Source organism: Argiope bruennichi, chromosome 9 (assembly GCF_947563725.1).
Source record: "Argiope bruennichi chromosome 9, qqArgBrue1.1, whole genome shotgun sequence".
In the NCBI taxonomy this organism is placed as follows: Eukaryota; Metazoa; Arthropoda; class Arachnida; order Araneae; family Araneidae; genus Argiope; species Argiope bruennichi.
The window spans coordinates 70,953,815-71,097,993 of record NC_079159.1 but is presented as its reverse complement, the minus strand read 5'-3'; the positions used below and the strand labels follow the sequence as shown (position 1 = coordinate 71,097,993).

The window sequence follows — 144,179 nt, the reverse complement described above, 5'->3', positions numbered from 1 at the left end:
GCATTCATCCGGATATGCTGTATGATGCAGTTACCAGTGTTGTCTCCCGCTTCCAAACTGTTATTTGTGCCGATGAAGGACATATTGAACAAGTACTGTAGTACTGGTGTGATACGCATGTAAACAATTGCTTGCATGCAAATAAAAGTATTTTCCCCGTAGAATTGTATGTTTTGCTTGTGTTTAGCGCCCTCTATCGACAAATTTTTGAACTATTTCTTATTTTTTTGTATGAAAAAAAGTCTCCCTTCATGAGAATAACAGTTTCGCAAACCGCATTAAAATATACTCATTCCTTCAATTTTTATGAATTTTTAAAGTATTTACAAATTTATGGGACATGTATAAATAATTAAACGGTATATTGCCGCATAATGAACTACTGATATCAATTCCTGTGGCTTGGTTGGCAAGACACGAGACTGTAGACCTTCACGACCCAGGTTCGAATACCAGCCAAGTCAGTTTTATCCAAAGACTGGAATTTTAATTTAAAATGTTATTTATTATTTCTCTAGTTTCTAGTTGATTCTAGATCTTTCTTTAAATGTTTTATCTGGATGTTTCTCGAACATTCTGAGAGTGTATATAAAGTCAAGTGTCACCAGTTGTGGTCGAGTTATCGGTCCTGTATGCTTGAGAGTTACTTTGCTTGAATAAATCTGATTACTTGTTCAACCTAACAGCCTTGTTATTTCCAATCTTCGTGACAAGTTTGGTGGAGGCGCCGGGTACTTATTCCTGCAACCGTGGACGATAGCGAAAACCTATGGAGGAGCCTTCGATTGAGAGGATTATCTCCCGAATTTGGATTTTACTCTCCAGAAAGCAGAAAAAGGACAAAAATGTCGGTAGAAGCCAAGCCCGTAGTAGTGACTGTTCCTACGCCCCAACAACTGAGGAGCCCATCGACATTCTCCGGAACGCCTGGTGAGGACCCTCTTAAATGGCTAAAGGAGTATGATCGAGTTGCCCATTTCAACAAGTGGGATGACATGGTGTGTCTCGCCAATGTATATTTCTTCCTAGATGGCACTGCTAAGCAGTGGTTCGAAAACAACGAAGACAACTTGAATTCCTGGGAAGCGTTTAAAAATGGATTACTAGGACTTTTTGGTGACCGTCAAAAACACACCAAGAAAGCCGAAGAACAACTTAAATACAGAGCCCAGCGCCCAGGGGAGAGTACGCAATCCTATATTCAGAGCGTATTAGGTCTCTGCCTAGAGGTTAATCCATCGATGTCTGACTGCGAAAAAGTGTCACACCTAATGAAAGGTATTGCCGAAGACATTTATCAGGCCCTTTTAATGAAAGAAATCACCACTATAGCTGATTTCACAAAATGGTGCAACTATATAAAGGATATGAAGCAAAAGAGAGTAAAACGACAGAGATTTGAGAGGCTACAAAACGTCGTACCTGTAGCATCCATGGAGGACGAGCCAGATTTGACTTCCCTCATTCGCAGAATAGTGCAGGAGGAAGTTCAGCGGTTGGTTACCGAACTTAAAGCACCTTCGGAACCATATTCCCAGTCGTTAGAGGACCTGGTGCAAGACGAAGTCGTAAAAGCTTTGGCACCGGTTTCAGCAAAACCAACCGAACCTCGACCAAGACCATCTTATGCAGCTGTGGCCAGACGAACCAGAGCCCCTGCTCAGAGGTTGCCCGTACAGTCAAGAAAAACTGATATTTGGAGAACTGCCGACAATAGACCAGTTTGTTTCCACTGTGGCCGTCCAGGACATGTTGTGCGCTATTGCAGAGAATGGAAAGCTGTATTTGACAATTATCAACGCCGCCAACAGAACTTCGAAACTGACGCTGAAGAAGAAGAATACCGCCGACCAAATACCATCCGCCGTTCCACACCCAGTCCATCTAGAGGCCGATCCCCTACACGCCGTTTCAGATCACCGTCACCGTATCGTCGATCCAGTCAGTCGCCAAGCCGCAGAAATGAGGAAAACTGAACGGAGCGACCTTCCTAGGAGGTGAGGCCGCATGCAACGGAAATCCTCCATCGGCCGCCAAGATGACGGGAATATAAATAATTTAAATTTCCAATTTTAATTTTAATAGTAACTGTATTTTTTAAAAAATTTCAATTAATAATACCGTTTATTAACTGGATGTGTAGAGTTTGTATTTACAGCAACTTTGAGTAACAATGCACCTCTACGACAGAATTACGAACTTTATACAAAGTAATTACAAAAATAATTACAAAAATTACTATGCTACAAATTAAAAAAAAAAGTGCATCTTTTTGCAAAATAAATGTGGAAATGAAAATCCTATTTAAGGGTTAAAATTCCAAGAAAGCAATATTTTATCTGAACCTTAACAATGGCAAAAGTATGAGACTGACAAGTTTGATAGAACAATGAATTTTTTTTTTACTTTCAGTAAAAAACAAAATAATTTTACAGTTTGTGTATTTTATTAAATGAACAAATATTAAAATTGGAGGAACACTGTAGAGAAAAATAATTAGTATCTATAAAAAGGTAATCATTTGAGTTTTAAACAATGTGAATACGATTTTTGTGAAATGAATTTAAGATGATAAACTAAAAGGAACCAAAAACTTACTTAATTTATAATTAGCTTATATTTCTATACATTTTTGAACAATATAAAGATGACAGTGACATTTAGTATTGAAGAGCAATGTGCTAAATATCATTAAAATCAGATAAAAATTGTAGATTTAAATAAAAGACCTAAAAACAAACACTCATATTTATAATATATTATATATGTAAATATATTTAAGATTATAAATAGAATAATAGGAATTTAAACAATAACCTAGATTCTGTAATTATATTAACGTTCCGTTTTAAAGCAATACTAGGGCTATTTTGAGGCTGACCTCGTACTTTTGAACCGTGATCAAATGAGGAGAACGACACCTGAGCTGGCACTCCCTCTCCAAACTCCCACACCCCACTACCGGGAGGACGTTTGACCCCGACGGATTTAAAGGGCACCGGACCCGCTTACACCACGTCTTTTCCATACAATCGGGTCTCGAACCTGCAAACCTCCAGTTCCGAAGCTGAGACCTTACCACAGGGCCCCCGCGCCCCATACCTATATTCTGTAAATAATAACGAATAAAGATTTTTATTTGAAACGCATATACAACACGATAGAAGAAGCTGAGTGAACAATGAAAGCACAACGCCAGAAGTAATTGTCTGTTAAATAAATATTTATTTTATTTTTATAATAATTCTATTTCATGCTTTGTCTTAAGTCCCTTTATGAAATATGTCCCTTTTCAATTACGTTCTTTTCTTTTTATAAATATAGGCATTTGCTTTCATCAGCCAGCGGCAGGGAATTACTCCTTCATCGAAAACAATCAACAACTGTTATCCAACCTTTATCAATCGGCAGAGAATCATGTTAACGCAAAACATTTTTCATCTCTCCCCATCAACTAAAACACGCAAAAAATTCTTAAAACCATTCCTGTCCTTTGGATCCTTGCCAGACATTTTATGTTTCAATTATCCTTAATAGTCCGGACGAATTTCTGGGAGCCTGGATTTAATTGATTTCAAGACAGAAAATAGAAGAAAGGATTTTCATTCTCTGGAAAGGAATTATGGAATGATGTATGGCACTTTTTTTCTTTTACTTTTACATCTAGTCAGAAGAAGAAGGATTTGAATTCCAAATGAAAACGGAGAATGCATTAAGTCGTATCAGATTTCCTTACCAGAGAATATTTCAGTAATTATGAGTGAATTCGCTGACCCATGGTTTTATATGTTGGAATTTAAATGGAATTCGCGAAAGAGTGAGTATTGTTATTTGGTGCATTAGAAAAAAGATTTTGATTCCGAATCCTTATAATTACGAATTGTAGAACAAGAATGTAAGTTTTCTATAGCTTACGGAACTCCAATGGATGCTAATTTGCTTAATTAGAGCCATTTTTTGATATCATTGATTTTGCAGGATATTAATATATTTCGAACATATTCATCAGTTTGAATGTTTTCAAATAAAGATCTATTTAAAAAACTTTTGAATGTTGGACCCAACTGATGCTATTGGAAATAAATACGAATAATAACGTATACTATTGAAATGATGTAACAGTCACAATACAAACTTAAATGGACATCCATCATGTATTTGTTACGAGTCAGTAATATTGCTTCCCTCCTCAGTTAGTTTTCCCATAAGGAAGAATTTTTAAAGAATACTAGGTTGTAACATTCCCCGTTTCCCAGTACTGATAAGACATTTACAGCCAGCTGTGTCGTTGTTGTTACTTACTAAACTCCTCGAGATAAACTCCTCCAGATGGTGGATCTTTTCACCTGAGTGGTCTCGCATCTGTTCATTAGCGACTACAATGAAAGACCACATGTGGAATTCCTAGTCCAAGAAGTATTGGTAATACCTTCAAAGACAAAGGGGTGTCCAAACATCTGGATGCTAGATGTTACTCTTTGTGAAAGGACCTTCCCGTGACCCACTGGCGCCGCTGAGAGAGCATATTGCTCATCCCCGATTGGCCGAAAGAGAGCCAATGTAAATTAAGAGGCGGAGATTGTCGCCGAAATAAAGTGCGGAGATTTTTTTTAAGGGAGTGAAGAAACGAATTGCAGGAAACTGTTGGACTACGCTCACGAGTTCGGAGTCCGTGAGCCAACCGAGTTTCAAGAAACCCTTCGACTTTGACTGCTGTATCTCTTACTACAGGTGTAAATAACTATTTATTTAACCAAGATTAGAGAAAGTTGTTCTTTGTATATATAGGGCTGTAAAATAAAGAATTGTCTGGAAATTCTTCTTAGTTATTTGATCAGTCTAGATAAGGACATTACAATGTAAATGACGCCGGTCTTTGCAACCATTTGCCTATATATTGACATAAATGATGATTCTAGAATATACTAATATTTTCCGATATCTCTATTAGGAGCCAAGACCAAGGATATTCTTTGAGAATTGAACACCTTGTACTGAAAACTAAAAAATAAACAAGAGAGGTTAGAGAGATCCAAAGGAATTCTTGGTTTGGAACGTGACTTTGGATTCTTGGTTTGGACCGCGGAGTGAGCTCTCCAGCTGCAATTTGGTGATTTTGTCTTCTGCTGTTATTTAATGGGCGATTTGCTGCTAGGGTATGTGTTGTTGATTTCTGCAAGCGTTGTCTTTGTGTGCTTTTCTGATGTGCTTTGTTGCCTTTTTTTGTAGAATAAAGCATCGTTTTCCGTTATTGAACATACTCGATTTCTCACCGTTCATCCACCAGCTAAACTTTTTATAATAATATTCAGCGCTTTTAATGTTTTCAAACGGCAGCACATTTTAATTCGTTGTTAAGGGTTTAATACATTAAGGGCGTTAGTAAGTTGTTAATCCGATTAATGTTAATGGAAATAATTAATATTACTATTGAATTAATTATTGAAAACAATTATGAACAGTGCAAGTGACGGATTTAACGTCACTTGGTAAAAGTAATTGTCCAGTTCACATACAACTTTACGCTTTCATATACCCCACTGTAAAGTTCCTATCAATTTTCATCTTGAAAACTGCTCAATGAATTTCAAAATCAGAAGAGTAATCTTTTCATTGTATCCAATTTTTTTTCCGAGTTTTTTTTTTTAAATTCAAATTTTCATAAACCAACCTTCCATCGTTTCTGGGATACCGATTTTATTTCCAATTTCTTTTTATTTTCTGTATCTAACACAATTCATTTTTAAATTTTAATGAAACTTAAAAAAAAAAATATTTCACGCATATTTTACAAGGATTATTTTTGTTTCTTTAGTTAAAGCGTTCATAAAGATCTCATTTGACGATATTAATATGTACATTATAGGTACCATATAGGGATTGCAATACCGGACCAAAATTTCAATACCGGTATTCGGTATTTTTTAAATCTTAATACCGGGATACCGGTTTTAATACCGGTATTAGAAATTTTAGAAAAAGAAAGAAAACACAAGCGTTTCTTTTTTTTTTATTTGCCAGTTTTGTTAGAGAGTATAAATATCACAAAAAATAATCTGTAATAAATTATAACAGTATATAATCACAAAAAAGTAAAGAAACATCTTATTTATTTAAATCACAAAAAAAGTGTAAATATCACTATTCAGTCTGTGGTACTATTACAAATTTTTGTAATGTGATCTAAAAAAACAATGCATCAATTCTACTATCATTAAGCCTGAAAAGTAATTTTGTGTAAAAATTACCAGCTGTCGAAAGCGCTCTTTCGGCATCTACGCTAGTTGGTGGTACTGTTAGCAATGCGCGATATACTTTTTCCAAGTATTTACCTCTAAATCCCTCATCTTCAAATAAATCGATTTCTCGTCGGATGGTTTTGGATATAGCTGATTTCAGTATTGTATTTTGGTTCGTTGAATTTTTTTTTATTTATTGCTAATTCTAATTTTTGTTCAAGAGACAATTCCTTTTCACTATCAACAGTAGTGACATCATATTCGATAATTGAACCGAATTCTGAATGTGGATAGGTTTGTGGGAAAAAATTTTTAAGAAACTTTACTCTAACTTAATCAGATTTGAATTGGTTCTTTTCTTTTCTTTTAATTTTCATTTTTAAAATCATTAGAATTATGTAAATACCATAAGACATTTTCTATTTCGGTAAGCCTTTCTTCTGTGCGATTTTTCAATGTAATATATAATTCTTTAGATACTGATGTGTGCTGTTCTTTCAGTGACTGCAACATGAAATTTATTGTTGCATTAGCTGTTAATAAATTAAAATCTCTTCGACATAATGCCTCAATAGTCAGTTTTATTGGAAGTAGAGCCGATATAGTTCTGGATATTAAGTCGAATTCACTATCTGAAAAATTAATTTACAGGTTTAAGTCGATTATTGCTTTTTGGACTGGATTTCTCAGTTTCAAAAATCGTTCCATCATTAGGAGTAAACTGTTCCAACGTGTTTTTGAATCTAATATTAACATATATTCTGTTTTATTTTCAGTTAGTATATATTTTAGTAACATATCCTTTTTATAGGGGAACGTTTAAATATTTTAATAATTTTTCGAACTTTTTAAATTATAGGAAACAATTCTTGATAGGTTAATATTTCACCCTTATTAGCAATATCTTCTTCAACAATTACATTGTCATTATCTTCATTGTCAATATTCCTCTTACTCTCACTCTCTTCAAAGTTGGAATCCGAAGTTTCTATATCCACAATATTTGGATTCTTCTGTTCTTTATATTTTTGGTATAATATATCTATTACTCCTAATTGAATTCCATGTGCATAGCACAATTGCTGATTTGCACCAATCAACTTTCCAACTTTTTTCATAATTGTTGCTCCATCATTCGTTATGGATACATACAATATTTTCTTTCAGGGATAATCCATGTTTCGCTAATTTAGATTTGAGCAATTAATTAAGCCATTAATTATCTAATTAATTTTGCCCGTTAGGGAGATATAAAAACAAAAACGTATACTATATTGCTATTCTCGCGATACCTGAACTTATAATGGAGTCAATTTTAAAAATTTCTAGTAAATACCGAAAAACCGGTATTTAAACTTGATAATACCGGTATTACAAAATTGTACAAATGGCTCAAAATACCGGTATTCGGTATCCCGGTATACCGGTATTGCAATCCCTAGTACCATAGTATTAAGAGTAAATTTTTAAAATAAAGACAGAGAATCTAATGTAAAACGTCATAAAACAACATGTTTTGGATTGGAAGCTTATATATTTCGCTTTTTAGTTGAATGAACTTTCGATAGCATTTATACTATAAAGCTATGAGAGTATATTTATATAGGAGTATAAGATAATATAGGCGAGAAAACCATAATTGAGTTTGTGAAAGATTTTAGAATCAAAATAAAATTTCATCATATGTTGTTTTTACCACTGCTTCCATTTTGTCAGCTAATACAAAACTTAAAGCGATCAATCAGATATCGGTGGGAATAATTTTTAGCAATTTCTTACATAAAATACCCAGTTTACGTAAAAATACATTGTTTTAAAATCTCATAGATATTGTACCATCATGGATGTAAAAAAAAAAAAAAAAATCCTCATAGATACCGTAACATCATAGAAGTTAAAAAAAACTCTCATAGATACTGTATGAATGTTCAGTTCCTTTACATTCTTTTTTATTTATTTTATAAACTCAACTTACATTAATCATCCAACATAATATCACGAAACCCAATTTATCCTAACTTAAGTGAAACATGCCACAAACTTAAATGAAACATGCGTAATCGAGTATTTGTTCGAAAAAAGTTGTATTTGCTTTTGGGAATTATTTAACCAAGACTCACTAAATCTAATAATACTTTTTGTATCAATTTCCGTTAATAACAAAAATAAAAGTGAACATTATCGGATTTTAACTTCAAATATGGAATAGAAACATTGTAAATTGTCAAATCGTTCCCAGCAAGAAACTGCATTTGACATTTTGCATGTACAAATCGTTGATATACAAAGTAGTCTTAAGTCTTTCATATCTCATTGCAATTATCCAATAAAATACTATTGTTTTAATGCAGCAGAGAAAGGGGTTGAATATGCGAGAGTTTCACACAGGTTTATTGATCCTTAATTAGCTAGATTAATTTTTATAATATTATTACTATAGGAATAAAAATTAAACGGTACAGTCAAATCTGTTTTTGTGCGGTACATAGGGACCACATAAAATAAATTGCACAAGTAATATTCCGAATCTTCATAAATAGTTATAACAAATAAATTTTAAAAAACATATTAAAGACATTTTTTATGCGATAAAAGATGGCAGAAAAAAAAGTTTCATTTAGAAAATTTATCGAAGATTTACGAAATAATAAGAAAGTGCTTTGCAGATAAAATAAATAATTAAATGACATATAGAAACATTTTTTAAAAAAAATTCAATTTCTAATTTTAAACACGGAGAAATTTTCAAAATACACGTAATTCAATACAAATCATTGCAATCCAAAACGAGCATTATTTGTCATGAACTGGTTGAAAATATCTTTTATCGCTTGAATATATTAGAATTGATATTCTTTTAGAATATATTGAAATAAATTTATTTTGGAATATTGTAATTAGTTGGCACGATTTGCACATACATTATATATCATACACAATGCAATATTGTACATATGTACACGGATAGAAAATATTACAAAGGTGTAATAATACCAACACCGTTGGATTTCATATACCACATGAAAAAATCACACAAAAATGAAATCGCATAAGAAAAGGAACTCACAAAACAGGTGGCCTTACTTGATTCTAAATATAGCACTGAAAGAAATTTTGAAGTCTTTCGATGATGCAATCTTGAAATTTCATTCTTGCACGTGATTCCTGATATAAATTTGAGTTTCAGAATGAAACATTTCATGCAAATAAAGCAGTTCTTTTTTGCACTCTTCGGAAATTCAAAAGGCGTTCTTGGAATAAATAAATAAAAAAATCACTTGTTCATTATTAAAGAGATCTTTAACACGATAACATGTCATAAAAAATTAGATATTATCAAAGAATAAATGGAGGATGAGATATAATTCTTAAATTTGTTTAAAACATATTGCCCTATTTTACGTTATATTATGATATACTTTACAATAAGGAATGAAAATTATCAAATATAGAACTTATATAACTTATTATTAAATATAGAACTTATATAACTTAATATTAAATATAGAACTTATATAACTTAATATTAAATATAGAACTTATATAACTTAATATTAAATATAGAACTTATATAACTTAATATTAAATAATATGATTTATATATAATTTATTATTAAATTCAAAATAAATAAAGTTTGTTCTCTTATCATTGCGAATTACAAGCGTAAAAAATGACCTTTTAGTTTATAATTCATATCTAAGGATTATGTAAATTATTATTGGTTAAAAGATCACGATTTGAGGGAGGAACTATATAAAGCAGTTGAAATATGCAAGACAACTTTTTTTTAGATTTAATCATGTTATTCCTGATTAAACATTTTAATCAGGTATAAACATTTTAGATTTAATCATGTTATACCTGATTTCTTATTTCTACATTTAAGAAAATTTAATTTTCTTAAATTTCTTATTAAAATATTAATACAGTTTTATTTCATGTTCAGCATGTACAAATGTTTCTCTTTATTTTATATATATCTATTTAAAAATACTTATTTCATAATTATAAAGATGGAAATTTAATCTGCTTTTTTTAATCTCTATCCGCTAAATTAAAAACTATTTTGCACTTGTATATTCTTATAGATAAACGCTATTTTTATATTTACAAAACCAAATTTTCTATTAAAAGGTTAATTTAATTTTGATTTCATATCAGTCAGTTCTATGGTTAAGAAATTCGAGAAAAAAATACTCTATAATTCCATATTTATAAATTATGCATTAAAGGAATTAAAATATGCAAAAAGTTTATTAAATGGATTTAAAATGAGAAATAAGTCTATAGAATTATAAAATTAAAGAATATTGAAATTTAATTATATAATTTTATAAATCTATTAAAATAAGTTTTCGTTTAATTGATAAAAATGTATACTCAGAAACTTTATTTTGTATTAGCCATGTGAATGCTCAATTTCATGAACGGTTGACACCTCCTGTAACTTTTGAAATGATTATACTGAACTGAATTTCTGAAATTCTGAACTTGAATATCTGTATTTTGAATCTTTTTTTTATTGACGTAATGGCCGAGATTCCAGTAGAAGAGCTAATGAAGAAGCATAAACAAGGAATAGATCAATATTTACACTATATTAAATACTTGTAAATTGTAACTGGAAAATCTAGAGATAAAACAAATACTATATTAAAAAGTAAATAAAAAAAGGTCTAATCCCAAGTTGTAAAAACTTTAATTCTTTGTTAATTTATTTAACTTTAAAGTACCAAATTTGTTAACATTTATGTTATATTAAAGAATATTTGATATATTTCAGAAGCGAAATTTTATCACTGAAATAATTAATAAACAATGTACATAAAATAATTAATAAACAATGTACTTAAAAAGATATAAATGCAAAAACATAGAATTTATATAACACTAATATATGGAGCAGGTTTATCATATAGCCATAGAATGTTAGTTGCTGGGAAATTATATAAAATTGCGTATTCACACATGTTTTATTTGATATCTACAGATGCGCCATATCACCTAATTAATTATTTATTAATTGTTAAGATGACCTGCTTATGAGGTTTCTGTATCTTACAAAATAAAAATTATTAGAAAACTTATTTAGATTTGGGAACAAATTGTAGATATCAAGTATTAAGAAAATTTTTTATTGATTTTCTTGATCTTGATATTTGTGATCTAAAGCACTATTTTTTAGTTGGTTAGATAATAATACAGTTATTAGAGCATGGAATTTTGTCCTGGTTATTTCTAACAGTTTCTGAAAGTAATCTACTTTTTGTTTTGTTTATAACTAGAAACTGGTTTGGGGATAGACCGACGCATTTAGGAGCTCATTTTTTTCTCTTCTGTTGTTTTTGAGTCGAAAGGCTTCGTTGATAAACCATCAATAAAATCTATATCCATTAACCTTCAATTATTTTTCTTGTCTTTTGTCCAACATCTAAAGAATCGATTTGTGTAAAAAGACTGGCTTCTGAAAAGTAGTAACTAATGGGACCTTTTAACTAATTCATTCAAATATTTTAATTGTATTTGTAGCTTAGAAATATAATTTATATCTGCTTCATATTCATAAAAAAAATTGGGTCCTTTTCACAACTCTTATATAAAATCCCATGAAACACATTAGCTTTCCTCTGGATTTTTCTGAAGATAGACCAATCGAATCACAAAGTATTCGTTCCTTTTATTGGAGGTTCGGAAAATGAACGTAGCTGCTTTTTTGCATCTGGAATTTAAAAGTTCCGTGATACTACTATCAGGATGCCTCAGCCTCTTCATATTTAACCTGCTTCTCGTTATATGCGCATCAGTTTATTGATGATATAAAGACTCGAACCCAAAAGTGTCTGGCCATGAAGCTTCAAATAAGTACTAGGCAAATGCGACATTTTGTATTTGAACTTTTACAGATATATAAATAATTCAATATTTATTGGTATATGTTTTATATAAAGAGATATAATGCAATCCATCTAGAGATTATAATCAGTCTTACGTTGTAAGCTTTTCCGGTTCCGAAAATTGTTTTATTTAATTCCTTGTTCGTCGTGAAAACTATTATTTCAAAAATGCATGAATTTTAAGAAATGAAATTTGTTGTCCTAATATCAAACTTGGTGATTTCCATCAAATTTTGGATAAAAACAGTGAAAGAGAAATCTGTCTGTTCTTGTGCACATAAATATAATGGCAATAAATTTATTTACCATTTTATGTAAATTTTATGATTAATGTAATGGATTGTTAATAATTAATACTCATGCCAATTATGTTAAATTGTTATAAATAATGATAACTGATAATTTTTAATAATAACGATCACTAATAAATCGATTACTCACTTTTATCGGTTATTAAAACTCTCTTAGTCACGTGTTTTTTCAAACAAATGCGGTACCTATATTCCTCAGGTACTCCAGTATATATTATTATCATTAATAAATAATATAACTTAGTATCAGAATAATATAGATATATGAAAGCAGATTTAAACTAGACAAAATAACAAACAAAAACGCAGCAAATTTTTTCCCAAAATGAGCTAGAAAAATAGCAAAAAAGAACTTTCTCGCAGACACAGCATTATCCATCAATTTAAAAAAGTAGTTATCATATATTTTTCAGAGAAGACTAACATAATAGAAATAAAGATAACAGATTAATATCATCTTCCTTAAATATTTGATTCTGAATACGAAGGCAATAAAGATTGGAGCTAAAGAAAGACATAGATCGAGTTTCAAAATCTAAAAAAACACAAACCTTCTTTTGAAGGAAAAATTAAAATAAATTTGTCTAATTTTTTAAATAAAATTTACTTTTATATTTGAATTGATCTATATTGCAAATCTTTATAAATGAATTTTACTAAATTTTTTTAATATTATGAACGTTTTTAAAAAATGCCAAACTCGTAATTTTTAATTTCCTAAATATAAAAATTCCTTAAGCCAAACAAAAATAAATAAATGCCATTATTTAATTGGTATAAAAATATCACATGACTTGCATAAATTTATGCATCGTACCAGCAAAAAGTTAAATTTTTAGTGTTATTCTTTGGCAGTCGATTAAATGTTAATTTGAGATTTCTTTCACAGATGGCGCCTTGTGTATTGTAGTGAAAACAAACATTCCACAAAGTACGTTTCCACAAAATTCTATATGCCGAATTTTCTACAAAAGGAAAAGATCCGAATGAACTCAAGAAAACAGAACATTTTATTTTCCTTCTTTCTCTTCCAGCGCAACGAGCGTGAAGAGAAAATATTCAAATGCGTCTCAAAGGTTGATATCAGAAGAAGCGAATAATTTTCAGATCTCGCTTGCTTGTTGTTTTTTCTAACGTGAATAAACCTCCTTTTGAAAGAACACTTTTCGAGTCATTTGCATAAACAGAAGGTCGTATGTGATGCTGCAGACGATTTTTTTTTCCCTTTAGGAAAGGAAAAATCCATTTCATTTGCAAATTCATTCAATGACCAACAAAGTTCTTGAAACAAGTTTTAGAATCGGTATTTCTTTAAATAGTAAAACTTTCCCTCGCGCTAAAATATCTTGGAAGTTATTTGGAAATAAATTCAACGAATGGATGTCTTTACATATCAAAACGGAAAGGAAGTCTTACGGAAGATAATTCTTTAATTCACAAAAGAGATAATAAAATGGCCAGACCACTGCTCTCAAAATTGCAGAATGTTTGAAAGAAGATATTCAGATCTTAACGGAGATCAAAATAAAAATAAAATAAAATAAAGGCATTGTTAAACTTATAATATCCGTATTACATAAAGGATATAAACTGTGCCCTGATTATTAGATATAGAAACTCAGAGGGAGACTTGAAAGCATTGTTTTTGATAAGCATTGATTAATTTATCAAAATGAATTTCCGTATAGCAGAAATATAAAATAAGCACTTTAACCCCTTAACTCATTTGCTTTTTTAATTATCTAATAAGGTGCTATGTTCTATTTTGTAATTATTATCCAATTTATTTAATTATGAATCAATAGAAACGTGGTTTGTGGATTAGGTGTAATTTTTGTATAGAACCATAAAGTCTCTGAATGATTTAGTTTCAACTTACAAATTTTAGAAGGGCAATTCAATGCTCTCACAGTCATGCGATTAATGGGTTAAATTGGGTTTCTCTCATAGAAATTGGAAAGTTCTTCCACTATTTTTTAAAGACGTTAAAACAAAAGACACACATGCCTCTTTGAATGGTTAAGCGTTTAATTCAATTAAATTAACGCCTAATTTTGAAGCTAAGCAAGGACTATTTCCTGTCGGATTTTGTACTCATCCAGTGAGATCAGATGACAAACGATATTTGAGTTGGTAATTTTGTTTTGTAACTTCTGAATACATAAAATGTTTTCTGGTAAATCGAGAGACAAAAGGTAGTTTTTTTTATATGGGAATGTGAGGTGAAATTTTTTTTCCCTTCTGCCATTTTCATCTCTAATTTCTTAAGTGTTGGAGCTATGAGGATAAAAGAAGGTCTATGATAATGCCGATGATAAATTTCTAACAATGCATTTTTTGCATTGTCTAAAAGAAAGTCGAAGTTAAGAACTGCAATTTTTTTCAGCATATAAATTTAAACAATGTCAACTATATATAAACTTTCAATACTAAAATTGCATGTTATGATAAAACATAATTTGCTAATTTGAATTCTTTATTATTTTTTTATTCAGTCATAAGGGAGGAATTCAAACGTGAGAAAATAAAGGAAATATCTCAACCATCATATTTCCACCCCATTTGAAAGTGAAAGAACTCGTCGAGATTTTCACTCATTATATCATTGGTAGGTTCAAAATCAAAGTACATAGACCTCATTGATTATGAAGATTTTTACCAATAAAGAAAAATATAAATGCAATAGTTTACAAACTTATATTTTCCCAACTTCCAAAAACGATCTGAATTTAGTGATTACACTCTAAATCCATTAAAGTTAGAATATCTAGTATAACCTATGGGACAAAGATCCATGATAAAAAGGAATAATGACATTTTTTGTCGGATAGAATAATCTAACAGGCACTTAAGATAGACATCTGATTTAGCTCTAATATTTGTTTTGAATTACCTTCCTAGAACACAAGAAAAACTGGACCCCATTTCTATTTCTCAACAAGAAAAATTTCATCCAGATATCAGGGACTAACTCATTATTAACGAATTAGCGACCTTTGAAAATTGTTGTCTAGAGCATTACCAAATTATTAACTTTGGTAATGCTCTAGACAACAATTTTATGATATATGATGATTTAAGATATATGATGACCTTGCAATTCACATTCCAAGGTCATCATATATCTTAATAAATTAAACAATTGGTGTGGATTTATAAATGTTTGAATATATATATATATATATATATATATATATATATATTATTGGAACATACATATATTATATATATACTTAAAATTATAGACTTACTTTTCTGTAGTTTTTCGGATTTTTGGATTGGGATAGAAGCTATTTCTATATCTATCATCAATAAATTACTATCTATATTTGTATTTAATTAAACGAATTCTCAGTATGGAAAAAAGTAAAAAAAAAAAAAATGCTATGAAAAAAAGTGAGCAAGTTTGGGAAGTAATTGGTGTCCTTACTGCTTTTGTCCGTAGGTGTTTTCCATCATCCACCAACGAGCTGAGAGACAACAAAAGACATGGAGGCTAACAGCTCATTTCCTGCGGCCAAGGGGGATTGGGAAAGGACTAATAGGAGCTAATGATCACTTATTCTGTAGATGGGGTGATTAATCACCTACTAGAGGAATATTGGCATCTAATCTAGGATGAGCCGAGAGGGTTTCATGAAGATATCTTCAGCGAGGGAGGAATAAGGAAGCACGAAATCTAATCTCAGAAAAATGAAGAAGAATTGCAAATAAATTTATCACTAAAGAGTAGAAGCGCTTAAACTTATTAGCTTTATTTCAAGCAATCAGTGAAGATAATTATTGTTAGATTGCATATTCCTGTTCGGGTTGCGTGCTAATTAGCTTCGGATTATTTGAATCTGTCAAGTTAAATCGGCTTAGTTATGGTTGAATTAACGTCCGTTTTGAAATTTCAGGAAGCTTATTTTGGAAGAGACTTTGTAATCTTGAACGGTTATTTATAATCTAAGCCACACCCCTTGATCTCTCAAAGAGTTTAGAGTGGTTAAAGGATGGCAGGGAATACGATGAAAGATACAATCTACACCCGAAGTCCCCGGAGTGGTATTTATTGAAAAATGCAAAACGATTTTTCAAAAATATAATTAAAACAGACAATGAAAATAAAAAGCATAATAACTAAAAAGGACACAGAGAAATAAAAAGAAACAGATTGTCAATAACTTATCTATAAGTTCTAATTACAGTCCACAATATATGGGAAGAATTCGTTTTATTCAATGCTTCTGTCAATGTAATTAATTACTGATTATTAATAATAATCATTCAATATGCTAAATCGATTAATCGCTTTTGTTATTATTTACAATAATGGATTACGGTTCGTTTCAGTATCCAGGAAAGACCAGTTTTCGATGATTTTATCTCACTAAGGGGTGGGACACAGAGATGAGTGCATTTCCAGATTGCATCATTCCTTGACCTTGATTTTTACCCTTTTAGATACTTTTTCTTTCATTTTTTTCCCACGTGTATTTGAGTGTCGTGTCGTTTCTGATCGTATTATTTTAATTCAGTTATGAGTAATCCGAGTTTACTTTATTGTTTAATGTAAACATCGACTCCTTTCATCTTTCCTCTCGCCCCCTATCTTGACGAATTAAACCCATCCTAACGCATGCGCAAAAGAGCAGAGGGTTTAGAATCCGTTGGAAAACAATAGTTGAATTAACCAAAACGCGCGTGCATACATACATGCATTATATATTTAATAAATATTCAAGTTAAATAAAAATTCGAATAACTTCGAAATCGTGATTTGTTTTAAGACAGGGCTTCAAATAATCATTAGTCTAAATGTAATCATCTAAAAACAATAATAAAACTGGATTAAGATAATGCAGTGGACTCAGTTGAACAATGGGAAAAAATGAAGACTAAAAGAGAAAGCAAGAGAAAAAAACATTTCTACAGACAAAAAAAAAAAAAAAAAAAAAAAAAAAAAAATCAAAGTAACGAGGGTGAAAAATTCTCATTTAAAAATGGTTAAAGGATGGCAAAACGAAACAAATATAATCCAAAAATTCCATATTACACTTGCACAGAATATCCAGTAAGAAAGCAGATAAGGAGTTAAATGTAGATAACAAAGAAAGTAACAAAAGTAATTTCAAGATTTCAAAGAAAGATCAAATATTAAATTATACTAAATTACCTGCAGATACCTAACCACCCGCAGTTTATAACTTCATTTTAGTCAGATATGAACTTTTTAAGTAGACATAATAGAATCAAAATCTTTTATTGAGATGAAAATGGATATATATTTAAAATTCTAACTGCTGAATTTTCTAAAATGAAATAAGACGGAATAGGTCTATGATTTGTGATAAAATTAATAACTTGTTTCCTGAAAACAGATTGATAATCATCTTGGGAATAATCTCCTGACATTCGCCGTGGTAGTCGATTACAGCTGAAAGTCATTCAAATATAAAATTTACTTTGCATTTATACTTAATCCTACAGTGTATGAGCTTTTATTTTTTTAACAATAAATATATGCTTTGAATAATTGCAAATAATTTTGGAAAATTATTAATTTTTTTTTTTTAAAAATAAGATGCGCCAAATAACTACATTATGAATTAATAATATCTCAATGTCCCAAATCGCCTTATAAGAATTCTGCAATAAAAATAAAAGTCCCTTTCTACGAATATATTTTTTACAATGTAAAGTCTATATATGAATACAATTTTTAATGGTAGAACTACTCATACAACAGCCATCTTGGTACTTTTCCAAGTTTCAGTTTAAATCTAATTCTAATACTGCTATTGCCATATATCGGTCTATTTTATAAATGTTTATCAAAACGAATTTAAGAAAGGATTTCCAAACACTCGTTATCCTTTGGAACAGTCATGCGAAGTTTAAAAAGTATAAATAAAAATGTTACGCAAAATGATTACACGATGCATTGTAGGTTTAAGGAAAAGCAGATCATAGTATCCATTTAGAGGCATTCAGTGTTGGTTTTTGAGCATATCGTTACGTCGGTTTGAGTTTCGACCCAGGGAAGACCGAGGAGATCTCTAGATTTATAAAGATTGCTTTTAATCATCAAGACGTTAAACATTTGTGCTTCGAACTCGTATAGTTCAAATGAAACTTTATGAATAGATTTTTAATAGATTGGTACAATTTTTCAAAGCCCGATACATCTCAAAAATAATGTGGTATGTGGAAAACAAAATTAAAAGATTTCAAATTAAAGAAAAAAAAATCAAAATTATTATTTTTAAAAATATTAACCATTACCGCCAATTAGGAACCACTAGTATAAATTTCGAAATCGTTTTGAAAGTCCTCTTTAACAAAATAAAAAAAAAGCTTGATTTTAATGATCTAGGTTTTCTCTGAAGTCCAAATTTTTAATATTCAAAACATTTGGTTTCTTTTCGAATCTCAAGATTCTTAAATCAAACTGTTCGATTATACCTATTAAAGACGCGGGAGTTTAGTTTAGTCTTGTTATATTAACATCCCATCTTTTAAAGCAACACTAGGGCTATTCAGGGGCGGATCTCATGATTTTGAACCGTGATCAGATGACGAGGATGACACCTGAGTTGGCACCCCCTCACCAAACTTCCACACCACATCAGCGGAAGGACGTTTGGGCTCGACGGATTTAACGTGCACCAGACCTGATTTTATGACTTTTCTTCCGTAGAATCATGTCTCGAACCTGAAACCCTCCGGTTCCGAAACCGATCACCAGACCACTCTGCCTCCGAAGACGCGGGTGAAAATTCCCAATATAGAGTTAAGCTTCTTAGCGGTAGTGGTAGTGTGTCTTAAAGATTCTAAGAAATAATGTTCATTGAATGTCTGAACCTTATCACTTTTCTGATTATTCAAAGTTTTTTTCCGAAATACATGCGCCAAGTAATTAAGTATTTCTCAATGATAAAAAACACCGCTAATTTTTAACGATGGAGGCAATTCAGTTAGAACTTTAAACATGATTAGAATTTGTATATAAATTGCACTATCCTTTTAACGTAAATAAAAAAAAAGAGATCTGTTTATATTAACTTATAATCAATAATCACATCCAGTTATTTAAGGCAAATAAAAATTTTAATTGTTTTGCTTTTAAACTAAAAGATTGAATAAAAATGTTTTTTAAAAATAATATTGTATATCTTTTATCTTGGGATGAAGGAATCTAAATAATCCCATGTCACATTTGTCAAGAACTGAAAATAATAAAAGTCTGAATTTTTTTGCTCTAAAATCTTCAGTTTTGGGTGGCAAATTTCTTCTATAACTACGTACATAGCGAAAACTTGTATAAAGATCATTATTTAAATATATAATTAGTAGGATATAGGTTCCATAAGTAAAAAAATTAAATCATTGAATTTATGTCACCATGAAGGGAAAATAAACACAAAATGAACGAATCAAATAAACATATTTTTACCCTTAATTGCAAAATTAAAAAAAGAAAACATCTATCCGAATTCAAAATATATTTTTTAAGAGGTTAAACAAGCTCCTCTTTAAGTTTTCTAAAGCTCCTCAAAAAGTTTTATCAATGCCAATTAATAATTAATTGGGGATTTCTCTTCATATGCTTCAAATTCATTCGTTTGCAGAGATTTTCATTACTATCAGTTTCGACAGGAAGTCACCTTTTGAAATCTTATTTTTGTACCAATATTTATTGGAAAGTTCTTAATGACTGCTGCAATAGCTATTCCTCTTTCCTTTTCCCCTCAAATATGTCCATCCTGTTAGATGAAACCTCTAAAGTATTGGCCATTTTGGATTTCTCAACAGGTATGTGTTGGTACCAGAATCTTTGTAGCCATTTATACACTAGTCGGATGAAATGATTCTGGAACGAGCGTTTCGATTTTTTTCAACACTATTAACCTCCTCCACATCAATACGAGAAATTTACGCGTTTTCAATGTAAGATAATCTTCCATCAGTTTGAGCACTTTTTCTATGAAAGCATTAATTCTCATATTAAAGGTGGAAACATCTTTAATGGCCTGTGATAAGAGATCTATAATTTTCCAACCCAATCTCATGATAATATATTAATTACAATAGATTTATCGAAACCGGTTATATAATTTATGATCGGTTCATACGCTTGATTTTATTAGTTTAAGCAAATATTTTATTATTGATTTTCTTACAAAAATTATCTAACGTGTAAGAAAAATACTTCTTAATAATAGTTAATTACTTATCCCAATAAGAAGCACACTGATTTATTAAAGTATTCTTCTTATTCATGCAGAAATATAATGAAAAATATCAAAATGTCAACAGATATAAATTATGAAAATACAGCTCTAATAAATACTTTGTACAAAACATTACAACATTCAGATAGATGCACATAATAATTGAAACTCAATTTATAAGAATGTATATAAACACTTACCACTTTATGGCAGAGTTCAAATCTAAGAATTCCTCAAACCGAAGATGCCGGATGATTTATAAAAGTTCTTATCAAAGCTGACAAAAATTCGAATCGAATTTGGATCCTTTGGACATTTTGAAGTTGGTGAGGTCTCAAGGTATCTGGCAGAGATAAAATTCTATGAAATTCAGATCTAGAGGAATTTTAAGTAATAGTTTCACTTAGATGTAGATGATGTCAAGGAAAGCGACTGTCGATGTTTTTTCGGACCCAACAAAAGAACAACAGAAGAGTGGCAAATAATAAAAAAATTCTCGTACTAATCTAGTCTGAAAGACGTCATCGTATATCCATATGTGACAAAACTTGAAGTGGTAGGTCGACTTCTACTTGCTTGAGATCCAAGATGGCGACGTAAACAAACAACTTATTCTAGTTTAGTTGCAGATTATTCGAACCCAAAAGAAGGACAGCAGAAGAATAGCAACTAGAAAAAAAGACTCAAAGACTCACATAAATCGAGGAAGTTACCCGCACATATGTATCGGACAAAACAAGAACATAAAGGCACAGGTTCGGCGTCTATTTTCCTGAGGTCCAAGATGGCGATGCTATCGTTTTGGCTATTCCATATTTAAAATTACGCTCAAGAAGCCGAAATTTGCTTATAGATAAGAGACAATTCATCTCTAATAACGAGGGCCCAAAGAATCCAGAGAACATCCATATTATATAAGAATTTTCGATGAGATACTAAAATCCTGCACTTATGAACAAACTGACTTGCTTGCTTAGTGGAGAGTTTTTCAATGTCCTCACACTTCTAGGAATTCAAAGATTTTGCAATATTCCCATTGTTCAAGTATAAAATCCAATTTAAATCAGTAAAAAGTAATGGAAATTTTGCGATCTAAATGATATTTTCAACAATTTTTAGATGCATAACAGTGGTATCTATAAAATCACGACGACCAGTTTATCGTTATAAGCACTGAAACATGCTTAATTAAAACTCGATAAATCAATCAGGATTAAATGCTCAGTTAAATTGAAGTTTAAGACTAATTATGATTCCTGAGTAATCAAAATATACACATCTATTTGAAAGCGAAATTGAGTTAGTCATTTTGACTACTTTCCATTTAAAAGGAATAGCAATTATCAGTTTTAATCACACAATCCATTACTCATTCACGGCATGGATAACGTATTCATTGAATTTATCGAATGTATTTGAACTACGATTAAATATTAGGAAGATATCTTGACTAGTATATTCCCTATAAATGACCTTATAATGTTAAACAGAGAATATTTTACCCTTGTCTTACCTTTGGCCGAATAGATGATAGATTTTTCAGAGATATGGGAATTATTACATGACCATCTGACCTTCAGGTTGAAGTATGAAACATCGTAAAATTGAATGTATTTAAGTAACTGAGAACCAACTGCAAATGAATCGATTTTGGGTTCAATATACAAAAAATGTTATACGTAGTACAAAACTATACTTACTGTAATGCATTGCATAGTATATTATTTGAAATGAATTCAATATTAAAGAAAAATTCAGCAGTACAATTAGTTTGCTGTCATGTTTTTAGAAATCCACTTTATCTTCAAATTTTAACCCCCGGGGGGCACCTCGAAATGAGGATGAGATGCTTCCGGCATGGTGGTTGGATCTCGCCACCCTGAAGGGTACACTAATAGGTGGGGGATCTGACTCCTCCCATCGATGACGGGACGTACTTCCTTCGGGGAGGGTTGTACCGTAGCCGGTGACTGCCCTTAGGACTCAACCACAGTTCCCGCCAATGTTGATGTTGCGGCAGTCCGGTCATTCAGTTTTATGGTTTAAATCCGTGTGCCTTCGTGGCGGGTCGGAGAGTTATATGGCTGACTTGCCTTCAAATTTTAGAATTGTTTTCCAATTGCACCTTTTAAACTTTATTTAATTCTAAAATGCTTGATTTTTTATTTTTTCCAAAAAAATTTTAAGTTTTTCGAATAACTTCACAATGATTAAAAAAAATTATTTTTCAAAAAACTAAATTTTTTTCGTAAAATCAAAATAAATAAATAAATTAAAAGGTGCTAAAGGGCTTCATTTTGAATTAAATATTATCTCAGTGACACAAATCCCATTATAACAATTCTGCAATAAAACTAAAAGTCCCTTTTTATTAATATATTTTCTACAGTGCAAAATTTTATTATTTTTAGTGGTTAAACTATTCATACAACAGCCATCTTGGCATTTTCCCAAATTTCCAATTTACTTCTAGTACCGCTATTGCCATATATAGGTCTTTTCTACAAATGTTTATCCAAAAGCATTTGAAAAAGGATTTCTAAACACTTATTGTTGTCTTTTGGAACAGTCATGTTAAGCTTATAAATGGAAATAAAAACATGCAATCAAATATACATAACAATACGCTGTAGGTTTAAGTTACTGCATTTTATGTCTACAGATGAATGTAATATTTAAATATCGTGTTTATAAAAAATTACTAATTATATTCAATACTTTATAATAAATTCTGTTCCTATATAGACTACTTCTGGGATATTTGGCAACAAGCAATTAAAACTATAAACCAGAAAGTAGGAATTAAATTTAGAATTTTCGAATGGCATCACATAAAATGAGCAGACAAAGTAAAAAATATGGTTCATATAATTAAGGAAAGGAAATTTATCAGATATGTTTAATATGCAAAGATACTAGAAAATAATATTTATTATCCATCCAATATCAATGACCAGAAACAATAAATTTTATTATCTTTGCCACAGTAAAACATAAATAATCGTCCGAACAATGGATATTAAACGATAGATAATATAATGGAGGCAAGAATTAAAGGAGCAATCATAGAAGCGTGCTTTATATTGTTACGAAATTTCTGGGGTTCGTTTGGATAGTGGAAGTTATATGGTGTGAAGAACGCTCAATCACCAGGCGGCAGTAGAAAATAAAACAACGACGTTTATTTACACGAAGACACACAGGACAGCACAAAGACGACAACTATATACAGCACAGAAGACGATTATCTTCAGCCGAGACGTGCAGCATACAACAACTGCAGACAGTAGCGCACAGCTTAGTTGAGCACTAGCTTCACTCCGTCGCTGCTCCGCTTATCTCTGGAAGGCCCGTTTTTTAATGTCGATCCCGACTACTCTCTGGTTCACGACTCAATTCACCACCACTCCCCGGCAGCTGCAGCTCCTTTTATAGGTCTCAGGAGGCGGGGCTAGAAGCCTCTCAACCAATCAGGAACGTTCGAGGCGTATCTCCGTTCCTACTGGACGGATCGGGAAAATTCTCGATGTTTCGGGTATAATCTATTTTGGCGCCAAAGTCGCCAAGTTTGTCACCACGCTCTGGGACCTCCTATGGAACCAGCTATGCTGGGAAGCCGCATCACAGATTCGTAACAATATTAAGCCTAATAAGCCAGTTTCAATAATAAACTATTGGAAGTCTATGATAGATATTTTCATGTGGTTCAAAGGAATTAATCTTCACTAAAGATAAATATAGGAATTTTTATTCCTTTTCTTTAGGTGCTTTTTAAAAGGAATGATTTAGAATATTGATATTATAATTTCCATGGTTATTATATAAGTAGGTGGATGACAGTTTTGTATATGGTTAGGTGACACATATCGTTAAAGAGATATTTGGCGATTTGCATGAGTTGGTGCGTATTTGGGCGTATAGAAACAGAAAATGCACAAAATAATTAAATTATATCTAGAATATAGAAAAGTTTTATTGATGAAATATGCAAACAGCATGATCAGGATTGGAAACTTGCCTTTACGGATTCTCAAATATTGCTCAAAATGTATATTGTTAACAAAAATATTCCCAAAGTATGTTCGCGAGTCGTACGGTGGAAAGTCAAACAGGTACAGTAATAAATAATGATGCTTTATTCTACGGGAAAACAGCAATTCACAATATCAAAAAAGGATAAAGTCTGTCCAAAATCGCACTTGTAATAAATATCAGCACATAAGTAGAAAATTAGCAATAAATAACTATTCGAATAAGCATAAAGCTCTTAGAACTTGCAGGAGAAGAACTTTGCACACCTATATATGTAATGATATTTTAATTCTAATTTCAATTTAATTAATTTCTAAAATTTTATCTTGATTTAGCCCATAGTAACTTCATTCTAAAAATATTCTCTTATTTCGTGATCTAATTCCACTTTCGGTTTAATTAATCCCTTTTTAAAAATAATGTGCCATCAGTACTACGTATCAAATGAAAGTGATACTTCCATTGCCTTTCTCAAGGTCAACACATGTATTGACTTGGTGCGTGGCCGGAAATTCATATTGTATAAGACGAGTGATCATTTGTTTCGGCTCTTTTCTCTGACTTCTGCTTTTGTGCAGCGCTGTAGCGGACGTGCCTTGTACGCGTCTTTGCTTGTAAATAATTATGCTTTCACGAAATGGATATTTAAATTAATTAAAAAATATAACGTCTTCGAACCTGCATTCTGCTTCAACCAAAATAACATTATATTATATATATATATATATATATATATATATATATATATATATATAGATAGATTCATCTGCGGTATACTATTTGATTGATTTTAACTCTGACCTCGGATTTTTGTAGTTTTTAGGACAGGATAAAGTAACATCTAGAAATATTGTTGAAACTTGAATCATAATATAGATGCAGTTAAAATTATTGTAGCTTATAAAATCTTAGATTTTATCATCAATTTCAACGCCAATTTATCTCCAAGACCAAAGATCATTGACTCGACATCCATTCAGCATCTATTAGGGTTATCTTTAATACTATGTTTCGTAGTCTCTGTATTTTCTGTAAGCGGTTCAAGGTCACATTTTCTACTGCGGTACTGGTACCAGACAACCAATAACGAGGTAGAAAATATGAACTTGAACTTCCTACAGAAAATACACAGAGTTATAGGCGACTCACTGTGCTTGGAAGTAACATTACGATATAAATTGAAAGCAACTTGAATGCAGGTGAGTTAACGTATCTGCACAGACATTGCTGAACAAATATTCTGTATGTGACAAACATCTTAAAACAACAGCTTGCATAAAAGAAATCATAATTCATACTCCACTAATGCGAGAAACTAAATATTACCTACTTGAAATGAACAGAGATCTTCTTGAATGGATTTCTACTAACAAGATTTTTTAATAGATAAATTCCATTTTGCTGAGAAAGCGATACTGATCTGGAAACAACGAAAGACGAGCAATAAATCAGAAAACATCCATGAAGCACATTTACAAAAATACTACAAAATCTTCGAAAGACCCCATTGTATCATTATTTATAGTGTAGCTATAAATTCCGAAATTTGCTGATTGAAGTTCTTTATCATTAAGGCAGATTGTTTAGAGGCATAAAGACGATAATGAGCATCCCAACGATGTGGGGTAGACTAAAGTGCTTTCTTTCTTTCGCCACAGAATATCCCCGAACTTGGAATCTCTAGGATTCCCTGTCGGTTGAAAGGATATACGTGGGAGTATTTATTAAGATAAAAAAAAATACACCGAAAAAGACAAAAAAATCAATATACACAAAAAAGACATAAAATATCAATATACACATAAAAAGACATAAAATATCATCAATACACATAAAAGGTAACTATATACAATATTATAATGATGAGGGAGGTGTTCGGTGGGGAGTATGAATAGATGAAATCTATTGAACGTAATATATTCTGGAGAAGAGCTTGGTTGAGAAATGAAACGAAAATTTATACTGGGCTTGGGTCTGGAGAAATCAATTCCTCGTTCTCCTGTAGGAACCGCACAAGATTTCTAATTTTAACCTTGGACATCTTGTTTCTCATAACGTTGGTCCACCAGATATTTTCTGGGTCGTGGATGGGTTTTTTGAGATGAAAAGATGTGGTGAGAGGGCAACTAGTGGCATAATGAAGGGGATCGCCTACTTCGCCGCAGCCACATTGATCAAATCCTTTAATATGGAATCTCTTGAAATATGAAGGGAAAGGGCCATGGCCAGTTGCAAAGATAATGTCAAGCCTATTCCAAGATGATGGGTTAAAGGACACTTTCGAGATGATTTGATGGATGTTTCTGCCAGTTGAGCCATTATCCCATTCTTCTTGCCATCGCTGTAGGGTCAATTCATTTACAATACTTTTCAGATGGCTTCTAGGAGCTGGGTATTGAATGGGCGTACCTGCAGAAATGGCCTCTTTGGCTAGGGAATCTGCAACCTCGTAACCTGATGAACAGAAGAGAAAATCACTGTAAAATTTGATTTTTTTCAAGGTTGACCATGCACTTTAATATTTTTTATGACTAAAAAGGTGCACAGTTGAATTTATCAGATTCCATCATATTGCACATATTTTACATTCTTATTAAAAGTGTTACTTGTATTTCTTTACTTGATTTTTTATAAATAATCATTGCTTGCATTTTAAAAATATGCTAGGCATGACAAATTGATGATCTTCCGCAACTTTCATATACTCCGTAGCGAAATTATTTGAGCTACTTTTTTGTTAATAGAAAAATTAAAAAGGGATTTATAAAAATTAAAAATAAAGCCGAAGATAACTTTTGAAACTAAATTCAAAATTATATCATTGATTTAAGCTGCATGGTACCTATTAATATTTCATAAAATCACAATTTTGCTTTTAGAATTAGTATAATTAAAGGAATGGAGTGAAAAATTATTTGAAATGAAGATTTCAAAAATGGTTAATATTTTGTAATCTGATATGATTGTAAGAAGCTATTTGTGATCTTCAATAGTTTCTTGGCTTAAAAAGTAAAAGTGATAGAATATTGATTTCCTTTCATTAAATATTTCAGTCCTACTTCAATATTAATTCAAGCGTTTAATCTTTCTTTTCTTTTTTTTTTTTTAAAATTTCTCATAATTTTGATTATCTCTCCACTCCACAAGTACACTCCATTTTTTTCAGTGTATAAATATTATCGCTAATTCATTTATTTATCACCACAATATCATAATCCACCAATAACACAACGCTATTATTTTTCATATCTTAGAAGCCAAGGAAAATAATGTCATGCTTGTGTTCGTAAAGAAAGAATTTTAAAAAAAGTGTTGCTACGATTTTAAAGAGTGCCAAGTTTTCCTAGTGCAGAAAAACGACGCATATTTCTTCCGCTGCAATGAAAAGAAGAAAGTGCTGTCGAAAAACAACCTTTTTCTATCTCAGAGATAACAGAAGCGGGATTTCAAATGATTCTTCAAGGAAATCTTTTTCTCAAGCCTTTGAAATTTAATACAAATTATACATGAAAAATAATTTATGATCAATAAAGATTAATAAAAGAAATTTTGTAATATATATCTAGTATATATATCTATATATATGTTTTGTAATATATATCTATATCTTTTATATATCTAGCTCTCTTCGTTTTGAAGCTATCGTATTAGCTTATATTCGAACAGCCAGAAAGACTGAATTATTCTGATCAGATTTTGCTCGAAATTTGATAGAAATCTGCAAATTCGGTGTAAAGACCGTATATTAAATTTCATTTGTCTAATAAAAGCATTTTCGTGTTATCTTTGTCACAGAAAGAAAGACGGACATTTTCCAGAAACCCGTTTTTCGTACTGAAGGAAGTATGGAGATTCGAATTTTCTCGAGTTCGAATTTTTTGACGATTACTATACTTTTTTTTATACTACATATGCGAGAAAGTAAAAAGAAATTTAATTAGAATGATTTCCTGTTTTGAAACAATATTAAGCCCATTTTAGAATGAAACTCATATTTTTCATCAGCAATGAAATCTAGCGCCCGAAAGCTCGAACTTTTTTTGCGACATCAATGTGTGAACGTTTCGACAAGATTTAACTAAGAACGAAAGTCATTATGCATTGCTGTTTTTCTATAGAATCGAGTCTGAAATGCATGATCGTTTATACCTGAGCGTGAGAGCTTACCACCGTGAATCAAATAACTTCTTCAAATATAAGTAATGAAATGCAATAAATTTTTATTTATTTTAGTAGGGGAACGTGTTTGGGCATGCTTACAAGAAAAGACAATTTTATTCGTCATTTTTTGCTAAGAAGATGATATTTTAAATCCCCCCCCCCCTAAGTTATGGAACAGATAGGATTATTTTGCCATTTAATAATGAAGCGAAATGCAGTCCCTAAGGGAAAATAAAATTCACTTTAAAAAAGAACGAGGACATTACATGCAAATGAGTATACCTAAAAAAATTCCTGGTCCTTTAGGGACCATATTAATTGTCTCAAATTCTTTTGGGCCTTGAAAAAAGACATAAATGTGTGTGAAAGCGGATTTTTTTAAGCTCCTTTGATTAGGAATTTTTTATTTTATTTAACAAGAAGCGTAAATGAATACTCAATGAATATTCTCTCGTTTATTAAAATTTCTCTTCCCACGAAGAAATTATAAGATAAAATACTTCAAAATTTCAAAGAGTTTTCTTGTAAAGCAAAGTAATGAAGCGTTTACAAAAAAAAAAAAAAAAAAAAAAAAATGGTAAGCGATTTATCCCTTTTGGATCTGGCACTGACAAACTATGATTTGGCATCACATTTTTTTTTTTTTTTTTGAAATTTTCGAATTTTATTTTACAGATAAGAATGTGTACAAAAATAGAAGGGAGAAATATAGGGTTGATAAATATTCATTTTGCGAATTTAAATACTGCTTTCAGAATAACCGTAATATGGAATTTAGAGTTTTGAAGCATTACGATTCAAAATTTAAACGTCAATAATTCATAAACGAATTCGCAGATAAAAATATTCAAGTTACTTTGAAAAAATGGAAAATAAACCTGATTTTTATGGAATTAATTCAAACCTCATTCTAAAATTAAAACCACCAGAAGCTTTTATTTGTATGACTGAGATGGTATAGATCGCATTTTTATAGAGTGAGTATAGTAATATAATACGGAGAAAGTATAGTAATCGTCAAAGAATTCGAACTTGAGATTCTGATGAATCTCCATGTTTTAGACCCCTCCCCCCCCCCTGAATTCACAAAAATACATGTTTAAAAATGTCCGTCTGTCTGTGACAAAGATAACTCAAAAACGCTTTGAGCTAGACGGATGAAATTTGGTTTTATAAATTTTATGCTTTGTACTAAAAGTGTATATTTATATCAAATTATTATATTTAATAAAAAATCGAAAACTATAAATTTTGAATATACTTGTTTTTTAAAACAAACTCAATCTTCACTGACATTCGCCATTTCTATAAAAAAACAGCCATGTTTGCTATTTTAAATAAATTGCATGCCTTGTATCTATTAATTTTAGTGAACAAACCATTTAACTTGTCCTAATGACAAGTTAATTCAGGAATATTTAACCTGTCTTAATTATATACCCAAAATAGCTTTCCATATACTATCAACTTAATTATCACTCACAACACCAGAATTACTTAAATGAATTATATTCTATTTTCATACTATGTTTATTCATTCCGAAATCTTAAGAACTCTTTCATAAACATTCCAAGAATATCTATATCATATAGTAGTCATGGGATAGTTTTTTTTCCTTTCATACAGAAAATACCAGACCAATTTCCATTTTTTTTTTTTCTGGAGAAGTATTCTATTACCTTTTATGTTGGTGAAGTGGTATACGGTTTTCATAGAAAGAAAGAATTATATAACTTAGGGTTAGTGAGGCAGTGCAAAAAACTCACTGATAAATGAATAGTGTCTAGACATTGAAACTGTAACCATAGCTACCCGCCATAGGCAGAAAATACTATATTTCTTCTGAATTCAGTAAGTTTATATTTAGCAAACTGACTGAAGAGCATGGATTTGTAGAATAAAAAAACTATATGTTTTATGTATTTAAGATTCTTTTTTATCGAAGCCTTTTAGAATAGTTTTCTTCAAGTGCTTGTACATTGAGTAGATATATTGCTGGTTCAAGGAAATTATAGTAAAATTTCTAGGCTAATATTTAGAAGAAAAGTAAAAAGTTAGGAAATGTTTTTTTCAAAAGATGCATTAAATATTTCTTTTCTTATGTCTGAGATTTATATATAGAAAATACTGTAATAGTTAAAATTCGATCTGGAGAATTTTGATGTAGCTATCTTAGAATTTCTAAAGATTTTATAAACATTATTAAAATTATATCTCTTTATCTCCCCACAAATACTATTTTAAGAAACGCAGATATAATTAAATGAATATCGGCTTATTATCTTTTAGTCTAATTTTTCGATACTTTTTTCATTTCATTTCATTAAGGAGCATTTTTTTAATCTTCATTTTTATCCAAATTGAATGAAAATATACACTTTGTGCTTACACAAATACATTGTATCCAAAAAGAAAATATTGTAATATTAATGAAATTAAACCTCGATATTTTGATAAACATCAAAGTTTCAGACTTCCTTGTATCAGAAAAAAATATTCTTAGAATCATATATGCTTGTCTGTGAACATGATAACGCAAAAACACATTGAGCTTGCGTAATAAAACTTCGTATGTAGAATTAGCACCCAATTTGAAGATTTCGATTAAAGTTTCTATGACATTGATTGATTTAGTTTTAGTTTAGTTATATTAACGTCCTGTTGTAAAGCAACACTAGGGCTATTTTGGGATGGACCTCGCGGTCAGATGACGAGGACGACACCTGAGCTGGCACCCCCTTCTCCACGCTACAGCACACCAGCGGGAGGACGTTTGGCATGACGGATTTAAAGTGTAACAGACCCCCTTACACGACGGCTCTTCGGTGGAATCGGGTCTTGAATCTGAAACCCTACGGCTCACACGCCGAGACTTTACCACCAGGCTACCGTGGCCCTGATTGAAGTGAAATTTGTACGTATATTGGTGAACAAGATAATTCAAAAATACAAAGCGCTTTATAAATGAAATTTCCAATAGAAATTTATCTTTGCAATTTTAGATGTGTATTGGAATTGAAATCTAAACTGAAAGGGGTGATCATTTGTTCGTCTTTAAAATGGCGTGTCTGAATGCTGCAACTCAAAAAACGCTGCATCTTAAAAGCATAAAACAAATAAAATTTTGTACCTAATTTTGGGAATTATATTTGTACATTTTCTCATTTTTCGTTATAATCGGTGAAAAGGTAGGCTTTCAAATGGAATGTTAGGTTTTCATCATTATATTGTGAAGCAGAAAACGCGCTAAATTATATCACTACACATGAAAATCGGAGAGCGGGAGAATTGACGGATTGCCGATTTTGAAATTTTTCCCGTTTTTCTCCATAAACCAGATCATCCTTGCCACACGGTTAAAAAATACAGAACGGAAAGAAAGAAAAAAAATGTGCTAAATTTTATAAATACACAAGTTAATTAATATTTTACATTTTATTTAATTACTATCGTCGATGCAGATCTAAACAACAGCTTTAAAACTTTTCCCCCCACCAAGAAATAATACACCATTTCTGGAATAATATAAATAACATAACATGCCTTCATCTTGCATTACTTTACAAACTAAAGCAAATATTGAATTTCGAAATATTGATAGTTTATTATTGATATATATGGCTAAGTTTCGAATATATTTCATGCATTCTACAATTTACATTTGTAGCGATGTTATGTATACATGCTATTATTACTACTATTGTGCTATTTATTTCTGCATTGCAAAATTGATCATTGACGTTATTTTATTTTACAAATTATCAAGACTGTAATTTAAAGTATACATTAAAAATTATAATAATTAAGTAAGAAAGAATTTGCTTAAAAACTTGGTATACGATCCCAAAGATAATTTTTAAAGCAGTGCAATATATTTATTTTATATGAATTACACTGTTTTGCGAAAATTTTGTTTGAAAAATAGCCAAAAGAGAAGAATTATAAGCAAATAGTAACAAATCATTACGTTTAAAATCACGGTTACCACAATTGTTTTCAAATATAAGTCAAATGTGGTCAAATTCAATAAAAGGTTAGCTCTCAAATTAGTCAATTGTTCTTTTATTTAGTGATGAATGTGTATAAGAAGCCAGTTTTTAGAGTATTTTTATAAGATTTGAGTTATAAATCGCATATGTTAAAGACAAGAATTAATTTGAACCAAATAAAAATCTGTAGCGTTTTAAAAATTATTCTCGAACGAAACATAGTTTGAATTTTCGAATATACTTCGAACGCATGAGTATATTTGAAATTAAATAAATGTTACATATCTTCATTATAAACTACAGTAAGAAATCATGCATTTCATTACCACACCTAGTTGCCCTTTGATAGAAAGTCTAAACGTCACTTGTTTAGAATCTAAATAATGTTTATGTAAAATCAGTAATTACCTCTGTAGTCTACATAATTCAAAAATCGCAGCGCATTTCGAAACTTGCATCAAATCTCCAGAGCTCCACTAAAAAGTTTTTCAAAATATCTACTGAATCCTAAATTGCTTTCTTCGTTCAGTGCCCGTCGAAAATTATCATTCGTCTGTTACAGAAATTTCCCATTTGCATTAATTCAGTTTGTTGAAGATCGTAGCCAACGTCTTCTTCCTCTTCTTCTTGGGTTTGGTTTAAATTGCTGCAAGCCGGAATTACTTTTTCGTCCACTGCAGTATTATGAATCTGAAAAGGAATTTCATCTGTCGGCGTCCATTCCGGAACCCAATCTATTTTCACAAAGAAGGCAGGGCTTTCCTACAGGAAAACAAAATGCATTGTAATGACTTTCGAAAGATCCAAAACTCTTGGGAAATGCAGTAAATAAGTTTCGGAAATAAAAAGCTTGTTTTTGTTTATCATTCGACTGTTTTCATTTCCAAGCTTTAAATTTGAAAGTTGAGTCTTTTTTTTTTAACTTTCCGAATTTTATTTTGCGGATTCCTGAGGGGCTATTATCATTCCATTAGATGGGTTAAAAAATAATGATTGTAAGTCGTTAAACGTTTTTCTAGAGACCGAAATTTATATGTCATTCCTTTGATATTTCTTTTAACTTTTCAAATGTGTTCATTTATTCTCAGGGTAATTGTTTTAAGGAACCTCACTTAGGTTAGAATTGTAACAGAGAAAATGTGAGTAATGTAAAGCTACATTCATTATTTTCTTGACTTTTGAAGTCGTGTTTTTGCTCTGTGTGTAATTGATTATACATTTCCATTATATCATTGAACGTATTTTTGTATACCCATTCAGTTCCATCTGCCATTCATCCATTTGAATTCGTAAGCGTTGTTTTTGTCAGTTATCATAAGATGTGTATCTGCGCTTGTAATATCCTTGATATATCATAAACAGATCAAAGATCTGGAAGTGCATTTCAAGGTAAAAGTGAAGCTTAGTGTACCCCTTGCTGCGCCAAGGATGCCAAGTCGCCAATGAACATGGTGGACAAAGTAAACAAACACTTCTGCGGAACAGTTACGGCTACCATTCTCCGCAATATAATGATTTTTTAATGATAAGTATCGTTTTTTTTTCAGACCGGCGATTTATTCGACATACATTCTTGCACAATTGCCGACATAACAAATTATCAAGGGAACCGACCGTTATAACACCAAAAGAATAACGTGAACTGCGAAGAATTCCATTGCAGCTGACTTTTAAAGTAAGCTGCAATACAGACGATTTCGTAAAGTAAGAATTCAGACGATTTTTTAAAGCGCATACTGACAATTAAAAATTGCAAAAGAATAAATATTTTCTGTTCGTATTCACATTAAAAATAAAATTGCAACGTCTTATTAGTTTGTAAAAATACTTTTAACTATAATAAGAACAAAATTAAAATCTTTAATTGATATTTTTTTATTATTTTTAATTTAACATTTTTCTTAAAATAGTTATAGTTCATATACACCTCAACCATTGTAAAATGTAGTAAGCAGAACAGCATTAGGGTTTCTAGAAGAGAGTTCCGTTGGGTTGCCATATTGGCGACAAACTCGGGGTAGGGCACACTAATCTTCACTTTAACCCATTTTCAAAAATAACATAATCATAATTTCATAGCAAAGTAAATTGAATGTGCACAGTTATATGATATTCCAAGAAGAAATCCTTGTCATTAAAATGATTATTAAAGAAGTTTCTGTATCACACTTCTAACCACAATTTGGATTGATAGTCAGCATAGTTTGATGGATTAATCCTAAAACACACCATAACTAGGTTAGAGCAATTCACACTCTGTCTCTTCTCAATAAGTTCATAGACAGGATAGCTCAAGACCTACATTGTTTACTTGGTAAAGAATTTGCAGATCAGCCAGACAAAGAAGCCATAAAAATAAATACACACAGTTATTAGTAAATATAGCAATAGAAATAAAGTTTTGTACATTGTAAAATCATAGGTGTAAAATGCGTGTAAATGTTACACTTAATATTTTACCTAACGGTTATCAATTAAATATAATTATTAAATCTCATACTTTTAATGAAACTGATCGAGTTTATTTAAGGATTTTTCGAAATCAAATCACTAAATTAGAATGAAAAATTAGAAGAAATGATCATTCCACATTTGAAATATATTTTACAAATATGAATCCATTAATAAAAATAAACATTAAAAGAATAAAAATTATTAAAAAATTATTTATGACTTTCAAATTTAATTGAATTTTAATTGTATATTATACAGCACAAAAACGTGCGATATAGAATATTCTATAAGGATATGGCTATGAAATATCCGTTATTTTAAGACAGATAACCTGATGTTAGTATAGCACTAAATGATCGATGACACCGAAATAATTGAATCCCATACTTCTCTCGTTTTTAACCACTCCTCCAAATCCAGCAAACGTTGCAAAACTAGATTTCCCCATTCGCACAAAAACAAGATTTCGTGCCGACAGGGCGTTTTTATTCAGTTCTTTTTTTTCTTTTTTTTTTCGAACTCTACTCAAACAAGAATTTTTTTTCTGCATTTGAAAGAAGGAAGAATTCGTTGGCGGTTTTATCGTTATTAAAAAGAGCTCAAATGTTTTCAGACGATGAGCTTTGTCGGCATCTTCGCTGTCTTCAGCAGATGTTCCCCAAAGTGTTATTTCATGAGCAGCGAACCCACACACCTACACATACATGCACACAAGGTTTTAAAGGCAGTCTTCGTGCTATTTACGTCACTTCCGTTTTTACGTGCGAACTGTTGGAGGCAGGAGGAACATTTTGTAACATGTTTTCGTGTTAAAATCGTTTTAGCAACGCTAAGAGTAACTCATTCGTAAAAATTCGCAGTTTTTTTTAATTTAAAAAAATACACTTTTTTTTCTTAATAAACATGGTTATGTTGGAGTTTTTATTTATCTTTGCTTGTATTAGGACCTTTTATCTGTAAAAATAAAGTTTTTTTTTTTTTTTAATATCTCAAAAAAATCTAGAATTTTTTTAAAGATGCAAATGTCTTAATAATAAGCGGAATAAATAGTTCATTTTTTCAGTGTTCTTTGTATTGAAATTTTTTCCTATAAATGTATTTAAAAAGCTCTTTAAATAATAAATCAAAACATTGTGTTGAAGTAAAAATTAAATTTTTTGATGAAAATTGTTTGTAAAAATTACCTGGTGTTTTATGATAATCATTTAAAATCATTTCGTCCCACGACCAATCGTTCGTATTTAACCACCAGCTTAGTCTATCAGTACAGCTCCAGTATGCTTATTTCGCGATTTCCGCGGGTTGGCAATCAGTTCCTTTTCTATTGCAATCAGTTCAAAATTACAGATTTTCCTTATATCATATTATTATCCTGTAACATAAGTATCGGTTCACTTTCTTTGAAAAATATTTGAACTTATTTGCAAACATCGCATCTAAATAGGGATTTTAAAAAATTAAACAGTTCGAGGGTTAAATAAAAAAAGTAATAATGTATTTCTGCAACTCTAAATGTATAACTGTATTTAAAAGGTTAATGCAGCTAGATGTGATATCAACTGCAGATGCATGGTAGGAGATTTATTGCAACTCGAGAATACTAAGTCCCATATTGCAATCTGAATTGTCACTAGAGAAGTCAAGATTTTTTTATGGCCGCCATAATCACCAGACCTATAGAAGAAGCTTTTGAAATTCTAGAACTTTGATTTATTTCCCTACTGGAAGCTTATTAGGTACAAGAAGCGATGATAAAATTGACGTCCGTTTACTATGCAATGCAAGGGCTGAACAGCAAAAGAGACAGACATTTTTCAATTCGATCATTTTATTATGAGATTTTGATAGGGATTTCTTTTATACGTGTAGTCTTTGGAAAGGAAAATTTAAGTATCTTTAAAAAATGCGTTAAACATTAAGGATTTTGATCCCTTCACTCGGAGAGAAAATGCTGAAGTGAGCAGTTTTACAGAGTGCCTGTTAAAAGTAATTAAATGAAAAGGTGGAATTGGGATCAGGTAATAAGAGAACATTTTAGAATGAAGTTAATATAATAAAGAATGAATTAGAATGAAGTTAATTTTTAATAATAATAATCATTACACACACACACGTTCTAAAATGTTTTAAATGATGTAAATAAACATATTTTATATGGCTTTTATTAAACAAATTGATGAAAAAATTATTCAAACCATGTTTTTATTTAGTCCCCTGTTCAATTTGTCATTTTTAGTGAAATATTTTTCACACACTGATATGCTAAAGGAAGGTCTGACCACATGTAAAATCTTTCTTGGTTCAAAATAATTATATTTAAACAATTCAGTCTAAGAAATTCTTCGCTAAAAACAATTAATATCTCTGAAAAAATAAAAATAATAATAATACATATGAAAAAATACTCTTAAAATCATTATCTAGCAGATTTCTGGCATATGGCTGATGGATAATACTGTGGCGAATATGAGAAGAATTAGTTTCGAACGCTTTTACAATTGCGGATGGTACACTCAGTAGCAAAGGTACGAGAAGAAAAGAAATGGCGCCCAATTCTTCAAGGATTGATGAGTTCAACTCCATCCATCAAGTGACGTCATTCCACACTATTGGCTTGTTTTCCAATAGATTAATCAGCTTGTCGGATTGCTAACTTCGCAGAATTTGGAACTTTTACTGAAGTCCCTTTGTAAAATGAGTCGAGCAAAGCTAATTAATTTTAACAATGATTACTAATTAACAAAAGGGAGGATCGAATTGATTTATCACCATAAACTAGTTCGCATTCTTTATGTCTTGTTCTAGTCAAAATAATGAATTTAGAAACCAGATAAGGAATTAAACATAGAATAGACTTGATGGAAATTTCAAAGTTATATCAAAATTAGCTGCCTTTGGCGACCGGCTGATTCGTCGGAAATATTTGTTGCTTTGAACATCTAACAAATCTTTTATGCATAATTTTAAATTCATGTAATTATTTTAAGAGAGGATTTGTAAATTTCAAATTATGATAAGAATAAGATACTTATGAGAAATTTTGACAGCACTTATTCAATTTATTGTGTAAATTAAATGTCTTAATAGTGTTAATAAAAACATAATTGTTTGTGCAATCAATCATCTAATTACATGCTATCATTTGCGGTAGTTAAAGTTCACTTACTTATTCTTTAATTTTCAACTGTGGAAAAATATCACGCAATTAAATATTGTATGAAAGAATGAAAACGGGTTGAATGTTATGAAATATATTGTTGAAAAATATTTATAGCAACAAATACTGCAACAAATATTTTTAAATATTTATCAAAGTTATAAACCAAATGTAAACATATTTTTTTTAAATAATTTAAGCGGTGTAAAACCATTTTTGTGCAATAGCTTTTCTTGAATGTCATCGTAGAAAAAGATTCTCAAATCTTCAAAAGATCACCCAAAAATATATACTTATGGTTTAACCTAGAGAGTGACAATGGTAGCACAAGAAAAAGATTATAAAAATTTTACTAAAGTATTCTTATTTAAGAAATTAAAATATATTGTCTGTATGGTTATTTTTATCATCACAGTAACACATATTGAATATTAGAATTTTGAATGTATCCAATTAGAAATACAAGGGGTGTTCAAATGAAAAGGTACGAAACGACACTGTGGGTATAAATGAAGACTTTATTCAAAGTATACACCATAGGCCTGAGCACAACAATCCCAATGATTAACGAACCGAATGATCCCTTGTTCCCAGAATTCCCGTGACCGTGACGAGACCCAGTCCTTCACAGTGTCCTTTTGTCCGCCGTCTGAGTTGAAGCGCTTCCCTTTCAGATATTTTTCAGGTGACCAAACACATGAAAATCGCAGGGCGACATATCAGGGCTGTAGGGAGGATGGTCGAACTGCTCCCACTTGAACTTGGCCATTTCCATATGTGTGACTCTGGAGACATGTGGATGCGCGTTATCATGGAGCAGAACCCCACCCTCAGTGAGTAGCCCAAGTCTTTAGTTGATGGACCTGCGTAGTCTTCGGAGTGTTTTGTAGTACACATCACAGTTAATGGTTTTTCTGTACTCGAGGAATTCAACAAGTAGCGGAATTTGGACGGCGCTCTTTATAAGAGAATCTGCTCTCTTCTGCGCACGCGGGCTCCCGCGCATGCTCCGATCTACGCCGAAGACTCCTATCGCATCCCTAGAAGTCTCGCTACCTTCTCTCATAGCAGCGTAGGCAAATACACTCCTGTCCATAAATTAAGGATAATTCCGAGTCACGCGAAAAACGAACTCTAAAATACATATATCACCCGTAAAATGACTACGCACATCTTCAAAAATATGCAAATTGCAGGATGACACCGATAGTACGTCACAATGACGAGAGTGTAAGAGAGTGACATATAAGGAATGCAGGCAAAGAAGTAAACTTGTTTGCAAGCGCTTATAAGTCTTTCAGTGTAATTACCGCATATTTTTGACACAAAGGACGCATTTGGATGATTGTTTTACGTGGTAGAATTATCGGCCGTCTGGAATGTGGACGTACCCAGCTGGAAGTATCCAAGGAACTTGGAATCGTCCAGAGTGTCATCTGCAGGCTTTGGCAACGATTCCAAGATGATGGTAATGTGAGTAGACGGAGCACAGCATCAGACCTGTCTCGACAGCTCTCTTCAGCCATTGGTCCGACAGTTTCAAGGTAGACCGTGTACAGACGCTTACAGCAGATTGGTCTGTATGCTCGTAGGCCTATCACATGTGTTCCACTTACTGCAACTCCCTGTCGCCTGCGGTTAGCCTAGAGTAGAGAGCATGCATTGTGGACACCGCAACAGTGGAGTTATGTGATGTTTTCCGATGAGTCCAGGTTTAGCTTGAAGACTGATTCTCGCCTGACTTTCATATGGAGAGCGCCAGGTACCCGTTACCACCAAAAAAACGTCACTGAACCACACCGTTAGGGTTCTGCAGGATTGCTCGTTTGGGGCGGAATTATTCTGGGTTCCAGAACTGACCTGCATGTTCAAATTGGAACCATGACAGGCCAAATCTATCGGAACGTCATTCTGGAACAATATGTAAGTTTGTTTCGGGGTGTCATGGGTGCAGAATTCGTGTTTATGGATGAAAATGCCCGTCCTCACCGTGCAAACATCGTAAACGAATGCCTTCTATTGAAGGATAACACTTGTATGGACTGGCCAGCATTCTTACCGTATTTGAATCCAGTAGAGCATGTGTGGGACATGCTTGGCTGACGAGTTGCAGCCTGTCAACTACTTCCTACATGTCTACCAGAAAGGAGAGCATTGCTTGATGAGTGGTGTAATATTCCCCAAGATCAGATCGATAATTTGATACTCAGCATGCCTAGGCGTTGTACGGACTGTATTGCATCGTCTGGGAGACATTCTATGTATTAACCCTCATACCAACCATGTAATATTGGTTTTTGTGAATAGTTTTTTTTTTTGTAACAAAGGGGTGAAAAAAATCGCAATTTTTATTAATGATATCAAGCATAGAGCATCTTTTTTGATCTTTGCCTCTTATTTCATAAATAAAATTTAAAAATAAGTTACATTTGTTTTGCTTCTGAATCCTTCTTTACCTGAACTTGCATTAACCTTAATTTATAGACTATTTAGTCTAGTCTATAGAGTGTATGTTAACGGTTGAGTTGTTACGATGTTTCGGACCTTTTCGTTTGAACACCCCTTGTATTATGATATTGTAATTAGAACTATGCATAATTAGAATGAGATAGGCGAGAGAAAAAGCTATTGGCGGTTCAGCTTGATAGTAATTATTTATATACAATTCAAGAGCAAAATATTCAAATTAAATTAATTTGCATTATCTGCAATGAATTGCATAAATTTTCAAATATTGAAATGCAAACATAATTTCAACAGAAAAGGATGTTTTTGATTGCATTCGAAACGATAAGTTGTTGGTCCTCAACCAAAGTTGCAACCAGTAGACCACAACGATATGCTTAGAATGTGACAATATTAATGAAAATAAAAGAAGTATTAGTGTAAAAAAATAAAGAAGATGGATTAGTGACTTAACTTTTTAGAAAGGATTACAAAAGAAATCGCAATTAAAACTTCTAATGAATAAAAAAGAGAAAAACGCACTTTCTGCAATCTATGCATCATTTAAAAATGTTAATAATTAATTGATAATTATTATCATTCAAATTACACTTTTCTCAAAAATTTTTATTGCAGAGATATTAAAAGTTAAAAAAATTGTGCCAAATTAATATATATATATATATATATATATATATATTGATTGTGATTAATGCGAAAAATGTTATGCCTTAAAAAATATTGCTTCTTTTCATGTTTTAATTTATTGGCACATTTGACTAGTTTCTTTGTTTCTTAAAGTAACTTCCAAACTTTAACTTTTTCGAAGAATAGTGATTCTAAGATCAGCAACACACCAAGACATAGCAGTTGTTATTTTGATGAAATAAGTCATTTTTTTTTGTTATAAGAATAAACAATATTACATTATACAAGGTGTCCCACAAGGTATGCAGCGTTTAATTTTTACAAATTTGGATAGAACACGTCAAGACGAGTATGATGCATAACATGCGGCGTCCCCGAATATATAGTCATAGTCTAATTAAGGTGAAGCTGGCGTCACGAAAACCAAGCAAAAATAAATGTTTATTGTGAACATTCAATAAATAGATTTTGGATATGTCGACAGCTCGAACAAATGAAATGGCGACGTTTGGAAGTTCTCATTTGTTTTCTGCAAAACATCTGCTCCAATTTCCTTGACCTTGGTTTCTGTTTCTGCCCTCAAGTCATTCAACGTTGTTAACTGTATGAGATACACTGTGTCTTTCAAATGTCCCCACAAAAAAAAAAAAAAAAAATCGCACGGGTTAAGACCCGGACAGGAAAGTGGTCATTCTCTACCATTATTTGTTTCGTAATGGAATCCAACTCGATCAGTCTGTCGTGAAAATGCTCAGCTAAGAGTCCGAAGTTTCGAGAGTGTGGTAATGTTTAGCAATATCTCGCATAAACCAATAATCACTTATCTTGTTCATGCCATACAAGAATAGGATGCCACTGTTATTCAAAAACCTTCACTTTTCTAGGTTTTATTCTTGCACGCATATATTCTTTCCCCTTCACATTTTCGCCAACACATTGTCCAACACAGTGGCGGTTTCCTTAAATCCTTCGTACGTTCTTTTGATCTTCGTGTCTTTTATGTTGTGATGATAGCCAAATTTTTTCACCACACTGTGATATGATACCAATTAATGATAATTCAGCACCATGAAAATACGCTCAATCGAATATTTGCTCATTTCAGAACAACAACGAAATTTTTTACACGAAAATTTTTAGCGAATAACGCGCGACTCATTCTGTTCAAACCTGCTTCTAGCCTTATATGCCTCTGCAGAAATTTGCATATTCACTTACAGACACGTTTTTCCTCTCATCGGTTGCCACGAATTTGCATAATCACTTAGGGAAGCTTCCATGTTGGACAATTGTCGTATGCATCATATTTTGTAATACAAATTGCCTGATTCATAATTAACGTTTTTCGTGTAAATAAACTATGACATTATATTCGAGGACTCCACATGTTATTTATCAAAATACTTGTCTTAACGAATTCTATCCGAATTTGTAAAAATTAGAAGCTGCATACCTTGTAGAACACCCTTTACATAGAGTAACAATACAATTTTTTCCCTAATTAGCTTAAATATCAAGTCATTCGCTTTGCACGCGACAAGTTTAAATATCACCTTGCGTTCTTTGGTTACTAGGATGCTGCACAGAAAAATTCTTTGAGGAGGCAGAATTAACGAATTCTTCAAAAAGCGAAACTCGTGAGAAAACAATAATCAGAAGGAATGGTCTATTCCAAATTTTCTCATATACTTTCTAATAAATGTGCCGTAAACATTTATCTTGGTGAGAGCTTTTCTTGCTTGAAATTAAAAATATTTCTTCAAAGTTTTTACTGTCAATAATTCTTTGAATGCTAAAAAAAATTTTTCTTCATCACAAATTATTACAACCGTTTATCAGATTGTTGTTTCAATTAATATTTCCTTCTAAATAACGGTATCCTGCCTATCATACTTCCCAATATTGACGGATATCCTTTCTTCCTCCATAGTGTAGTATAGAAACAGGACCGAGACAGGTTTATAGACCTTCCATCATGGCTCCTTGCCGTAAAGATGTCATCTCCTACTTTGCTCCCCCAAAGGTGAAGGAAGGAATTATTTCTTACGGGAGGTCTTTTTGCCTTGTTTCCCGGAGATAAGCCTCCTGTATGACATTGAATGGTTCCGGTCAGTTGTGTCGGGACCCTGGGAATGGGTAAATTAAGATGAATGTCCCTTTCTAGAAACGTTTCGGGGCTTTTTAATAGCCATTGATTTTTTTTCCTGTTATTAGTTTGGAAACTATTCTTTAATTCTTCTCTTGTTTCTTTTTATTGGATGATGTAGAAGCTTTGTAGATTTTGTCTTCCCCTGACAGGACTGTTGAAAATGTCGTAATTTGTAAAACATTCACTTCTTTCACGAAACTAACCTATTAGAAATTTTAATTTCCCAAGAGAGAATTGAATGTTGATTTTAATCCCAAGTAGTCTTGCCTATTTATACAATTTCCCAAGGGGAAAAAAAAGAAAAAGAACTCAATATAAAGTACCACATAAACCACATAAAAAAGGTAAAATAAACAAAAAAACATAGCGTTTTTCATTTCAATATTTTTATGTTTGTTATCTTTTTTCTTCCGAAAATCTTCTCTCTTTTATTTACTTTTTAAATTATTTAGTTTTTTTTTTCATTCTGTGCCAAATTTTGGAAAGGAATTTCTAGGGTAATACACAGACACTTACTTAATTATTACAATTGCTACTTTTACATTTGTTCTTAATGTTAAGTAACCAGTTTCCCACATTTTCCCCTTAATTTTTTATGATTTATATGATTTTGTTAACTATATTTCTATATTTCCAGTTCTTTGCAACAATACCATTACTATCCTTCGGAACAGTAAATCCTAAAAGTTCTTTGTTTTTATTGGAAGCTAATTAAGAGAATCCTTTGGATTTTTAATTCAGAAGTTCGAATCTTCGAGATAGCAGCGAAAATGTCATGGATCAATTACATTTTCCTTCAAGAACATAGTCCGTTCTTTCTTCCACAACTATCTACTCAACTCATGAGAAATCCTAAATTCGGGGGGGGGGGAGGGAGATGAGGTGACTATAATATTAATGATGATCAATAGTACCTTGGAGAACCTAGATAGTGCATGAGGTTAGAATGTCACTTGTTCAAATAAATGAAGATAAGTTGCCTTTTTGATGAAAGTGTTTTGCTATTTGCACTAGTCCGCATGAGATAAATCATAAACGACAGTTGCTTAATTGAGCTTGTGTATTAGAAGTTGCGCATTACAAATTGAAAATATTCTCAAACTTCAGAATTTTTTTCTTGAAGTATTAAGAGTTAAATAGCATTTTATCAATGTCACGTTTTACCTATTAATTGTTTTCAGAGGAAAATTTTGAAGAAAGGAGCTCCTTTGCATCGCAGTTATTCCGAAACATTCATTTCACTAACAATCCATAATATAAGCATCAGAAAATCCAAGATTTTCAAAATAAAATCCTAATAAATTTTGCTAAAGTCGTATGTTATATGTTAAAGTATATTAATTACTAGCCGCCTTTGTTGACCAACTATTTTTGTTGGATATAATTTCAATTAAATATCTGAATCATTATTTAATACTCCTCATAATCCTCTTAAAAATTTTTGTTACGAATCAAATTCCATCAGATATTAAATCTGAATTATTTGAAAAGCCTTATACTTTTTATCCTGGCAATGAGCTCTAAGAATGCTCAGTTTTTCATTTTCAGAGGTAAGAGTTTGTGTTTTTTTATTTCGTTTACATATATGCGAACGCATTTACGGAACAGTGAACCAGTAGACAGATTTTGGTACAAAATCTGGCACACATTCGCATTTCATCTGTTAAAACAGTGCACTGAATTTTTTCCATCTAGATTTATATTTTCAATAATTATAGTGTTCACTTACTTTCAAACAGATTAAGAGATATGCTTTCTCTGACAAGATTTCGCTCAAAATATGGCAACAATCTAAAATTTTAAAATAAAAATCACATTCAAGTTTTACCTGTCAAGCTGAAAGCTTTTTTAAATTATCATATTCATAGTCAGAAAGACATAATTCTAAAAATATGTTTTGGGGACTCAAAGATGTCTGAAACGTGGGGATTCATCGAAATCTTTTTCAGTTTTTTTTGGTTATTACAGTATATTTTCTTTATATGCTTTATATACGAGTCAATAAGAAAAAAAGAACATACTTTCTTTTTATATTCGATTTCCAAAAGAAGATTTGAGCGATACCTGGATCTTTTTAAATAAATAAAAGAAAAATGGCGCCCGATTCTCGACTTTTTTTATCGTACGAAATGTGAACTGACGAGAGAGTGAAGCCCCAGATGCTGTGAAACGACGCAAAAAGCTCTGAACAGTATTTCATACCATCGGATCTCTGCAGATGCCGACTGACAGGCATCGGAAATGGCCAGATCCAGATTTCTCCATAATTCTGTGCTCAAGAGAAATCAGACTAAATATTGCTAACTTTTAGTGTGAAAGCATTTCATTCTGTGAATATTCAGGTGGTAACAATATTCAGATAAAAGCATAGAATTGTCAAAAATTTGGAAAATATGAACTTAAGTTATATATAAGATAACTATTATTTGCAAAGAATATGAATATTCTATTTACTAACTCCCTTCTGTGGGATAGTTTAAGTGACCTTATATTTGTTAATTTTTTATGAATTTATACTCAGATATATTTGATAATTCATTCTAAGGTCATTTTTTTAATTTTTTCAAGTATGATGTATATGATAGTATAGTAATTATAGAAAAAAAAATCTGATTTTGATGATTCTCCATGTTTAGATCTCCTTGAATTTGAAAAGCACATTTTTAGAATGATGTCACACTATTACTCTGCTTGTCGTGAACAAAAATGGTTTGATGGTCACTTGAAGGAAATTTGGTATGTGGTCTTAACATCAAATTTGTAGATTTTTGCCAAATTTTGGACGAAATCCATCGGCAATAACTTTGATTGTCCTGTTGTCCGAATATATTTTAACACGATATCTATAAAACGAAGCGGATAAATAAAATTTTTTACACGGATTTAGCAACTGTAATGCAGATATGCATCAGATTTAGAAATTCGTCACCAGATTAACCATTTCCGATCTGTACTTTTGCATATATGTCAACACAGACTCAAATAGATTAAATTTGGTATAGGAATTCTCGACTACAATTGTAATTGAGTGTCAAATTTTGGTTCCCATTGCCCGAAAAAAAAGATATATAAAAATCCATATTTGATTTTCTGGTATTTGTGGATTACAACTATTCCAGCGATTGACGCCCAAAAAGTCATCAACGAACCGTTTTGTAATTACTGTTCCCATAACATGTAGATAATAATCCAAAAAATACTAGTATTCTTTAGTATGATACAAAGCACACAGCCTTCATGTAAAAATAAAATTATGTGTACTCATGGCATTCACAACTGTACCCGAGAGCTACAATTATATGCGGATGCGGGAAGAATCATAACACTTTTATCAGAGAGAAACGTGAACACTGTTAGACAGGCAATTTCTAACAATTTTTGAACTAAAGTTCAGCTGAAATACATAATAACTGCCCAGATAAAATTTGATCCCAGTATATAAATTTGATTAGTATATATATATATATATATATATATATACAGATGCTTGACCGAGAAGAAGAAACTTTTGAAACTTCACCTTCCATTTATCTCATCTCGGAAGCATAATTTGTAAGAGAAAAATTAGTAAGAGATGCATCATCCTACATCGCGACACAAGAGCAGAGAAGAGACCAAAAGTTTTACTCTTCAGTGATTTTACTTTGGGATTTTGATAGGGATATTTTTTACACTGCCGACTTATGAAAGGAAATCTTGGGTATCTTTAGAAAATGTAAGCATTATGGACTTTCACCCTTTAACTCGGAACGTGCAAAAATGCGTGTTAATAATGTTAAATTTTACGCATGTTAAAAATAAATAAAAAGTTGGAATTGGATAAGGAAATAACAGAAGATTTTAGAATGAAGTTAACTTCGGCTAATTTAAGATAAAAATCTGAAAATTAATTAAATTTTAAATTAAGAGATAACATACACACACACATATAAATGTATGAAATTTCAAATCAAAATCAGTAAGGAGTTGACCGTCTATCCGTTTGTACTTTCACCAGATGTAAATATGATACCTCAAAATGCAACCAGATAAATAGGATTTTTTTTTCTCCAGTCGAACGAAAATAAATCCCCCAAATGCTATTTATACTGTACTACAAATTATATTTCATTAATAATGTGAAGTACAAAGCTCATGTGCATGGCTCTAAAATTAAAAATTCCGAATCGCTTTCCTGTCCAGGTCCATAAGTTCATGGAAATTAAAGGGGACGGGAGTATCATCTTTATTAGTGAGAAAGCTTTGCATAGATCAGTTCCACTAATTTTCTTAACAGAAGGTAAAACATATACAAAAATATAGGGAATGTCCTCGCCTTGACCTTCTTTCTACTTTCATATCATGGTTATTTGGTATTAAATTTTGAAATCGGTTAAGTTTCTGAAATAATTCATTTGACCGAGTGTTCTAAAATTTGAATCAGATCTACAATTTTGTTCAAATATCATAGATGAAAATTTATTTATCTATTACTTTTGAATCATCACATATGAAAACAAAAGAACATACATTCAATCAGATGAAGAAATATTTTCAAAATATGATACAGTTTTTCAATTTTGATGATAAATGCTATTTTCAAAATTCTTTACATCTAACTCATTGGGTAGAGGAATTGTCAATTTCACACTCACTTGAGCAGACAGGTGATCAATATCAAATAACAAATTTAATTCATATTACTTATTTTAGTTATTGAGATATTGTGTTTACAAGCAGACAGAGTTCAAAAACGTTTTTGGACCCAAGAAAGTCAAACATGAAAATATCTCGAAATCTGGAAATTGTATTCCTGGACGACTTTTAAACTTGTCGCGTTTAGAATGTATGGTCCAAAGATAATTGAAAAAAAGATGCACTCTAGCGAAGTTCGGCATCAAATAGGAAAGTACTAAAGAAAAGGGTGGGCCTTCATATTTAGATTCGTCGGAATGTCAAACAGTGGAAGTAGGCTTGCATTTAATTCATATTACATTCGAACAGAAACCAGCAAATGCTCCAGTATATGTAACGTAATGCGCACAAAAATATCCTCTTCAATATTTTGCCTTGTGCTTTGCAAACATTTTTACTATTTACATGCAAAAAGTTACGTATTATAATCTGCCCACTCAAATAGTAATTTAAGAATACGAAAATCAAACATTAATATCGAACACTCAGTCTAAATCTTATATAGAATATGTGAATATGATACTCATTCCTGCATAGATGTAGATAATGCGAATTATTGGTACCAGTAAGCATTCATCATTTGTATTGTCTGCAGGCTTTACTAATGAAGAAGAAATAGTTCTCGATTTCCTGCAAACATTCGTTTAGAGAGTCCTGACTTATCTAAAGTAAAATAAACGCTGTGGGAACGATTGAACCTTTTGCTTAAGATCGATCTTCCATTACTCTCCGAATGATAACACCAACAAGATTGGATCTGGGGAAACATTCTTCTGAACATTTCGTGTCATTTCATCATATCTAAAATGTCACTGTCCGGTAGATTTACTTTACAAGCATAGAAGTCGATAATCGATAATTATTTTCCATACAATAAGTATATAAAAGAATATTGTAATCGTCAAGATTAAACATGGAAATTTGAATCTTTTCTGTTCTTAAGATCTACTTTTAAAAGAAACATACTTTAGAAATTATACTCGCATCTTTGTTTGCTCATTCGTCTGTTTATAACTAAGCTAGAATGATAAAGTAGTTGGTTTGTACACTATAATAAAAGATCCGAATCAACTTTTAGATAAAATCGGTGGGTTAAAAAGTTAAAGTTTTGCTTACCTGTAAATCTTTGAATATTATAGCATGGAATTCCACTTGTTAGCTGATCGCAATTTGATGCTTCATTTCAGTCAAAATTGCAAATACGTACAGAGAACCGGTGCATTCAGCATGGTATGGCCGTTGGCAGCAAATATGTACAAAAGTTTTACCAAATGTATGTGCTGTTAGATCGCCTGTCTATTTGTCTGCTTAGTGTCCAGGATCAAGATTTTAAAAAAATAATGTATTGCGACTATAATATATATTTAAAAAATACGAAAATTAGATTATGAAATAATTTATAAGACAGCGATAAGGAAACAGTGTGGATTGAAGAATCTTAATTTACAAATGAACCTTGCTAACTAACTTTTAATAATTTATAAAAGAACCTTAATTTACAAATTTAACAAGTAATATATTAAAAAAATTTTAAGTCAATTCCTACTTAGGTCAACAAAAAAATTATTTTAGTTACTTTTTATTAAATAATTACAATTAATACAAGTATATACATATGACATATTTACATATTATATATACATATGACAGAATTACAATATTAAGTGGCAAATTTTTTTAAAAATTGAATTCTTAGTTATTTTCTTATATTATTTATATATATCTTATATTATTTATGATAGGGTGTCGCGTCAGTAATGTCAGAGCTTGGTACAAAATTGGCTACCATTTGGCAACATGGCGACGGATTTGGCGACCAAATAGAAATTACTGGACAAATTTAATTTATTTATTAATATTTGATAAAAAACTGTATCAGCATCAAGTGTCATCCACTACAAGTTTTAAAAAATGTATTTGAACTTGAGTGGATGAATAAAAAGTATTTTATTAACGATTGAAAATTTGAACAAGATATATAATAGAGAGAGTGTGAACTAATAGTAGGAATTGAAAAATAGTAAAGAAACGGTTTGGATAAAAAAACCTTAACTTACAAATGAGCAGTAGACTTATGTCGATTTTTTTTTGTTATCAGTGTAAAATTTAATCTTGTTGTGTGGCTTTTTTCCTACGAATCATTACTAAATTGTTCAAATATATAAAATTTTTTGGAGTCATTTGATTTGTAAAACTTTTTATGCGATGATTTTTATAGAAATAAAAGCAATGAAACGAAAAAGAAATTCTATGTAAATATTACTGTGATCGATCAAAATAAGAGAAAGTCAACATTCCACTCTATCATCCAGTTGAATATATCAACAAGTAAATGTCGAATGATGATTATGAGCATGTCAATATTTGTCATATATCAATCTTTCACACTAATATAAACATAAAACAAAATTATTTTAACATTACACTTATTTTGCAAAATAAGTTTAACATAATAACTTTTAAGATAATTTAGAGAACAAATTTTGAAAATTATAGAAGAATATTTAAATAAATAACAACTAGCAAAGCGTGCATTGTTTCGAACTTCTAAGTATTTCAAAATATTTATTATTGATAATATTCTCGACACAATATGTATCCATTGCATTGAAGAAAGTTTGTAAAGGTGCTATGTATGCATCTAAATTGTGAAGTATGTGCTGTGCAATTTATCTAGAGTATTCACTTCTTATATTTGATTCACTGCAGTCCCATAATACTTAATTCACCACTTCGTCAGTAGTGTACTTCCCCTTTATAAATTCGTTTAATTTCTGTTGTAAAAATGATTGATTTATTTTTGATTGATCTACCCTTAAATATTGTCTCAGTATTTTAGAATCGCATTACATTTATATAAAAATATTTAAAGAATACCTATTTCAAAAGATTAAAAATTGATCTAGCCCTTTCAGCAAAATCTGCGCATCATACTAATGCGCAAGAGCATGTGAATGAAAAATTAGTACTTATATAAGTTAACCTTTTCTTCGTTACTATCAGTTACACAGTTACCATCCTCATAAAATATTTCTGCGGAAGATCATACGCCTAATTGCAGTTTAAAGGGTAATTCTAACCAACTTAAGTTCAAAATAAATACCCAATATTCGATTTCTTCAAGGTCTGGAAATGAATTGCCAATGTCCTAATTGCAGCATCCGCAAAATGATTTTTAAAGCAAACGATGATACGGAATTGCATCGTTTAGTTATATGCAAAGAAGTTAAGCTCAACTCGATTCGCATGTTGCTGAACAGAGAAGATCCCAATGCTCGAGATGCTCACTATGACACGCCCCTTCACTTGGCAGCCATTACTGATAATTATGAAGTAGTAGAAGAATTGATTAAAGCTGGAGCAAACGTGCAGGTCTGGAACTTAGCCCAAAACACGCCACTGCATATAGCCGTACTTCACTGCAATCGAAAAGTCATCGAAGTATTATTGCAATCAGGTGCTGATGTGAATTCTGAAAATGTGCTTCGAAACACTCCATTGCACTTGGCCGTTAAGTCTTCGTTGTACATGAAAAAGAAACGTCACGACAAACTGATAGTTCAAAAGCTCATACAGGCTGGAGCAGATGTAAACTGCATTAATAAGTTCAATGAAACGCCACTTTTTCGAGCTGTTGAGACTGGAGATTTTGAAATCGTTCAAATATTGTTGACATCTGGTGCGGATACCAATATTTACGATAATAATTCCATCTCTTGTCTACATATAGCTCTTTTCAAACTTCATCCAAACCAAACGTTAATAGAGGAGCTTATTAAGTATGACGCAAATATTTACTGCAAAGATAAATGGTTTAGGACTCCACTAGACTTGGCTGTTCTACGGTATTTCGATGATCCTTCAGATGAACTTAAAACTGCTAAGGCATTAATAAAAATGAGTGTTTTGGTGCATCCAAAGGAACCTATCGATATATGCAGAATAGTAGAAAAAATGGTCGTTCACAACTTGTATGAATTCCATAAAGTATGTTCTATTACAGTGCGCAGAATGATGGCATTTTGGATTACTGAAGACATCTCTCTGCACGATTTCGCTTTAAGAGGTTTGAAATGCAAAATCTTCAGTTGCAACAAGTTGCCAGAAAAAATATACTCCAAGGTTTTAGTTGCTTTGTTGAAGGGAAAATGCGGTGTCTACAGCGATATCGTAGAATGTTACATTCCTGAGTTATATTTGAAGGAGGTAATAATGAACTTCAGCATCAGAGTAAAAAACGAAACGAATAAAGGTGACATTGAACTATTGAGTGATGTGGTACGGTTAATTTGCGATTACTTGAACAGAACTGATTTGTTGCGATTGATTCAAGCATCTTTAATGACTCAATCTTATCAAGCAGAATAATCAAGTTACTATAACGCAAGAAATTATTTTATGAGAGATTGAGATGTAATTTATTTATTGTTCAGACACAGAAAAGTGCTTCTAATGCAATTTTATTATATTTATTTTTACAAATCAATTATTAAATTATTTTAAATTTATTCTTGTCTTTTTATTTGCTTACTTCTTTGTTACAAATTCACTTATGCTTATTAATCTAAATTTATTTTCGGTTATTAAATTTAATCTTCTAGAGATGTACAGCTTAAGGGGCGTGGTTCTTATTTTAAACGAAATTGCTAAACACGTGTTCTATTTACTCGGTAGATATGCAAAGCTATTAAGAACTGTAGTAAGGGATGATAAATATTATTTATTTTAATTTTATTATAATTATAAACATGTTAAAAGAAAAAATATTATCAATTTTTTCCTAAATTTTTGAAGGCATTAATTCACTTTTACCTATAAATTTAAATAAATGTAAAAATAACTTATTTATACGTGAATAATAATTAAATTCTGATTTACACTAATTATTAAGGTAAAAAAATTGAATAAAATCTTACTAAGTCACTATAATCTTTAATTTCATTATTCGCTTTTCATTTCTGTACAAAAATTGCCAAACACTGATAAAAAGATAGTGTCATGAAAATTCTGTTTTTATCGACCTTTTTTTTTATCTAAGAAGATAGGAAAAATAAATTTTGTATTTAACTTACCCTCTTAACTGTCATACTCATGATTAATTTAGGCATTGAATTATCTACCTCCAGTTTTATAATTTAAAATTATTCTAAGATGTGTAAAAATATACATCATCTCAAACACCTAGAATGTTATATTTATTCTTAGTTGAATGATGGCTAATTCATTAGGTAGAGGGAAACATATAGTTATGAGGATAAGTGAAATATTTTATTTTAAATCTTATGATGGTTAATATAGGAATAATTCGCCATATGTTAATGACTGTTCTTAAGCACTTAATTGTTTTATTTTCTTTACTATCTAATGAGTTAATCCTTCTATTTTGGGAATATTTTCTTATTTTTATTCAAATGGAAATCTATTGGATACTTGACTTATCTATGTATTCTAAATATTTTAATATTGAATTATAATCGTTATGAATCGTTTATTTTTAGCTTACAACTATCAAAATTCGATAAATAAATGCACCTATGGCATTTGGACAAAGTTATTAAGTGGCTAATTGCATTCATAATGACTTCATAGGAAAAATTATTCATTGGGTTATTCGGTATAATAGAACGACTTTGAAGTGACCGCTGCAAATGAGTGAATTTTGAAATAAATGGAATTTGTGACAGAAAGAAATGGTTAGCAAAGAATTTGTCAATGTTTCACAATTTATTGAAAAACATTGTTATATTGGTTAAAAAATACTAAAATTTTTCTGTAATATATCTATTTTTAGAAAGTAATGTATCTATTTATAGATACTATAGATTCTTGGAAATCCACAATCGTCGATTCGATTTTCAAAATGCAATCAATCCATTTTTTAACAGCATCGGTTAATTGTAGCCCATTTTTAAATTAGTCTCTTCACATTTATTAACAAAAGAAATATGCTCACTTGATTGTTCTTTCAAGAATGGAATGCTTTATTCGCTTCATTCATTAGACACTGAATATAAAAAAATGCAATTAAGAATGATGGAACAGCAATACTCTTTTAAATAGAAGTTAGTCTATAAGATAATTATACAATGCTAAAGATTATCAAGACGACAGCGAAAATTAAAGCATCGATTATGATATAAAATTTTTTCCTCCACTTTTACTGCTAAAGATGCAGAATTCCAAAATATTTGTCATATGATAAATATGCTCACTTGATTGTTCTTTCAAGAATGGAATGCTTTATTCGCTTCATTCATTAGACACTGAATATAAAAAAATGCAATTAAGAATGATGGAACAGCAATACTCTTTTAAATAGAAGTTAGTCTATAAGATAATTATACAATGCTAAAGATTATCAAGACGATAGCGAAAATTGAAGCAGCGATTATGATATAAAATTTTTTCCTCCACTTTTACTGCTAAAGATGCAGAATTCCAAAATCTTTGTCATATGATTAATGTTAAACTCCAGCATCGAATTACAAAATTTTTTGTTTAAAATCTGTAATTAAATCAAAGCAACTGTTTTAGAGGCAATAATCGTTTGATCACATTTAATTATTTCAAGTATTTCTTGAGTTCTTAGATGGGTTGATATATGACTCACCAAATAGAGATGAAGCAACTAATTCAAAACTCAAGTAAATTTGTTGTCAAGAGAATTAATCATATTTGATTTTAATTGTGTGTAAGGGCTTCTGTTGCACGTTAAATCCGTCAGACCAAACGTCCTCCAACTGGTGTGGTGAGGGGGGGATGCCAGCTCAGGTGTCGTCCTCGTCATCTGACTGCGGTTCAAAATCACGAGGTCCGTCCCAAAATAGCCCTAGTGTTGCTTTACAACAGAACGTTAATATAACTAAACTAAACTAAAATATAGGATGATAATTTTCATAATAGAGCGAACAAATTCCAATCATTATATAGCGTTTCAGGAATGTAAAAAGGGGATCATAGAAAAATTATTATTGAATGAATGTACCATAATATATTTGTATATAGTACTGAAATAAATTGCAGACATACTAGTTTTTCTAGCATGTAACAAGGGCAGTTAGTGGTCATGAGATCTGAATGTAAGCAATCATATATGTATATAATAATAAATGTATTTTTCCCAATACCAAACTTTTTCAAAAACTCATTAAACCTATTTATATTCAATGGCTTTATGAAGAACTCATTTGAATCTGGTTATCAAAGATATAAAAATATATTTATGATCACAGTGATGTATTAGAAAATACATTTTTATATTAAACGGAGAACTTTTATAGTCATTTAGAAAAAGGAATTTACATAAAATACAAGATAAAATGATCCTTTGATCTTAAAGTGAATTTTACTAAATGCTTTCATGAATTTGTTCTAATGATAGTTTAAAATGATAGATAGTATTTCTCTCTGTGGCATTGAAATTTGAGTGATTAAGATTGTGTTTTTATTTGAATTCCTCAAAAATGTAGTGAGGACCCTAATGGATTGAATATTTTGTATATCTTGATATTAGAAGCTCTAAGTTTTCAAATGTTTATTCTAGGAAAAATCTAACTTAAAAGATGATATTTGCTAGAAAGAAGAACAATCCTAAAATAGTGTCTTGTTAAGTGAAGTGATTTATGTATGTTATAAGCTTACATATTTTTGAATGATAACTTTTTCAGTATTTGATTATAACAATTTTATTTTCACATATTAAATACCAGTAGTATACCACATATTAAATACACATTTAACACATCAGTAACATGATGAATATCAGCAGAATAAAAGAAACATCTGCAATAACATAAATTAAAATAAAATATATTAAAACAAAAGTTAGCAATGATTTTTCACTCATATTTAATTAAAAAATTATATAATTAATCAATAATATAATTTAATAATATTTATAATCAGTTTGTGATGTAATATAATGAGGTCAACTGCAGACAATAATAATCAAAACAATTAATTGAAAATAACATATTAAAAACAGCGGAAACATTCACGCCGAACATCTTACGCTTTCCCTGAAATAAAGGTGTTGCACCCTCCTTTCCTCGCAAAAAATTATAGACCAGAGGCAAGTTCAAGAAAGACATGAGTGGCTGTATGATTTAATTTCAGAGTCTCATGCATGAGAGGTTTGTACTTCTAATATACAAAAGAAAAAGCTATATGTAATTCGAAGACCTTCTTCTTTTTTTTTGACTGAGTAAAACCAAAAAACTAAACTATTTTAACTATATTATCATCTCATTTTGAAGAAAAATGAAGACTGATTTGAGACTAACGATCTTGAACCTTGTTCAGTTGATGAGGTGATACCTGAGCTGATAAACACCAGATTTCTAGATTATATTTAATGACTCTTAAGGGGCACGATACCTCTACAGAAGAAGAGTATTTCGTGTACACGAATTTCGAATATGGAATTTTTCTCTCGCGTCTGATATTGGATGCTTACCACCCAGCTATATAGAATACAAGATAGGTTCGTTTAAACATTATATAGATTGTGCATAATCAATGTTACATACGAATAGAAATAATCAACAAAAGCGTCACTATATGTCAAATAATACACAAGAAAGAAAGCATTTGAATGATTGTACTTTTTGTGAAATACAATTTGAATGATTGTACTTTTGTGAAATTCTTATTTTGATTCAAAAAGTTATGAACTACATTATGCCTACTTAAATCGTAATTTAAGTGAAACTCAAGAACTTAACAATCACTTAGGAATACGAAAAATCTCATCTCTTACAGTTCATCTAATATCTCACGCTTCGTTTAAACATTATATAGAATATCTGAAATTGATACACAGTACTGCATAGATGCAGTTGGAATTTTAATATCAGTGTACAGTTACCATTTGTAGAGTATTTCAAGCAGGCTTTAACATTGCAGAAGAAATAGTTCAATTTCAGTGTAAGCATAGCTCAGAGAAACCTATCTTATCTCACGTATAATGAACGTTACAGGAATGGGCGAACGTTCTGCCCGAGATCGATCTCCCATTACTTTCCAGACGGCACCTGCAGGATTGGATCAGGTGAAATACTGTTATGAGATTTCTGCGTCGTTTCATCGCATCTAAAATGTCACTCTCTCTTCGATTCGAGCAGCTAGCGATAAAAGTCCACATTCGGCAGGTATTTTTTTATTTCTCATATAGGAACTATACAAAAAGAAAGTATAGTAAATGTCAAAAAGATTAAGTTTTGAATTTTTGTTATATTTCTGCGCTTTTAAAAATATGTCTAAAGAAGGAAGATCGCTTTGGAACTCTCGTGTATTTATCTGCATATTCATCTGTATATATGTACAGTGAGAGTTAAAGAAAGTAAACATCTATGATTTTTTTATAAAATGTGTTATTTAAAATATATTATTGACTTATAATATGAAGTAGTTACGTACAATTATTAACTTTTTTGAACAAAATCGAACAACTTGTAAACATACAATTAAAATAAAATGGTTAAAGAAATCACTCAACTTGGACCTAAGATCATCCAATTTTAGGCATGAAAAAAAGTTAACACTCATAACTCTTTTTCCTCCAAATCTTTTCATTTTATAGATATCACCATTTTTTTCTTGAAGGATTTTGATGTAAGTTAAAGTCTTATATTCTATCTGAATTTATGTAAATTTCTAGAAATTTTTTAAAGATTTTGAGACGAGGAAGTAAACAGCACTAGAAACGAGAATATAAACTTGAAGGAAAGTGGTAAATTCTTACAGGAAATAGAAAAAATTGTTGAAAGAAGCCACTGCAGAGAAAATTGCTGACAAATATTCTAAACAGAAACAGAGTAAAGATTTTTAACGATTGTATACGTATGTATAACTCAGATAGAATGATAAAATTATTTATTTGTACAACAAATTTTAGGTCCTATAAAAATTTTGGATATGATAGCTTGAAATAATTTGATTTAATTTTGTTTATATTACGTCTTGTTTTAAAGCAATACAATGGCTATTGTGATGGTTGGCAATTGTTAGAAAATCCAAAAGCGATATCATTTGAACCATACTGAATATAAAGTCACTCAAAAAATCATTGGGATATTTGGCATGAATAACTACGAAGCTATTTATAGAGCTATTTATCACATTAAAATCAAAACAAGATGATTCAAGATATATTTTAACATTTGGTGTACAATTTGTAAGGAAAGTTTTATTGGTAATTTAATATCATGATTGGAAGAAGATACGAAATCTTTTGGAGATTAAGCGATAACGTTTCCGGGAGACCATTCCAGCTGGTTTGACTATAGTTTTACTCACTCTGGTTTTAACTCAAAGCATAAATGTTTATTATGATGAAGTTTGTGAATTTTTATATAATATAATTTAACACTAAATATCCTGCATTTTACCAATACATTGGAATTGACATCGGAAAACGGTCATTTATCCGCTTGCAAAAGGTTTAGGCAGTTAGATTAGGTTAAGTAGCTCCAGGTGGATTAATTTTGTTTCTTTAGTTTCATGCATTTGAGCTGTGATAGTGAACTTGAAAGCTGAATATAAATCGCAGATATTTTTAATATCAATAGAAAAAAAAATTCAATCTCAAATTTGTGGATTAAATATAGAAACTGATAGACAGTTTTATTAAAATTAAATTGCAGGAAAAAGAAATCGTACTTTTATACTAAAATTTCGCATGTTGTTTTAATTCTTGGTAATCGAAATATCGTTTTTGGAACTTTTTAAAAGGGAAGCGGAAGCTTTTGAATAGATGTATATCTTTTTCTTTTTATATTTTCCTATATTTTTGTAGATATTAATTCGCTTTTACCAATAAAAATGATATGAATTAAAAAAAAAAAAACGTAAAGAATAAAATGAATACATGTGGATGATATTTAAGTCCTAATTTTCTCTGATTATTAAGATAAAGATTGATATAAAATTTTACTGGGACACTATAATTATTTAATTTTTTGTGCATCATTATTTTTGTAATAGAGTTGTCCAATATAGATGAAAAAAATAGTATCCTGAATATCATTAAACTTTTATTAAGTTTTTTTTCATTCATTTAAAAAGGGAAAGAATATAAAAGTTTCTATTATCTAATAAGATACAAAAATGTATTAAATCTTGGATTTTAATTAATAGCCTAAAGACTTACCTTCTAAAACTTCACTGCCATATTTAATACAGGCGTTGAATTATAATTTTACAAAATTATAATATAAATATTTCGGAGAGCTATTATTCGATATAAAAACATACATAATCCAATAAGATCTACAGTCTTTTACAGATTCATAGTTGAATGAGTTGCACAAATCCTTACCAAAATCTAAGATTAGACATTAGAAAGACATTTATAAGGATAAGTAGAATATTTGATCAGAACATTTAAGACGTTTGGTGTGGACATAACGCGCCATGTGTAATAACTGTTAGTTTTCATAGAAAAATTATAGAATAAATTCGAAGTTTGGTTTTTCCATTGAGAAAAAGTGAATGATTTTGAAGTGTTTGCTCCACATTGTACTAAGCGTAATTTCTGAATTGAATGAGCGAGGAAATAAGTTAATTGAAACTTGCGAGAAAAAAAAATTAAAGAATTTGATATTGTTTCACGATTTATTTCCCAATTATGTATCGTATTCTAATAAAAATGCAGGAATAACTTTTACAGGCTAGTACATCAATAGATAAAATTTTTGTTTGGATATTTACACTAATGTTAAGTATTAAAGTTGTCATAATTAATTATAATTATTATTTATTTTTATTATTCATAGTTTATTCTTTGAATGGCAACAATGTATTATTTTTTACTGAATGGCAACATTCTTTGAATTCTAAAAAAAGACGTGTTTTCTTAATGTAAAAAAAAGCGTCGTTAGTAAAAAGGTAGAAATCACAAGATCATATTGTGGTTATTTTTAATCTAGCACAAAACAACGACTTAGTTTATAACAGATACGTATTGTAACGTAAGCCGGCGTCCTTGCATATGGGTAGCGCATCTTCTCCGTGATGTGGGCGTCCCGGGTTCGAATCCCGATTCGGACATGGTTGTTCTTCACCTGTATTCTATTTGTGAGGTGTGTGAATGTGCCCTCCCCCTGTAAATAGGGGTTGTACAAGCGAATGTGTGAGTTTCATCTTCATATGAGCGAGAAGTTAGACTTCTGCCCTCGGGTGCTCAGGGGTCTTCCCCCTCAGAGCTACTGCACCCCCTTTACGTGGTAACGCGGACACGACATCATCATTGTAACGTAACGTATATTAGGTATAGTTTTACATCCTATTGTGCTAAGTAGTCTAGGAGACCGCGGTAGCTTCATAACCTTTACTTATAGTAATTATTTTATTATAGGAAATGCACATAGTTTTATGCAATTTTATTGAAAATAAATAGTTGAAAAAGGTTGCCTGGAATTTATGTACCAAAGACCCCCATTCAAAAAAGCCTGAAACCTTGTGGTTTTAATTAGGATTGGTTTGGTTTTTTTTTTAGTTTTACTGGCGCAAGAGCCCTTCTTGCCTAACTGCGCCAAAATTTCGTTGAATAAAAATAAAATAGTGTGAAAAAATTTAAACTAAAAACGACTAAGATATTTTAAAAGCAAAGAACACACATTAAAATTATGCCTTTAATAAGAAACAAATTTGAACTAAGAAAACATGATAAAAGATGTCAAATGTTCATAAAAATACTCAATTGACATTAAAAAGTTAAAAACATTTGGATGGTGTTTCTCAACAACCAAGTCTTTCAAGTTAAGAGAAGTGAATTTTTTAAATAATGTTTTCTATATTTCTTATATGCTGATTTTTTAAATTGAAAAAAGTGAGGTAAATTACGTAAGGAAGGTAAAGAATTTATGCAAGAAAAATACATTTCACTTCGATAAAAACTAAAAATAAGAAAAATATTTTATAAGAAGATTTTTTTTTCATTTTTTATGACATCAATTACAAGTTTTTTAATTGTTTTATGAATACAATTTTACAAACAAAATTAATTAAATATATGCTATTTGGCGGAAGAAATTTTGCTTTTTTTTATGGAAGATCATATAACTTTCTTATTCGGTGTATTTCAAATTAATTTGTTCAGATACCACTACATATATATATATAGTGTTTAGAAATAGGGCAGGATAATATAATAGGGATAGTATAATTTCGAGTATTTTGAAGAACATTATAACAGTAAAAGAAGAACATTGTATAGGAAAAGTAAAGAATTTATGCAAAAAAGACGCAGTTTACTTCTTCTATAATTAAAAAAAAAAGAAAGAAAAAAAGATGCATTTTTCCATTCCTTTTAGATGTTAATTACAAAACTGTTCAGTTTTAGATAGAAAACAATTTTACAGACAAAATTAACGCATACTACTTGACAAAGAAATTTTGCTCTTTTTTTTAAAAGATCATATAATCTTCTTGCTTAGTGTATTTCAAATTAATTTGCTGAGATACCACTACATATATGCACAGTTCTTGGGAATTTCTATTACAATTAACAACAAAAAATATTTTATTAAGTGCATTTTTTGATATTTCTCTATGATATAAATTACAATTTTTTAAAACTATTTTACGAATAAAATTTGACAGGCAAAATAAACTAAATATATACGCTACTTGGCAGAGGAAATTTTGCTCTTTTTTTATGGAAGATCATATAAGATTATATAATCTTCTTGCTCGGTGTACTTCAAATTAATTTGCTTAGATACCACTATTTATATACACAAAGTTTGAGTAAAGGATTGGATAATATAATAGTAATCAAATAATTTCCAGTATCATTTCAGTATTTCGTTTCCAGCAAAAAAATTGTTACATTTTGTCTTCAGCTGATTACTTAAATATTTCTAATATACAATAAATAAAAAAAAAGTGAATTCTAGAATATTTCTATAATATAACGAAGAAAACTCAATGCAAACTAAGTTTAATCAAAATCAAAAAGAAAAAAAAATTAATTTTCCACAATTAAATTTCCATTGTTTATTCAAATTAAACTCTTCTAGTTCGAAATTTCAGCCAATAAACCATACTTTTGCCAAATTTGGAATGCATAGATTAATAGAAATACTTGTTTCGTTCACAATGTACCAGACACCACTTAGTCCTTGGCATAGTAAGCTATATAAAGTGGTAAATTATTCATCAGTATAATATATCTATTTGAGAACGACCCCTTATGAATGATACTGAAAGCACCTTTATGTAATTATGCATGTTTGACTAGCTCGTCTGATAGCTCTTGAGAGTGCTCCAACTAATATCGGTTTTGTATCCACATCTGCGTCGACTGAACCTACGGCAACCGTTATTTGGCCTTCACAACACACTCTACGAGCATCCACAAACGCAAGGTGGCATTCAGACAATTATATTCGCACAATAGTCGTTGCATGTAGACGAGTTGTTGAAACTGAGAGCTTGGTTTAACCCCGGGAAGGTATTTCATTCACTAAGTAGAGAAGATGTGAGAGTTACGCAGTTAAGAAGTTTTCAATCGATTTTGAAATATTTTTTGTGAAAGTTTGTGATTCTCTAGAATTGTTTTGTATGTCAAAATCAATTGAAAAAATGAGTTAATTGAGAAATATTTATTATTAAATATAATAAAATTAACAGGAAAAACATATCTCAATTACAGAAATAAACAATTCACGTAGAAACGAGATAAATATAAAAGTATATAATATTGTATGCTTTTTTTTTAATTGTAGTAAAATAACATATTCTACATTATATATTTTAAAGTATAGTTTGTTTAATAATTTCAATATTTTTACTTTTTATTTGTAAATTTGATTTAACAGTATGAGGTTATTATTTAATAGGTTATATGATTTCATTAGTGGTCAGTAAATTTTATTTTAAATCTGTCAGTATTTCGATTTTTCTGAAAATATTTCATAAATATATATTAATTTAATCATATTAATATCATTAATATGATTATTGATTAAGCTTTATTATTAATTATTATTTTATACCTTAAATATAAAAGCAACGTGACTATATTAACATATATTTAAGTTATCAACTTGTATATTTGACCAACAATTGATGGCTAAATCTTTAGAATAGTTATATACTTCCAAATGGCATAAATGCTTTAAATGAAGTAAATAATTTTTTATATTGCTTGAATCAATAGTTGTATCTTCCCTCCCAACCCCAACCCCCCATCTAAATTCTTATTACATTTAAATCAATTACATTTAAAATTAATCAACTAAATTCTTATTACATTTAAATCAATTACATTTAAAATTAATCCACTAAATTCTTATTACACTTATTACTATCAATTACATTTAATAAAACACATTTCCCACGTAAAATTTCGGACAGAACCTCCCTCCGTCTCCAACTCTTTTGCACTTGGCCGAATAATTGTATAAGTACAATTTTTGCTGAAAAATTTGTACCATATTCAGATTTATTCCGGTGAAAAAATTATCATTTTTCAAAAAAACTAAAATTTTTGAGCAAATAAAAAAATTATTGTAAATTTTTCTTTAAAAGTTCAACAAAGAAAAATAAAACATATTTAGAGTTTTTACTCAAAAATAATTGTAAGATAATATACGTTTCTTTAAATAATGAAATATTATTAAAAATACAATTACAATCAACAAGAGGGAAAAATTGAATTACTTCTTTCAACTCTTCCACTGGGAGGCACCTCAAAAATGAGAATGAGAAGCTTCCAGTATGGAGGCTGGTTCTCGGCGATCTGGTGGATGCAAATAGAGGTGGAGGTTGACTACTTCCCATCGATGATGAGACTCACTTCCCTAGGGAAGGGTTGGGTCATTACCGGTGAGGGCCCTTAGGACTCGCCAGTGTTGCTGTCATGGTGATCTGGTCATTCCTATTTATCTGTGTGTCTACGGGAGGGGGGCAGAGTAGCCAGTTAATGGTTACCTCTTTCAACTAAAATAGATAAAGACAGTCGTGGAGCAAATTTTTGCCCATTTTGCAACATTTTGATGATTTGCAAATGAGAATATAATTTATAAAACCTGTTCTGCACTTCATTTCAGTTCCATTGATATCTGTTTTAAAATATTCAAAAAATATCTTTGATTTAATTTGCGGATGTCATTAAAAATATCTTTCATTTAATTTGCGGCCTCCATTTCTAATTATGTTGTTTCTAAATCTATAAGTCAAGAATGTTCTCAGGAATATAGATCTATTAGCTTGTGCCCATCATACTGAAATCTTATCTCTCATAAATCACCCACAATGAGAAAAATACTTGTCATAAAATATCTATAATTCCTACCGTATTATTCATCATAAAATATTACGCATCATAAAATATCAATAAATATTTCTACAGAAATAGACATTACCTGATGATGCGAATTACTGGCAATCAGATTGTTGAAGTGTTGTAAAGGAATCTAGATAGCATACCAGTTTTTTTTGTTGGATAAATATAGAATAGTACTAAATTATGCGATCATATAATTACAAAAAAGAAGGTAAAATATGAAAAAAAAAAAAAAATACGGGATAAAATACTGCAATAAAAAAATGAGAAAACTGGCTGATTATTGAGACATTTTATGTCTCTTAATTTTAAGAATGCTTCATAATTACCATATTTCCATCTTTGGCATTTATGTAAAATAATATTATTCCTGATATTATGACAGACACGAAATTGATTGTTCAAGAAATTCTGTACATGTTTTCAATTTCGTTAATTTACGCTTTTAAAAGACATAGAAAAAAAAATATTATAAAAGCGTTTACATTCACAGGATTGCGGAAATCCTCTGGTGGTGAATAGTGAGGTGTCCAATATGCTCGTTAACGACTAACGACGTTTTACACCACGAGAAAAGTACGAAACACAAAAACAGCAACAGTATTAAAAAAACACAGTCGATGTTTTGTAAAAATCAACAATATACACACAAACAGTAAATCGTTATTAAATAACAGAAACAGGGTACAATGCAGCTAGAGAGCTCGCTCTGCTACAAACACTATCATGTCACTAATATGTCATTAATTCACTATCCATTAAAAATATCTGGAAATCACTCTTTTTTACTATCAGACAGATTGTGCAGAAAACAACACTGTAGAATTGAAGCAGTATTAACCTTTCTATTAATTTTGGCCGACTTTTTTGGAATTTCAGATATTTGGCTATTTTTACTAAATGAATAAACTGAAACTTTCAAAGCCCTTGACAAATTTAAATTATATTAAAACAACTGATAAGTGAATATCATAGTTTACTTAATAACTTTTTAAAAAATAAAAATAACAATAGATTTGGGCAAAGGCTTCCTAATTTTTCCCTCATTTATTTCATTTATGACTTGATAATTGCCTTCATTCTTGTTAGTAGAATTTTATCTTAGTACATTTAAGAGATCTCGCCTATCTTCACCATTAGAAAATTTATTATTTCTATTTACTCATTAAATTACCTCGTATTTCATCATCATTTAATGCCCTCTATGCCAAACTCATCTGTGAAGAAAACTTCTTTAATCAATGCCTGTTTCTACATCGAATTGACAATGCTCTGTCTGGGATGAAATGAGACAGCAACATGTAGATGAAAATAGTCCCATTTATCATTTTCCGAAAACAATTTGCTGGGACAAAAAAGTAAAATTCCAACAACGACAGCGAAACGATGGTCACTTGGTTGTCAAAGGCAAGCCTTTCATTACAGGCAGCTTTTCATGTACAAAGACGAAGAAGAATTCGACGGTCAATCTTGTCTAGTCTCCTGTCTTTTGATGGTTGTTATTTCAGAAGTTTATGGGAAAATTATGCTACTTGTATGCACTGCAAATAAAAATAAGAAAAAGTGTTAATAAGAGAGAGGAATTGAAGGCGGATTTAAATTTTTCGCTTTCATTCTTCTTTTAAGACTAAATTTACGAATACCAGGAAATGATAAATTATTGCTTGTTTTCAGTAATATTTGATAGTGGAAGAAGCTTATTCAGTTATGTTTGGAAAATTGAATTTGTTATCTGTTTTTGTGATCAAATATTTCAAATGAGAGATTACTTAATTAGATTTAGATAATAAAGGGTGTCTCAAAATTAACGCAAGATTTGCCACAATTTGCACAGTAAAGTATTTGTAATCTTATTTTAAAAAAAACTATTTGACAGCTGATAATTTAGGGTTAGTAAAAATAGAGCGTTACACGATCCAACAATGAGTTTTCATTGTTCAACAATATTTCAAAAAGTAATGAAAGTCTGGCGGTCACAGTTCAAAAATTTGTAAATTGACCCCCTAAACCGTGTGAGTTAATACCATTGGATTTCTTTCTATGGGGTTGTTTGAAGTCAAATGTCTATGCCAACAAGCCCACAAGCACGCGTGAAATGAAGGAGGAAATTCATCGCTGCATCAACGAAATTCAGCCGCATTTATGCAAAATAGCCATAGAAAATTTCGACAAAAGAGTGCGTATGTACCAGAAAAGTACCAGCGTATGTACCAGTTATTCCATACATAACCCTATCCTCTGTTCTTTACTATTCAGTAAAAATGTAACAATTTAAGGAAAAAAAACTGTGTTTTTCATTTAATTCAAATCTTTCGTTAACACGTTGTTCTATCATGTGAACATAAAACAACGTGTTATTCATTTATACTAATCCTAAACTATCAAATGTCAAATGTTATTATTATTTTTTTTTACTTGGGTTGCGAACAAAGTACTGGACGAATGGTGGCATATTCAAATCTTGATTTAATTTTGGGGCACCTTTTATAATATTTATCTTAGAATAAAGTTCAGATTTTTTAAAGTTACTTTTTTTTACTTACTTTTTTTTAGTTACTTTTTTAATCTTTATTTGGCAATGGAAGTTACTTTTTAAGTTACTTTTTTTTTAATCTTTATTTGGCAATGGAATAACAAAAGGATGAACAATTATATAAAAATTTAAATTGCATAAGCATTTATTAAAACAATAACTACGAGTTTTCCGTAAAATTAATTGAAAGGTATTCTCCAAAATTTTTATAGTTAAAAGTCAATTTTTGAAAAGTATGCACCATCGCTTTGTTATTTAATAGTTTATGAGACACGCTTCTGCGTGTTAAAAATTTCTTTCAATGATTCAAAAAGAAATTATTAATAACAACTAAAATAAATTATTTCTATTTTTTGTTTATTATTTATTTTCATACCTTTATGCAAATATTAAGAATCTATTTTTTTTATATCTGCGGCTATGGAAATGTACAGTTTGGAAATTTACTAATCTTTGGTGTCTTATAAATGAATTAACTCTTTTTTCATAAATTTGACATTTATTTGCTGCTTTTATTCAGTTTCTTGCTATAATTCTTTTAATCATGGCAGAAAAACTGTTTTTATCCGTTAAAGAGTTAACTACATAGCCTTTTAGATTCCTTGCAATATACCGTTTCCTTTCCCAAAATTATTTTCCAATACTATTTACATATAAAACAAGTCTTTTATTTCATAACAGCCAACAGAAAAATGAGACATGCCACACAATTCTCCTCAGCAGAAAGCTTTAATCAATGTCTTTTTTTTTTATCTAAAGTGATAATATTTTCTCGAGCTATAGAATTCAGACGATATTTTGTCAATAAAAATAGTTTCCTTTTTCATTGTTTAAACTCTTCGTCAAGGCTCAAAATGAATTTTTAATCATGGTAGCCATTTGGTTGTCAAATATAATTATTTCATATTGCAGCTTTTTATTTCAAAGGACTATGATATATTCAATAGTCTATCTTCTTTTGATGGTTGTTATTTCAGAAGCTTATGGGAATATTATGTAACAGTCAAAAATTACAAACATTTTCTGCTTGTGAGAATGGAATTAAAAATTCTAATGAAAGAGAAGAACTGAAACCTAATTAAAAATTTTCATCTTTATAGACTAAATTTATGAATTAAATAAGAGTTTATTCATTATTTATTTTACAAATGTTATTTATAAAATTATTCTGGTTCATTTACTTTCGGCTTCATTGCCTTTATCAAATTTTGTGGAATTAATATTAGAACTGAATTGCTATTTATATAAATCTTATTAACAAAATAATGATCTTTTAATAAAATTTGCCTTTTAATGTTTCCAAAATTTGTTCATTTTTCTTTTTGATTTTACATAGCTGAATTACAGAACATGGACTTTTCCTAACAATTATTAGGTAAGCATTTGCTCGATGAATTGCTATGGCGCTTCTACAGAGTTACTTTAAATGTTAAATAAAAGTTCGAATTTGCAAAAAAAGATTTTCTGTATTTTAAATTTCAAATATTTTAATGCTACTCTAAGATTTTGTGTGAGCCACAGTGGCCTGGCTTTCATGACTAAATTTCGTTTTTGATGGTTCGAGTTTCGAAACCTGATTGTATGAAAGAAACGGCGTGTAAGTAGGTCTGAATGAATGTTAAATCTAAATGCATTGGGGTTAAGTATCTTCCAATTGGTTGGTGTGAAAATGTGGAGTGAGATAAATTCTCAGGCATCGTCTTTGTCATTTGATCATGGTTCAAAATTGCGAAGTATATTTCAAAATAGGCCACAAGTCTCTTCAAAGCAAGGCTTAATTACAATTATATTAGGTATTGTAATAGGTATGCACCAATATTTTATGCATTAATTGGATTGCTAAAACTATTATAAACTCATGACCAAAGAGTTTTTAGAATATTTTATTTCTATTATTTCATTATTTAATTTTATGTATTAATTGGATTGCTAAAACTATTATAAATTCATGACCAAAGAGTTTTTAGAATATTTTATTTATATTATTTTATTATTTAATTTTATATATTAATTGGATTGCTAAAACTATTATAAACTCATGACCAAAGAGTTTTTAGAATATTTTATTTATATTATTTCATTATTTAATTTTATGTATTAATTGGATTGCTAAGACTATTATAAACTCATGACCAAAGAGTTTTTAGAATATTTTATTTATATTATTTCATTATTTAATTTCATAGCTTTAATAACATCAGCTTTCTCTCTTTTATCATCGTCTAAAATTTTAACTTCCGCAGATTTTAAAATAATTTAGTTATAAATTTAAATGCAATTCTTCCACAAAATATTGTTCTATAAGAAGTGACCACGGGTACAAAATTCTACGAAAAAAAATTCTGAATAATTCGCTTCAATTCTTTTTAGTTTTATTACCAATTTTTTAATATGCGTTATAGAGTATGTCCTATTCCTATTAACTCCTGTTTCATTTCTTTACTTCCAAAAATATTCACCTTTAGAAAATAAAGACATATCATCCAATTCCTTTGAAAAGAAAGCTTTTAATCGATGTTCTGTTTTTGAAGAGAATTGATAGCATCGTCGCCGGCGATAAAAATCAGACAACACTGCACGGATGGCAATAATCCCATTTTTCACTCCCCAAAACCCTTCATTGGGGCGAAAAATAAAATCGAACAACAGCGGAATGACGGTCATTTGGTTGTCAAAGGCAATCCTTTCATTACATACAGCTTTTCATGTGGAAGGGCGATGAAGAATTCGACGGTCTATCATGTCTCGTCTCCTGTCTTTTGATGGTTATTATTTCAATAGTTTATGGGAAAATTATGCGACGAGCGGGCCCTGCGAACGTTGTGCGCTTATAAGAATGGGGTGGAAAAATGCTAATAAGAGAGAAAGGAACTGTACCCCGGATTTAAAATGTTCACCTCCAGTCAGCCTCTGAAGACTAAATTTACAAATATAAGGAAATGATAAATTATTGTTTATTTTAAAGAGTACTTGTAGAATAACATTTGCATCAGATATGTTTGATTCAATCCTTTTTTTTTAATGCTCATTCGAACTTTAAATTTTTAAGAAGATAAGAAATTAAAGATTATATCTAGCTCTGTATATTATTTAATAATAATTTAATTTACATATAATAAATATGTATGCTTCATCTGTTGTAAGTCTGTACACCTGACGGTTTGACTTAATTTGACCCAATTATAAGTACAAAGATGTGCACCTCGGAATGATAAAAAAAAAAAAAAGAATTTAAAGGCATTACAAATTTCTTTTTGGAATTCTTTCGTGATAACTCCGTAAAATATTATTGCAAACACTTATTATGATATCATGTCTTTTTAATGATATCAGATTAACAGTCGTGTAATTTTTTTTAATATTGATGATTTTTTTAAGCATATTTTTTTACCAGTTATTCAAAAATGGTTTTCCTTTTGGAAATGGAATTAAGACTGTTTTTATCGAATAAGTATACAATATAAACTTTTATCAAATAAGTTTAATCAAATAAATTGTCTATTACAGCGAATTTTTCTCCCATTTTTAGAATTTAAGATGTGTAGTTTACAATAGGAATAACAAGAAGAAATACAGGCATGGCGATAGATAATTGGCATTTAGAAAATTGCTTACATGGTCTATTAAATTACTAATAATACTATAATGTCTAAGCCTGCTTTACATTGAGAAGGTTCATGTACAAAATTAATAAAATGGGTGTAAGGATATGGAAATTCGGGGCTTTAATTTATGTCTCGATTTTATACTTAAAGATATTTTTTGATTTAATTATAAGTATTAATTCGTGTATAAAAGATTTAGTTTAAATACAACAATGTTCATAATGAGTTAATGGGTAATCAAAGACAATTTAAGTAAATCTAAGTAATAAATTATTAATAATTTAGGACTGATTGATAAAAGTTTGAATTAATTAATTTGAAATCAAATAAATTTTTAATCTTGTTAACTTGCCGGCGTCCTGACCTAGAATTAGCGTGCCTTCCCCGTGATCTGGGCGTCCCGGGTTCGAGTTCCAGTTCGGGCATGGTTGTTCTGCACTTTGTCTTCTATCTGTGAAAGAGCCCCCCTATAAAATTGGTTGTGCAAGGCGAGTGTGTGAATGTCATCTTCATATGAGCTAGAAGTCAGACTTCTGCCCTCGAGTGCTCAGAGGTCTTTACCCTCAGAAGCTACTGCACCCTCTTTTCGTTGTAACGTGGACACGGCATTATCATAATCTTAACTTAATATTTTCTTACTTGACAAAGAACATTCTCTCAATAATTTCTACTAACCAAACGTTCATTAGATTAATAACTATAATCTTTCTGAAAAGTACTTTCACGTTTTGCCTCAGTTAAAAATTGAAAGTGACTATTAAAAATTCGAAATACTTATCTAAAATCATATTTAATATTTAATAGTTATTGGTACTTACATGGTGAATATTTTCTTTTGCTTATTTTTTAAACAATATCATATATACAACAAATATCATGACTGTATATTTTTGTATATACAACAAATATCATGACTGCATATTTTTGTATTTACAACCATTATACAATTGTATGGTTGTATATACAACCGTAATATCACGATTTTTTATTGATATTATTAATTTTCGTTACTATAAGTAGCCATTCAATAACCTATTTGAATGCTTTATTTAAAACATTCAAAATGTTTGGTCTCATAAGTTTCTACTTCCTTAATATGTCATTTTAAAGGTAATGAATTATTTATTTCTTAGAAGGAATTTTATCGTTACATTTCTGGAGGTTAATTATTGTGCCTATAAAATTATTCGGAAAGTTTCGTTCACGATTACAAAATGAGCTGGATGCCCCATTTGCTAATACGCTCGTCTCATATTTCCCCATCGCTTTTAATTTAACACTAGAAAATTGAGAAGTGTCAGAAAGTAGAAAGTTCTTTTAATCAATATTCTGTCTTTGGAACGAATTGATATTATCCAAGCTGGCGATGAAAATTAAACTGCGTCATGTGGATGAAAATTGTCCTGTTTTAAATTGCTTAAAACTCTCCATCGAGCCCAAGAAAAAAAGGAAGAATGTGGAAACTATAGTCTGAAACACTGCAACATGAGTTAACCCTTTAAAGGGTCATTTTTTTCTAGTCATATTACGTTAAAATATTTTTAGGCTTGAAATTAAAATAAGAAAAGGGATTCATTTAGCTTATTAGATAAATTTAATTTGATTAATTAATTAATTTGGTTAATTAATAATTAAGTAACAAATCAAGACACATCATTTTGTATAAGATAAAGAACTGAAGCATCTAAGTTTCTGTCTTTCTAAAAAAATTTGCAGAACTTATGCCAACCTACATAATTTCATACAAAGACTGATAAATTTGGTGGGAAGCAAACTTCCCACGGCCCTAGAAAGGATTAAGATAGATTCGTTCTACCTTTTCTTCGTCTGTCTTTACTGCAGCATTCATTATAATATTCTTGCTTAAAGTCTCTTACAATAAGTAATTCCCAGAAAGAAAGCATGCCTTTAACTATCAATGTTATTTCATCATCAGGTTGATAAATTCACAAAAATATGTTAAAATAATTCTAAATACAAGTTATCTACATTAAATTTCTAATAAAACGATGTAAATTATGTATTAAGAAAATGTATATTATTATTTTTTAAATTTACAAGTAAAAACAAGCACGTAAATGAAATTCGTGCCGCTTAAAAGCGATTTTTCAAATTTGAAAAGTGAAAATATAATTCTTTTGCAATAAAATACTCTACAGTTATTGAAGAAAATCAGTAAAATTAGAAAAAAAAACCACTTTTTATCCGGAACAAAAAAAAGTAACTGTCTTTGAGGTTGTCAAATTCACAAAATGTATCTTTGAAATAGTTGACTAGATAGGAAAAAGTGTGAGGGAATTATGGGTTTGTCCTTGAAGTTTCTCTCTAAGTAAAACTATGACTGGACGTCGAGACTTAAGTTCGACTCTTCCAAAATATCTCACTCAGTAGATTTTAGAGAGATTTTCGAAGCGTTCAATTCCCTGAAAGCTATGAACGTACATTTGGTAACTTTATATAATATTCCAGTATTTTATGCAAATAATTTTTTACTTCAATCTTCATAGTTGAGGATACTACTCATAACATTTTCATTGATTTTTCGTGAAAAAATTTCATTTTTGTGTCAATAAAAATATCTTTACTGTTTGTTTTAAGTTTCAATAATACATAATTGGCTCGAACACTTAAGAACTGTTCCATGCTTTTTGGTTGGCGTATTCCTGAGTTTAAGAATTATTGTTTTGTTACCTTGATAAAGAATAATATTACAAGGGGTGTCCAAATGAAAAAGTACGAAACGACACCGTGGGTATAAATGAAGAGTTTATACATAGTATACACCATAAGCCTGAGCACAACGATCCCATTGATTAATCAGCCGAAGGATTCCTTGTTCCCAGAGTTCCTGTGGCCATGACGAGATCCAGTCCTTCACAGCGTCCTTGAGTTCGCCGTCCGAGATGAAGCGCTTCCCTTTCAGATGTTTTTTCAGGGGACCAAACACATGAAAATCACAGGGCGACATGTCCGGGATGTAGAGTGGATAGTCGAACTGCTCCCACTTGAATTTGGCCAGTTCCACGTGTGTGACCCTGGACACATGTGGACGCGCGTTATCATGGAGCAGAACCACACCCTCAGTGAGTATACCCGGTCTTTTGTTCTTGATGGACCTGTGTAGTCTTCGGAAATGTCTCACAGTACACATCGGAGTTAATGGTTCTTCTGTACTCGAGATGTAGAACACGCCATGTAAATTGGACGGCTCTCTTTATAAGAGCCTCTTCTCTATCCTGCGCATGTGGGCGCCCACGCATGCTCCAATCTACGCAGGAGACTCCAATCGCATCCCTATATGTTTTGCTACGTTCTCCCATAGCGGCATAGACAAATATGTTAACGGTTACGTTGTTACGATGTTTCGTACCTTTTCATTTGAACACCCCTTGTACACGAGTTTGCCCTGTCTCTTTACGGTTGTTATTTCAGTATACTTTTGAAGACTAAATTTTCAAATACAAGCTGATAGTTAAGAATTGTTTATTTTAAAAGACGCTTAATATGAATGATGTTAAATTTATTAAAATTAAATTAATTATGAAATTCACATAACGGAAGCATTCTAATTTTATTTAAGTAAAAATATTTAAAGTAAATTAATTTTTAAAAAAGTAAATAAAAAATAAATAAGTTTTAAGTAAAATTATTATGTAATAACTAGGATGCAAGAATATCGTTAATTAACTTTTGAGTATGTACAATTTTCCTATATACAATATCAGTCCAAAATTATATTTAGACAGTGAATCTGCAAAATTTATGATTAGTGCATATTATATATATATATATATATATATGAGAATATTTATTCCCATTAAAAAGGCTAATGCTGGAGCAGAAAAGCAAAAATTAATTAATAAATAATTAACATAAACATAGTTAACAATTATTATTATTTAAATGCAACCGAAACATATATGAAACATATTGTATTTCTTTGTTTGGAGGCATTTGCATCTAAAAGTAATGAACGGAATAAAACAAAATAACATATAAAGATTATAGAAGGCCTGAGATAAATTTCACAAAAAATTACCAGACGACCTAGATGTAATATATAGTATACGAGGAAGATCGATACTTTAAAAATATTGCAAGAGAACCGAAGATTCTAAAGTTGATTACTGAAAGATTATGTTTCGTAAATTTCATGTTACAGGTAATTAATTTTTATATAATTTTTAATCATTTAAATATTTATGAAAGCTTACATGATCCTTTTTTGTGTTTTTATTGCGACGTTTTTTCTTCCGACAGCATTAATATGACTTTTTAAATATTTTAACTTACTGTGGTTTGTCTATGAACTTAGGTTTCATTATATTCAGTATTGTAATTACAAATACATTCCTATAAGAGACAGTTCTATTACGTCCATCTTGAATGTTTAATCTTTCATGAAAAATTCCATTATCTCAGAAATCATGTATCGAAACTGAAAAATTCATGGTGGTATTATTAAAATCTTATTGTAGGAAAGAGAGTACAATATTAACGAACCAAACCTCGTATTTTAAATTTTTGCATAAAAGAATAATTTTTTATTTAATACTTTTCTTTTGCCTCATTTATGATAAATATTCCTGATATTACAAACTGAGACGAATTTAAAATAAAAAAAAGAAGGAACGACTGTCCGTCGTTTTAAAACTATTGCAATCTCCAAACCATTTCTCTCGAACATTATACGCCTCACAATAATTGGTGCATTCCGTGAGCGAAACGGATTAAGTGCTCTAAATCGTCCTTTCTTTTCGCACGATTACCGATGAATCCTGTTTAAATCAGCAATAATGACAATCTTTATGCCAAAACACTTTCCCAAGGAGCAATCGCAATGGCTGCCGTCACGCAGAAACGGGCTTAAGCTGGTTCCGTCCACCAATGAGCGGAGGTTTTTCATTTCTTCTTAATGAACGGTCCTGTAAGCGATTTGTTTCTCGCAAATGGGGACATTTTCTTGCCGGTAATGGCGGTTTCCTCTTCTAGCTTTGCTGGAGATTTTATTTCATTTTTACGAGTTGAAATGAGAATATATAGGAAGGTCGTAACACGGATGATTAGTTTTCCAATCTCTGTTAAATACGCTTAAACGCTCGGAACAGACTTTTTACTTGTTCATAGAGATACCGATTCAGTACTGAACAACTACCTATTAGTATTAATCAGGAAAATAGGGGAATAAGAGTTTCAAAAGGGTTTTGGTTGGGTTTAAATTGCGTTAAGCAGTCATTACCACTTGGTAATGTGCATATTATTTTTATTATCTCTCGTGTTAAATTTGCTTTGGTTTTAAAAATGGATAGAAGAACGACCTGTAATAAATTTGAATTTTGAATTGTCCTTGCAGAAATAAATGATGACTAACATGAAGCTCTGTAAAATGTGATAGCTTGGAAAATTTTATCTAAGAAAATTCATGATTTTGCCTATTCTTTCTTCAAAATTGTATTATAGCAGAAATAACTTTAAAATATCACATTAATTTAATTTAAATCAGTAACGACATTTTACATCAATTTAATATACATTTTACAACAATTCTGAGGAAATTTTCAGTTTAAATTTGAAAATGTATTTCGTTTGAGTGATAATGTAATCGAGTGATACATGCTTTCTCTCTCTCTCTCTCACACTCAAACACACAAATGCGCATCACATTTAATGTGTGATTATATATTTATTGCCTTAAACCCACTGGCCAAATTGCTTCAAACTTCACAAGCGAATTAATCGCTATTAAAGAGGCTTGTACCCATTTTCGCTCTCATTCTCTAAACGACTCAATAAAAGAAATTGTGATTTTCTCAGATTCAAAATCAGCACTCGTAGCCATACTTAGAGGTAAAACAACAATAACGAAAGAAATTAATACCCTTCTCCATTTACTAAATATACCTTGCATTTTCCAGAGGATCCCAGCTCATGTTGGAATTGAGGGGAACGATTGTGCTTATGCCCTTGCAAAGGAAGCACGCGACGAAGACCAACCTCGAGTAGACACCTGTGCAGATGCGAATGCTGCCGCCAGGCGAAGGGTCTAAAACCAGCATCTTAGCAAGGCAACAATATCCGATCTAAACTGCCCAAGAAACCTTTCCTCTACAATAGCTAGGCTACGTGCTGGACATCTCAAAGGCATGAAGATCTCACGAACCAATATAAAATCCTATCCCATCTGCAGGTACTGTCCCCATTCGAAACTAACTCCAGATCATGTTTTTGACTGCCAGGCCATTATCGGTTCCTTCTTTCAACTTAGAGCACCCCCAATCGAAATCCTCCATAGCCATCGGGTTCCAGAACTTGCAGATCTTGTCACCAAGGCTTTTGGAGGACTTTAATCTTTTGTACTAGCACTGTATGCATAGACACGACAACAACATATTGTCTTAAGATGATCGACTAAGTTCTGGACAAAAGTTTCGAAAATTTGTATTTTTTAGTGTTTTTGTGGTGTTTGGAAGATGATGACACATGAAATCAGATATTGGAGTATATTTGGAATTTTTAATAAATTTCTTAAATTATTTAACGCATCGTAATATCTCATACTCATATGAATATATGATAATAAGATTCTTCATTCATATTCGAAGTTCTTAAGCACTCTTATAAGCTCATCGATTGTTATCTCTCTAGTTATAATAACAAGTGTGACTACCACAAATAACTGTATCAATTTCCCAATTTAATTTGTCGAAATCGACTATTTCTTTTATAAAAGCTACTGAGATACTTTGTGCATACTTGAAGATTTGGTTTTATTCCTGATATTTTAAAATTTTATGTGCTTAGTTAAATTTTGCTTCCATAAACGTGGCGCCATCTGTTGGCGCATTTCAGAAAACTATTCTCAAGATTCCATAATAGTTAAAAGAATGCATTGTTAACTCAAGCCTAAAAAGTTGGAAATAATTAAAATATTTCTAATTTTAGCACATTACATAAAAAAGTCATTTCATAAATAATTTTTATCAAGTTTATTTTTTACGTCGATGCAAATGATCTTTATTCGTCTTTTATCCAGCCTGGGCAATTCAATTTTATTAACCTTTATTTGAGCTCTTTAATTAATTAAAGCCAACTACACTACAACCAATGAACGTTAAAAAAACGAAACTCCTCCCAGTTAAATAAATAGGAACTAATGACAAAGCATTAAACATGCACGGAACTACCATTCCCATACAGCGGCAGAAAATGCCATTCACTTCTTAAATTGACTCACTTTCGAATCGATGGAATGCCCTTACATAGATGTACTTCGCGAAATATATGTCTAATTAAAGTGCTGCCGTCAACGCTTTCTCAACGGTAGCGAAACAATTACATAGTGCCGCTACAGACAGAGCTATGTTCTCGCAAACACAGAGGATACACTTAACGAAGTTAAGATTCACTTTGGCGAATTAGTTGTTTCATTCTAAGAGTTGATTGAATTTTCTAAAAGATCCTGCTCGTAAGGTCGTTTGGTTCTAGAGAGTTTTGTTTTAGAATAAGTTTTTTTCCCTCATTCTCAATTTGATTTTTGTTTAAATAATTTTTTTTGTAAGAGATTTTTTCTTAGGGGTTAATTTTTTTGTGCATAGGGTTGAAAAAAATTATAGTAAATGTTTTTTAAAAAATCTGTTTTGTACATTAAAAAACTGCTTATTTTATTTACAATTAAATGTAGTGTTTATTTTAATCTACTTTATTGCTTTAAAGATGAATTCTTTTTTGCTTTAACTTAGTAACTTTCATTTAATTGTTTTTAAAAATATGTTTTTTTTGAAAGAAACAAAATATGACTAATTTTTTTAAGTTTTGCATATTTTTGTCAAGGATTTTTTTTTTCTAATACAAAGACCTTTTTTTTTTGGTACGGATTGAAAAAATTAGAAGTTGAATCCTATTTATTCAGAAGATCTCGCCGGATGGGGAAAATATATGATAGTTGATTTCTCATATATTTCTTAGTAGCTGTCCTGAATCGAAATACATGTGAATCAAAAGACCAGATGTGGTTCTGACCGTGACCCACGGGAGATCCCCTGTATTCCCATGGGTCCAGTTCTGACATGTTGAGTGTGTGCTAGAGAATTCTGGGAGCCTTCCAAATGTACCAAGAACTTATTAATGGGCATTGAATTCTGAAGGCCGATTCTGAGAGTAATTCTAAATGAAAATCTGTTTAGTGGGCATTTAACAGTGAGTTATTCTATATTTAATCCCTAGATCTTACTCTGCCATTCTTGGGATATGTAATAGAAAATAAATATTTATCTTATTCTGTATTTAATCTCTAGATATTTATCTGCCATTCTTGGGATATGTAATAGAAAATAAATATTTATCCTATTCTGTATTTAATCCCTAGGTCTTATACTGCCATTCTTGGGATGTGTAATAGAAAATAAATATTTATCTTATTCTGTATTTAATCCCTAGATCTTATCCATTCTTGGGATATGTAATAGAAAATAAACATTTATCTTAAATTATTGAAGATGAGAATATTGAAAACTTACCATGCTACCGTGGATGCTCTATAGGACAATTTAAATTGCTAATTTTCCTTTTAAACTTCCTGTGTTAATTCGCCAGTCAATTCAAAAATTACTTTTTGAAATTTTTATATCTATACATTTTTTTATGCTTTGATTTAATGATTTCAGAAAAACTATTTCCAAACAAAGCATATTTTGTTCATTGAAGGAGTCAGTCCTTACAAATTTTAGACAAAATTATGCTCCAATAATTGTCGAAAATGTTCAATTTATTCAAAGATATTGTATTTCAATTTTTTTTTCTAAACTCCTGTACATGAAAGTTTGATAAAAAAAATTTAAAAAAGTTTCTTTTAAATATTTAACACCATTTATTCAAAAATTTCCTTTATTGCTATGCATTATTTGCTTTTAGAACAGCAAAATCAAAATTTCAAAGAGAGTAAAAGCTGTTTTTTCAAAACATTATTCAAAGTACAACATAGAGAACTTGCTATGTCACTTTTAAATCTATATTAATCATTTGCGGGAATAGGAAATTTAACATCGACAACTAACTAATTTCAGTAGATATAATATTAATATTACTTTGAAACTTTTATGAATCTTCGATGCAATCATCAAAGTTGTGTACATCTTATTTTTAATGAATAGGGAGCTGTGGACTACATGCAGCAGTATCAATACCAATTCTATTGATATTCAGATGGAGCAAAATATTTCTTTAATAACCTCTGAAACAGTTCGGCAGCAATCCATGGCGGATATTTTTCGTTACAGGGATTAAAGGTTTCTATACTCCAGCTCCGTTAATTTTGTAGATAGAGCGATCTGTCGCTTTAGAAATTTCTTGATTTATTCGGAGCAACACGTGACTGATTATTTTTACTCGCTAGATTAGAGAGTTTCTCTCCTTGAGTTTATTCCCTTTTGATTATGGCTAAATTCCAAAGCGGAAAGAATCAACGAATGACATTCTTTACAGAACAGTTACAGAGATTTTTAAAGCATCAGTTCGTTCCATCTGAAGAATAAACAAAACTAATTCGAATTCAAAAGATCTACGACTATATTACTGGAATTGCAAGAATTTACTTGAATTACGGAATTGCAAGATCTCATACCGCATTTTATAGATTTGTGTAGTATTGTTTGTATCAGGAAGCACAGACTGACAGACGTCCCAAGGATTTGATTGATCCAAGTTTTTGAATTATTGTACTCAATTATACGTGGACAGTCAGACAGACAGATTTTCTCTGAACGGATTTCTTATAAAATTTGATACAATTTTAAAGTTTAAATGCAAACACCATATTTGATCCGTCTAGCTGAAACAGTATTTGAGTTATCAAGTTCGAAAACAAATAAACTTAATTCCAGAAATGTGAATTAAAGAAAAATTGGAGAATTGTCAAAATTTCGGGATCGAATTTTTTGCAGTTACAATAATTTCTTTTTATAGACTTTATATACGGAAAAGTAAAAAATTGGTAATTAAAAAAAATTGTACATCTAAGCTATGATAAATTTTGAGAATGCATATTTTAAATTTTTTTTTTCATTGGAATGTAATAAAATTACAACCATTTTGAAGAAATATATAAAAAGGTTTAGATAAATATCTTTGAAATTAATTAAATAAAATGCAGCTTGTTTAAAAGGGAATAAAAGAAAGCTTTGATTGTTTAATTTATAAATTCAAAAGTTTAATTTCAATGACATTATTAATATCATATTTTAACTTTAGAAAATTCTACAAGGAGCATTTATATAGTAATTTCAGAACCAACAAATGGCTCATTTAAAAATATTTTTTGTAATCTTTTTCTTGGATTTCCATTTGGAATAAAAGATTTTCATTGAATATTTCATTTCAGTATTTTTAATGCTGACAGTTTTCAGTAATTGAAAAATCCAAATTCTTTTTATTTTTAACGAGTGATTAAGTCTTTAACAATTATAATTATTTATCAACAAGTCCTGATAAAATCATCCATAAGTTTTAAAATCTTTTACCAGTTAATGTTTCTCGTTTTATTTTTTAGTATACGAAGCATGCTTGCACGCACGCACGCACGCACGCACGCACGCACACACACACACACACAGACCCACACACACACACACACACAGACCCACACACACACACACACACACACACACAGACCCACACACACACACACACACACACACACACACACACACACACACACACACACACACACACACATACACACACACACACACACACACACACATTTCCTGAATCCGAAAAACATATTGCCGGAATTATGTCTGTATGTAAACATGGTCAAAAACTATTTAAACTAAAGGGGGAACGGCATGTATTCTGTATACATGACAGCATGTATGTATACATGTATTCTGTGTACATGCAGGCAGTCTGTTTGATAACTCGATATCTACAAAACTTAAAGAGAATGAATGAATGAAATTTATTACAGAAATCTTTTAAAGTGTAGATACGTATTTAAGTTTAAATTATATCCTTCAATAGGTTAAACATCTGTCAGCTTAAACCTTCTCACGCATTTTAAATGCGTAATTCAGAAACACAAAGACATAAATAAATGAAATTTCATACATTATTTTAGAATCTAAATACTAAATTTGCATGAAATTCATAAATTTGTTGACTTTTTGTCGGTCACTATTTTTACGTAAATTGAAATGTGATTAATCTAAAGCGCAATGACAAATAAATAAAGTTTCATTAAGCTATCGTTTTACCATTGCAGTTCTTTGTTAAATTTTATTTTCAATCATTCGAAAAAATGAGTTCGAATATTCGGTTTTCTTTTTTGTACTACGATGCGCGAAGTTCTCACTTGCGATCCCCTGAAAACAAGAATTTGAGGAATTGTAATGTATACTACATTGACCGGAGTCCACAGTTTTTTGCAAAGGAGGAGGGATTATAATACTTTTATAAGAATATATGCGAAAAAGTACTGAGAATCCAATATCAATGGTTTAGTTTGTTAAAAAAATACTCTATAAATTAAACTGAAGAGATTTAATTTGACTTAAATATAATAGCATAATAATTCATAAAAATAATTAATCCTTCATTAAACATTACTAATATTTCCGGCAAATTGTTAGCGCCCAATTGCGATATGTTTCTGTGAACAATACAATTACTTCACTGCATGTTTCAATATGGAATTTTCATGGTTAATAAATTTTCTTTGTTACTTTTTGCATGTGTTGATATCTAAAAAAAGTATCTAATTTTCAAAAGATTAAATAAAATTCATAGCGAAAATAATATTATTATTTATTAATATGCTTAAGAGAAAAGGAATGCATATATGAAATATATAATGTTTATATTGAAGATTAATTATCTATGTTTATTTATGGTTGATTAAAGGTTAATAAATATTTAATGATCTCGATCATGGAAAGAACATACTTTTTTGTATGCATGCTAATTTATTAAGTTTGAAAGAAATTAAGAAATACATTTCCCTTTCTATTAACTAAACTAATTTGAATATATACGAAAATTAATTGGATTATTTAATAAATAATTTTGTCGAAATAATCAGGAAAATATTAATAACTTACCTTTTTATTATTTAAATGTTAATTAAATTAAGATATCATACTTCAAGATTACTGAGATATAAAAATCAATGATATTTACTTCGTACATTGGTAAATATTTATTAGAAGATTCGTTTAATTATAAATAGTGATTAAATCTTTATTGCAAGATATGAATTGGGAATATGGTGGCTAGAAATAAAAGTTAATAAATGGTTCATTCAGTATACTGCTAAAAAATTAAAAAGCATAAAAATTTCGATAATGCAATTTTAATAGTTTTCTGTTTTTCCTTACACTATCCCTTCTCCAACTATCTCTACTTAAAAATCTCCAAATAAAGAGAGTCTTATGAAAAGCGTAATTATTCAAGGCATTTAACTGTACTTTGAATAATGATACGTGTCAAGTGAATATGTTTTATTACGAATCTGCAGTTTTGCTTCCCTGCAGAGTTAGTGCCATCATAGGAAAGACCGTTTTACTCTAAATTCCATTGGATGCTTATCGGATGCCGGATTAATGACCGCCGTGTTGGCGACAAATTGACAGCCATTTGGCCCTGAATTTGGCGACAAAATGGATGATACTAGAATGTTTAGGAATTTTGGAGACAAATTCATTAGGACGTGATTTAAGGTGATCTTTCTAGAACTTTGTCTGCCCTTCCTTAGGAACTATAAAAGACCTTGAGATAGAGCAGGATTCGTTCGTTTTAGTTCAGTTCAAATTATTAGTTGAACGAGTTCTCACTCTGGCCACTTCGAGTTGTTTATTATTGTTGTGCTGCCAGTGTTCTGCTGTTTGCTAGAAGTGCTGCTGTTTATTGCTTGTGTCCATCTCTGCTGTGTTTTGTCGTTTGTGTATTCGTTTTAAAAGACGTCGTTATTTGTTATTGATGCCTATTGATTGTGTTAACATATAAACACTACACCAAAACCATTGTATTTACGGACTTTGTGGAGGAAGTTACGTAATAATATTGAATCCATTTTTCTCAAAAATTCTCAACGCACTGTTTAGCGAATATATCATGTGACTTTGTTCCAAAATTCTGAAGTTCCTCGCAATTGCTCCTATCATTGCTTCGGAAGGTGATAATATAAATATAAATAAATTAAACTGAATTTAACCCAAATTTAAAAACAATTCAAAAGTTTTGTTGACAGTTTCTTCACTTAATATCTTATAATCAAGAAAACTCTACCGGTTTACTTTGCACTTTTTAAATACCACTACCACCCACGCACTCACTAATTTATGGAATGGAATTCAAATAAATATGTAGAGTTTCATTATTGAAAGTCACCAGTGGTCTTAAGTAACTTTAATGGATGTTTCTTACAATAAAGGTTAATGCGGAAAATTTTTATGCCTCCTTTTATCCAAGAAGTAAACCTTACTATACCATGTTAACTCAAATACCAAATGGTGTAACATATCTATCTAAATTCATCAATCGGATCATAGAATTATGATAATGGGGAAGTAAAGCATCTTCATTTTTACTTCCTAGTGTACGTAGTATAGGGAAAATATAGTATATTCTAAAATTTTAGTAGTATAGTTCTAAAAATTTAAACTCGAGATTTTGACGAATCTCCACTCTTTAAATCTCACCAAGTTCGAAAAATGCAATTTTGGAAAATGTCCGTCTGTCTGTGACAAAAATAACTCAAAAACAATTTGATCTAGACGGTTGAAATTTGTTATAGGTCTTTAAACCAAATTTTAATTCTGTCAATTTGGTATTCAAATTTGAAAACTTCTGTCAAATTTTGACCACAAATCGTTTAAAGGAAGTCAACCTGTCTGAATATAAGCTACAGAGTGGTGTTATGATGGAATATTGTAGAAGTTTTGAGGGAGAAAATCGGTTTAAGTGTAATTCATGTTATGTATGCAACTTTCCAAATTTTGAGGGCTTTAAAAAAGACCTCGAGTTACTTCAGAATGGTACGCTGGTCTTTTAAACTCAACTAATAAATAATTCAAGTGATGATTAAATAAAATTTCTATGCAAAATCCTTTTCTAAGCTATTCTAACCATATTTTCTTTAAAAAAATTATTAAATATGATTATTTAGAGATTATTTTAACAGCATATCTTCTTAAAAACAACCCATCTCATAATAAAACCAGCGTTTCGATTTTGATTTGATCCCTATTACTGTATCTTGCTAGAATTTTCTTTCGTCTTTAAAACAATAAGCTGCTAAAAGATGTTAAAGTTATTCTTCTGCAAGATCGGTCTGACAAAAGAAAGGACATTTCAAAAGCCTCTAGAACATCTTTGACAAGAACTAAGCTTGCATTCTGTTCTGTTAAAAAGAAAAGCGATACCTCCATTAATGCGGTTCGTTAATGTTCCAAATGACTCGAACAAAGGAAAGCGCGATCTTTTTTTTAATTCTTTATTCAGAGTGTTGCCATCGCTAAAGGACAAATTCGTGTCGTTTACTTAAAGGAGAAATTTTAATGAGGTTTCGAACGCGTTAAAATTGTGCATTTTATGTGTGTGGTTTACGTGGTGGAAACTAAAGGAAAAGAGTAGGAAAAAAGTTATAAATGAGGAGATATAACTTTGGAATTATTCTCTCTGTTATTGTTTTTGTTTTGTGTCGTTTCAAGTTTAAATTTTGGGAGGTAAGAGAAAAGTTTTCGCCATGAATAATGCATGATTATTGCTGCTGAAATGAATTTTTGTCTTTCGCTTGTAAAAGCACATTTGTCACATCTTGCTTGCGATGCATGGCATTTTATTGTTTTAAATTCAAATCTTTAACAAAGCATTAACCGTGAATGAAGATATTTTGAAAAGCATGAAGATATTATGAACTTTTTTGTTTCTCCTTTTTGCTGTAAAGATAAAAATGACCTAAAGTTTTGGTGCTTTTAACTAAAACTTATGGCTTTGATGTCGTTAATCATATCCTTCTTTTAACAAAACATTAATTTTCTAGTGATAATGAGATGATTTCGTTTCACTGCATTATTTATCATTTAAACTTTATTAGTATTAATGCTATTGAGTAAAAGCAGGACTTTTACTATTCAAAAGTATGTTTTTTTCGTCTTAGATAATATTTGTTTATTGAGTTATTTTACATTTTCGTTCTCCATTTCACTTTTAATAAACTATATCTTCTTTTTCACATCTTAGTTTTGTTTTGGCGGTAATTTTTCTATTTCTGACAAATTGTGAATCAACAGCAAACTATATTCATGTATATGACAATAATTATTATAAAGTGTCTTTCGATATTTGGTTATCACAATTTTTACTTCTTCCCTTGATGCTTTGATATACTATTTCCACTCTTGTGATACTTTTGTCTAATTTTGTTGGCCCCTTTTCTATGTTTCTGATATGTGGAAAATCAACATATTGTATTTTAATATACTTACGAATTAGTATAGAACACTTCTCAATCGATTTGTTATAATATCTGATTTGATAACTAATAATTGTATATTAGAAGATGGTTATTCCAGATTTTTTATTATGAAGAGCTAAAAGCAGTCTCACTAAACAAGCACACATAAATTTTAGAGTTATAACAGTCGACATTTAAATGTTATTGAATTAAAAAAATAGCGAAAGTGTCACCCTCCTCCCCAAAAAAAAAAAACAATATTTATTCACATACTCTATAATTAATGTACCTGTGACTATTGACTATATGCCGTTGGTGAATAATAGCTACGAAAAAGCCTATTTGAGCACGAACTTTGGCGATTAATCGTCGAGCTCTAATTAATATACAAGCACAGGGGAGCCAAATGTGCATCTTTCTACTATTTTATAACCGATTAAAATTACAATTGTAGTTGCAAATTCATATTCCAAATTTCACATATATATATATATATATATATATATATATATATATATATATATATATATATATATATATATATATATATATATATATATATATATATGTATGTGTGTGTGTGTCTGCTTTTTTAGAGTTATCGCTTTTACAATCTTAAAAGAGTATAGACTGTTAGACATGTAACTCCTTGACAGATTTTGTTCTAAATTTGATTCAAAATTTCCCTTTAAACAGTAAAACCATGCACTGAATTTCATTCATCTAGCTTTTTTTGTTTTGGAGTTATCGTATTTGTTCACTAGCTTTCGAATAGCCAAATAGATTGATTTTCTCCAAATAAATTTCGTTCACAATTTGATAGAAATATAAAAGTGCAGGGTATAGACTATATTCCATATTTCATCCGTCTAGCTTGAGTTATTGCGTTTTTGATTTATTGTATTCACATGCAAGCAGACAGTATATCAAAAATGCCTTTTTCGGATTCAGGAAGTAAAAATAAAAGAAAGAAAGAAAGAAAGAGAAAAAAAAAGGTTTTGTGGTTCCCTCTATTGTAATATTCTGAATGTGAAGACCCTAGCCCTCCATTTCTACCAGAAAATTTTAAATAGACACTACATTTTTTTGCTCTTAAACCACTATCAATACTTGAAATCATTTTTTAAGCAATATCATTTCATATTCAATAAAAAATTGCTATACTATTGAAAAATTACATTATAAAATATCGAAGCGCTTCACCTTTTTATAAATATCCGATTGCAGAATAAAGGATATATATATATATATATAATCTTCAAAAATACCTTAATCGTGTTACTTCTTTCCCTGCAAAACTTTCATTCTCTTTCATGTCTTTCGAAAAGAAATCTACTAATCCAGTCTCTTTTTTAGATAAAAGGAATCATGATGCTTTCTATTCAAAATAGAATTTCTCTGGAAGGAACTGAGCATAAAGAAAACCGCAATTGCTCTGTTTCCCCTCCAAAATTGAAATTCAGTCTTCTCAAAGGATGGACATTTTTTTCCTCTCTCTAAAAGTCTTCATTGCTCACTGGCGCATGAATATGGCGTATAGAGTTACATACATGCATGGTTTTTGTGTCTAGAGAGAGAAAAATACCTTTTGTGGAAGATTTCTCCCTGTAAATAGTTCGCCGAAGCATATAACATGGCTTCTCTTTCCCATTATACACATTCATGATTTTCTGTATAATTCCAGTGAAGAGTAATTTTATTATTGGTTATTGTTTTGAACTCACAAAACATATTGATTATAAATTTATGTAAATGAGATAGTTTATGCATCGACAATTGTTATTACATTTCAGAAGAAAATTAAAAAAAAAATTATTGCTGGAAATAATATGATAACATCGTTGGTGTCTATAATTGTGTGAATTCTAGAAAATAAGGATGTAGGTTTTACATAATTCATATCTGTAAAGATTCAATGAAATAAATCATTCCAACATTCTTTTATAATTATATTCTGAAAAGAAAGATAAAAAAAATTTGCTGTCGCGAATTATATTTTATCGTGTGAGAATATTATTATTGCTTTAGGTCATTGTTTGTCTTAATTAATTTACATCTTTAACCAGTTAAAACTGGTTTGAAACAATCACGTGACTCTCAGATTACGCATGTGTCGGTATTTATAGAACGATGGATTTTTTTTTCATCTCAAAACTTTTTTTTTTGCCAGCTAGAAAAATTGAAAATTTAAAAAATATGTAACTTTTAATAGCTACCTGTTTCGCGTTCATTCCCGTTTTCTCTGTGCTATTTCGGGCGATAACTTCTTACGGCCTTGCTCTTTATTGACCAGACAGGAGAATGGCGAACTTCGCTCCAAGTTGTAACTTTTTGGTAGCGATAAGTCGCCAAACGTGACAACCTTCGTTATCATTTTCTGATTATTCTAAAAGCGAAGTATTGATGAATTTCACTAATTGAATTGACTCTAATTCAAAACTAATGATGAATTTCTTCGCAATAACATCACAAGCATATTTGGTCAGGAATTCCTTCAAAATATTAAAATCCCTTCACTTAAATGAAAGCTTTCACGATGCGATCAGACAGTTTTGTCCTGATATTGATACGAATTTTTAATGCTGTCAGCTTGCACAATTATTCTTATAATAAGGAAGATAGATTTATAAATATTTTTAATGAAAGTTGAATGGATACAAAGGCAATGGCCCACAATCTTCGCAACCAGTTGGTGACTTGGCGATAAATGTCCTAACTTTGATAACAAAAAGAAAGGTTCCAGAAAATACAAGAATTATGGTGACACCTCTATTAGAAATCGGGATCTGGAAATTCTACATGATTCCATACTCTATTGTAAGGCTGTAAAAGGCAATGCGTTCACATAAATCAAGAAAATGGTATTTTTAGAGTGTCGAAAATTGAAAGAATTATCTGATTTCTCTCTGAACACGACTGTATTGTTGCTGTGGTTTAACATCAAGTTATTATTTGCTATACGTGTTGCTGATATTTGAAAATGCTTTGTGAATAATTAGGCTCTGTCTTTGTCATACTTGTTCCGTGGTACTTTCATTTGTTGTGATATAAAGAGTCTTATTTGTTATTGAGTTTGTTGAAATTCTTGTATCGTACATTTACCAAAAGGATTTTCGTTACATTACTAGATTACTGTAATGTAAGTGACTACTTATGAAAGAAAGTAATTGTTTTCTGGTAGAAAAAAATCAACTCAGAGTATTCCTCTAATTCAAACGAATTTGACCTTTTTCTATTTTTATTCAAAATTTTCCTTTCTCACCAATATTAAATCATTTAATATCAGATTTATCACAAAAATTGAATTCATTTAAGAAAAGAGTATTGCGATGCACATATTGTATGCCTTTTTAAGTTTTATTATTATTTTTTTTTATTTTATGTCTTATTTTTTTCCTGACTTAAAATATCATTAAAAATAACTGAAAAATATTATTGACCACTTTTATTTAAGTATTCAATACAATTTTAGTCCCATTTCTGAATGATAATACAGTTCAGTATAGATAAGCTAGAAAAGTTAAATCAGTATGGCATCTTTTCCTTGGACTTTTTTTGCATCTTTCACTAGAAAAGAAAGGCTCTATTATCTCAGTTAATAATAAAAGTGATTGTATTTGTGTCTGTGTATAGCTGGACACTCTACAGAACAGACCGTTAGACCAGAGCGACAAGAATTGGTACAGATATATTTTGAAAGACAGGAATGTGCACTTAGGAATAATTTTGTAAAATTTTAATTAAAAATTTAAAAATTTTAAAATTTAGCGAAATTTTTTATATATATTTAGAATTTAAGCGAATTTTCTGCATCTTGGCATTTAAGTGAATTTTTTGGAATTTTAGCATTTTCAGCATTTAATTGAATATTTTGACAATGAAAAACAGGAATGTGCACTTAGGAATAATTTTGTAAAATTTTTATTAAAAATTTTAAAATTTATCGAAATTTTTTTATATATATTTAGAATTTAAGCAAACTTTCTGCATCTTGGCATTTAAGTGAATTTTTTGGAATTTTAGCATTTAAATACTTTCGGCATTTAATTGAATATTTTGACACTTTGACCTTTAAATACTTTCTGCATTTAAGTAAATATTTTGACACTTTGATATTTAAATACATTTTTTAGGGATTTAAGCGAAATCTTGGTAATAATTTCAGAACATATTACAACATAAACCTGTTTTTTACACCATCTTAAACTATCAAAAAATCGTGGTTTCAATGATGTTAATTTAATTATTCTGTAAACGAATATTAAAAATTTCTGAATTTTAACAATTTTTAAATATACTTTTTACGCAATTTTCAAATAATAAATTTTATTGTTGAACTGAAATTCAAATAATTTTCATTGTTTCTTTAAATCTTTACATATTTTCTTTCGCATTGTTAAAAGGCTAAATAGGAAGAATTCTGTTTAATTTCTGTAAGATTTATACATAGAAAAAGAAAGCGATGCTACAGTACTTCGAAAGTTAGTGCATAGATTAGTAGGACAGATCATAGGATTTTCAATATCACTATGATGTATGGGATTTGACTGTATTAGGATCGCTCATAATGCTGCAATTAAAAAAGTAATAAATAATATATTTCAAAGCTCATTCTCCTTATTTCGAAGGAGATTAACTGGCATTGGTCCAAAATTTAATTGCATGAAGTAAATTAAGCAAATATAAAAGAATGGAACAAAACAATTTTTTTATTACACTTTGCAAAAAAGGGGAAAGCAATGATTAGAAAATTCCCGAATTTGTACTTACATTGGATCTTTTGATTGTACATTTACTCTTTATCTTAGCGAGGCCTTTGGTTTTATCTTCATTTCACTTTTCAAAATAAATCATATATTTCAAAATGGAATTTTACTCTTGATCATATATATATATATATATATATATATATTTAACAGAATGTATATAAGATATTTATTTAAATAACACGGTTTTAATATTTACGACATTTTAATGCTTAGTATAATTTTCTTGGGGAATAATAAATGCCAAACTTTGCATAAGATGTTTTACTGAAATTAAACTCAAAAAATATTTCTATGTAGCCAGCTGATGGCTAAAATAGATAGTAAGCAATTATTGTGAAAATATAAATGTTATTTATACACGTGTTGAATGGATACCACATTTACTTTCAAATTGAAACTAGACAGAAAATTTAAAACTGGATTCTAATGTTAAGAAAAAAATACTAATTTCAGTATTTGTAAGTTCTAATAATATCTAATATGGGAATTTTATTTTATTTGGGATAAGTACACGATATTAATTGAATAACTTTATGTTCAATACATCTTCGTATTTCGTGCTGATCAAATACTTTTTCCTTTGAACATTTGTTGAAGTGCAAATATTTCAAGTATAAAATATTCTTTTCTAAAATTATATTAGATTATCTGATGTAAATTTTTTGAATCTGGATAAATATTATCTAAGATCAAAAATCATTCCGTTTCCATGCAAAGATTCGAAACGAAGATAAGAACAAGATAAAGAAAAGAGAGATTATTTCAGGAAACTATATATAACAGGTATTTACACAAAAAATATTATACAATTTACACAATTAATAAAACAAGTATTTACACAAAATTCCCAAATTTTTTTTATAGTGAAACTTAAAGAACCTATTTCTTGATTATGATGGATTGGACTTTGCACATTCGATTTATTATAAAAATAAATTTGCAAATATTATTTTTCTGAAATCAAATAAACTGATATCATTCCGTCTCAAATTAAATTTAATCCTTTAATAGGAATAACAATAATGATAAAAATTTGTTTACATAATATCAGAAAGTATTGAATAACAAATTATTTGTTTGAATAGGAAGTGAAAAATAATATTACAATGCATGATAATAATAATAACAATAATTACAATAAGTAATTATGCTTTACGGTATAAAACTTTCGATTTCTATTGAAGCTGTTGAATATTTTTATAAGTCTTAATTGTAATTCAATTTCAAGATCTGATTTTTCAATTTTTCAAGATCTGATCACACAGATCTGATTTTAATACAAATAAAATAAATGTTCTAACTGAAATGTAAAGATTTTTCAAAAGCAATTTCATTGTTACAGAATCATTTCTAAATATTTGCCAAAAATAATGCAGACTAAAATATTTACTGATTAAGATTATTCTTTCAAAACTTGAAAAGAATAAGGCTGTTTTAAAATGTGGATTTTAAGAGCTAAATGGATTCTTACTATAAGTATAAATTAAAGATTAGAATCATTAAATGCAAAAGTAACTTTTGTGGATGAATTCTAAGAATTTAACGAAAGAAATTACATTGTTTCTCTTTTGAATACTTGGAAGTATATAATCTTGAATAGTGAAATAGTTACTGAATTAAAAAAAAAAGGTCTTTTGGATTAAACTTCTCCGCATTTTAGTAAGTATACGTTTAATGTATCTTTAAGATTCGAAGAACTCGTCTAACTAAATTACCGTTATAGGAAATCTTTGAATAAAATATTTTTAAAGCTTCGAATAAAATATCTTTTTATGTTTTTTTTTTCATTCAGAGAATTGTTGAAAAACAGATGTAATGAAGTTTAAATTCCTTCTGTTATTATCGTTTCCTGTACATTGAAGCTCATATTTAATATTCTGAATCCTTATTTGAATAAACAAAAAAAAAGACTTGATTAGTTTATTGCAGGATTCACTTACTGCGGGAAAAAATGATACATGATGTTAAGGAAAATATCAAAATAATTGTTTCGGTTGTACGGTGAAAAAGTCCATACGATTCAATATCAAGTAACGACGCTTTGTTCTACATGAAATACAGATAATAAAATTCAGAAGAAGCACACACGAAACAAAACTTGCAAAAAACCATAATACACTAGCTGTAAATCTTTAGTAAATGCTCGCCCCATCACGAGGAGTCGAAACAGGACATTACAAAGAGAGAAGTCAATTAAATACTCATTTGAGCTCAACTGAACTGAATACTCCACTATGTTTTGGGTTGTCTTTTGGTGTTTTATAATTTCTGTGACAGGATAACGAATACTTTTTAAAAGCATTGGAACTGAAATTTTAACAGAGTAAACACCAAGATTCTTGAATATTCTGGATCCTTTATTTTTTTGTCTGAAATAGTCACCAAAAATAGGTGTTGTTGACTCGGCATTTCTTCAGTATCCATTAGAATTATCTAAAAAAAACTCTTCCTTATCAAGAAATGAACTTAAGGAAACAAGTAATGTGAAAAATTCGTAACAATATTAATGTTGGGAAACATTCTATTTAGATTTTTCCACAGTAAACTCTGTCTAAATTTTGTGAATACAATTTGATGGTGAAAAGGAAAACTAACAACACATATTGATAACAAAAATATGTTTATTAATTATTTGAATGCTTTTTGTAAAACGCATATATTTATTATTTTTCATTTAAAAGAATATTAGGCTTCGTTGTTCTCAAAGAAAATGAACAGTATTAATTGCTTAAATATTATCAAGAAAACATAAAGTTTGTTAGTTTTGGATTCATTTTTTATTATTTGATGTATGAACGAAAATGTAATAAAGAACTTCAAACGAACAAAATATTATAATCACCAAAAATTGTAATCGCGAGATTTCGGTAATTATCGTGTCTTTTATTATCGGAACCCCCTCTACCCCTAAAAAAACGCATTTAAAAATATTACTTACCTACTTTATCCGTAAAAAATTTGTTGAAACCATCCTGCTAAAGCATACTGGAAAATTATGACTGAACCGAGCAACACTTCGTTCCGACGGGACCAATCAGACGGACAATTTGGCTAGAATCCTTTACCTTAAAAAATTGAAAATAAATAACATAATATAATATATAAATAATACAAAAAAAAGCGGAATAAAAACAATACTTGAAAAGAAAAAGAAAAATTTTGTTCAAAAATTTAAAAAACACAATAAAAATAATACATGAAAAATACATGAAATATATTAAATGAAAAAATGGGAAACATGAAAGCAAACTTAAGAAATGTACAAAATAAATAAAAAAAAGAATAAAATAAAATAAAATACTTGAATACATGAAAAGACAAAAATATAATTCATGAAAAAAATGAATAAAAAAAAAGAGAAAGTATATAAAAAGAAAAATCAGGAAACAAAATACTAAAACAATTCGCAATAAGATAGAAAATAAAATACAAATTTTTACTGTAGAGTAACCCCAAAAGAAACTTCTAGAAATTTTTGGATAGTAATTTTTAGGTCCTTAGAAGATTTAGCATTTTTTTTAAGTCCAAGGTATCAACTGAAGAGTATTCAACTGAATAAATTCCTCCCTAATCTCTGAAAAATTTGAAAATTTTTTATGTATACATGATATATCATAATTTCATCGTTCAAACCTCATAAAAAAATTAGGTGGAGTCTCAAAATTTCGATACTGACAGAAAAAAAAGTAACATATAATGAAAATCTGATGAATATACCAGATGCAATCATAAAATATTTAAATTATTATGTAGAATTATTCCATATGGAAGTCTTACACTGAACGGATATTTTCCTTTTTGTTGTCAACTGAGCTTCATTTTGTCCTTGTTAATTATTAATTATTCAAAAGATGGGAATTTTTAATTGAAAAGTGATATCCTTACATAATGTTGCTTACATGCACAGACGGTTAATCTGTTAATGTTTCTTAATATTTACATGAGCTTTTAACTAATGCAGTTAGTTGTATATATATAGTATACTATACCCATGAAAATTTATAAAATCCAAAATTAATGTATATTCAAGAAAAAATGATACCAAATAATAATTAAGGATACAATTATATATATGATAAGTAAAAAGAAAAGAAGACTTATTTTATTTATTGTTATCATAATTGATATGTAAATAAGTATGTTAAAAATTTTCATTAGACAATTCATTAACAAATATTTTAATATACAAAAATCTCTAATCTTTTTGGATGTAAAAATTCGCATATTTTTATTCATATAATGGAAGTATTTAATTTATAAGAAAATATGCGAGAGAATCGAGAATCGAGGTGAAATTTACAATTTTTTCAAGAAAAACTATTCGAAATACTTTTTTATTTTCCAATTTTTTTAGAAAGATTTAACTTCGGTATTAACTTTCATTATGTAAATTTAATCATCATAATTTATGTTTAGTTTCCAGAATGTAAACTAAAATTAAGTTGAATAAACTATTTAAGTTTTCCCAATAAATTCATGGACATTTGTCATTGAATATCTCATATTTGCTTGCCATAAAGGCATAAAAAACATAAAATTTTCTAGATAGTGGATATTATTCTTTCTACATGCTATTATCCAATTTCTTTTTCCTTCTATTTTCTTATGTTTGCTGATAATTACACAGTATTTCTAGATATGATTTCCTTTCACATGTACAATAATGCATTAATTGCTACATTATCTTTGAATCTAAACAGTAGATATTGTTCTTTACACATGCTGTTACCCAATTTCTTTTTCCTTCTATTTTCTCATCTTTGCTGCTAATCACACAATATTTCTAGATATGATTTCCTTTCACATGTACAATAATGCATTAATTGCTACATTATCTTTGAATCTAAACAGTAGATATTGTTCTTTACACATGCTGTTACCCAATTTCTTTTTCCTTCTATTTTCTCATCTTTGTTGCTAAGCGCACAATATTTCTAGATATGATTTCCTTTCACATGTACAATAATGCATTAATTGCTACATTATCTTTGAATCTAAACAGTAGAAATTGTTCTTTACACATGCTGTTACCCAATTTCTTTTTCCTTCTATTTTCTCATCTTTGCTGCTAATCACACAATATTTCTAGATATGATTTCCTTTCACATGTACTGTGATGCAATAATTGATACACTATTGAAGAACTCCCTTTGAATTTTGTAACATATCCAGCTTCTATTGATAGTGTAATACAGATATTTAGGTTGAGTCAAATAACTTTAAAGTAATACTGGTTTCCTTCTCGCAATCTCATCAACGTTCCAAAGCACGATTCTTTCCCAAACAACCCTCTAGTACCCATAAAACAGGACTTAAGATCAAACTTTAACTAAAATCAAACCCAAAGCCTTACCTTAACTTATCGAACTTTTGTATAGAACTTTCACATTCGAGTTTATTTCGCTCAGTTACTTACGAAATTTTATTTGATGATGCTTGCTAACATTGCCACAATAGAATCCGAAACTGATTAAATAATGCAAGATATTGTTGGAATATCATTTAGATTCCATATGTGCAATTTCTCACCTCCCTACAGCTGACGAAAAGCCTTTTGAACACAAAAAAATAACTAAATCTAAGGCTTTTCTGACGTAAGAGGGCTGGATGTAGCGAAAAAAACAAATGCCACTTTGCACGTTTTGTTCTTAGCATCATTACGTTCAAGCTATCTTTTCGTACTAAATCGAAGATGCTCTGAAATCTTCGTACATGTCATTTTTCCTTATCTTCTACTGTTTTCGAGATAGGGACGCCACCTCCATTGTTTGCTTCTAGATGGTATTGTTACCAATGACAACGTGGTCTTTTCACTATACCTAGGCACCAAGTTTATAGCTATAGTTGTCGCCGTTCTCCAATTGATATGAGGAAGAATGATTTCAGTGCATGCCTTGTATACAAATACAGTCAAACCTCGCTTAACGAGTACATTGCATAATGAGTGACTCATATTACTAGCAAAATGAAATGTAGAAAAATACCTCGCTTAACAAGTACATTGCTTAATGAGTGATTCATATTACGAGCAAAATGAAATGTAGAAAAATACCTCGCTTAACGAGTACATTGCTTAATGAGTGATTCATATTACGAGCAAAATGAAATGTAGAAAAATATCTCGCTTAACAAGTACAGTGCATAATGAATGATTCATATTACGAGCAAAATGAAATGCAGAAAAATACCTCGCTTAACAAGTACATTGCTTAATGAGTGATTCATATTACGAGCAAAATGAAATGTAGAAAAATGCCTCGCTTAACGAGTACATTGCTTAATGAGTGATTCATATTACGAGCAAAATGAAATGTAGAAAAATATCTCGCTTAACAAGTACAGTGCATAATGAATGATTCATATTACGAGCAAAATGAAATGCAGAAAAATACTTCTCTTAACGGTTGATGTATTTCAGAACGAGTTGCATGTAGAGAACATGACATTATATACTAGATTGGCTTGCATCAATCTGTGTTGAGTACTTGTTTAAAGGGAACCCATATATTAAAATGGAAGAAATTTTGGCCGGATAGCGTTGTCGAACGCATCATTTGTGTTTTGTCAAGATTATGAGGCTAGAGGTGGTTAGCAATAGCATCAATGAATTGGCGAAAGAAATAGCCTAAACTACTAAAAGTTGCATTCTGTATCACAGCAAAAAGCTAAGGAGGAAATTTCGTCAGGACAGGAAGTAAAAATGGATGCAACAACTTTCTAACGAAATAAGGAAAATACAGAAAACACAAAAAATTATTGCATCTTATGTTGAGAATCATCGCCTCATAAAGTAATATTTTGCGCGCTAGAAATTTATCTAACGATAATACTGTGTCTAATTTTCGTCAATTTCGAAGTGTAGCCAACGACAAATTTCTTTATACAACGTTTTTGTAAAAAAACATTTGCAATAATAATTAAGAATGCATTCGAGTACATTTTTTGGAAAGTACACATCAATCTATTAAATAAAAAAAAACATTTCTATTAACGAATATTTTGTATTATGAGTAATATTTGAGAACGAATTATGCACGTTAAGCGAGGTTTAAAAGAACAGTTTTAAGGCGAATTTGAAAATTCATGATTCAAAAATAGTTACAATAAAAAAAAGAACATTTCTTAATAAGTATTTCTTATTTTCTCTTCTCCAAAGTTCTAATGTACCCAAAGCTTTTGTTATTGTTTAATTCACGTTCGCAGATCTGATGTTTAAAGTTTCTCAGATTTTCTTCTCTTTGAAGTAGAAATCATTCCTTTTTTGTTCTTGAAAACTATTAAGAACTAAGTATTTTAGTGGTTTGTAAAATAAGTGAAGAAACACAGTTATTTATAGCAACACTCAGAATACTACTTGAATCATTTATATATCTGTTCTTTGTTTAAAATTAGTGAATGTTACTAGGAATCAAATTGGAAGCAAGAGAGAAACCAAATTATATTCAATTATTTGCCATCAAATTCAATTTATTTCACATAAAAAGAGATTTAAATTTATAATTACATTCTTTTCTTATGTTTTTAATAAGTTCAGATGATTATTTAATATCTTAAGATTCGAACATTTAAATAAATAAAAACTATTTGAAATTCAATGATTGCAAACAGTTTACCTTGTAATATATTATATGTGAGTTAAGAGTTGGATTTAGAAAGAAAATTTTTTCATTAATCATAGGCGATTTTAAATCCTTTAAAATAAAGTTGAAAACATTTCAACATTCATAGAAGAATCATGGGATTCTCGAGTTCCTACACAACTTAATTTTTTTTTTAATATTACCAGTTCAAAAATTTCGGTAACATTCCAATATTTTCCAAATGTAAAGAGTATATGCCGTTTTCATGCAGGTAAAATGAATAGGACCATTTGGTATGTTAGTCAGAGCAGTTTTCAGTTAGTGCAAATGTTTACAGTGCATGTTTGTAGCTCTTGATTACAGTCATTCAACACTTCTCGTCATGCGAAAAGGAAAATAATTAAATTTTTAAGCGCAATTCATAGATATATTTAGGTGTTTAATTGTCTGTCTAGACATCTCATTTTTTTTATCTATACAATAAGTTCAGTTTCCTGATCTCGACCCATGTGATCATAAGTGACTTTTATCTCGGTTGATGGCACAATAATTTCCAAGTTCATATGACAGCGCAGCGAGGTTGAAATAGTTCTAAATCTAGAAAAGGAGATTTCGTTTTCTTTTCTATTGCCTTTATTTTTCATTATTGTATTTACTTTTATTCTCGTTTGAATAGTAATAGTAATAGAGTCTTATGAATACTATTCAAACTATTTTCCCGTTCATTTATCAGAATATTATATATGAAAAGATAGCACTGTATGAATTCATTGAAAAACTTTCAGTTTATCGTAGTCTGGTAGAATCAGCTACAAGTTGCGGCGTAACTCTATTCAAAGAATTCAAAAATCTTTCAACTGTATGATGAAAATTTCCTAACATCTTATCCCTTCTTTAAGTCAAATATTCCATTCTACTTCCAGATCTTCGATTTCTTTTTTATTCGAAGCATAAACTAAAGATCAGTTTTGAAAAACGAAAAGAAAAGAAATCCTTGAATCAGACGAAACTCATTGAAACGACAGTCGGTGAACACATTTCCTTGAAAATGGTTTCGAAAGCGAAGTATAGATTCGTCCAGTCAAAAAACATAAAACGAAAAGAAAATAGAGAGACAGAACCGTTTAAAGAAAGCACAATCCGCAAATTTATTTGCTGGTCTCTTTACGCATCTGTCAAACTCGATAGTGAAAGTTCCTCTTGGAGAATTCTCGCAGATAGATCCTGTTTTCGTTACCTCTTGGCGGCAAGAACATTTCTCCTTTTTTGGAGAAGTCTTATTTCTCTATTCTTCTTCTCCTTTCTTAATGCTTTTTGTATTCAGCCGACCTTTGGACGAATAGCTTGGATAGATACTCTCCAGGCTTTATTTTTTTTATCTGTTGCCACAGGAATGGAGAAAAGATGTATAGACTTGGTCGTATGTGTGGACGTGTGAATGAAGCTTCTTTGAAAATGAGGTCGTTTTCTGCAACTGTGTTTTTTTGGATCTCTATGGGGAAATGGTTGATTTGTTAGAATATTTAGGAATGTTTTTGTGTTCTAAAGTTGTTGCTAACATTTTAAGAATCACCCCTTTTAATTTGCTTTTTTATGTAATCGACGAATTATAGTTTGATATGAAATCTCACAAGTAACAATCTATTTACTTGTGAGATTTCACCTCACTTTAGTGATAATTTTATAGCTAAAAGTGAATTTTAAAGCTAAAGACTGAGGTGATTTGGTTAAAATGCAATAGCTTAGATTTCAAAAGACTGCAATCTTCACACATCAATGTTCTAAATGTTGTCACTTATTGTTATAGTGCTACATTATCATTTCCCTTTTAATACAGCCTTTTGATATTTTATTCACTGGAAATCTTATAATTAAACTATAACCTCAAAAGTTTAATTTATAAATATTTTGAGGATCAAAATGCCTTCATAAAAAATACAGCTTATAAATTTTGCCCTGTCAAATCAGTGAATTCTATGATGATTAATATATTGTTAATGCTATTAATCGGTGATTATAAATAATAATCACATTTATAATAAAAATAATCGATTAATCAAATTGACCATATCAAATATATTGTTTCAGCAGAGATGTAGAAAGTGTGAAGCTTTATTACAAACATATCATTAGGTGCAGAATAAATGCACAAAAACTCATTCAACTATTTTTTTACTTAGAAATTTAGAAATGACTGTGTTTGAGTAAATTGTTATACTGAACGAAAAGTACAAAGTCAATCACTGGTGACTGACAAGATAAGAAAAGAGAGTATACTGTCAATCACCGATGAATGACTCGATCCGAAGAGAAAGTTCAATGTCAGTCATCGATGACTGACATGGAGTCTAACGTGTTAACAAAAATATCATCTTTAGACAGTTCGTAGTCCGTGATTGGTTTTATTTGACTACGAATTGCTTACATTATTCTTATTTGTCATTTTCATCATTGACTGCATTAAGCATTGCCATTACTTTTAATATAACATTGCAATACATCATGATCTGTTGGTTATTTAGGAAAGACAATGCCTATATTAATGTGTAGATTTTATACAGATTTATGTTTTCTGTAATAGAGCAAGAACACGTGAGTCCATGATAGATTTGATATATTAAGTCGTTTAAAGTCATGGTTTTTCAAAGCATTTCTTTAAATAAAGAACATTTTTAAAAGGAAATTCTTTGAACGGATGATCTACAGTAGTTGCATTTCGCTTTTCTGAACAAATCTTTGCTGCACATTATTCTAAAGGAAAAAAAAAAAAAAAAACTGACTGTTAGCTTATCCATGCGCTACCATTTTTACCTTTCAACACTTTAACAAAACAGAACATTCGTTATTTTGTGGTCGGATACTGATTTTTATTGGACTACAAATTGCTCACATAACATTTGGCTCGTCAAAAGCTTTTTATACCTCTAAATTATTGCTTTGCAATCTCAAAAGCCTTCAACAGTCTTTCTTTATAAAAATAAAAGAAAGACCCTCAGACTCCCTTAGTAGAGACCCTTTTTTAGCACAGTCAACTATCAATTTTATTCCTTCCCTGTTCTAGAGTCCATAAAAATGAGTTTTTACGGAGACGCTGCTGTTCCTTCCCTAGGTCTGCCTTCCCCAAATTTACGAGCCATATTCATTTTATGAAACTCGGATGCATCGCTCGTGTTTTGGAAGGGCTCTTAGCGAAATTACCCGAAGTAACCCGATCCGGAGCCCTTTTCCGGGAATCCTCTGTGTTGGATTCTCTTAAAGGGGAACATCACTGGGAATTCGATTGATATGCTTAGGGAGCAAGTCGCTCAGTTTCTGGTTTCTCGTGTTATCATCGGGAGCTGAAGTGATTGCACGCATTCGTAGGTTTGGGTATTGTAATAGGGAGGTGTAAAGTTTCTGGGGTTGTATTTACTGTTATCTGATGATGGATGCATCAGATTTTGCGATGGGAGAATGGATGCTTTTCACATATCAATGAATATACATTTCATATTGTGTAGAAATAGGATAAATTTCATTAGTCCAACAGGGAAGTTGGGATCTGTTGGGCTGGGAAAATATTTAATTATTATTTCCTATTATATAGGAAGAACTTTGACATCATACTATTAATCATTTTTGTGAAACTTTATAAAGTATTATAATTTTAATACAACTACATGTAAAACAAAATTTATAATTTAATAATTTAATTTAAAAGGGCATCTATAATCTGTTTTATCGGCAGCATAGGTCCTAAATAATTCTTGAAGTGGTCCAAATTTTAGGGGGCCCTTTTCTAATCACTAACTTTTCACATCAGATTTTTTTTTGTTTTGTTAATCTTAATCATTTTGCAAGCAGGTTTATGCAGCAAATCCTAACCTGACAGAACATGTGATTATTGGGTCTGATCGATATTGTTGGTTTCCATATTTTCCCATATAAAAAAGAATTCAATATTAAATTAAAATTTTTTTTAAACTAAACTGTAAAAATCTATTGAGCACGATTTAAATACTGTTTAATTATAGGATATATAGGATATTTTAAAAAATATATACATAATTGTTTCTTTAAATAATATAAAATAAAACTTGTTAAAGATAATTAAAAATACACTCATGTCCATAAATTAAGGAAAATGCAAGTTTAGGAAAAGAAAGTCAGAAGCAAAACAAATGTGACTTATTTGTAAAGCCTATTTATTAAACAAAAGGTAAAGAGTAAAAAAAGATGCCATATGTTTGATATCATTAATAAAAATTACAATTTTTTGCTCTCTGTGGCAAATTACAAAAAAAAAAAAAAAAAAAAAAAAACCTATTTACAAAAACCAATATTACATGTTGGTATGATGTTTAATACATAGTATGTCTCCCAGACGATGCAATACAGTCCGTACAACGCCTAGGCATGCTGAGTATCAAATGATCGATCTGATCTTGGGGAATATTACACCACTCATCAAGCAATGCTCTCCTTTCTGGTAGACATGTAGGAAGTAGTTGACAGGCTGCAACTCGTCAGCCAAGCATGTCCCACACATGCTCTACTGAATTCATGTCCGGTGAGAATGTTGGCCAGTCCATGCGGGTGATATCCTCCGATAGAAGGCATTCGTTTAGATGTTTGCACGGTGAGGACGGACGTTGTCATCCATAAGCACGAATTCTGTGCCATGGCACCCCCGAAACAAACGTGCATGTTGTTCCAGAATGATATTCCGATAGATTTGGCCTGTCATGGTTCCAATTTGAACATGCAGGTTAGTTCTGGAACCCAGAATAATTCCTTAACAAACGAGCAATCCTGCACCACTGTAATGGTGTCGTTCAATGATGTTCTCTTGGTGGGTATCTAGGGCTCTTTATATAATAGTCTAGCGTAGAATCAGACTGTAAGCTAAGTCTGGACTCGTCGCCCTCATCTCACAAGCCCACTACTGCGGTGACAACAATGCATGCTCTCTACTTCAGGTTAACCACAGGCGACAGTGAGTTGCAGTTAGTGGAACACATCTGACAGGCCTACCGGCATATAGACCAATCTGCCCTAAGAATAAGTACACGGTCTGCCTTGAAACTGTCGTACCAGTGGTTGAAGATAGCTGACGAGGCCGGTCTGATGCTGTGCTCCGTCTTTTTCTTTTGGCAGTAACTGCCAAATACCGGTCCTCATTTGGCGTTTTAGCTTGAGGGCGACGTGTGCTGTAACGTCTATTAACATTACCATTATCTTGGAATCGTTGCCAAAGCCTGGAGATAACACTCTGGGTGATTCCAAGTTCCTTGGATACTTCCATCTGGGTGCGTCCACATTCCAGACTGCTGATAATTCTACCAAGTAAAAAATCATCCAAATGCGTCCTTTGTGTCATAACTATGCGATTATTGCACCGCAAGTCTTATAAAGCGCTTGCGAACAATTTTACTTGTTTGTCTGTATTCCTTATACATCACTCTCTTAAACTCTCGTCATTGTGACGTACTATCGGTGTCATCTGGTGGCTTCCTGCAATTTGCATATGATTTTTGTAGATGTGTGTAGTCATTTTACGTGTGATATATGTATTTTTGAGTTCGATTTCCGCATGACTCTGAATTATCCTTAATTTATGGACATGAGTGTAGTAGATAATAAATAATAATGGTTTACGAGACATAAAAAAGTGAAGTTAAAGTACTTCGAAATTCATAAGATAGATGAACCACATATTTCTAATTTTAAAAGCGCCATGGTGTCATAGGACTGATCTCTGTTAGAGAATGTCATGAACAGAATGAGTTGATATTGAAAGTAAGAATCTTTAATGTCTGACAATTTCGCAGAATCATTTATCTGAAGTTATTGATAAAGTATTCAATTGAAATTAAAGATAATCAATAAATACTGATAAACCAATTGGTCGCTAAAGGCAACTAGTATTAAAATAATGTTTTAGTATTTAATTAATACTTGATTCGAATTTGTATCAGATCGAGTGCTAATTAAAGAAAAATATAAAAGGAACATAATCAGAGAGTATCGCAAAACAATATATCGATATTCTGGAGACTATTAATGTTGCGGAGGCTCTTTGACAATTATTTATTTTATCTATGTAATTATCCAGCCCCGTAACATTGTTTTTTTAACATGATTAAATGGTTAACATAAGTAAGAGTATAGATATTTCGTAATTTCAAGGTTTTAATTTTTAACCTGTTTTTTTGGTGGGTTTAACTGTTAAAGAATCAAGTACCTTCTAGAAAAATCGAGTTAAAAACGCTTGCCTTCATTGTGAATATTAACAACATTTTGGGAGATTTGGAAATTAGCATTTTCAACTTTAAAACTTTGCTCAATACAATACTAAAGTTTCTATCATTGAAAGAACAAAAGTGGATAGCAATTAAATAATCATTATCAACTTACTTTAAAAAATATTTCCTTGATTTATTATTATTTTTCATCTATATGTATAATTTTTATTAAACATTTACGAATTATGGAAATATACAATGCTTAAAAGGTAATTAATATAATAATAGTTTATACAAATAAGAATTAAAATAAATATATTCCTTTTGATACAATGTATGCAAATATATATTTTATACCATTTTAATGAACCGATCAATACAATTTAAATTTATTTCAGAATGCATTTTACCTTAAATAATAACTGTCTTCTGAAATAAAAATTTATATATTTTTTAAATATTTACATGTATTATTTATTTATAGATATAGAAACTTTTTTACACTTCTGCGCATCCGCCAATTGGTTTTTATTTTAGAAAATTAGAGTACAAATGAAAATTGGAGGTGATGTTAGGTTTTTGTTCAAAATTTTATAGAAACACAACAAAGTCTTGAATAAAACAATGTGATTAACAAAGAAAATCAAAATCAACTTAGAAAAAGAATAGCTAAAGAAAAAATTACTTAAAAGGGATAACCTGAAAAGCGTTTTTATTATTCATTGTATATTCTCTATCAGATGAGTAAAATCGTCTAAAAGTAATAGAGAGAATCTTGAATGGAATTGTGTGGAAATATATGTATCTTTAATAATGATTTGGGGTATCATCATTTATATAAATCTGAATTTAGATACATTTTTTAGATACATATTTTATTTAAAATTTTACACAGCAAATAATGATAATTTTCTACCTTTCTGTCCTTGAATTTTGATAAATGAGTTGAAATATACTAAATTTACTATCTACTCGCTAGATGATAATACACCATTCACTTCCTAACATCCACTCCCGATTTAAAGTCCAACGCTGTGAAGACATCTTATTTGCTTTATGCAATAGGGAACATACGACCTGTTCGGCCAGATTAACTAAAATGGAGAGAAAGGATTCATTAATTTAATCTTCATCCAACAGTGGCCAGCTTTGGTAGATATTAGCAATTTCACCCTCTCAGTGCAAAGTATATCTATTGTGAACACCATCTTAGGAATACAAGGCGGTCATAATAAAGCCATTAATCATAATTTGTTTGCAATGTCTGAAATCTGTTCATGTAAGAGATGGCTTGGCTCTGGAAATGGTAGGACCTTCCATTAGTGAATGGCCGTAATTGTCAGCGAATTAAGTTACTGTTTGGGTTTAAAATTGCATATTGTAGCTATTTTATAAGTGCTCTGGTGTAAATGAACTGTAAGTATACTTATACAATGAAATAAGTTATTTGGGATAAAATGTATTTAAAACACCAAAATTTATATGTAGCAGTCTTCAATCTTTGATTTCAAGTATTTAAATTTATGTGGATCAATAAACTAAAAACATTAATTAAAAAAGTTCCTCATGTGAATTCTGTGTGAGGAAATATCGATTGGTTAGGAAATCCCCTGTGATAATTTAAAATTATTGCTTATTATGTAACTATTCATGCAGTAAATTAGATTTGTAATCTTAGAGATTAAATATTTATTATATATTAGCGCCTGTGGTGATAATTTGTTTCGATGGTAATACTAGTTGCGTCAATTTTAATTTAATCTGTTATGGATATTCTGGCTTTCTCAACTAAGAATTTTTAAATAGTTAATTAACTATATAAGTTTAAGGTAAAATTTTGATAGGCGTTAAAGTCGTGTTATTTTAATAACCTGACTCCTGTTGTCTGTTTATTGCTTCATGAACCTTTTAATGGGGTGAAGTCTCCCTTACAATGATATAAAGAAACATAGCGTATGAATAATTTATTGGGTGCATCTTCACACACACACACACACATGTCGTTCTATTTTAATAATTTCACACCTGTCTTTTGTGTATTGAGTCATGAACTTTTTTAATGGAGTCGAGCCCCATGATATCGCAGTGGCATTAAAAAAACTTACGTATTTGGATAATTTAAGTGTAATAATTTTTTGCATGTCAACACAAACGCACGAACGCACACACATAAACACACGTCTTGCTATTTTAATAACTTCTAGCCTGTTTTCTATTTCGTGTGTCTTGAATTTTTTCTTTTTTAATGAAGTCAAGTCCCATGACATCACAATGGCATTAAAAAAATTTAAGTATCTGGATAATTTGTTGAGCTTGTTCTCCCCCCCTCCCCCCCACACACGCACGTTCAGGGAAAGCGTCTGAATAATGTATATAACTTTTAGATTTGTTTTACAATTTTCAATTCAAAATGATATATCACTTTAGAACCTTCAGTGTCCACAATTTTGCTTTATAACAATTTTTTTCAAGTTATAATGTTCCTACGAATTATCTATATTTCCGATCATACAGTAATAACATAATGGCATGGTAAGCTTACAAAGGCAGAGTAAATGGTATGATCATCTTTAAACTATCTATACCCCAAAAATTCTATTATAGGCTACAATATATTGCTTCCAATAATTTCTATAATGAAGAGTTTCAGCAGCATTCCGGAATATAACTGCAATTTCAGTTACTTAGAAAAGTAATTTATACTTCTGACAAACTTATCCTATATTTTAGCGAAACTCAGTATAATTATATATTGAGTATATTCAATACAATGACTGAAAGTGAATTATTTAGCTCTTTTTATAGAAAGTACTTGATTGTGAGATATAAACACATTCTTTGTAAGAGAAATTAGTTGACCGGAAAGAAGCGTTAAAGAAAAGGTAATTTCTTACGGAAGTTCGACAACCCATCTCAGCTTTTTTGTGCTGCACAAATATACTATAAAAATTGCTTTGATATGTAAGATTATTGCTTACGGTCTCATATCAACATAACATTTGGAAGTCAATACATTTCTTTTATTTTTTTATCTTTTCGTTATGTTGAATACCTGTAAGTTTATTTCTTCTACTTTTTCATGTTTTTCATGTTTCTTATAATGTACTCGTCAAATAAAAACATGTGATAAAATTAGTTAAGAATAATAACAGTTTTGATGAATTTAATTTTAAATTAATATAATAATGTTGAAAGTACGTAAGATTAAGAAACATGAAAAAGTAGAAGAAATAAACTTACAGGTATTCAACATCACGAAAAGATCAAAACCAATAAAAGAAATATATTGGCTTCCAAAAGTTAATGTTGAAAATGATTTTCAGATTCAGCTCTCATAAAATAATCGTTAAAAGTAAGTAAAGGAATTAAAAAGAAAATTGTAAAGATATCGCGTAAGAATAATATGCAAGATAAACCTTTTATGCTCACTACTTAATATGTAAAATATTTCATCCGTATCAATGAAAATGTTTCTCCAAATAAACTTTTTCCAATTTTATAGAATATAAAAATGCTAACACCATTTAACTTGAATGCAATAACATTAAGTTTAGTTCTTATTATTTCAATCTTAAATCCTTTCTTATTTCGAGTATGGACTGCAATTAGATGGATAAATAGTAATACCACAAACACTACAGTTGATGGAAAATACAAAGCTCTTTTTTCCCATGCAGCACAGCCACTTGCACATATTTTTTGATATTATATTATAGTATCCAACATCCAGCAATATAAAACTATATTGCGTATATTGTTTTATATTGCACAATATTGTGCAGCATGTGTGTACTTGCTAAAATACATTGACAATGTAATCAACTTGAAACTTCTGTTTTAAAATATATTCTATTAAGAGATTAAAAAATACTCTCCATATTAGCTCTCAAAAAAGTGATACTAGGTTGTGGAACTATTAAGGAACCAGAGATTTCTATTTCATAAAAGTAGGAAAGTAGTAGTACATATATTTTACAATATCTTGCAATATTTTACAATGCAAACGCTTTTTCTATGGAAACAAAACTGACTATACGTTGTTCGTTGGATAGATGCAATTAATTTAATGGCAAAAAGAAGATGAAATTTGATCTTTAAGTTCCAAAATTTCTTTACAATTACTTCCTTTTCACAAAAATTCCATTCGTGTCAACTCAGGTGTCGTCCTCGTCAACTGACCGAGGCTCAAAGTTACGAGGCCAGTCCCAAAATAGCCCTAGTGTTGCTTTAAAACGGGACGTTAATATAACTAAAACTAAATCCATTCGTAAGCAATTGCGAAATCAAGATACAATCACTGTTTTTTGAATTTACTGTACATTATTGCAATTTATACCAAGCATGTGAAACTTATTGAATAAAATTGAATAAAGTTTTCAATTTAGATTTTTCAATATAATAATTACTTTGAATTCTTTCTGTAATATTTTGCTGAAGCTCAAATTGATCTTAAAATGTGTATTTTGTAATTCATTACCATTCATACAATTGCATCTAATTGTGTGTATCCCTTTAAATTGTATCCTAAAGAATCCATACAAAACAGGCCAGTAGTCTTTATTTCTTATAGACGAATGAAAATCCATTCTAGATTACTGCCATCTTGTTCTGATCTGGATATAACAAACATTTAGCTCCCATTAAATTAATATTATTGAATGGCGCATGCATACTAGGGAAGGAGAAATGATAAAATTGGAATCTAATTGGGATATTACATTTTTTGAATGAGTTCTGCTAAAGAAGGCATCTTGAAAAAATACTTTATCAATATGTGAAATATTATGCTGTATTTCTTCAAACAGATAATAATGTTAGAGAAAGTAAGCAATGCTTATGTTTCGATATATTTTTGATCAACATTTTCAATGCAAAAATACAAATTCAGTAGTTTATTCTGAAATATATTTTAATAATATCCAACTTTTATTTTTTCATGGAAAAATTTGTATTTACTTTTAGGGATTGGTTTTAATCTAAAAGCTATTTATCAAGCTCAAAGGATTATTATGCCTCAGATAATAATAAATAAAATAAAGATATGCAATATGTGGTTTGAATATTGTGTATATATTTATTTTTAAAAATTCCCCAAAAATCGTTTACTTCTAAATTCTCGGAAAAGTCATTTGTAAACAACGTTTTTGAGAAATATATTGAATATTCTCCTATTTATTATTTAAAATAAGAAAAATTATTTATTTTTTAAAGATATTATATTTTGAATACATTTATCAATAGAGACATTTTCAATAACATTTTTATTATTTGAAGTTCAATAAAAATAAACGACAGTAGTTTCGTTCAGTAAAATATAAACATAATGTTATTTTTGTTTTTCTTTTATCTTTGTATTGATCTGCGGATTCATAGAGAGCTAAAATACTTCTTCCGTACCATTTTATCAAATATTTTCAAAACATATTATCATGCCTATTTAGATTATATGAATCAAATATTTATAACAAGATTGTATCGGAATAACACTGTGTTTTCTAAATATGATAGTTCTATTTATAAGTATTAAAATGTAGATTAAATGTCTATACCTTCTTAGGTTAGTGAGCCTTTGTTTTTGTGATTAGAAACTTCTAACCTCTATTGAAAATGATCAATTACAAAAGTATTTATTTATTTTAAATTAGATATACAGGGTGTTCTTTGATTATTGTCTGGGTTTCCGTACCTCATAACTTTCGAATAAAAAATATTACGCAAAAACCGATTACGTATTCGTAAATTACAACTCAAAGAATTTTATTAATAATATTAAAGTGTAAAGCTTGCACAATTTGCACTTTGTAGGCATTCAGTTGAAAGCGATTATGTATTCGTCAATTACAACTCAAAGAATTATATATTCGTAAATTACAACTCAAAGAATCGCCTTCAGCTGAATTGTGCAAATTGTGCAAGCTTTACACTTTAATATCATTAATAAAATTCTTTCTTCTTACGTAAATTACAACTCAAAGAATTATATATTCGTAAATTACAACTCAAAGAATTATGAATACGTAAATTACAACTCAAAGAATTATGTATTCGTAAAGTACAACTCAAAGAATCGCCTTCAACTGAATGCCTACAAAGTGCAAATTGTGCAAGCTTTACACTTTAATATTATTAATAAAATTCTTTGAGTTGTAATTTACGAATACGTAATCGGTTTTTGCTTAATATTTTTTATTCTAAAGTTATGAGGTAAGGAAACCCCGACAATAATTAATGAACACTCTGTATATAGAAGTATTACTAGACTGGATGTTAACTACATAACTGGACAGCATCTTTTTGATTGTCGCTAAGTAGATTGATTACATCATTGGGAACCAACTACTGCATTATAGATTTTGATTTTATTATTGTAAATTGCCTCTAATTGTGATTAGTTTGTCCTGAAAAACTAATTTTAGTTCATTTCCCAATCTGTAATATAACTTATAATACTTGAAAAAAAACACTGTAATGTAAGTTTTTTTAATTGATATCTATTTTATTAATCTATTTAAGGAAACATTGCAACATTACTGGACTGGACATTAACTACATTATTGGACAATATCTTTTTGATTCTAACTAAATAGATATACCTATGTCATCGGGAAGTAATTATTGTATTATTGCCTTTGATTTTAATACTGAAAATAGCATCTAATTGTGATTCGTTTGTCGCAACAAACTAATTGCAGTCCGTTTCCCAACAGTTTGCAATGTAACAAATAATTTTGGAATAAACTAGCAATGTAAGTTTTTTAATTGATATTTTGCCAAAGAACTCCATTTCAAACTTCCTATATTGAAACTTTCCCTCCTAATGTTTGTATGCATCCATTCCTCAATTTGTCGCAGCACCTTTTTTCAATAATAGTATGACATATATACATCACAGTTGCAAGAAATGTGAGATTTCAGCTAAGATTTGTTGAAGAAAATAAAAAGATTTTTAAAAATTCTGCTACAGATATCCTGGCAAAGGAGAAAATAAACAATTCCTAAACAGCACAATACCGAGAAATGTGAGATTTTAGCTAAGATTTGTTGAAAAAAATAAAAACATCTAAAAAAAAATCTCTGTAGATATACTGGGAAAGATGTAAAATAAATAATTCTTAAAGTTTTCTTTCGACAGAGGAGATTCTAAAATAGCTTCCGAAACGTGTTTAGGCTGGCTCACCAAGCCCTGTCTTTGGGCACGGTCTCTCCCCAATCAACGTCTATAATCATTAGGCCTTACGTTTTTCAATGCCAATATCCAATAAATATTCTCCACCTTTTAAGGTCGGCGTGCCTTTCCCAGTGCGACCACGGACTTCTCGTCTCTCCGTCCATTAGTTTGTCAGCGACGGTCCAATTCTCCAATGAGGCTCATTAATGGCGGTGCAGTGGAACGAAACCGACACTCTCGAATATCCCAAAGGACACGCAGCAGGACATCAAAGTCCCAGAGAATCAAAGAGCTTCATTAAACTTCGGTTAACTTTATGGAAAACTTTTCTCGGCTGTTTGGACAGGATTTTAATGCATGCGGCGGGCTGCTTCAGTTTTTCGACGGGAGGTGATTTTATGTGGCAGACTGATTAAGCACTTGCTGGGGAGGATGGACCTGAATGTTTTGCATGGAAATTTGTCAGGTATTTAAATTCTTTTGAAGCGCTGTTGGTGCATGATAGGTTCGTAATTTTTAGGGAACTTTCCGCTGTTCTTTCTAATAGAGACGCTAATTTACAACTTCTCTAGTTTGGTAGCTAGTTGTTTCAACAGAAGGACGAAAAGAGATTAGGAGAGTTTTTAAAAATTTAGGAATGTAATGTTCAGCTTATTATTTTTGCATATATGTAGTATATATAGAAAATGTTTTTGTATTTATAAAGAAATTAAAACTTAAAACCGCATTTAATATTTATGTTTTTGTTTTGTCATGTAGCATGAAAAGTTATTTTATAATTGCTGAATCATAAATAATCATAAATAAGTTGAAAAGTATGATTGTTGATATCATACCGATAATTCATTTTTTTATGTGTTTGCAAAAATGATTAATAAAAAACTTAAAGAACAAAATTAGTTATAATAACTTTCCGTTTTAAAGCCACACCAGGGGTATTTTGGGACGGATCTCGTAATTTTGAACAGTGATCAGATGATGAGGACACCATCTGAGCTGGCACATCCTCTCTCCAAAACTTTCATACCACATCAATTGGTGACGTTTGGTCCCGACGGATTTAAGTTGCACCAGACCACTTACACGATTGTTATTCGGTGGAATCGGGTCTGGAACCTGAAACCCCCGGTTCGGAAGCCGAGACTTCAAAGAACTAAGTGGCTGAAATTAGGTCTTTTCCCTTACGCAAAATTACTTAAATTTTTTAATCAATTATTTTATTAGTTAATAGGGACCTCAATTGAGCAAAAAATAATTGGTGCTAATAGTACAGAAAATTTTAATTGTTGTTCAATGAAGCAATTACTTTTACACTTCCGTTCTATATATCTGTTTCATGAGTTGAAAATTGGTTTGAATATCATCATCAGTTTTTTTAAAATTATTTATTCGAGTTACAAAAGATACAATAGCGATTTTATTATCACCAACCTTACAACTGTTTCGTTTATTTTCGACAGAGTGTAATGTAAACGAATGCGTTCAAAATTAAATGTATTGAGAAAATATAGATTATGTTCAATTTTTAAATGAACGATTACATACTGCATTTTATATAAATAATAGCAACTTAAAAGAACTATGCCAGTAAAAGTAAAAATTTTGCTTTAAAGTTAATGTCCAAAGAAAGTAGTTTTTCTTTTCCTTTGAATTTAACATTAGAAAAAGCTCCAAAGTGAAAAATTTGCTGAAACAATCAATATGGCGTTCATTTAATCATAATCGCAAAACATTGCTATGAATTGAATTTCTAAAGAAATTCTGAAAATTTAATAATATTCGAAAAAATTCACATCCATATTGTGTTACTAAAATATAATTCTTTTAAATATTAAGAATGCTTAAAAATAATTTTCTACCCACTATTGAGGAAAAAACGATTTATTTTTAAAAGTTGGACTTTTATATAAATTTCCAAAAAGCTTTTCTTGACTATCACCTATTATCAAAGAAGTAGCATTGTGTCGATTTTGCTGGTTTTAGATGAAACAATTAGGTGTCTGCTCTTTCGAGACTTACATTATGTGCGTGTATGTACACACACACACACACACACACACACACACACACACACACACACAGAGAGAGAGAGAGAGAGAGAGAGAGAGAGAGAGAGATGCAGATACATAAAAGCTGCACTCTACAAATAGATAAAAGCTGCAATGAAACAATATATTCACTCTTTGTACTGGAACACGGAAAACAACTTTTCAGGACGCATTTTCTTTCTCTCTTAACATGTTGACATTCATGCTCTCCATATTCAGGTGACAACAAAATTTCTCATTCAGTATAGAATTTAATGCAATTAGAACATGTCTATGTTTAACTTATGTCTATTTGTTTTAGCATGTCGTTCACCATGTGAATCACCTATGACTCACAATTACTGACTAATTAGATATTCTATTCTCTACTTCAATTAGGAAGTAGCAAAGAATGAAATGTCTTATTAGATAGTGGTCCAATTCACAGGCTCGAATTATGGCAGTGAAAGAGTTAAATAAACAAGAGCATCCCTTTTACCCAGATTATGCGAATGCAAATAAATAAATAAAACTTAAAACTCTCCTCTACCCAATGATGTATCCTAAGTATCCTTTATCCGTTTTTTTAAGTAATATCATCACCGACCCAGCCTAGCCAGTTAGTGTAAAGCTCATAAAGTGCTGTTGGGGAAACAAAATTCTTATATACAAACTGCAACTATAAATGGGAGGAAATTATTGACATAAACCAAAATCATTACAACAAATTTTATATTTTGTAACATTACAACAATATCGCAAAATAAAACAATTCTAACAAACTCGCACAAAGCCTATTAAAGTATTCATTTTAATATTAAATGGAAATGAAATACCATTTCATTTTTATTCCTGCCACAGACGGTTGCATATGACATCACAGAATTTAAAATAACTTTTTCTAATTTTGGCAGACGCTTTCTGTCTCTTTTTGTAAAATTTAAACCAAATGTGACGGTATTACTTGCTCATTTTTTACGATGAAATTTTTTGGTATTTGATCATCTAAAAACAAAATGATTGGCATCATGAATTGAGCCAAAGAGGCACAGTGAAGAATTTAGTTTTCGATGCTATTGAGATAATAGGTAAATGTTCAGAGTTTCCAGTGGAAAGAAAATTAAATAATTTTTTTATGTATTAAATGTTTTTTTTTATTCACAGGGATATGAAACTTCTTTTCAGAAAACTCTTCTTCTTTATAGAAAACTCTTTTTAACTTTATTTACAAAAAATTCCTTTTAACTTTATTTCCGGAAAATTTCTTTTAACTTTATTTCCGGAAAATTTCTTTTAACTTGATTTACAGAAAACTTCTTTTAACTTTATTTACAGAAAACTTCTTTTAACTTTATTTACAGAAAATTCCTTTTAACATTATTTACGGAAAATTTCTTTTAACTTTATTAGGATTATTTAGGCCTGCCACTTCGCAGAACCGCAATGGTTATCTAAATGAATATTAATCTTGACGCCATTTCCCAGAACCCAACAGACTGCCTCCATATGTTGTCTTTCATTAGAAACTAATACTTTAAATCTATTACTTTCTTTTAGAATAATTTTGAATCTAAAATATATTATTAAAATGTTACAGCATATAGTTAAGTATTTGTAATAAAATATATATTCCATGCTTTCTCGTTGATTTTATTTCGAGACGCGATTCTACTTTTTTATTTCCTTAAACGAGAATTCCACGCTTACATTAATTCACTTACTGTAATGTCGGGAGATAGATAATTTCCTGTGCATTTAAAGCTATTTCAAATATCCAACCAAGTAATATTTATGCATGGGAAATTGCAGGAAACTCACTCCATTTATTCTGAGAGTAGCCACTTGCAGCTTTTTGGCATGGTATCAAACGAAGACAACAGACAAAGAAACAATGAATGCCCCATTAAATGAGCATTGACTTTTCTAAAATCAAGAATAAAAATCTTCATGAATTTCAAACAGCAGAGGGAAAATGGCAAAAGCACCATGAAGCAATTGAAAATTTATCTTTTTATAATTTTTTTTACAAAACAAATTTTTTTTACTAATAAATAGCAAAATAAATTGATTTGATTATATTTCTGATTTTTTTTCATTGCTTGTCCTATACTAGTTACCTTATTTCGTGTAATTTTATATCATAAGACAATTTATATAATATATATTATTAACCCTTTACATTCGGAAAAGTAATCTCATGCATAACCTAATTATCATATTCACCTAATACAGGGGCTTATTTTTTGTTCCTAAAAATAAATATATATAATTGTTTCAAGTTGAATTTCTCTGAAAAATTAATCTACATCTTTTCACCATTTAGTTAGCTTTTATAACAATCAAAATTGTAAAATAAATAAATACAAAGCCAAAATAATGCATCGCCTTGAATAGGAATTGAGAGGCGCCATCCAAGCTCATAGAATTAAAATAATTAGCTTTTAACTTCCAATATTTTATAAAATAATTGTGTAACAGTGTGATCTTTTTCGATTCAGAATATTTTTACTTTTACTTCCTGGGTGGGTTTATATATACATGAGTTTATGTCTTCAGAAAAGCTTCTACGGCAACAGGACTCCAATATGAGAGTAATTGGTTACTTTGATGATCTCAATTAATTCTGGACATTATCAAATTTGCATCGACAACTTTAGAGCAAATAGTAGTATGTTCATATTGACTGTCCAATCATCAATGTGGGAAATGAGATCCAAAAAATTGAAACCAGGATTGCTATTAACGTGAAGAACTATAGAAAGAATCCACAAGGTGACTTCAATTCCTTGCTGGATCATCTGTTTACAATTACCGAATGATTAACATGCCATGGCCACTTTGATGTTCTCAACTCACTCCGGACATTATCAAATTTGCATCGAAAATTTTAAATAAAAAGTTCATATTGACTGTCCAGTCATCAGTGAGGGAAAATATTCAGATCAGGATTATTATTATTGTGAAGAGCAGTAGAAGGAAGCAATCAGGGATTTCAATCCCTTGTTGGATAGTCTATTTACAGTTATCAAATGAATAAAGCGTAACGTCCATGCCATATAAAATATTTACATAACATGTAAGTGCCGTCTATGTATACTACGTCTATTTACAATTATCGAATAAAGCGTAACGTCCATGCCGTGTAAAATATTTACACAACATACAAGTGCCATCTTTGTATATTACGTCTATTTACAGTATATTGTCTATTTACAGTTATCAAATGAATAAAGCGTAATGTCCATGCCGTGTAAAATATTTGCATAACATGCAAGTGCCATCTATGTCTATTACGTCTATTTACAGTATATTGTCCATTTACAGTTATCAAATGAATAAAGCGTAACGTATATGCCGTGTAAAATATTTACATAACATGCAACTGCCATCTATGTATACTACGTCTATTTACAGTATATTGTCTATTTACAGTTATCAAATGAATAAAACGTAACGTCCATGTCATGTAAAATATTTACAAACCAATATATATATATATATAAACCAATATTTACTAACCAATATTGGCATATTACCGTGTAAAATGTGTACCGTGTAAAATATTTACATAACATGTAAGTGCCATCTATGTATATTACGCCTATTTACAGTATATTGTCTATTTATAGTTATCAAATGAATAAAACGTAACATCCATGTCGTGTAAAATATTTACAAACCAATATATTTAAACCAATATTTACAAACCAATATTGGTATATTACCGTGTAAAATATATGCGGTGTAAAATATTTACATAACATGTAAGTGCCATCTATGTATATTACGCCTATTTACAGTATATTGTCTATTTATAGTTATCAAATGAATAAAGCGTAACATCCATGTCGTGTAAAATATTTACAAACCAATATATATATATAAACCAATATTTACTAACCAATATTGGCATATTACAGTGTAAAATGTGTGCCGTGTAAAATATTTACATAACATGTAAGTGCCATCTATGTATATTACGCCTATTTACAGTATATTGTCTATTTATAGTTATCAAATGAATAAAGCGTAACATCCATGTCGTGTAAAATATTTACAAACCAATATATATATATATATAAACCAATATTTACTAACCAATATTGGCATATTACAGTGTAAAATGTGTGCCGTGTAAAATATTTACATAACATGTAAGTGCCATCTATGTATATTACGCCTATTTACAGTATATTGTCTATTTATAGTTATCAAATGAATAAAGCGTAACATCCATGTCGTGTAAAATATTTACAAACCAATATATATATAAACCAATATTTACTAACCAATATTGGCATATTACAGTGTAAAATGTGTGCCGTGTAAAATATTTACATAACATGTAAGTGCCATCTATGTATATTACGCCTATTTACAGTATATTGTCTATTTATAGTTATCAAATGAATAAAGCGTAACATCCATGTCGTGTAAAATATTTACAAACCAATATATTTAAACCAATATTTACAAACCAATATTGGTATATTACCGTGTAAAATATATGCGGTGTAAAATATTTACATAACATGTAAGTGCCATCTATGTATATTACGCCTATTTACAGTATATTGTCTATTTATAGTTATCAAATGAATAAAGCGTAACATCCATGTCGTGTAAAATATTTACAAACCAATATATATATATAAACCAATATTTACTAACCAATATTGGCATATTACAGTGTAAAATGTGTGCCGTGTAAAATATTTACATAACATGTAAGTGCCATCTATGTATATTACGCCTATTTACAGTATATTGTCTATTTATAGTTATCAAATGAATAAAGCGTAACATCCATGTCGTGTAAAATATTTACAAACCAATATATATATATATATATAAACCAATATTTACTAACCAATATTGGCATATTACAGTGTAAAATGTGTGCCGTGTAAAATATTTACATAACATGTAAGTGCCATCTATGTATATTACGCCTATTTACAGTATATTGTCTATTTATAGTTATCAAATGAATAAAGCGTAACATCCATGTCGTGTAAAATATTTACAAACCAATATATATATAAACCAATATTTACTAACCAATATTGGCATATTACAGTGTAAAATGTGTGCCGTGTAAAATATTTACATAACATGTAAGTGCCATCTATGTATATTACGCCTATTTACAGTATATTGTCTATTTATAGTTATCAAATGAATAAAGCGTAACATCCATGTCGTGTAAAATATTTACAAACCAATATATTTAAACCAATATTTACAAACCAATATTGGTATATTACCGTGTAAAATATATGCGGTGTAAAATATTTACATAACATGTAAGTGCCCTCTATGTATATTACGCTTGAAGGAATTAAAACATAATGAACATAAATTGCAGTTCGAACCTGATATTCCCCAGTCCCAAAACCTTTGAGGTTAATTGAACTGAACATAAAAGTTAATTAATTTTAAACACAAGAAAAATGTTTTAAGAGAGAAAATCTAACCATATTTGGTATTTAAAACTTAATTGCATATTATACTACATTTATTAACTATATTTACATCTTTACTCTGCACATCATAACCATTTTAATTCTGAAAATTACACATTGAGTACAGAAATGAAGGCGATGGCAAGGATTCGAAAATAATAAATAATAATGAACTATCATTACAATAGTCAATTTAATTCAGAACTTTTAACCGGTAATGATAAATGAATTTTAGATTCAGGTAGTTTATCGTATTTGCATGCATACATCGAATATATTATATTTCCTATTTAAGTAATTCTTTAAATTTCGATAAATTATTTCTTAAAATAATTGTTTGAATTTCGATAAACTATTAAAAATATTTACGATAAAACTTGTTAAAAGTAATATAAAAATTGTTGATACTTACCCAATTAGTTAAATGGATTCACTTTTTCAGAAACAAAATAATAAGCGAGAGCTTGAATTCTTTACTGGGTCAAATAATATTTATTTTCATATTTGAAACAGCTTTCTTCTTCTTCTATTTGTCAATATCTTCAAATATGAAAAAAAAAATTTCATTAAAATTGTATTCATTTATTCATTTTTTAAATAAAGCAGGATAAATTTTAGCTGGAATTTACAGCAGAAATTGTGAAAATATTTTTTGCTAATATCGGGTTTATATATCAAGTATTCTTAAAATATTAGATTCAGTCATTAGTTGTTATTCTTCATGCCTGTGATTGAATCATCTATTTAATGATATGATCCTTTCTTTGTTATTTCTTAACTGTCATCTAATTAGAAATGAGATATCAATCATTGGCAAATCACGCGGTAGCCAATAGTAGTAAAACGCAAGTTTAAAAATTTTGTACTCTGTAATTCAACTATTTTAAGTTAGAGTAGAATACAAATATAATTTTACTTTGTGTTTTTATTGTGGTGTGGCTCATCAAAAAGCAAAATTCATATTTGGAAGAGAAAATAGCATATTTTATTTAAAAAGATGCAAAAAACAAAACAAAAAAAAGTAAGCGAAAAAGATATATTCACTTACTATTATTGCTACTTCAAGGACTTGTAAGTACATACGAATTCTGATTTTAGAATAAATCAGTTATGCAGTTAACATATATTTTATTTCATATAATTAACCCCTTAACTGTTTTACTCTTTTGTTATCTAATAAGTACTTTTCATTTCCAGAATGTGCTATTTCACTTATTTAGCTTAGATTGTATACAGAACTTGAATTATATATGAATTATGCAGGGTTTGTACATCGAATGATAGCATTTGTGAATTATTTAATTTCGGATTATAAGTTTCAGAAGTGATATTTCAATAGGCCGTCTGACGGCCAGTCATTTCGTGTAACACGCCTTCTAAATGATAACCTCTTTTTTTTAAAATTTAAGGTAGTTATTGGTGAAATTATTCTGGACAAGGGGAAAACATCTAATCATTTTTGGGGTTCTAAAAGACTTATTCACATTTTCATAAATATTTTTTGTAAACAAAATAAAGATATAAACAAGCATTCATTCAAAAACTCAGGGATTTGAAACTGCGAAAAGCTTTTACCGGACAGATAGCATCGATATATTTTATCCTTTGTTTGAAATCACGCGAAAATCTTTCTCTCTTATCTGGAGATTTTCCGAGCTGTCTAAGAAAAAAAAAACAAAAACAAAGAAAAAACAAACGTTTGTCCATCTAAAATCGCAACTCCACCTCCTGATCGTCATTCTAGAAAAAACTTCAAAAATAAGAACATTAAAAAAATATCTCGTTGCAAAGCTGTGTAGGATTCGAATAAAATATTTGAGAAGATATTTTTTTTCCACTTTTGCAGACGATTTTGATTCTGAAGTTTGAAGATCTTTTTCTTTATTACGGTACTTGGGGTTTCGAGGTTTCTTTTCTTTTTTTTTCTTTGAATGATCAGTTTCAGCTGGAATAAGGGAACTTGTAGTAAATATTATTTTATATACCAACTTGATGTTCCGGAAATAACGAAGCTGAAACGTTAACATGTTCCAAATAATAAAGATAGAAGCAGAAAAAGGAAGAAAAATAAATTTCACCAACACGATAATATTTTATAAGTATGTAATAAATGGTAACATTTTATCTTCTTTGCATTTCCGATTTATTCTTGTCTGTAAAAAGTTATGTTTCCTATACTTTTGAGTATGAAACCAGATGGAGTTTCCTATATAATATTATATTAATGTAGATTTTGTGCATTCCCAACATGGTGATAAAATTGAGTGTGCCTTTGTTTCGACCGGTTATTTCAAAATTTGGCACAAATTTACAATTTTAGGAAAACACTTCATGTTAGATTTCATTTGCCTAAGTCATAATCCTGCATACCTGACAGATAATTAGCCCTTTGAGGAATTTTATTCATCAATTGATGCAGATTTATGATTTTGATGATTAGATATACAAATGGTATTGAGCATTGCTATGAGGTATACAAATGGTATTGAGCATTGCTATGAGGTATACAAATGGTATTGAGCATTGGCATGAGGTATACAAATGGTATTGAACATTGACATGAGGTATACAAATGGTATTGAGGCATCGGTATGAAATATACAAATGCAATTCAGGCATTGGTATGTGGTATACAAATGGTATTGAGGAATTGATATTAAATATACAAATAGTATTGAGGCATTTGTATGAGATACAATTTATAATTGCGATATACAATATAATCCGTGAAGATGAGCGCAAAACAGATCTTGTTGTTGAAAGCCATTTTTTTAAAGCAATGAATTCTCATGATGGATCCCATACATATTCAAAATATTCCAAAGTTTAAAATCGTTTTAAAATCGAAAAATAACATTAATATAAAAACATTTCATATATGAATTAAGGAGAAGGAGAATTTGAATGAGAGATGATACTATAGATTTAAATGCATCACAAATAAATCTTTACAGCTGGAATCTTACAGCAAAAAAAGGGGGAGAGGAGGACTTACATTTGGTACTCTAGAATAAATGAATGCTGATTAAGAAGTGAAACATAGTCACTATTGAATTAACGGGTTTTCATTTAGAATGTTTGATCACATCATTCATTTTATTAAATGATTAATTTTTTTAAAATTAGGTATTCCCAAGACTGATTATAAGCACATTAAGAATATTTCGTAGTGTGAAACACTTTTTTTGAAATAAAAATAGCCGCTGTAGCAATTATTTAAAAACATTTCAGATACGAGCTACGTCGAATCACTATTTCCATTTGGAAGTTAGTTCAGAATATTTGAGTATAAAACATTCAATACTTATTTTTCTTAAATTTAAGAATTCCCCGATGGATCATACAGAATATTATCATTTATGTAAGTTTCAATATTTTCTCTCGGTTGAAATGTTTTTTAAAATCAAGGATAGACATTATCTTAATTATTTTTAAAACTTCTCATATTGTAACTAGGAAGGATGGATAGTTTGTGTCAAATTTGGTTAAAAATTCTTGAGCCTGTAATAATCCTCGTTATTGAATGCTCAATACATCCAACACACCATATATCTAAACATTCCCCAGATGGATCATTTACACTTTCAACATTTAAGTAATATTCCAAAATCTTCCTTAGTTTGAAACGTTTAAAAAAACACATATTCACTATCACACTTATTTCATAACTTCATACTTATTATTTGAGAATGATAGTGTTGACTGAATTAGTAATATATTTCCATCCCAAAAATACAACTATATGACATGATCTTAAGGCTGCCACGATGTAAAAAAAATTAATAAGCTTCAAAAACAGCCGATAGGTATGTTGTACTGACAAAAAGAAGTCATCTTATAACATGGAAGATAATACTAATGAACACATCTTGACATACAACAAACTAAGTTAGGTTCTCAATTCGGAAAAGAAAGAAATGAAGGAAGTCAGTCCAAAATTCGGAGGAAACGTGAAATTTCAACTAATAAGATTTTTTTTTTTAGAAAATGTAAGTTGATGATAAAATAAAGAAGGAAGAAGCAACCGCTTTGAATGGAAAGTTTCTTTTCGCCTTAGGATATGTCATTCAGCCATAATGCGGAGAAACGCAATAAAGTTTTTCGCTTTTTTCTTCGTCAAAATGAAGAGGAAATAATCTCATCACACATGGTCCAAGGGATGTCCATTTCCTCTTCCTAGTGTGTTTCTTATTGCCTGTTTCTGTGGACATCATCATTTTTTTTAAACTGGCTGATTCTTGTCACTTCAGAGATTCAATGATTTTTTTTCTTTTAAAATTTTTCATTCGAGTATATACTCGAAAAAAAAATTGCAGTTTATCAAACTCAAAGTTTTGCAATTTATGTACTACTACAAAAAATGTGATATAAGGAAATCGATAAAATCTCAAATATATATATATATATTGTAACTGACATACTCCCACTGGGAGGACACCTCAAAAAGGAGCATAAGAATCTTCCGATATGGAAGTTGGTTCTCGCCACACTAGTGGGTGAAGAAATGGTGAGGGGGGGTCGGTTACTTCCTATTGATGACGTAACGTACTTCTTACGGAAGGGTTGTACCATGGCCGGTGACGGGTCTTAGGACTCAATCGTGATTCCTGCCATTATTGCTATCTCAGTGGTCTTGTCATTCAGATTTTTCCGTGTGCCTTCGGGTGGGTTAGGTTAAGGTAAGGTAGTAACTGAGGTACCCAGAGTTGCTGGGCATTAAAATGTTTTCATATCTAATACTTTTACCGTAATAACAATTCTTGTATAAAGAATTATAATAGTCAAAACCCTTTTATCGTCTGAATTATTTAAAAATTTAAAATAAGAATGTCGGTTGAAACAGTTGATTTTTTAAAAATCCATTGATAAATACCCCCACCCCCCTTTATTAATTTTTGTTACATAAACATAAAAAAATCATTATAAATACTCATATACAGAAAGTTTCAATATATAATTTAAACGAATTAATTGATTAATTAATTAAATTTCCATAATAAACACATGAAAATATATCGATTATATAGTTTATCACGATATAAAGTGTAATCATCTCTCTTTATTGATTTCTTTTAGAGTTCTGATAGAATTATGTCCAAGTTTGCAGAGAAATGTTCTTTATAGGAGTTTTTTTATTGGTTCTCTTTAAGAACTAAGAAAAAAAAATTCTCTAAAATATGTATGAAATGAAATAAAAATATCAAAAAATAAAGAAAAAGTAATTCAATATCTCACAGCTCCTACAGATGGAATATTTATGAATTTCTTTTTTTCAAAACCATATGTACCTACACAATTATTTATTTAATATTGAAAAATTAATAAACAGTTAAATATAACTACTTTGAAATGGTACAATTTTGAATTTTATGGTGATATCAAAATATTTCTTGCAGAGCAAATAGCTCGGAATCACTAAGAAAAATATTTAATCAATTATTATTTCTTTTTAATTTTAATTTTGCAATTCCCCCTCTTCTATTTCAAATATAATATCTTTCGCAATGCACATATTTAATCAAATTGATGTTTGTTAAATTTAAAATCTTAAAATATGTTATTTAATTTTAAATGCAAACTTCTAATTGCGTATCATATGATTTCTATGACAGTAGTAATGATTCTTTGTGAAACATCATATGATTTACGCATGCGTCTGCTTCAGCTTGAAATAATATTTTTATGAATATTACCAGATGAATATAAAACAGTTCGATTAATCCTATGAAAAAAGTCTGATTAGTTGCATAATGGAAAATGGCGCTTTAATCCTAAAGAAAACACGCCCCTCACAATTACATAAACTTTTTGACATCCTGTAAAATTTTCTGAAATGACCTCCAAAACTCGACTCATAAAACATATTTTGTCAACATTCTTGTATTTTCCAGAACCTTTATTTTTGTTGCTAACAGCAACAAATTCATTGCTAAATCTATTAGTCATAAGGCCCAAGCTCATTGATGTGGCATCTTTTAATACCTATATATCTCTCTTTTCAGTGGTGACATTTTCAATGTTGTAAATTATATTACATATTCATGATAATAAAATGTTGGCTTATAAATTAAGTCGTTATCAAATTACATCTAAACAGTAATATGATTCATTTTAAAAATATTTAGATGTGTTTGAAACAGTCAACGAGGGATTGTTGATAAGATATCAGTAACAGAATCAAATTTTATAGGTTAGAAGACCTATCGTATATCTAAACTTGGGGTCCTAAAAAACATCAACCTTGAATCAAATATCTCCTCAAAGAGTGGAGTAAAACTATGTAGAATGGGAGTACTAATGACTCAAGCGAATTGCTTTTTATTTCATTTTTACACTAAGTTAAGACAAAGTATGGCAATCGTCGAAAAATTCGAACTCGAGATTTTGACGAATCTCCACTTTGCTGTCTTCCAAAATGTGTTCGAAAAACACAATTTTGGAATTATATCTATTTGTGAAATTCATAAGTCAAAAATGCTTTTAACTGGATTAATGAGATTTGGTAAATAGATTTTAGACTTCATTAGTAGATTTCTATTTAATTTCGAACGAAATTAATTTAAAAGAAATCTGTTTGTTTAGCTGTTAAAATGTTAAACTTCAAACCAACAACTTCAAAACGTTATAAACTAGATAAATAAAATTTGGTGCATAGGTTTGGCCTCTAAAATGCAAATTCTTATTTGTACCGAATTTTTCAAAATACTTATAATCTGTCGGTCTCTTCCTTCTTATGAATGTAAATGCAATAGCTAATAAACACTATATTTTATATCATATACAAATATATGATTTTTTTATATCATATACAAATATATGATTTTAAATCATATACAAGTATATGATTTTGTGACTAAAGTTGTGATTTAGTGTCAATTCTTGTTAAATCAGTCTGAAAAAATACGTCCAAATGACAAATTCGCAGGTAAAATTTAGTAAAAGAGTCAGATTCATGCCAGAGATTTCTGTTTTTTTTTTTTTTTTTTTTTTTTTGGCTAATGCTTGCGTATGTCATGCAAAGAATTTGTGGTCTTAAACCAACGCGAAGGAAAGGAGGATAAGGCCTTTATTGGAGTGCTTGCGAGAAAGTTTCCGGGAGACTATATAATTAGAATTCAGCAAATACTGATTTTATTACAATGCAACAAGTTAAAGGAAAAAGTAAAACATAATAAACGGTAAATATCATAATCTGAATCTGTTAATAGACATTTAGCAGACGATTCCTTTTCAGACATTTTATAACTGCTACTATTTTTATTTTGTTAAAACATTATTAAAAAGTAAAAGCAAACGATTTTTCTTTGATAAACATATTTTATTGATATTATTTCGTTTATTTTTTGTGTAATAACTGATGATCAATTGTAAAACTTCAGGAATCTGGCAATTTTGTAAGATACGCTGTTATTTTGAAAGAATAAACAAACCGGTGGAATTCTAAATTGCTTGGAATATTATTTTAGTTGTAAGAACTAAAGATGCTCTGCAAGCTATATTTTGAGAATATATGGTACAAATATTGATGATAAACATATAATTATAAATTTTCTTCATTCTAAATTTTTTTGTATGGTAATTTGTTAAAAGGAACAATAATTTGAAAAGGAAAATTGCAACATTATCTGAAATATCAAATGATTAAATATAGTTTCGATTTAATACCATAGAATTGCACATAGGTTGAAAAAACTTCACTTCAATATTTTGATCATTATTTGATTTTAATGAGATTTACAAATCTATTTCTTAAATTCCAATGGTTACAAAACAACTTTACGTTTTAATGATGTTTTTCTGGCAATTAAAATATGTATATGCAGATAAAGTTTGTTGCAATTTTTAATAATTACTTTAATATCAAATATCTGATGTTTTTCTAGCAATTAAAATCTGTACACTCAGAAAAATCTTTCAATGATTACTCCAATTTGTAACCTTTTCTGTAAAAATAGAAAACGATTTCGTAAACATTTTTTTTATATATAAATGATGTTTTGAATTTATATTTGATGAAAAATGTTCAAATTTCCTAATGAGATCTGAAATCAATTGTTTAACTCCAGTTTCTTAGAACAAAAAGAACAATATATTTGTTTTTCTCTTTTTACAAAACAATTATTTTGTTGGAGTTCTTTTATTGATATTTTGCTTACTTTTTCATGAAGTGCAGTTTTGAAATTTTTACCCTTCCGTGTTCGTGTAGCAGCACAAAATTTTACTATTTTCAGAATTAAGGATTTTTGCTTAAATTTTTATTTGATTAACACTGGGGACACAGAAGAATGGTTATGTAAAAAAAGTTGATTTCAAATATCCTGCAATATCTATTTATCGAAGATTATTATCGAAGCAGCATCGAGTTGCATGTGGTGTGGCCATTAGTATAGTAGTAATGAGTCGGTAGTTAGATACAGCTAAAGCGGGGAGACCGTGGAGAATTGCAGACGTTTAGAGAAACCTTAGTGAATAGCTACTTAAATTATCTCCTCCTGCTGAGTTCTGCCTGGCCTCTTTGTGTGCGATGCTTGCTGTTAGCTACCGATTACTACTTGTGGGCTGTATTTTTACCATAGTAATATTAATATGCATTCCTGTTATTTTTATCTGTCACATGATATATTTTTGACATTTTATGTTTATTTTCCTTCGAAATTTCTCTTTTTTTCCCTAAATGTAATATACGTTGACAGCATGCAAATACATCTTTGTCACCGTATGATACTTTTAATTAAATAATGTGAAAATGGCAAACCATCGAAAAAAATTCAAAGCATGTTAAGACATTATAAATACAGCTTTCAAAAACAGATGCTAAAGACAAAAACAAAGAACAACAATAGCAAAAATTAGAGAATTTCAATACAAAATAAAGCCCAACATTAATTCCAGAAAGAAATGACACAATTATTAAAAATGCTGACACGTTTTTTTTTTTTTTTGGAAAAGAGCAAATTATAATTAAATTTATGTGAGCTATATGAAATATTTAAAAAAATAACTGATATAGTAAGAATTCTTCTTTTTTTGCATCGATAAAGAACAGAAATATCCAATTATTTGATCCAATCAATGTCCAATTATTTGATAATTTCAACGAAAACATTTTTTTTAATTCAACATCTCTAATTTTTTTATATTTATTCATTTTACAAAAAAGAATTTTTGAATTACAAAAACAGTCTAGACTTATATGAAGTTCAGAAGAATAATAAATATAAACGTCACAAGAAAATAAATTTTAAAAAAACCCGTAATTTTCTCCAAGTAATATTTTTATTCAGAAAAATTTTATGTATGTTTTAGCTATTGATTTTAGAAAATTCGAATAATTGATCTAGATTCTATACGAACTTTTCGAAGAAAGGTTTCGATAGTAGAAATTTACCTATCCTTTTGTCGTAAAATTTAAAGCATGCAGTTTTTAATATGTATATGGCAAAAAGAGATTAAAAAAATCAATGGTATACTACAACTCGACAAGTTTATAACAAAAAATTTGTAATTTATAAATGCATAAATAATTTTTAGTTACATAGAATTATTATTATATGTTTCTAATGACAATTCTTAGTAATAACCAACGGAATTTTGCACTTACACTACATTCCAGAAAGATTCCAGTTTTATAATATAATAGAAAGTAAGGTTAAACAATTTATTACTTAGAATATTCTATAAAGGATTTACATCAAAACAGCATGTTTAAAAAATATATATTGACAACTTGGCATGTATTCTTAAACAACATTTTGTTACGTGAGATGAAATTCGGAAAAGAATTGAATATAAAAGGAGACTCTTTAGAATATAGTGGGCTTTACATAAAATACAACAGAATTCCATAACATTCTAGCAGAATTTTCTATTTATTCCCATTCTTACAAATATTATCTTTCTTGGTGTAAAGAATAAACTGAAAATGGTTCTGAATATTTTCTTCTTTAAATGCGAAATCATTTTCAGTTGCTTTGCATTCATCTTCAAACAACAGCCATGATAAAAAGAAGGGCTTACAGAAATAAAAGTGAGAATGTTTTTAAAAGAATAAATGTTAGTGGGTAAAGAGCCCAAACTATTTTTAAACACGCCAACGGCTACTTTTTCTGTTGAAAAAAATAATCATACCGAACATAAACGTTATAGAGAGAACAAAAGTTTCTTTCAAAAAGCCAAAAGTGTTTAGCTAGGAAGTAATAAAAAGAATTTTTTATATTTTTGATGACAGTCAGTTTATTTTTATTTAAAAATAAGTTGAATATGTTAAAAGAGTGTTTGACCGTTACTAGGTAGAGTGCATGCAAAGTGATATTTATCTTTCAAAGTTAATTTTTTTAACATGTAAGAACCTTATGTTGCTTTGGTTTGGGGGATTGAACATGCACGGGAAGAAAATTGGCGATTTATCACTTTTCAAGCATTAGTTTTTCGCTTTTAGAGTTATTGGAAAATGATAAAAAAGGCTGTCACATTTAGCAAATTATCGCCAAAAAAGATTGCAACTTGAAGCGAATGTCCGCCATGTACCCAATTCTCCTGTTTGGCCAATAAAGGGCGGAGTCGAAAAGTTTTATCGCTCGATAAAACACAGAGAAGTAAATAGGAATGAAAGCGAAAGAGTGAGGGAAGGTATCGAAAGTTATTATATATATATATATATATATATATATATATATATATATATATATATATATATATATATATATATATATATATATATATATATATATATATATATATATATATATTACATTTTTCTAGCTGGCAGAAAAAATTTTGAAGTTCGAACAATTTCAAAAGGGGAGAAAAAAACAAATAAACAAAAACAAACAAAAAAAACACACACATCGTTTTTCTAAAAGTTGACTTTTGCGCAATGCAAACGATTTTGAAATGGAAACACACACACACACACGCACACACACACACCTTTTTGTTTAAATATCGACGCGAAAATTTTCTGATAGTCAACCGGTCAAACCGGTTTAAACTGGTTTTTCAAAATAATAAAAATAAAACAAATTTTGCCTCGAAAAAAAATTTAGAACTCGATTTGATTTTGAGATGGACAAAAACCAATGCTTTTATCTGGCTTCGAGAGAAAAAAATTTTAGAACTCGATTAGTTTTGAGTCGGATAAAAACCAACGCTTTTATAAAGTTAGAGATTGCGAAATATAATATATTTTTTTCCTGTTGGGTTAATACCACGTGACTTAAAAAATAATGTTCTCACATGATAATTTGAAATTTGTAATAGGAGATTAAATTTTTTTCCTGCTATTTAACTGGCTTCTGGTCATCTTTGAAGCTAAACTTTAAGTAAGGAAACTTCTTTCAATTTTAGATATTCCTAATCACATAAAAAAATGAAACTCAAATTTCCGGATGGAAAAATCGCAGCATGATAATGCTCTGAGCTTGATTCATTTATCTCGTTTACATTAGCCGCAGCATTTTAAGTGTAACGACTTGAAAAATATAAAGAAAATTTCTAAAAAAGAAAGGCATTATTATAATAACAAAATGAAAAATAAAAATTTTGCTCAGAAATTCATCTTTAAATAAAGGAATATCTTTATTGTCATAATATTAGCATTAGCAGAAGCAAGTGAATAAAATATTTATTGAAATAATAAATTTGATTTGAAATTCATAAAAGTAATAAAAGGTTTATTGTTAAAATTAGACAACTGAAAATGTAATTTTTTAAAACTTCGAGTGGCTGATAAAAAAAGTTTTTAAAATTTAACAAAATTGATAAAATTTCAAATAATTTTTTTTAACTAAATAAAAATTTTAGCAAAGTTTTGAAAGTCCCCATTTCAATTACACATCTCTAATAAAGACCCAACTAATTGTCAAATTTTGTAAGTGTTTCTTCAGTTTCTTTCTTGTAGGTTGCGTTCTATCCTTTACGGTTTTTGAACCACGCTTCTATTCCTTATGAATTTTAAATCAATTTATAGAAAATATGTAAAATTGGAAATTTTATATTGAACATGAAATGAATGATTTTGAAAAATATTTGAGTAAAGGTAAATCTATTCAAAATAACTCATTCAACATGTAGCATACGTAACATTATATTAGATGCTAACTATGTAGTAGTAGCATTTTAATACTTATAATTCGTCATATCCTTTTAAAAAGGAGTCTTTTAATTTAAAAGATGAAAAAAATGGATCATAAGAATCACCACGAATCATATTCAATAGATGACATTGAAGACAAACATTAAAATCTAGGAAGATGCTAAAGAAAGAAAACAGTATGGTGGCATATACTAACTTATAAAATATTCGATGTTGCCTGTAATAAACGTGCAGAGTTAGGATCAAGATCGGAATAAGTCTTGTAAAAATCATTGGCAATTTTAATCTTAATACTCCTTTTTTTGGCTGATGCTGGAAACTCTTGGAAGATGCTGGGGAAATTTAAGGGAAAACTTTTGGAGATGTTTTTAGACACTTTGGGAGTAGGAAAATCGACAGCTCAAGATAGGATTAAGCCCAGTAGAAAGTAAGTGGCAATTTAAATATCATGCTCCCATTTCCTGTGGGATATATTGGAGATACTTTAGGAGGTGCTGGAGACACTTTTGGAAATATTTTAGACACTTTGTAAAATTCTGTGGAAAAGAAAATCATTAATCTTCAGGAAACATGCAAACACAAGTTCTCTACCATCTTCCTAGACATTAAAAAATTGTCTTCAATGCCCTTTAGGAAGTTTCAATGATTATGCTTAATAAATGTGTATGATTGCCATTAAGTTACTGCAGTTTACTGCCATGTAACAAACCACTAGCCATTCCAGGTTGCTTTAAACTTAATAAATAAGTTGGAAGAGAACCAAAGTTAGATTAAACCTTTTTTTTTTCTACCCTTTGTGAGCAGAAGTTTCGATCTTTTTTCTCTTAGGAGATGCTAGAGAAGGAAAACAGTATAATGCCATGTAACACATTGTAACAGACTCGATTTTGATTTAGGTTGCAGGCAAGTGGGCAGAATTGGGATCAATTCCTGCAGGGAAACGGGAGCCCTTTCCCTTCTTCTTGGAAATGCCGGAGAAGGAAAATAGTCTAGTTCTATATAAAAATCTGTTTAAACATGATAATTTTAGCAGATTGAAATAAAGGTGGGGTCCTATCTTTAGCCTTGGTTAATGCAAATTTCACATCATTTTAACGGGGGCCGCGGTGGCCTGGTGGTAAGGTCTCGGCTTCGGAACCGGAGGGTTTCAGGTTCGTGAACCGATTCCACCGAAGAACCGTCGTGTAAGGGGGTCAGTTGCACGTTAAATCCGTCTTGACCAAACGTCCTCCCGCTGGTGTGGTGTGGTGTAGAGAGGGGGGTGCCAGCTCAGGTGTCGTCCTTGCCATCTGAACGAGGCTCAAAATTACGAGGTCCGTCCCAAAATAGCCCTTGTGTTGCTTCAAACGGGACGTTAATATAACCAAACCAAACCACATCATTTTAACTTCTTAAAAGCATTTCAATTTATCTGTTTTAATTTAATCTCTATACAGGCAGGTTTTAAGTAATAAATATCAAGAGGAACTGAAATAACAAAACATTTAACTGTAAACTGTCTTCAAGATAATTGATTTTACTTCACCCTAAAAAATTCAAGGGAAATTTTAAGCCAAGTGTGAAAGAATTGCTTAAGAAAACTTTAAATATCTTATAACAACATTTCAGCCAGATGGCGGGAAAAAACCTGAATCACCCTGATCTGTCAACGAATTTGAAAACATGAAAAATATTCCTAAAAGTAATATTTTGAAATTTAAAAGAATGAGTATTAATTTCAATAACTTAGAGTGAAATAAAATCTAATAAATGAAGTAGTTTGAAAATATCACAGCAGAATCTCATTCCTCATTCCATCCAAAGTTTTCGAAGCAATATTACTCACTTTACTTGTTTGATAACATTACCTATCTCAAATTATATTGCTTATTATTATTTAAAAGTAATTAATTTTAAAATGAAAAAACTTTTTCCTAAACAAAACTGATTATGCAGTTCTAAATGAGAGCACATGATCTGGATCAAAGTGACGATGGAGCACCTAAAACACTCTTAAATAATCGAATAAATCTATGCAATGTCTTTTATTATCCATATATTCATCCTTCCTTCCATATTTCCATCAATAAAGATGTTAAGGAACATTAATCTCAAAATACATAACGAAAATCTCCAACAGTTAAAAAGATCTATAATTCAAAATGTCACGTACCCGGACACACCATCATACATTTTGCAATACACGTTGACTTCTTTTTCCAGCCGGCCTTGGATTTTTCAATTCGACTTTAGATAATCACACGATTCTTACCTGAACAAAACAAACACGAAAACAACAAACGTAGAAAGATTTAAGACTGACGATCACTTTCTGGAAGTCAATGTTCAAATCCCGTACGGATGGCAGACTCTAGATGCTGCTGCGTGTCTTTCATTCTTAGCAGGCCTTTTCGATAAGACACGAGAGATCTCGCAGTAATCTCTGGCCAAAAACAAAGAGATTTCGCTTCTGCAAGCGAGCTCCGTCTCTGTCCTTCGGGACGGGATATTTATCTCCATTTCGCCCGCCTTCTCCAGGAAAAAAAAAGTGTTCCACGACCGTAAATAATTCGAAAAACAATTTCTCCGAAGGGGCCTCCGTGTTTGAGCACTGATACCTTGAGATTACATTTCCATGTTTGGTTTTGTCTTTGACTCCAGCTTCTGCGATTTTTTTTATCTGGACTCCTATTTCTTTCACCCCTGTTTAAGATACTTGGTAAATGCATTCCACTCTACTGGTTCGAGTTTTTATACATAGGATCTATTTCGAATTGGTTAAATCTATGGTGTTTTTCTATAGTTTTGTGATTTATTTGTTTTTAAATTTTTTTTTGTATAATTGAAAATTTGCTACAAATAAACACTTAGAAGCGATTGAAACTAAAATAAATACATGCACTTTAAGTTTTCAAACTATTTGTGAAATAGTTTCGATAACAAGGAGATGTATTTTATATGTAATGTCCTAAAATGCAATTTGCTAAGTTTAACGGTAAGTCAGGATTGTAGATACAGATAGCTCTTGTAATAGGAAATAGATTCTCGGGCGCTAGTAGGTTTGATTTGGGATTTTTCGGCGCAGAAGTCAAACTTCGCTAAACTGCGCCATACATATGATTAAAAATAAAGTGAACTCAACAACATGCGAAAGAAAATGTAAACCTTAAAAGTACATGTTCTATTAAGACACAGTTATATAAAAATAACTAGTGAAACCGGTATGAAATTTGAAAAGAAAAACAAAAGATGCGCTATTGGAGCAGACAAAGCATCGAAACTAAATAAATAACTTTAATATCATATGTACGTAATGAAATTAAAAATATTTGGGTGGTGTTTTTCTCCCTACAAGTCCTGCAAGACGATGAATGGAAAAAAGTGGTCCCGATAGCAGGGACCACTTTAGCATATTAAAAGCAGGGTTTTCGATTAGAAGGTATTTTACTGTAAAACCAGTACGACATATAATACTTTTGTAAGCCCTCTCTCCAAATAGGAGATCTTATGAGTGAAACGTATATGTCTTATGCTAAACGATTCAGTTTAACATTGAGCTCTCGTATAGGAAGAAAAAGGCCATAATCGATAAAAAGTTTGATAGCATTCAATTTGTTATGAATTTCGTCTCTCCACTTTGCTTGCCAAATAGTATTAAGATAAAAAATAAAAACTTCTTCACATCACAATATAGAAATTCGTCCGAAAGGAATAATGCAACGATTTTAGCAGAAGAACCAACAGTCTTATTTCTAAACATGACTCGGAATACAACAGGAGAAAATATTAAAGATCATAAAGGTATTAATGTGAGTTGCATGTCATTGAATTAAGTACGCCCTAAAACAGTGAATTAAGTAAAGAAACCACTCGACAAATTGTACAACATAATTATAATAGAATACCAATTCATCTACATATTATATGAATAACAAAATACTGTTACACCAATTTTATTGACACGAGGGCGACAACAAGGTCAATGAGAAGGCAATGCCGCTGTTTTAAGAATAACGCTGTAAAGTACTTATAACAAATAACAAGAAATTCAAGACATTTAAAGATTCTTAAAACAAATTAAAAAAAACCCAAGATTCTTAAAACAAATATTCAAGGATTCACCATTCGAAACTATACAAGTCACCTGTTGTTATTCATGCGGCTATGTTGTTTTGTTGTTGTAAATTCGCATATAATGAAACCTATGCAGCTCACTTTACTTTTCATACATTGGAAAAAACACCTTTATGATGATCACCCATATGTGTGAATCTACCACTTTACAATGTGTAAATGTCTTTTTTCTTTATGCTTAATTTACATTTAAAGTAACAAATGATCTTTATAGGCCCACTTTGTGTTCCAAAATATATCCTCACTTCAGATTGGGGTATATCGAGTAAATGGATGAGAAGTTTTTGGAATAGGAAACTATTTCTGGATTCTGCTTTGGATATAATATTGGTTGGAATTGATTTATCACCATTCAAAATATAGATATACATCTTTCTGTCATTCCTCAGAGGTCTTCTTAGGATTCTTCTTTTAATTAGTCAATTATTAATAATTTTGAAGTCACGACATCCTTGCCATAACTAATTTACTCCTTGAAAGTGATTGACATATATGGTAATTACATTGTCTTGAGATGACTATAAAAGATTTAGTCTGTGATAAATTTTTTGCTTAAAAGAGAGATCTATAAATGATACTTTGTCGCATTTCTACTTTATCATTTTTTTTGTACTTTCTAATGCACAAGAAAGCTATAAAAACAAATAAAAATTCTGGCCTTTCTTACTTTTGTACTCAGTGATTTTGTACACAGAGATTACAATAGGAGGACGTCCATTGGATTTATGAGTCCAGAGGGCTTAAAAATGTATATTAAAAAATCGGTTTTTCAGTGGAAAATGCATCTTTAAAATAACTGCATTCAAAATCATTTTGGAAGCTGTCCACAGACATTTCGAGAAATTTCCTTATTTTCTTATCTCAGAAAAGAGATATCCATGCCTCCGACTATCGATGAGCCTATTCGTATGTATCATTTTATCTTGTTATAAATAAATTTTAAGTACTATTTGAGTTTTAATAAATATCTTATAATTTTTAGTTTTGAAAGGTTAATAAACTCAAGAATATTACAAATTCTTTAAAAATCTATTTTGTTAAAAATATTTTTAAGTAAGTAATATTTATTGTATTTTTGAGTGATTTTTAGCATTTTAACATTTTCGTTTTATACAACTAAAGCATTCTGTAGCGTCAATGTAACTATTTTAGTGTTTTGTTAAAAAATATTCTTCGGACCTGCTAAGTCCTGTATCTGTTCTCGAATAAGTACATAAAACGAATATGTACTTCGAGAGTTGAACTATCCTTTCACATTAACGTAAGGATTTTTATATTCATTTCATTATGTTATAAATTATACTTATCTACAAATTTTTTTTTCATAATTTTGTAACAAAACTATTTCACCAGACGTTGAAAACAAACCTTTGTTCTTTTCATTTTTTTAAATTTAATTCATCCCAGAAAAAATTCTTTTAAACTCAGTTGTTAAAATAAAACTTTCAATCAAATCCATTTTTTTGAATCCCGTATTCTGTGCATTATTTTCTCACTATTTATAATTTATGGAAAGTTATTTAAAATAAGTCTAAGAATTTCTAAAAGTTTAATTCAAAATTTATAAAAATAATTGTCATTTTAAATATTAAGTGATCCAATAAATATTTTTAATAATTGTACGATACAAACAATAAAATATTATACCATTGTGAAAATGAATTGAACTGAAACTGATTGCACCTACCTTTAAGATTTCATATTTCTCTAACAAATATTTAAAAAAGACATATTAAAAATTTTATTCTGTCAAACTCTAAAACTATTTTTTTTTAATTCTAAAACTAAGTCTTGATAGATTAAACATTTCCAGAAATATTGCCAACTTACAAAAATTACATAAATAATTCATACGGAAGGAGAATTCAAAATAAGTTAAGGAATTAAAAAGCATACTCTTTTTATTTTAAGCAAATAAATTCTAATACAACTTTTTACTTGATAAGCTGATGTATACCTTGAATTTTTCACGAAAACAGAAAAATTTAAATAACATATTTTTCTTGCTACAGTTTCCTCATCAATTCTGCCTTCTTTTGCAAACGATAAACCAATTCCCTTCTTTTGTTTACTTTTCCAAAGAAAAAACAACAAAAAATGCTTTTTACCGTTGAAACGATTCAGAATAGTTGAAAATCTACTCGATAATTCATTTACTCTTGGAAATAATAGAACTGAAAAGGAAAGAATATTGCTGCCAAAAAATTCTAAACTAGAAAAGAAAAAAGAAGCAAAAAATGTTTTTCATTTTCTTTTTCGGTGAATGTGGTTTTACTCGAAGTTCTAGCGATTTTTAGAAACAAGGAACACAACATTAAACCAATACATCGCTCTGAAATTAAACATGGCATTTTCTAGATTTTTCTTTTTTTATTTATTGGATATCTTTTTATTTACTGGATATTTTGCAGAAGTAGCGCTATTCAAGCAATATTTACAGTACATGCGGGATATATTTGATTATTCGATTAAATTGTGTGTGCTTTTCCACTTAATTTTTTTTAGTGTTTCTTTTTTTTTAAATTTTTGTTCAGTTATGTTGAGAATGTTAGTAAATCTTTTAATAAATTTACAGATCTAAATTATTCAAGAATTTTTTTGGTTATAATACTTGAATTAGATTCCTTTTTTTGATTAATTGAAGAATATTTCAGTTTTCGTTGCAAAATAAATTTTGAAAGAACGTTCTTTCCAACTTTTATACTAAATAACTTTTATACTTTAACTTTTATACTAAATAAAAGATATAAAATATAAGAAAAGAAGCATGAATTTTTTTTATTGCTTATGTATATTAATAATCATCTCTCAAAAGTTTTAATCTAAATACAAAGCAAGCCAAATTTAATATCAAAACACTAGGACTGTCATTTATTTTACAATAGGAAAAGGTATTGTAGGTATAATGTGAAATAGCATTTATTTTTTGGGTTTTTAATTGATCGATTTTTTTTATTTCGTCTTTAACTTTATCAGACTTGCTGGAGGAGATACACTACTGAAATATTTTCAACTTTTTAAAGTGTATTCACCTTTTTCTGTACATCTAATACATTTTTAGTGTTTTAATTTGTATGAAAGCCTTTAAAAAATATTACTTCTTCCTTTCATTTTTCACTTCCTTTTTTTAAATCACATTGCTCATTTTAAATTTCAGAATTTTATATATTCATTGTAACTTTATCTACTATCGCATTTTCTTAACAAAGTCGAAAGATTATTTATTTTAGTAGAAGCATTTTTTTTTAACTTTCTAGCATGATTTTAGACCATATGCTTGGCGCAGCATGGCCAAATGTGACCCTTGTTCCATTAAATCCAACATAACAACAACTATTCCAAAATTAACCATAGAACAAAACGCCTCCTTCCTTTTCAGTTCTGTGTTATGTGGTATTTTAAAGAAATATCAGTATTTCAACCGCATATTTAATGAAATACATATGAGGAAAAGGGTATTTGATTATTAGAATTAAGCGGTATGTGTGTTGCTGCTTTTTTCTTACTATGAATTATCATTTGTCTTTGCATAGTTTTGTTATTTCTGTAATACATCTTATTTTACTTCGATTTCAGATTAAAACAACAAATAACTAAAGCTTTCATTGTATCATGATATTTTTATTTTATTCTTTGTTGTCTTTGAATAATATGATGAAAGTTAAAATATTTAATGCAAATAAGGTTACAGAAAACAAAAACAGATTTTTGTATCTTTAGGTTAAAAAGGATGCTTTCACTTAGATTGTAGGTGCTTTCTATATTAATCACATTTATTTTATAAGATTTATTACAATTACTTTTAAATATCAAGACAAAGATGATCTATCTTTACTTTGATCTAATAAAATATCGAAATATCATGATTTATGTAACAAGGAAACATGTTATGTTATAATATATTTTTCTTCTTGAAATTTTCTTTTGTACTTGTAAACAGTTGTTTATTTTCATATTGCTGTTCTTTTCTTAACATCGTTTAAGGTAATCAAGATTGTAAGAAATTTTCTTGAATTAAAATATAAAAATAAAATATATAAATTTCTTGAAATAATGCATTATATAATTGCATTAATTTTATTTTCAGCCTTTGTGACAAATAACTAGTCAGAAAATATTCCAATTCTTAAATAAAGTTGTTCCTGAATTTGATTTATATTTAAATATATCCTTAAAAAATAGGCTGACTAAAATTCTCTTCTAATTACTTTTCACTATTTTTACACTATTTAAAATTAAATATAAATAAGAACTTAAATACCTGGAAGAATCTAATAATTCAAGCATCTTATAAATTAAAAAAAGTTTCTCTTATTTTAAGCAGATAGACAGTTTATGTACAGAGAATAATATCCTACTGTTTTCAGAAATTACTAAAACAATATCAATAAATAAATAACAAAACACAAAATTTTGCACAGATGATCCAAAATTTATAATATTTATAAATCAATGAGTTAATTCATTGATTTATAAATATTATAATATATATTTTATAATATAAATAGTTATAATAAATATATTTATAACTATTTATTTTCAATAAATATCGTTTGCACAATGATGTAAATTTTAACCAACCAGTGAAATGATTTATAGTGTTAAAAATAAATAGTTTTCATATACAAAATACTATACAGTTTTGTATATGTACCAGATGAGGAAAATATAATTATTTCATTTTATTGAATAATGTAGAGGAATTTTAACCAGCTTCCAGTTAAAACAAAATTATGTAATTCAAAAGCAAAATGTAAATCAACATCGGAAAATAACAGTAACATAATAAACACTTCTAATAAAGAACTCCAAAATTGTTTTTTTGTTAGTCAGTCTGTATTCTTTTTACATAGTCAAAACATTCGAAAGTGTTTCTTAAACGAATTGTATGTCAAAATTTATTTACAATTGAAAATTATAACACTAGAAGGACAAAATAAATTAGCAAAGATTTTTAATTTATTTTGTTTCTAATTTTTTAAGTAAGTGAGATTATTAATTTTGAAAAATTTCGTTTGCACACTGATGGAAAGTTTAACCAACCATTGAAATGAATCATAGAGTTAAAAATAAACTATCTGTTTTCTGATACAAAATACTGAACGAGTAAAAATAAAATAAATTATTGTGAAAAAGTTTTATATTGAACAAAATAATACAGGGAATTCAATAAAGATAAATAAATAATGTTAAGAGTTAAAAATTGTTAATTTTTTATTTCATTTATTATATATCAATTTTTATTAAAACAAAATAAAAATTCGAATAATTTGAAATATGATTCAATACTTTTTTAAATAAAAACTTTACTTGTAAGTATAAAAACAAGTTATGTTTAGATATGAAATTCCTGGCAGTATGGGTTGAAATGGGCAATTTGCTTCATGTCTTCATATTACTTAAAAAACTTCAGAACTATAGTTCTTATTTTCAAATAAAATTAAATATATATTTCATTTTGATTTATTGATAAATGACTTAATTTTCGATTTTACAAAATATTTAAAATAACTAAGTGAAATATTATTATTAAGAATTATCTAGTGTTCAGAAAGCTCTGTTCAAAGAACAAAAGATAAATACTTAGAATACAACTTTCTTATAGCTTTTTAGGGTTACAAGATATTAAATCACTTTTATTTCATAAAGCAAGGAATCTTTCATATTTATTTCAAAATATTCTTTTAATTTCAAGAGCAATTAAATGTTTTTTTAAAATAATAAACAAGCATTTGAAACATTACAATGTTCTGAATAAGAGATTTAATTTATTAACTTTAAAAAATATCCGTTTTCTATATGAAAGAAATACGTAACAACCCAAAATAAACTTTTGTTATAAAATCTGCTATCTGTTGTCAAGATTTCTTGGTAATAAATAAAACCATACAGCGCTGTTTTCTTACTTTTATTTTTCTTCGAATAAATCTGCCTTTTCTTACAACATATAAACTTATTCCATTTTTCTGTTTACTTCTATAAAGAGAAACAAAAGTATCTTCTACCGTTGAAATGATTCAGAACGGTGGAAAAGCAACTCGATAATTCATTTACTCTCAGAAATAATGGAAGGGAAAATAGAAGAATTTTTCTAATAAAAAATTCCAAGTTGGAGCTGAAAAAAAGTTTTTCTATTTCTTTTTCAGAAAGAGTAGCTTCATTCGATGTTGTAAAGATATTTAGGAACGTACATTAAACTATTACCTCGCTCCAAAATTAAACATTCTGTTTCTTTCTTTTTTGATGCAGTGTTTATCCGTTATTTTGCCGTAGTTGGACCGTTTAAATAACATTTAAAATAAGCATAGGTGGATATTTAACTATTCTATTAAACCATGTTTACTTTGTCTCATTTTTTTAATCACGAGACCTTGTTTTTTTATTTGTTCATATAAGTTAAGAATTTTTGAAAACATCTATGTTCTGCTTTTTGATTACTCTACAAATTAGAGGAATTGACAAAATGCTTTATTTGATTCTAAGATTGACTTTGCTGTTCGTTTTAGTGTGATTTGCTTAAACTGAATGAAAAAACATATATATTCACTTTTCAATGCAAATTGAATTTTAAGAAAAATGATTTGACATTGTTTTGTTGAATAATAGAACGTAAAAATACAAAAATAAAATTTGACTTTTTTTTGTCTGTCATGCGGAGTTTATTTCCGTTTGCTTTATCTTGAGCATTTTAATTTAATGATCAAAATAAGTTATATTTCTTAACTTGAAATGTATCAAAATATGATACAATAGCAAACAAAATTATATAATTATTTCGTTAATATTTCTTTTTTTTGTATGTGAAAATATTTTTTAAATGCAATTGAAGCATAAATAAAGAATATAGAGAAACACTGAAGCCTCAAAATTTTTTAAATTTATTTTTGTTCTATATTCTTTGATGTACTGAATTAAAAACCGTTGAAAACGTCCTATGACAGCAAAAATTTCATTAAAAAATTCTTAATCACGCTTCAGTTCATTCCATGAAAATAGAAAACAATTTTTTAATTTAAATTCTGAAAACAAATTCACAAACATGCCTGGCTTTGAAGTCATAATAAAGGAAAGTACGAAATAATTAAATAGAGAAAATTGAGAAATGATAATTAAAACGAGTTCCATAGTAAAAAAAAGAAATTTTAGAGCATTCATTAATTATATATAAAGGATATGTGCTAATTGAGGACAAAAAGCTAAATTTCAAACCATTAAAGACTGGTATACATTTCAGTATGATAAAGACTTTAATTGAAGTAGTGAATAATTTTTTATGTTGTTTAAGATAATAAATATTTTACTGTAAAAAATTGGGAAAACTAAAATTGATGTTTAAAATTAACAGAGAAAACTTTAGATATCAATAATTTAAATGATTCCAACTGATATATTGAGAAAGCGATGGTTCTTGATTGGTCTCAAATAATGAAATTCAAATCTTCGTAAAGAAATAAGGTCTGGTCCCAGAAGAATAGAATTTTCTCATTATATTAGTGTGGCAAGATTATTCCATTTAATATCATAAAGAGAATCAAATGAAGATATTAATTATCTAAATCTAAATTGTAAATATCTAAATTATAAATTGTTATAAATAATTAAATTTTGAAAATTGTTGAACAATACATTCATGGATTCAAACTGTTTAGTTTTAGTATAGTTTCGTTATATGGGCATCTTGCTTTGAAGCAATACTAAGGCTGTCTTAGGACAAACCTCCTAATTTTGAACCGAAGTCTACGACATCTAAGCTGGCATTTTCTTCCAAACTTTCACATCATACATGCCAAAGGAGTTTCGGCCACGCCTGCTTTAATGTACGGTTAATTTGTTTACACACAGTTAAATCGGGTCTCGAAATTCGAAATCTTCGGTTCCGAAGCCGGGGTTTTACCAACAGGCCAATAAAACCTTTTTGATTTAAACAGACTATGAAAAAAAAAAAATTACTTCATTTTAAGAGTTTTTTTCATTAGCAGTAGATACCAATTTTTAACTAACCACACACACACACAATCACGTCTATATATATATATATATATATATATATATATATATATATATATATATATATATATATATACAGGGTGATATATATATATATAAACAGGTCAAAAACCTTAACCTCGGCTTTTATTCTTTAAATATTGATCATAGACATATACTGTAAATTACAAAGTTGCTTAAAAAAAGGTGTAAAATGTTATGAAATCGATTAAAATTTTCAGGGTACTAAACTTCAAAAAATACAAAATTTAAATTTTTATACGGACCCCGTACAAAAAATTCCCAATGATTAAAATGTCTCCGATTTTCTAATAAGGTCATGTACAAAATTTCAGTAATTTATCACAAAAATTTCTCAAAGGTATGAAACTACATGAATGCTAACTTAAACCCCTTTTCGATGCATGGATATGAGTTCTCAAAAAGGAAAAACCATGTCGGATGTTCGTGTTTTAGGGGTCGTACACAAATTAACAAAAAAAGC

General features: G+C 29.7%; 1 protein-coding gene and 1 long non-coding RNA gene across 2 annotated transcripts; one reads left to right on the top strand and one right to left on the bottom strand.

Moving 5' to 3' along the window:
* Positions 1–51,386: 51,386 nt before the first annotated feature.
* On the top strand, positions 51,387–52,869 carry LOC129984267 (serine/threonine-protein phosphatase 6 regulatory ankyrin repeat subunit B-like). Its single transcript, XM_056094112.1, has one exon. The coding sequence runs from the start codon at positions 51,504–51,506 to the stop codon at positions 52,737–52,739; it is 1,236 nt and encodes a 411-aa protein (XP_055950087.1). The 5' UTR covers positions 51,387–51,503; the 3' UTR covers positions 52,740–52,869.
* An 11,174-nt stretch (positions 52,870–64,043) lies between these two features.
* LOC129984268 (uncharacterized) lies at positions 64,044–120,016 on the bottom strand. The gene is made up of 3 exons (XR_008785477.1): positions 119,894–120,016; positions 93,956–94,082; positions 64,044–64,316 (listed from the first exon to the last, which is right to left on the bottom strand). It is a non-coding gene; the product is annotated as an uncharacterized LOC129984268 (long non-coding RNA).
* Between the last annotated feature and the right edge of the window lie 24,163 nt (positions 120,017–144,179).

Coding starts and splice junctions, on each gene's coding strand:
- LOC129984267 (XM_056094112.1), top strand. CDS start 51,504: ATGAATTGCCAATGTCCTAATTGCAGCATCCGCAAAATGATTTTTAAA.